This window comes from Nomascus leucogenys, chromosome 8, assembly GCF_006542625.1.
Source record: "Nomascus leucogenys isolate Asia chromosome 8, Asia_NLE_v1, whole genome shotgun sequence".
Lineage (NCBI taxonomy): Eukaryota > Metazoa > Chordata > Mammalia > Primates > Hylobatidae > Nomascus > Nomascus leucogenys.
Window position 1 is genome coordinate 107,507,515 of NC_044388.1, and position 121,896 is coordinate 107,629,410.

Sequence of the window (121,896 nt, forward strand, 5' to 3'; positions counted from 1 at the left end):
CTTAGGCTGGGCGTGGTGGCTCACACCTGTAATCTCAGCACTTCCGGAGGCCAAGGCAGGCAGATCACCTGAGGTCAGGATTTTGAGACCAGCCTGGGCAACATGGTGAAACCTTATCTCTACTAAAAATACAAAAAATTAGCTGGGCGTGGTGGTGCGTGCCTGTAATCCCAGCTACTTGGGAGGCTGAGGCAGGAGAATCCCTTGAACCCGGGAGGTGGAGGTTGCGGTGAGCTGAGATTGCACCATTGCACTCCAGCCTGCAAAACAGAGCAAAAACTCCGTCTCAAAAAAGAAAAAAAAAAAGGCCGGGCGCGGTGGCTCATGCCTATAATCCCGGCACTTTGGAGGCTGAGGTGGGCAAATTACGAGGTCAGGAGTTCGAGACAAGCCTGGCCAACATGGTGAAATCCTGTCTCTACTAAAAATACAAAAAATTAGCTGGGCATGGTGGCGGGTGCCTGTAATCCCGGCTACTCGGAAGGCTGAGGCAGGAGAACCGCTTGAACCCAGGAGGCAGAAGTTGCAGTGAGCCGAGATCACACTACTGCACTCCAGCCTGGGTGACAGCATGAGATTCTGTCTCAAAAAAAAAAAAAAAAAAAAAAGTGATTTGTATATTCTGAGTACTAGACCCTTCTCAGACATATGGTGTACACATATTTTCTCCCACTCTGTGGGTCGTTGTCTCACTTTTTTGACATCAGGTTAGATTTTGAGATCTATTTCTCCAGGGCCTACACTTCTGAGATACCGGCCTACACTACATAGGGCAAGACTTGATTACTAAATTCTGCTGCCAATGACTCTCCTTCATCCTACCCTTATCCTACCACCTCCACCTCACATGTCAGCTTCACTAGTTGCTTTGTCTTCCTGGGTCTCCATGTTGAGGAATATTCTGAAGCGGTAGAGCAGGAAGAGGACTGTGGTTCAGGAATGCTGCCATGGGCACAGAAAGGGAGCAGGTGGGATGGCTTCCTGGGACTTGGCCATTCCTGTTCTTTATTTGGGAGGCTCCTTTGAGAGCTGCCTCTTTTTTCTTTTCCTTTCCTTCCTCAAACCCAACCCTTCAATAATTTTTCATTGCTTATACTCAGCCAGAGTTTCCAATTTTTTTTTGAGACAGAGTCTTGCTTTGTCCCCCAGGCTGGAGTGCAGTGGTGCGATCTCGGCTCACTGCAACCTCCACCTCCTGGGTTCACGCCATTCTCCTGCCTCAGCCTCCTAAGTAGATGGGACTAAAGGCGCTCGCCACCATGCCCAGCCAATTTTTTGTATTTTTAGTAGAGACGGGGTTTCACCGTGTTAGCCAGGATGGTCTCGATCTCCTGACCTCGTGATCTGCCCGCCTCGGCCTCCCAAAGTGCTGGGATTACAGGCGTAAGCCACTGCGCCTGGCCAATTCTTTTTTTAAGTTTGTTATTTTTATTATTTTTTGGGGGGACAGTCTTGCTCTGTCCCCCAAGCTGGAGTACAGTGGCATGATCTCAGCTCACTGCAACCTCTGCCTCCCAGGTTCAAGCAATTCTTGTGCCTCAGCCTCCCATGTCACTGGGACTACAGGCACGTACCACCATGCCTGGCTAATTTTTGTATTTTTAGTAGAGACAGGGTTTCACCATGTGGGCCAGGCTGGTCTTGAACTCCTGGCCTCAAGTGATCTCCCTGCCTTGGCCTCCTAGAGTTTCCAAGTTTTATTTATTTATTTATTTATTTTTGGAGGCAGAGTCTCACTCTGTTGCCCAGGCTGCAGTGCAGTGGCACGATCTCGGCTCACTGCAACCCCCGCCTCCTTGGTTCAAGCAATTCTCCTGCCTCAGCTGCCCAAGTAGCTGGGATTACAGGTGTCCGCCACCATGCCCGGCTAATTTTTGTGTTTTCAGTAGAGACGGGGTTTCACTATGTTGGTCAGGATGGTCTCAAACTCCTGACTTCAGGTGATCCACCCTCCTTGGCCTCCCAAAGTGCTAGGATTACAGACGTGAGCCACCAAGCCAGACCAGAGTTTCTAAGTTGTAAATCTTACCCTCATTTCTTCTTTTATTCCCCAGTCTCTGGTCTTTGCCTCCTCTCTTCCTCCAGTGTCTGGTGGGAAATGGAGGGCAAAATTATAAGGACCAACTGTGGTTTGAAGAGAGGGTGCCAGGGGTCCCAGGGAACCCCTGTGTTGTTGAGCCCCTCGGAGACTTGCTTTTATCCTGTGTGTGTGTTCACTGCTGAGGCTCAGATGTCCCTCCTTGCTGTGAGCTCCTGGGTCTATGCAGGGGCCCCCTGCTGCTGGTTCAGACCCAGTGTTATATTTTTAGCTCCAGGCCCCCATTCCTTTTTTTTTTTTTTTTTGGAGACAGAGTCTTGCTCTGTTGCCTGTTGCCCAGGCTGGAGTGCAGTGGTGTGATCTCGGCTCACAGCAACCTCCGTCTCCCGAGCTCAAGCGAGTCTCCTGCCTCAGACTCCCAAGTAGCTAGGATTATAGGCGTGCACCACCACGCCCGGCTAATTTTTGTACTTTTAGTAGAGACAGAGTTTCACCATATTGGCCAGGCTGTTCTCGAACTCCTGACCTCAAGTGATCCGCCTGCCTTGGCTTCCCAAAGTGCTGGGATGACAGGCGTGAGCCACCGCACCTGGCCAGGCCCCCCATTCCTGTAGGAATGCACCTTCCCTCAGATGGGGCCACATCTCTAGTGGCTACCAGACAGCATGGGGTGTCCTCTTGGTGCTCACACACTCCTATCCCCAGGCCTTTGTTCATGCTGGTCCCTCCATCTGGAATGTTCCTCCACAGTCTCCTCTGATTAAACTCTGCTCTTCCTTCAAGGCCTGGCCTCAAAAGCACCTGCACCGAGAAGCTCCTCCGGCTCCCCAGCTGGAATCCATTTCCCCCTGGAATATTGTTCATTTTTCCCCTTGAGTTTAGATGACTCCACTTTCTAAACTGAACATGGGAACTCATGCTGTGTCTTGTTAGTACAACTGCACTGTGGAGAACAGGTGCAGAGCATTTGAAAGCGGCCAGTCCAAGAATCCTGGAACAGCTCATGACTGCACCAGCTGGAGGCCTCACATTCCTGGATCGGATCATATTACAAGTTAGCTGTGGCCAAATCCCTGTTATCCTCCTACCCTTTCTCGGGAAGGAGGAAGCACTAGACCACGTAGGAGCCAGGTCCCAAGACATTCAGGCCCAGCTTGGGCTGTGTCTGGCAGGTAGTGAAAGCTCATAAAATCAGTCTTTATTGTTGTAGGGTTTTTGTTTGTTTGTTTTGGTTTCTCTTTTTTTTTTTTTTTTTGAGACAGAGTCTCGCCCTGTCACCCAGGCTGGAGTGCAGTGGCCCAGGCTGGAGTGCAGGGGCTCGATCTCGGCTTACTGCAACCTCCGCCTCACGGGTTCAAATGATTCTCCTGCCTCAGCCTCCCAAATAGCTGGGACTACAGATGCCCACCACCATGCCCAGCTAATTTTTTGTATTTTTAGCAGAGACGGGGTTTCACCGTGTTAGCCAGGATGGTCTGGATCTCTTGACCTCGTGATCCACCCGCCTTGGCCTCCCAAAGTGCTGGGATTACAGGCATAAGCCATTGCGCTCAGCTGGTTTTGGTTTATTTTTTGCGACAGGTCTTGCTCTGTCGCCCAGGTTGGAGTCCAGTGGCACAGTCATGGCTCCTTGGAACCTCTGCCTCCTGGGTTCAGCTGATCTTCCCACCTCAGCCCCTGAGTAGCTGGAACTACAGGCACGTACCACCATGCCCAGCTATGTTTTTTTTTTTTTTTTTTTTTTTGAGACAGAGTATTGCTCTGTTGCCCAGGCTGGAGTGCGGTGGCGCGATCTTAGCTCACCGCAACCTCTGTCTGCCTCCCGTGCTCAAGCGATTCTCATGCCTCAGCCTCCTGAGTAGCTGAGATTACAGGCACCACCTGGCTATAGCTTAGCCGCCACCACGCCTGGCTAATTTTTGTATGTTTGTATGTATGTATGTATTTATTTATTTATTTTATTTGAGGTAGAGTCTCACTCTGTCGCCCAGGCTTGAGTGTGGTGGCACGATCTTGACTCGCTGCAACCTTCACCTCCCAGGTTCAAGTGATTCTCCTGCCTCAGCCTCCCAAGTAACTGGGATTATAGGCACGCACCACCAGGCCCAGCTAATTTTTTGTATTTTTAGTAGAGACGGGGTTTCACCATCATGGCCAAGCTGGTTTCAAACTCCTAACCTCAAGTGATCCGCCCGCCTCAGCCTCCCAAAGTGCTAGGATTATAGGTGTGAGCCACTGTGCCCGGCCTAATTTTGTACTTTTTTAGTAGAGACGGGGTTTCACCATGCTGATCAGGCTAGTCGTGAACTCCTGACCTCAAGTGATCCACCCACTTTAGCCTCCCAAAGTGCTGGGATTACAGCCGTTAGCCACCGCGCCTGGTCAAAGGAGACATTTTCACATTGGCTGTAACAGAAGTGGACCCAGAGCTGGAAGATGGACAGGAAGTAAGAACTGAGTGAACCCAGGAGAGCAAGGCTGGAGAGAGTGGGCATGAACCAATGAGCAAGTGCTGGGTTGTGTTTTGTTTCCTTTTAATTTATTTATTTTTTTGAGATGGAGTTTCACTCTTGTCGCCCAGGCTGGAGTGCAATAGTGTGATCTTGGCTCACTGCAACCTCTGCCTCCTGGGTTCAAGCGATTCTCCTGCCTCAGCCTCCCGAGTAGCTGGAATTACAGGCATGAGCTACACCAGTAAGTTTCCTAATATTTAAAAGGAAACAGCCGGGCACGGTGGCGCATGCCTATAATCCCAGCTACTTGGGAGGCTGAGGCAGGAGAATCACTTGAACCTGGTAGGCGGAGGTGGCAGTGAGCTGAGATCGCGCTATTGCACTCCAGCCTGGGCAACAAGAGTGAAAAACTCCGTCTCAAAAAAAAAAAAAAAAGTCTCCTTCAGTGTCCCCCAAATGTCCTGGGAAATCTCACCCAGGAGCCAGCCCTCGCTGGCAGCCTCAGACCACAGACAGCAGCCGCCACAGCCGGCCCAGCACATCAGCCTCGCTCTCCCCTGGAAAGGCTAAACTTCCCAGACTGGCACTGCTGGATTCTTCTAGTCCTGGCTTGGCCACCCATGTCATTTGTGACCTTGCCTATGTAAGTCACTTAACTTCTGACCTAAATTTCCTTATCCGTAAAGTGGGAGAAATAATAACAGTCTTGCAAGTGGTAATTAAGATATCTTAGCAGCATGCCTGGCCCAGAACAGATGCTCAGTAAACAACAGCTATCATCATTCTTTTTTTTTTTTTTTTTTTGAGGCGGAGTCTCGCCTTGTCGCCCAGGCTGGAGTGCAGTGGCGCCATCTCGGCTCACTGCAAGCTCCGCCTCCTGGGTTCACGCCGCCATTCTCCTGCCTCACCCTCCTGAATAGCTGGGACTACAGGTGCCCGCCACCACGCCCGGCTAATTTTTTGTATTTTTAGTAGAGATGGGGTTTCACCATGTTAGCCAGGATGGTCTCAATCTCCTGACCTCGTGATCTGCCCACCTCAGCCTCCCAAAGTACTGGGATTACAGGCGTGAGCCACTGCACCAGGCCCATCATTCTTATTGTTGTCATCTCAGAGAGAAGTGCAGAGAGAAGAGGATTTCCTGAACTTGGGATGTGGTTTGGATGTAGCCTAACTGTTGAGTTTTGTGGGGCAAGTGAAGGATCTCTGTTTTTTTGGGTTTTTTTTAAGAGATAGGGTCTTGCTCTGTTGCCCAGGCTGGAGTGCAGTGGCGTGAACATGTCTCACTGCAGCCTCAACTTCCTGGGCTCAAGCAATCCTCCCACCTCAGCCTCCGGAATAGCTGGGACTACAAGTGTGCGCCAATGTTCTTGGCTAATTTTTTAATTTTTTTGTGGAGATAGGGTGTCTCACTGTTGCCTATGTTGCTGGTCTCAAACTCCTGGGTTCAAGCAGTTCTCCTGCCTTGGCCTCCCAGAGTCCCGTGATTATAGGTGTGAGCAACTGCGCCTGGCCTATGCCTGTGGCTTTTTAACTCCCAGGGATGCAGCAGCTCCCACTGTCCCCAGAGGGTGTCACCCCACTTCCAGATCTGCCTGATGAACAGAGCCTTTGACTTAACTTTCCCCCCTTAACACTTCCTCATCTGTCTTCCCAGAACACCCACGTCCTTCCAGGCTTTTCATACGCTTATGTCCTCCCTTGTCAGATGATAAAAACAGGTAACCCTATGATTCTTAGTGAGTCCCAGGGTCCCTTCTGTTGTAGCCAATGAGGTCAAGGGCCAGACACCCATTCTGCCATTCAACAAACCAACTAAATTCATTGAGCACTCACTATTTGCCAGGCACCATGCTTGATGCTAAGGATAGCACAGGTGTATTAGGGTTCTCTTAGATGGACAGAACTAGTAGGATATATATAATCATATATATATAAATCATATATATATGGGAGTTTATTAAGTATTAATTTACACGATCACAAGGTCCCACAACAGGCTGGCTGTCTGCAAGCTGAGGAGCATGGAGAGCCGGTCCGGGTTCCAAAACTGAAGAACTTTGGGAGAAAGATGTAGGCTGTGAAGTTAGGCCTGTCTCTCTCTTTCTTTTTTTTTTTTTTTGAGACCGAGTCTCGCTCTTGTTGCCCAGGCTGGAGTGCAATGGCACGATCTCGGCTCACTGCAACCTCCGCCATCCGAGTTCAAGCGATTCTTCTGCCTCATCCTCCCAAGTAGCTGAGATTACAGGCATGCACCACCACGCCTGGTTAATTTTGTATTTTTAGTAGAGACGGGATTTCTCCATGTTGGTCAGGCTGGTCTCGAACTCCTGACCTCAGGTGATCCACCTGTCTCGGCCTCCCAAAGTGCTGGGATTACAGGCGTGAGCCACCGCGCCCGGCCACCTGTCTCACTGTCTTAGTTTTCTGCCTGCTTTATATTCCCTGGCAGCTGATTAGATTGTGCCCACCAGATTAAGGGTGGATCTGCCTTCCCCAGGCCACTGACTCAAATGTTAATCTCTTTTGGCAACACCCTCACAGACACACCCAGGATTAATACTTTATATCTTTCGAGTTGACACTCAGTATTAACCATCACAGCAGAGAACCAAATGGACTAAGTCCTTGTCCTCCTGAGCCTTAGACTGATGTCTCCCTTGTGCCAGACTTAATCCCTGAGGGGATTTGCATCAAATAAGACAGATGCGGTCATCCTGCCTCTCACGGCACTGTCATCTCCTCCACCTCCCAAACTTTGGCAAAGGCTGTGAGGAACAGTGGAGAAGGTAAAGAGCTTATTGCCCCCGTGCCACCACTGAGAGCGTGAAACCTGCCCAGCATTAAGTGACATGTGCTATAAAGTGTAAAATACATGCCGGACTTGAAGACTTCATGTGACCACAAAGAATGTCAATGATCTCATTTATAATTTTAAAATATTAATTACCTGTTGAAACAATATTTTTGATATAGTAGGCTAAATAAAATTCATTATTAGGCCAGGTGCAGTGGCCCATGCCTGTAATCCCAGCACTTTGGGAGGCCCAGGTGGGTGGATCACTTGAGGCCAGGAGTTCAAGACCAGCTTGGCCAACATGGCAAAACCCCATCTCTACCTAAAATACAAAAAGTTAGCTGGGTGCGGTGGCACATGCTATGTAGGAGGCTGAGGTATGAGAATCGTTTGAACCCATTGTGGGCGGGGGGCCGAGGTTGCAGTGAGCCAAGATTGCTCCACTGCACTCCAGCCTGGGCAACAGAGCAAGACGCTGTCTTAAGAAAAAAAAATCATTATTAAAATTAATTTCATCTCCTTTTACTTTTTTTTTTTTTAGATGGAGATTCCCTCTTGTCGCCCAGGCTGGACTGCAGTGGTGCAGTCTTGGCTTACTGCTACCTCTACCTTCCAGGTTCAAGCAATTCTCCTGCCTCAGCCTCCCGAGTAGCTGGGATTACAGGCATGCACCACCACACTCATCTAATTTTTTGTATTTAGTAGAGATGGGGTTTCACCATGTTGGTCAGGCTGGTCTCAAACTCCCAACCTCAGGTGATCTGCCCACCCTGGACTCCCAAAGTGCTGGGATTACAGGCATGTGCCACCACACCTGGCACTTCTTTTCTTTTGAGACGGAGTCTTGCTCTGTCACCAGGCTGGAGTGCAGTGGCACAATCTTGGCTCACTGCAACCTCCGCCTCCTGGGTTCAAGCGATTCTCCTGCCTCGTCCTCCCCAGTAGCTAGGACTACAGGCACATGCCACTATGCTCAGCTAATTTTTGTATTTTTAGTAGAGACAGAGTTTCACCATGTTGGCCAGGATGGTCTCGATCTCTTGACCTCGTGATCCGCCATCCTTGGACTTCCAAAGTGCTGGGATTACCGCACCCGGCCCCTCCTTTTACCTTTTTTTTTTTGAGACAGAGTCTTGCTCCGTTGCCCAGGCTGGAGTGCAGTGGCATGATCTTGGCTCACTGCAACCTCCCCCTCCCAGATTCAAGCAATTCTCCTGCCTCATCCTTCCAAGTAGCTGGGACTACAAGTGCATGCCACCACCCCTGGCAAATTTTTTGTATTTTAGTAGAGATGGGGTTTCACCATGTTGCCCAGGCTGGTCTCGAACTCCTGAGCTCAGGCAATCCACTCACCTTGGCCTCCCAAAGTGCTGGGATTATAGGTGTGAGCCACTGCGCCTGGCTCCTCTCACTTTTTTTTTTTTTTTTTTTTTTTGAGACAGTTTCGCTCTTGTTGCCCAAGCTGGAATGCAGTGCTGCGATCACGGCTTACCACAACCTCCACTTCCCTGGTGAATCAAGCGATTCTCCTGCCTCAGCCTCCCAAGTAACTGGGATTACAGGCATGCGCCACCATGCCTGGCTCAGTTTTTGCATTTTTAGTAGAGACGGGGTTTCTCCATGTTGTTCAGGCTGGTCTCACACTCCCAACCTCAGGCAATCCGCCCACCTTGGCCTCCCAAAGTGCTGGGATCACATGCGTGAGCCACTGCGCCTGGCTGGGCAAGTCATTGAACTTTCTGATGCTCTATTTTCTCGACAACATGTTAAGTGCAGGTATTCAAAACACCAGGTATGTTTTCTTCCTCTGACACCTTGCTGGATGCTTTGTCCGCATAGTGGTGACAGTAGCGGAAGGAAGGCTGGGCACCCACCTCCAGGCTAGCTGAGGTTTGGAGGCTTTACTGCGTGTGCTTATTTGGCTGGTTTTGTGAGCCATGTGTTTTGTGTGGTTGGTCAGGAGCCATGTTTTTGGCCTCAGTTGGCCAGGCATCCACTTTTCAACCACCATGGAGATTGAGTGCTTACTTTGTGCCAAGCTCTCTTCTCTGCTTGGGGATCCCAGCTGGAGAGACACCACAGTGCTCCCCACCCAATTTTCGCAGGTAGAAACTCTTAGGCACCAAAAGGCTAGCTCTGCTGGTTGGAGAAGAACCAGAACTAAAACCTCGGAACATGCATTTTTTTTTTTTTTTTTTTTGAGATGGAGTCCTGTTTTGTCGCCAAGCTGGAGTGCAGTGGCGATCTTGGCTCACTGCAACCTCCAACTCTCGGGTTCAAGCGATTCTCCTGCCTCAGCCTCCCGAGTGATTACAGGCGCCTGCCACCATGCCCAGCTAGTTTTTGTATTTTTAGTAGAGACAGGGTTTCACCGTGTTGGCCAGGATGGTCTCGATCTCCTGACCTCACGATCCTCCCGCCTTGGCTTCCCAAAGTGCTGGAATTACAGGCGTGAGCCACTGCGCCCGGCCTGTGTTTGTTTTATTGACTGTAGTGGCCCTTGTGTGCCCAGTTCAACAGCATGGCCCCAGAGCCTGGCACAGTGAGCACCAGAGTGTAGGTGCCCAATGAATGAACGGATGAACTTTGATCCCCAGGGCTCTCCTCTGGGCTAAGCACTTTGCAGGGATGGATGACTGCATGTCATTCTCTCCATGAGGATGGTCAGGGAGGCAGGAGGTGGCTGAGCTGGATTTGAAGCCAGGTCTCTTCTCTCCCAAGACTCCTAGCTTGCCTTTTTTTTTTTTTTTTTTTTTTTTGAGACAGAGTCTTGCTCTGTCACCCAGGCTGGAGTGCAGTGGCGCGATCTCAGCTCACTGCAAGCTCCTTCTCTCGGGTTCACGCCATTCTCCTGCCTCAGCCTCCTGAGTAGCTGGGACTACAGGCGCCCGCCACCAGGCTGGCTAATTTTTTGTATTTTTAGTAGAGACGGGGTTTCACCGTGTTAGCCAGGATAGTCTCGATCTCCTGACCTCATGATCGGCCTGCCTTGGCCTCCCGAAGTGCTGGGATTACAGGCGTGAGCCGCCGTGCCCTGGCTTTTTTTTTTTTTTTGGATACAGAGTCTTGCTCTGTCGCCCAGGCTATAGTGCAATGGTGCAATCTCAGCTCACTGCAACCTCCACCTCCTGGGTTCAAGCAGTTCTCCTGCCTCAGCTTCTTGAGTAGCTGGGATTACAGGCACGTACCACCACGCCTGGCTAATTTTTGTATTTTTAGTAGAGATAAGGTTTCACCATGTTGGTCAGGCTGGTCTTGAACGCCTGACCAAGTGATCTGCCCTCTCAGCCTCCCAAAGTACCTGGATTACAGGCTTGAGCCACTGTGTCTGGCCCTAGCTTGCCTTTTAACCCTTACCTTGCTGTGTTGCCTTCAGCAAGTCTTCAAGGTTGTACTAGTTTTCTGTTGCTACATTACCACACATTTAGTGGTTTATGTAACTTTGTTATCTTAAAGTTCTGGAGGTCACAGCAGTTGGCAGGGTTCATTTTTTTCTGGAGGCTTTAGGGGAGAATCCATTCCTTGTCCTTTGTAGCTTCTAGAGGCGGCCTGAATTTCTGGGCGTGAGGTCCTGCAATTATTCCTTTGTCAGTCAGTATGATGAATTCCGCTTCATCAACCACATCTTCTCCGACCCTGACCCTCCTTCCTTCCTCTTGTAAGGACCCTTGTGATTCCACTTGCCCAACCAAATAATCCAGGATTCATCTCTGCATCTCAAGATCCTTAACTTCATCCCAACTACAGAGTCCCTTTTGCCAGAGAAGGTACCATCTTCACAGGTTTCAAGGATCAGGACTTGGATATCTTTGGTGGGGGGCATTGTATTGCCTCCACAAAGTCTACTTTTGTTCTCTGTTGGATGGGCACACTAGTAATGTCTGTTTTGTGGGTATGTCGTGAGGATTACCTGAGTGACTCTATAGGGAGTATTTAGCACAGTGGCTGTCACATAGTGAGTGCTCAGTAAACCACCCTGTTACTGTTCAGCCTCCTCCTATCATTTTGTTTTGTTTTGAGACAGAGTCTCTCTCTGTTGCCTAGGCTGGAGTGAAGTGTTGTGCTCTTGGCTCACTGCAACCTCCACCTCCTGGGTTCAAGCGATTCTCGTGCCTCAGCCTCCCGGCTGGGATTATAGGCCCCCACCACCATGCCCGGCTACTTTTTGTATTTTTAGTAGAGACGGGGTTTCACCATGTTGGCCAGACTGGTCTCAAACTCCTGACCTCAGGTGATCTGCCTGCCTCAGCCTCTCAAAGTGCTGGGATTACAGGGGTGAGCCACTGTGCCTGGCCTTACAAATGAAGAATCTGAGGCTTCGGACAGTTTATTTTTTGTTTGTTTATTTGCTTTCTTTCTTTCTTTTTTTTTGAGATGGAGTCTCGCTCTGTCACCCAGGCTGGAGTGCAGTGGCACGATCTCAGCTCAGTGCAACCTCCGCCACACGGGTTCGAGCAATTCTGCCTCAGCCTCCCAAGTAGCTGGGATTACAGGCGCCTGCCACCATGCCCGGCTAATTTTTGTATTTTTAGTAGAGATGGGGTTTCACCATATTGGTCAGGCTGGTCTCGAACTCCTGACCTCGTGATCTATCTGCCTCGACCTACCAAAGTGGTGGGATTACAGGTGTAAGCCACTGTGCCAGCCTTACAGATGAAGAACCTGAGGCTCAGTTTATTTATTTTTTATTTGTTTATTTGCCTTCTATCATTTTTGTTAGTTGCTGGGTTTTGAGCACTGGGCCGATTCTATGGCCTTCCTGAAGATGGTCAAGGAACAAAATGGAAAATAAAAATTAGGGTTACATCCTCCCTGTTTTGTAGAGATAGCAAAATATTGAAGACATTGGCAGGGGAATAATACAAATTTGATGATGTAAAATAGAGTGGCCGGCACTGTAATCCCAACACCTTGGGAGGCCAAGGTAGGTGGATCACTTTAGCTCAGGAGTTCCAGACCAACTTGGCCAACATGGTGAAATCCCATCTCTACTAAAAATACAAAAATTAGCTGGGCATGGTGGCAGATGTCTGTAATCCCAGCTACTCAGGAGGCTGAGGCAGGAGAATCGCTTGAATCTAGGAGTTGGAGGTTGCAGTGAACAGAGATTGCGCCACTGCACTCCAGCCTGGGGGAGAGAGTGAGACTCTGTCTCAAAAAAAAGGAAAAAAAGGGCCGGGCGCGGTGGCTCACGCCTGTAATCCCAGCTCTCAGGGAGGCAAGAGGCGGGAGGATAGCTTGAGCCCAGGAGTTCGAGACCTGCCTGGGCAATATAGCGAGACCCCCGTTCTCCCGAAAAAGAAAAAAAAAAAAAAAGAAAGAAAAGGAAAAAAAGGATAACACTGAAAATGACCATGGATAAAATGTAGGAAAATTCAGAGAATTATAAAGAAGCCTACAAAATTATCCAGAATCCTACTCCCCAAAAACTAAGCTTTGCTCACCAGCCTCAGTTCTGGAGTTAGGCTTAAGTGGGTTAATTTTCCTTCTGGGTCCAGCAGTGTGGCCTTGGGCACATTCTCTCAGAGCCTCCTTTGTCTCACCTGTGAATTAGAACAATAATATCTGCCCCTGGGTTAGGATTGAGACAAACCACGTGCTTTAGTATAGGGCATGGCCCGCAGCTGGTGCTTAGTGCAACCGTGACTGGAAGAGGGTGGGATGATTTGGGTGCCAGGCCCGAACATTTTTTTTTTTTTTGTATTTGCTTTTTGAAATTGCTTTTATAGTTGGTTAGGTGTCTAAAAAAGTAAGAACCCTCCTCCGCTCTCCCAACCTCAAACCACGGAGGTAACCAAGACGGGAGTGCAGTCTCCCGGACCTTTTGTTTTTCAATCGCACAAACACACAACACTCAAGAGGAGGGGCTTATGAGTTTTCATTTTGTAAAAATGGGACAAAGTACGCATATTGTGCAACAACCTTGCTTTTGTAATGAAAAAAGTATTATTTCTGCTTCCTTTCCGTGCATATACCGTATACATATTTTAACAAAATCCGGGCTGTCTGTTCTGAGGCGCTGCAGTTTTGAAGGGGGAGGGGGCGGAGATCCGGGCTCGCTCCCCCGTCACTGCCCCCTCCATCCCTTCCCCCTCATTCCGGGAGCCCTTCCCCGGGGCCCAGGCCGGGCCCATGCCCTTCCCAGGCCCCTTCTCTTGGCTCCTGGCCCCTCCTCCGAGTCTCCTCCCCGAGCCCCGCTCTGCCCTGGTCAGCCCCGTTCTCCCCCGCCCCTCCCGCCGTCCCCCCTCCCGCCGCTCCCCGCCCCTCCCCCCTGGCCCCCGCCCTCGCCCGGTCCCCGGGCCGATCCCAAGGCCGCTGCTCCCGGGAGGCGCGGCAGGGGGCGCTGCGCGGGACCAGGCTGCGGGCGGCGGCGGGAGGAGGAGGCCGAGGAGGCGGGGGCGGCGGCAGGCGGGGGGCGGGGAGCCGAGCGCGAGGGAGCGAGCGGCGAGACAGGCGCCGAGGCTCCACCGCGCAGCGACGAGCGAGCCCGGGAGGAGGGAGGGAGCGAGCGAGCGAGCAGCCCGCGCCGCCGCCTCGCAATCCGCTGCCATCCCGCCGCCCCCGTGCCCGACCGCCGCCCGACTGCCATCGCCCGGCCCGGCCGCGCCCGCGGAACCAGACCAGGTGGGCCGGGGCCGGGGCCGGGGCGCGGGGGCGGCGGTGCTAAGATGGAGGCGCCGCGGCCTGGCGGGGCTTTGTCTCCGGCGGCCGCCGCCGGGGGCTTTGCGGCCCTGCCCGACCTTTGTCCGCGAGCGCGGCCGGGTTCGGCCCCCGCCGCCGCCGCCTTCTACTTCCCGCCGGGCGCGGGGCTGCGGGGCTGGGAGGGCGCGGGGCTGCGGGGCTGGGAGGCCGCGGGGCCTGGGGGCGGCGGGCCCGGGCGCGCTCGCCATTGTTGTGGCGGCGCCGCGCGGCCTCAGGCTCGGGCGGGGTCCGGGGGCCGCGCGCCTCCCTCAGGGCTCGCCCGCCACCCCCGTACCCCCGAGGCCGGGCCGGGCTGCAGAGGCCGGAGGGGCGGGGGTCCCGGGCCCGCAGCCGGGTCTCGGGGTTCCGGGGCCGGCGTCTCTGCTCCCCGCCCCGCCCAACTGACGGAGCAACGCGCCCGAGGCGGGATCCTGCGGGGTCGGGCCTTGGGTCTGGGGCGCTGAGCGGCGTTCGCGGGGCCGTTCCTGGCGCGGGGTGGGCCGGGCCCCGGCGGCGCTAAAGTTGGCGGCTGGGGGAGGGAGGCGAGCGGCCGCCCAGTCTCGGTGTGAGTGCGGGAACCAGAGGGTTATTTTCGAAATGCTGAATGCTCCATGCTAAAAATGTTTAATAATAAACAGGATGTCGCCACTCGGGGCCTGCCAGATGGGTTTTGTTTTTTTTTTCCTCCTCTTTTGCCTCCCCCCAACCCCCAAGAGAGAAATTCAGCCCTGTTGAAACTGTGGGCCTCTGAAGAGTGGATTTGCCTTAAGAGGTGGATTTTTTTCCTCTTTTTCCCTTTTCTTTTCTCCTTCTAAATATCGTGGGAGGTCGGAGCCCACCTTTAGGCAAGAATTGGAGGTGTTTTCGGTGGTGAGCTTGAAGGAAGTGGGAGAAGGGGGGCTGGGGAGTGTCATTTGCTAAATGGCTTCCTGGGAGAAATCTTTAAATGCCTTTGGTTTACAGGACTGGTAAACTTTCCTTAAGATTTTTTTTTTCTTTAAGGTTTAGTGTGCATTTGATGTGGCTTTGTACAGTATCATCCAGTTTGGTTTTTGTAACCATTCGTATGCGGTCTTAGCATGGTTTCTCCGAATCTCGCTGCAGCCATTTAGTCATGTCTGTGCACAGCGCTGTGGTGTAAGGTGGGACTGGGGAGGCCCAGGCATTGGGGTGCAGATCCTGCTTCTTTCTTCCGTAAACCTAGTGACTCTGGGGCTGTCTGAGGCTTCATCTGAATAAATCGGGGCGTGCACCCTTCACCTGGTAGGTTTGGGCAACGGTGAAGGGCCTAGCAGAGGGCCTGGCACAGTTAGTGGTTCCTCCTACGATTGTTGGTATAACTGCTGTCAAGTCCTAGGACAGACATGAGCCCCTTCTGGTGCCACCCATAGAGCCAAATTGTGCCCATGGATGCCACAGGTGCTGGCCTAAGGCATGGACAATACAGAAGGAATTCAAGGCCCAAACATTAGTGGGCGCTTATACAGTGCTGCGCCTCTCGGGAGGCAGGGATGGGAAAAAGTAGCATTTGGAGGTCTCTGGAACTTAATAGACCCGGAGTGTGTGGTAGTTGGTCAGTTTAAGGCAGGGTTAGAACAGTACGAGATGCTCAGGACAAACAGACGCCCAAGGAATCCTGCCTTTTGAGGATAACTGCTTTCCTTGGGGATTGGCAGATAATCATTTGAGAGTGAATTTCTACTTGTTTGGGCAAGTGTGTCTCTTGGAGCCTGCGCAGCTGGATTCTGGTCCTCATCAGGTTACCTTTACAAAGCAAGTCTCTGAGCCTCAGATCTTGCATCTGTAAAATGGGAATAATTAGCCTGCCTTGGGTATCTATTAGGGCTCTTAGGAGCCTCACTTAAGGCTGTTTTGTAGTGAATTGTTTTCTCTCCATAGGAAGGTGATGAAATGTATGTGTTTGTTGGTTATCTGTTTTTCTGGTTCCTTTCTCCTTCGTTCCTCCCTTGCCCTCTTCCTCTCTCCCTCCCCCCTTCCTCTCTCCCTCCCTCCCCTTCCCTTCCCTTCCTTTTCCTTCCTTCCCTTCCTTCCTTCTTTTTTCTTTTCTTTTCTTTTCTTTTTTTTTTTTTTGAGACAGTCTCACTCTGTCGCCCAGGCTGGAGTGCAGTGATGTGATCTCAGCTCACTGCAACCTCTGCCTCCTGGGTTCAAGCGATTCTCGTGCCTCAGCCTCTGGAGTAGCTGGGATTACAGGCATGCGCCACCACACCCGGCCAATTTTTGTGTTTTTAGTAGAGACAGGGTTTCACCATGTTGGCCAGGCTAGTCTCAGACATCCGACTTCAGGTGATCTGCCTGGCTTGGCCTCCCAAAGTGCTGGGATTACAGGCCTGAGCTACTGCGCCTGGCCTTCTTTCTCTTGATGCTTATTTTTTCCTCTTCTCTTGGTTGATGGAACTGTGACCTCCCCACCCCAAATTCTATGGCCGGCTAATGTTTTGCTATGGTGACTATCATCCATCTGCCTGGAAGCACCAGAGTGGCTTCGTACAGCTAGGGAGCTCAGCCAGATCTCGGTGTCTGCTGTTTGAGACTATGGAAGGACTATTGCTGAGAAGCAGGAGACAGACTGAACCCAGTGTTGGCCACAAGTGAGGACTGAGACCCAGGTTGCCTTTTGGCTGACCATGTTAACTTGTTGGTAAATGGCTCTGCAGTGGTTCTGCATTTTAGTGGGGAATTTGTTTTGGTTCATTTTGGCATTCCCGCAACCATCTTGTTGGTTTTTTGGTAAAATGTGGCACCCCCTCCAGACCTCCTAGCTGTGGAACTGAGACGTTTTAGCAGGGTCCTGTCATCCTTTGATTTTTCCTCGCTTCCTGCCTCTTGGCCCTTCCTTTTTGTGTGACTTCACTCAGGCCCAGTCTGGCTCTATACTGTTAACTGGTTAGTTAGACCAGGAGACAGTCGCTGCCTCTCCCACGAGCTTCTGCATACCTGTGTATTCTGGTTATCTGTGGCCCCCTAATGCTGATTGCATGCCCTTGCCTTAGCCCCTAAGCCCACTGTGTGGGGGTCCCATCTCGTACATTGGCCCTCTCCAGCCTCCACTGGGCCCAAATAGGTAAAAAGAAAGCCTGGGGAAGGAAGAGCCAGGAAACCTCGGGAGAGTGGAATTTCAGGAATGGCAAGTCAGAACTGGTTCCAGCATGGGTTCCGTTGCCTTGTGTTTAGCTGAGGGATTTTTGTTATGAATTTTTTTTTTTTTTTTTTTTTTTTTTTTGCCTGTTCACCACTCCTAATCTCTTTTGAATTTCAGTTCTCTTTTTTTATCCTGAAGGATTATTTTATTGTACTTTTGAGGGTTTTTTTTTTTTTTTTTTTTTGCGTTGCACAAAGTACTGACTCATGTTGCTAATGGCTGTGGCTGTATGCTGGTTATATGTCTCATGATCCTACCGCTTAAGATTGATCATTTCTGTGTTGGTTTCTATTTCAAACCAGAATAGGCCAGGTGGGTCAATGCACGTATTTCTGAATTCAATAATGAGGCTTCCCTACCGTGAAATGTACGTATCTTGTCATGGGGCGGACAGGTACTAAATAGGGCCTATCTATACTAGATTTTAAAACAGTGCATTTCTCTCCCAAAAAAACAAAATTTCCAGCAGACAATGGGCTTTGTGCTCCAAATCTTGTAATTTTGGTTTTAAATAAATTTCATGTAAGGAGGCAGGGCTAACTAGACTGTCTTCTTTTCAGATCATAACTCGATCTCTTTTTAAGATTATTTCTGGGACTTGTACAGCTTTAGGAAACTTGGGTCTGTCATTGGGACAAAGAAATACAGGCACTGGCTGTGGTGTTAGAGATGGGAGCGACATGGGATATGGTGAGCTTTGCTTCCGGTGAAATAGGATTGTTTATCATTAGCTTTAGGTTTCAAAGGTGCCATTCAGACTGGACCTCCTCACCTGGGAGCTGGCAGACCTGGGCCTTGCCATTGGCGATATTACTGTTTATACCTCTGGGTGGCACGTGGGAAATCTCTTTTGTGTTGGGAGGGAGGTTTGCCTTAGTGACTTCAGCCAGAAGTTGTGGTTGAGCTTTGTTCTTAGCTGTACTTGTTGGTTTTCTGTGTGACCTGAGAAGCATCCTTCGTCCGAGCTGAAGTGCACCTCCGAGGTGCTGACAGCAGCACTGGTTTGTGAAGCATTGCATGCAGCAGGACTAGTTGGCAGAACAAAGCCTATCTCAAGTTGCTGGCGGTCTTTCGCATCTTGTACAGGACTTCCTTCCGTTCTTACCTCTGCAGCCAGTTGTGTGGCTTCCGTCTGGACCCTCTTCCTCCTTTCCAAGATAACCATCAGTCTTTTTCTCTGTGGGGCCGCAGAAGCAGCATTTATTGCATTTTTAATGGACTTGTCAGGCAATAGATACTCCTTGAGCACCTATCATTTGCCAGGCATTGTACAAGGCCCTTTAAATACATTTTTCTTGTGGTGGGGCCAGGTGGCTCATGCCTGTAATCCCAGTACTTGGGGAGGTCAAGGCAGGTGGATTGCTTGAGGCCAGGTTAAGAACAGCCTGGGCAATGTGATGAAAAAAAAATGCCTCTTAAAAGAAAAAATTAGTAGGGTATAGTGGCGCATGCCTGTAGTTCTAACTACTTAGGAGGCTGAAGCAGGAGGATCACCTGAGCTTGGGGGGTTGAGGTTGCAGTGAGCCGTGATCATGCCACCGCACTCTGGCCTTGGCGACAGAGTGAGACCCTGTCTCAAAAGAATAAAAAGTAGGCCGGGCATGGTGGCTCATGCCTGTAATCCAAGCACTTTGGGAGGCCGAGGTGGGCAGATCACCTGAGGTCAGGAGTTCAAGACCAGCCTGGCCAGCATGGTGAAACCCCGTCTCTGCTAAAAATACAAAAATTAGCTGGACGCCGTGGCGAGTGCCTGTAGTCCCAGCTACTTGGGAGGCTGAGGCAGGAGAATGCCGTGAACCGGGGAGCCGGAGCTTGCAGTGAGCCGAGATTGCGCCACTGCACTCCAGCCTGGGCGACAGAGCAAGACTCCATCTGAAAAAAAAAAAAAAAAGGAAAATACTGAAAAGAATAAATACCAAAATAAATATATAAATCACTTGTGACCTCACCATCCAGAGCTAACTACAGTAAAGATGCTGGTGTGTTTCTTTCGTCTGATAATGTCTGTGTTTTCTAAATAGTATATATACATTGAATACACAGTTGATAGCTTGCTTTTTCCCTTTTAATGTTATAGTGTATTCCTCTAAGTTATTTTTATAATTATACAATTGCTGTTATATGGATATGCCATAATTTATTGACTCCTGTATTACTAGACATTTAGATTATTGTTGTCCTCTTTTCCCTCTTACAAGAAAAACTGTAGGGAGCATCTTGGCGTGTAAGTTTTGGTCCACGTGGCTGATTATCTCTCATAAGTGGAATTTCTGGGGTCAGAGGATTGCAGGCTTGTTCTTCTCTTCTGGTCTCCTTCAGTCTTTGTCACCTCCCTCTCCAGCCTTGAGCCCAAGGCAGCCTCTTTCTTAGTTTTTTCTTTTTTGAGGCAGGGTCTCACTTTGTCGCCCAGTCTGGAGTGCAGTGGTGTGATCTCAGCTCACTGTAACCTCTGCATCCTGGGCTCAAATGATCCTTCTGCCTTAGCCTCCCAAGTAGCTGAGATCCTATAGGCATGCGCCACCATGCCTGACTAAATTTTGTATTTTTTTGTGGAGATGGGGTTTCGCCATTTTGCCCAGGCTGTTTGTTTTTCTTTTCTTTTCTTTTTTCTTTTCTTTCTTTCTTTCTTTCTTTTTTTTAGATGGCGTCTTGTTCTGTTGCGCAGGCTGGAGTGCAGCAGTGCGATCTTGGCTCACTGCAACCTCCGCTTCCTGGGTTCAAGCGATTCTCCTGCCTCAGCCTCCCTAGTAGCTGGGATTATAGGCGTGCACCACCATGCCTGGTTACTTTTTGTATTTTTAGTAGAGACGGGGTTTTGCCATGTTGGCCAGGCTGGGCTCGAAATCCTGACCTCAGGTGATCCACTTGCCTTGGCCTCCCAAAGTGCTGGGATCACAGGTGTGAGCCACCGTGCTTGGACACCCAGGCTATTTCAGACTCCTGGACTCAAGTGATCCCTCCGCCTCCGCCTGTCAAAGTGCTGGGATTACAGGCATGAGCCACGGCACCCAGCAAGGCAGCCTTTTTCATGAGCCACTAAGTTCTGGGGGTCTCAGTCCTGGTTAAGCCCTTTGATGAGTGGGGATTGAGGTCTTACTCCATTTACTGGTTTGAACCTGGACAAGGCTTTTGTCTTAAACAGTTTTTGTTTCTAGGGACATGGAGATGTGGATGCCCCATTGAATCCTGGGGAGATCCTGGTCTGGTGGGGAGGAGGCCCTGGAGAGCCCCCCACCTAACTTTGGCCTCATCCTCTTGTGATTTATTCCTTCCTTCCTTCCTTCCTTCCTTCCTTCCCTCCCTCCCTCCCTCCCTCCTGAAATGGAGTTTTACTCTTGTTGCCCAGGCTGGAGTGCAATGGCGCGATCTCGGCTCACTGCAACCTCCACCTCCCAGGTTCAAGCGATTCTCCTGCCTCAGCCTCCTGTGATTTCTTTGGAGCTCCCTACAGTTTCTCTTTATAGCACTTTTCACAACTTGTAAATAGGTGTGTTTTTTTTTATTTTAAAAATTGTGGTGAAGTATACATAACATAAAATTTACCATTTTTAAGTGTACAGTTGAGTGGCGTGAAGCACTTTCACAGTGTGGTGCAACCATCACCACCATCCATCTCCAGAATGTTCTCATGTTCCCAAACTGAAACTCTGTTCCCATTAGATGCCAACTCCCCTCCCCCATCCACTGGCGGCGGCCACCGTTCTCACCATTCTCACCATTCTTAACATTCTTACCATTCTTTCTCCTTTTTTTTTTTTTTTTTTTTTTTTTTGAGATAGGGTCTCACTCTGTCACCTAGGCTGGAGTGCAGTGGCGCAATCTTGGCTCACTGCAACCTCAGCCTCTTGAGTAGCTGGGATTACAGGCACACACCCCCACACCCAGCTAATTTTTGTTTTTTTTTGTAGAGACGGGGTTTCATCATTTTGGCTAGGCTGGTCTTGAACTCCTGGCCTTAAGTGGTTTGCTTGCCTCAGCCTCCCAAAGTGCTGGGATTACAGGCGTGAGCCACCGTGTCTGGCCTAGTTTTTGTATATTTTATTTTATTTTATTGAGACGGAGTTTTGATGTTGCCCAGGCTGGAGTGCAATGGCGCGATCTCGGCTCACTGCAGCCTCTGCTTCCTGGATTCAAGAGATTCTCCTGCCTCAGCCTCCTGAGTAGCTGGGATTACAAGCGCCTGCCACCATGCCCAGCTAATTTTTGTATTTTTAGTAGAGACAGGGTTTCACCATGTTGGCCAGGCTGGTCTCGAACTCCTGAGCTCAAGCGATTTGCCTGCCTTGGCTTCCCAGAGTGCTGGAATTACAGGCCTGTGTAATCCCATGGTGGCAATGTTGAGCCACCTTGCCCTGCCCACCATTTTACTTTCTTTCTGTGAAACTGAATACTCTTAAGTACCTCATGTAAGTGCTATCATCCAATATTTGTCATTTTGAGTCTGGCTTATTTTTAGCATAGTATTTCCAAGGTTCATCCATGTTGTAGCATGTGTCAGAACTAACTTCCTTCTTAAGGCAGAATAATACTCTCTTATTTGCATGTATCTACCACATTTTATTCATTCAGCAATGGGCAGCAGCCTGTAGATAGTTTTGTTTTCATGTATTGAATGGTCCTTTCCCCCAGTGGAGTGAGTGAATGCATCCGGAAACAGAATTCTGTTGTTTCCCATTCATCACTGTGTGCCAGGTGTCTGAGAAGCGGGTCTCATAGGAGCCCACTCAGAAACCAGGCTCACCTCAGTCTGGGTGTGGGGCGGTCAGGGAAGGCGTTTTGGAAAATGTAGCTGACTTGAAATAAGCACCTATTGAAAATAGTATGCTGAGCCCTGGAACATTAAAAAATGTGTTCCTATGTGGAAATCAGAAATGTATGGGTCCCGGAAGAGAGCTTGTGGGTCAGCCTGCTTTCCAGAGTGCCGAGGCCCTTTGAATGGTGAACATTATGTAGGCGTTCTCGTATGGCCAGTGGCCAGCGGCCAGCGGGGAGGAGGGCAGAGAATGACTGTAGCTCTGGGAAGCCCGCGTCAACTTCCCGACACGCCTCAGGATCATCTCTTTGTATAGAACCATGGGATGGATCGCTGCAGGACCTACTGGAAAAACGAGGTCATCTCCAGCACTCTTTCCATGGGTCCTTTGTGTCTTGCAGAACTTTTTTCGGCAGGTGTTGTTTACATATGGTTCAGAGCTTAAAGAACAGCTGTGTTCCAGGCCAGGGCAGAAAGCACAGGCCTGTCTGGGAGGGGCATCATCACTCCTGCCTGCCTGCCCAACCGACCTGTCAGTGGACTGAATGGGCCAAGTGTTCAGAAATCCTTGGGGAGAAGATAGTGTCCTGAATCATGATGTGGTATTTTCTGTGTGTGTGGTTTTTTTTGATAAAACATTAATTACAGAAGTATACAGGTTTTTTGTTTGTTTGTTTTTGTTTTTGAGGTGGAGTCTTGTTCTCTTGCCCAGGCTGGAGTGCAGTGGCGTGATCTCGGCTCACTGCAACCTCCACCTCCCAGGTTCAAGCAATTCCCCTGCCTCAGCCTCTTGAGTAGCTGGGACTACAGATGCATCCCGGCACGCCTGGCTAATTTTTTTTTTTTTTTGTATTTTAGTAGAGATGGGGTTTCGCCGTGTTGCCCAGGCTGGTCGCGAACTCCTGAGCTCAGGCAATCCGTCCACCTCAGCCTCCCAAAATGCTAGAATTACAGGCGTGAGCCACTGCGCCTGGCCCATACTTTAAAAGAAAAAAAAGAAATTAAAAGCCAAGTGTTTGAAGAGAAATGAAAGCTTCTCCCCAATGTCCCAGGTAGTAACCATTATTGATAAATTTGCTTTGTTTATCCTTCTAGGCTCAGTGCACATATAAATATGGCCTCATGTAGGGAGGTTTTTTAAAAAACAAAAATGGGATATACTATATTGTATTGCAACTTGGCATTTTCAAAATATCACAATCATTTTTCCATATATATTTTTAAGCATAACTTCTCTTATTTTTATTTTCAGTAATACGTTTTTTTTCTTCCTTAGGGATGTGGGGGTGGGTCTCGCTATGTTAACCAAGCTTGTCTTGAACTCCTGGCCTCCATTTGTCTTCCCATCTTGGCCTCCGAAAGTGCTAGGATTACAGGTGTAAGCCACCACACCCAGCCATTTTTCCATATTAATGTGAACAGACCTGCCACACTGTGTTTTAAAAATAATGTTATGTTTCTAAAAAATATACAGATGTGTAAAAGAAGAAAAAATCATTCATAATCCCATGGTTTAGATAGTCCCAGTTGACTTTTTTTTTTTTTTTGGTGGTGGGGACGGAGTTTTGCTTGTCGCCCAGGAAGGCAATGGGGTGATCTTGGCTCACTGCAACCTCCGCCTTCTGGCGGAGCAATTTTCCTGCCTCAGCCTCCCTAGTAGCTGGGATTACAGGCGTCCGCCACCATGCCTAGTTGATTTTTTCGTATTTTTAGTAGAGACGAGGTTTCACTATGTTGGCCAGGCTGGTCTCGAACTCTTGACCTCAGGCGAGCCACCTGCCTTAGCCTCTCAAAGTGCTGGGATTACAGGCGTGAGCCACTGCACCCGGCCCCCGGTTGACTTTTTAAAAAGAAAATTCAAGTTGCTCAGGGAGGCATAAAGGCTCTTCCCCACTCTCTCTGAAAAAAAACCACTGTGAGGAAGTTCTTGGGATTCCTCCCAGAAAAAAACCCACATTATCCGCATGCATGTTTGTATTCTTCAAGCATGCTGCTGCCCTTTCACGTGATAAAATGTCTCGGCGTGCTCCCTGACAGCCACGCAGGCGGATTATGTCATCTATTTTAGCAACTGCAGAGAATATTTTGTGGGTATACTTGATTTAACCTGTCTCCTAGTGGTGGACATTTGGGCTATTTGTAGTTTTGGAATATTATACAATTTTGGTAAAACTGTACCAGATTTGTTTTCAAAAACATACAATTTGTATGTAAGCATGTAAGCGTGAGAATGTGGTTCTGCAGTGTGGACTCTTCAACTGAATAGCTTTTTGGTAAGAATTCTGCCAAATTTCTCTTCAGAAAACTTTGTATCAGTTTATATGTGTGAGCCTATGTTTCTGGACTATGGGCTTTTCTAAATGAACAGGCTTTTTGGATTGTTTTGGGTGTGCACATTTTCCAATCAAAAGCTACTGTTTGCGGCTTTCTGTGGCGAGCGTAGGGTCTGATGTTTTGGTGAGCTTGGGCAGGCAGCGATCAGACACAGCAGCTCCGTTCACAGTGTGGAAGCGGCCACTGGAGGAGTTGCTCTGAGTGTCCTGTTAAGTGAAGGCCACTGTGGGAGCTGGAAGGAGGCGATGGACACAGTCAGCCAGGTATAAGGTTGATTTTCTGTATCAACTAAAATGATTGTCCTTGTTGCCTGTTTTCTTCCAACTGTTACACACTGGAGCCTGGTGCATAAAATTCAGAGACGGCCTCCATTTTAAGTTTTCTCATAGTCCTGTGTTTCACAGCCCTTGGTGGTTTTGTCGCTGTTAATATTCATTGCTGTTGGCGCTTTTGCAGCTCCTGATAGCGGCTGTTGTGCACATCTCACTTCTTGACTCAACCTCTTGGCGTCACTTGCCACCCCTCCTGCCCCCCACTTTGGTTTAGTTCTTCCAGGACATCACACCACCGGTTGAAGTGACTGCAGAAATGAAGCACTGGAATGCCTGGGTGGTGGCGTTTCATCAGGCTAGGCTGGTGGGGATTTGTGCTCTGGTAAGAGGAGGTGTGGTTTGGAATTACACTGCTCTGGCTCCTCGGGGTGGCGGGCGGGGGGGTGGTTATTGTTAGCTGGAATTCAGAGAGAGCTCGCTGGGAGAGTTGGGAATGCTGTGCCCCCTCTTCCTGGTGGAGAGTAGCTCTCCCTTGCAGGCACAGTGCAGCACCCCACACTGGAAGCCCCGCCTTGGGGTTAGCTGCCTTCAAGTCCAGGTTCTACCACTTAGAAGCTGGGTGACCTGGGGCCAGCTTTTAAATCTTTTTGAATCTCCATTCTCTTCCTCTGCAAAATGTGATAGTAACACCTTCATAGGACCTGGGAAAGGATTCAGAGGGTCATGTGCTGCAGAGTTGATAGGGCACCTGGCACAAGACAGCAGGCTCTCCATAGACCGCAGCTATTAATGGTTCCTGGATTCAGCCCTCCCCAGGGGCCTGGGGGTTTGGAGCAGGCAGGCTTTTGTACACTTGGGGCTTGTTTGTTACCTAGGTGTTGGGGTTTCTAATTGTGTGCTCAGCGCTGTGCTACATGCTAAAGATTTGGACCCATAGCGCATTGCCCTCACCTCCTGGAGCTCAGTCACCTTAATTAGCAAGGGCCTCCCATGGGCAGGTGCATCAGGGTTCTTTCTTCTGTCCATCTCTCCACATTGAACACCACTGTGGATGTCTGTTCCCACGAGCAAGGGCGTTTGGTAGCTGGCAGCTGCCCTGTGTCTAGTCTGTTCTGTTGTGTTCTTGGGGAGTTTCAGGTAAATGTCTTGGAAGGAATGAAGGTAGGCATGTTAAGGCGGTTTGTGGGTTCCAGCTGCAAGGGAGACTGCAGCTGGGCCAGCAACAGCCCTGACTTGACCTCAGGCCGACAGGAGTGTTCCTTAGACCTACCTGCTGTGAGGTCTTGAACAAATCATGTCTTTTGCTCCTTTAAGTCTCAGTTTTCTTATCTGCCAAGTGGATATGGAACCTGTCTCATAGTATTGCTGCAAAGATTGGCGTAATTTCTGGGATGCAGTTAGTGCAATGTAGGAAACCTAGTCAACTTGGAACAGTATATGGTGTTGATACTATGTTGCTCAGTTCACTGAGATCCTAAAAACAATGTAACAGTTACAATACAGGCGTGTCATAGTTACAATACAGGCTTGCTACAAACATCAAGCTCCAGAAGTGTATAGAGTAGAAAGTGAAAGTCATTCCTTCTTCCCTGCTGTTTCTTTTTAATATCAAGAGAGGACTGCTGTCTTAAACAGTTGTTTTTAACTAAGGGGACTGTTTTAACTGTGCATATGAATTCTAAACCTGAAGTGACCACTGGAAGGTGGGAGGTGTGACTGTTTATAGGTAGACCTTAATATAAGCAAAGACGTCTCATATGGCTCCTTAGTGTGGTCACTTCAGCTTTTTGAGGGGAGAAAATGCCATTGTAATTCTTTGCACACCGTGGATGAATCATAATGTTGTATTGGTAAAGTTCAGCAGTGGCATAGACTGGGTTTAATTAACAAGTGCTGCTTCCAGAGATCCCACAGCTTTACAATTTGCTGTTGACATGGTTGGAGGGTGGAGGAAGGGGACAGGTGGGCATGCCCTTAGGGTAATGGGGCAGTGCAATCTGATTTTTTAGGAGCTTGTGGGAGATGGTGGGTGGGGGAGGAGAGTCGTGAGTATAGAGTTTTGGGTGGGGTGAGGGGTCTGTGGGTAAGGTGTTTGTAATGTGTGTAGTGTATTTGCAGTGAGGGTGCATGCTCCACTTTCCCACCATTCTGAAGTCACAGCTTGGCGGACCTGGGAATGCCCTTGGAGTAGTAATCCCCCGCCCTTATTTTGGGTCTGTCCTTTATTCCTTTGTTACTTTAGACCTGGCTTCGCCAACGATTGTCCTGGGTTTCCTCTAGTGTCTGAGGCTTGGAGGAGAAATCATGCACGGCTTCTGGGGTCCAGTCCTTTGGCCTTTGCTGGAGATTATTTATACCAACCCTGCCCTTTTAGCTCCCACTTCAGTATTTTTGGATTTATTTATTTTCATCAAAGAGAAAGTTCCTTTGTCACGGGAGAGTTGATGAACATCTCTATAGCAGCAAACACCCGAGGGCATGTGGCCCAGTTCTGAGAGGCTGTGGTAGAGTGAGGAGGGCACTGTGTGACCCTGGTTCTCACTTCACCTCTGAGCCTCTGTTCCCTTATCTGCAAATAGGGGGTGATAGTAAGGACAGCCACCTCAGTGGTGGTTAGGAGGATGCTCTCCGCAGCTGTAATGTTTATTCAGGCAGCCTGATGGAGTATTTCCTCACCGGGGTAACGGGAGGCATTGCATCCAGGTTGGAATGGTTGCTAAGGAGCCCTTCGGTGCTTCTGGTGATAGTCACTGTTGGCCCTAATCCGCCTCCTGCAGCTGAACTGTGGGAGTGCCACAGCTAGAGGGGGCGGGAGGAAGAGGATGGGTTGTTGTAAGTAGGCTGTGTTCTCTGCCTGTCTGGGCATTTGCTGCCAAAGGGCGTCTGACTCCCATGTAATTTACCTAATGAGAGGTCTCGGGCCTTGCGCAGGGTTACAGCTCTCAACTCTTTTCTTTCTATGGACACAAACGAAAAATGTGCTTTGCAGAGATGCCAGGTTGTAAAGAAATACTGGCCCCAGCATGTAAAGATACATGTACTGGAGTGTTGGTTGTGGCATTATTTGTGGTGGGACATGTTCAGTTGGACATTTCCATAGGGAAATGGGTAAATAAACTACGATGCCACTGTATGTGGAATGCTGTGTAGGCATTAAACAGAATGAGGTAGATCACTATGTGTATTTTTATCTTTTAATTTTTAAGTCTGAACTAAACAGAACTATGTATATTTTTAGAAAGATGACCATGTATAGAAAGAGAAGAACCCGGGTTGAATAATATAGTAGCTTCCTGCATTTGTAGAGAAGACCATGACTGTTTATATGAATGTGTATAAGCCTGGAGGCTGTCCACCAGTTAGTTAACACTGTTTACCTTTTGAGTTGGATTGTTTTCTTGTGCATACATTAGTATCTTTTTTTTTTTTTTTTTTTTGAGACGAGTTTTACTCTTGTTGCCCAGGCTGGAGTGCAATGATATGATCTTGGCTCACTGCAGCCTCCGCCTCCTGGGTTTAAGCGATTCTCCTGCCTCAGCCTTCAGAGTAGCTGGGATTACAGGCATGTGCCACCACACCCAGCTAATTTTGTGTTTTCAGTAGAGACGAGGTTTCTCCATGTTGGTCAGGCTGGTCTCAAACTCCCAACCTCAGGTGATCCACCCGCCTCGGCCTCCCAAAGTCACTTACAGGCATGAGTCACTGTGCTCAGCCGCTTTTTTTTTTTTTTTTTTTTTTGAGACAGAGTCTCACTGTGTCACCCAGGCTGGAGTGCAATGGTGTGATCTTGGCTCACTGCAACCTCCACCTCCTGAGTTGAAGCGATTCTCTTGCCTCAGCCTCCCAAGTAACTGAGATTATAGGCATGCGCCACCACGCCCAGCTAATTTTGTATTTTTAGTAGAGATGGGGTTTCTTCATGTTGGTCAGGCTGGTCTCGAACTCCCGACCTCAGGTGATCTGCCCATCTTGGCCTCCCAAAGTGCTGGGATTACAGGCGTGAGCCACTGCACCTTACAGGTGCCTGCCACCACGCCCGGCTAATTTTTGTGTTTTTTAGTAGAGACGGGATTTCACCATGTTGGCCAGGCTGGTCTCGAACTCCTGACCCCAGGTGATCTGCCCATCTCGGCCTCCCAAAGTGCTGGGATTATAGGTGTGAGCCACTGTGCCCCGGCCACATTAGTATCTTTTGAATTTGTCTTACTGAATGTGTATTAGTAACATGTATTGGTTACAAAGATAATAACAAAGGTAACTTGCATGCATTTCAGTACAGTGGAGCCTGTGGGGGCCGGGCTGGGCTGGGGCAGCTGCTGTGTTGGTGGCTCTTTTCCTGGTGCCAGATCAAACCTACCATGAGGTAAGAGCTGCTCCAGGCTTCGTATTCCACACAGACCCATCCAGCGCACCCTGGCTCCTGGTATGGGGCCCCAGTGGTTCCCGTGAATTTAACTAGTTCAGTCGTCTGTCTCTGTTGATGTGTCAGTGGCCCTCAGAAACTGCTTTGTTGATCTGGTTAGAAGGAACAGTCCAATACAAATGCTGTCTCCGATTTCTCTTCTCTACTAAATCAGATTGTACAATAAAGAACATAGATTTTGGTTGCATTTGCAGAGTACTTCTCATTTGTTAATTCACCATTATTTGGAGGTGGAAAAGGAAGGAGTAACTGAAAGAAGCCCATGTATTTCATTTGCCATGTCCCTGTTAAATTTCGACGCCAGAGAGGGAGGCCTTTGTATAGCACATCCGTCCAACGGTTCATCACTCACCGTTATTTTGAAATCATCTTCTTCCCCGCCCCCCTTGCTAAATTAACCGCATCTTCAAAAGGGGAGGTAGGCAGGAACTCGGAGACTGCATATGGGCTTTCCAGCCAGAGTCCTCTTCAGGCTTCAGCCCAAGCCTGCCTGCCTATGAGCTAGATGAGGAGGGGCTCCAGGCAGACCCTGTGGGTGAGGAGCCCAGAGCTGGTGCAGACTCTGGGGGTGTGGGATGCTGTATTAGAGTAAAGATACCAGTGCCAGCGCCAGTTCACACCCCACCGCAGGCCAGGCCTGCACTTCACATTCACCTCAGGTCCCCAGGGGCGCTGGCACGGCCAAGGAGTACTGTGGGCAGGTGGGGCCATTCTCTGGGGCCCACCACACGGGCCTCCCAATCATGGCAGCAGGCATCGTTCTTCCCAGTGCCCAACACTGCCCAACTAAGTCTGGATGTCAGATCACCCCGGGTTCAGGTTCAGGTTTTTTAGATTCACTAACTGGATGATAGTGACCTTGGGCTAGTTATTTAACCTTGTGGAGCCTTCATGTCTATAAAATGGGAGTACTAATACCCTTCTCTGAGTGGTTTATCTATTTTGTTTCTTCTTTCAAGGAACTAATTTTATACATTTTTTCTTTTCTTTTTTTCCTCGTGGACCTCACCTGACTGGAGGAGCTCCTATTCTTAAATGCAGTTTTATGCAGATGTATTTATTACACTCCCTAGCTCTCCTCAGGCTTTTTCTTCACTGTTTCTGCTTTCCCTTACATTCACTTGCATTGGTTTTTTTCTGATTTCTTAACTTGGGTGCTTAATTTATATTTCATTTTTTTCGTTAGGAATTTGGTTTTTAGGATATTTCCTCTGAGTACAAATTTATTTTTGCTTTGAAAGTTTTCTTATGGCCAGTAATCCCAGCACTCTGGGAGGCCGAGGAGGGCAGATCACCTGAGATCAAGAGTTCGAGACCAGCCTGGCCAACATGGTGAAACCCCATCTCTACTAAAAATAAAAAGAATTAGCTGGGTGTGGTGGCGGGCATCTGTAATCTCAGCTACTTGGGAGGCTGAGGCAGGAGAATAGCCTGAACCCGGGAGGTGTAGGTTGCAGTGAGCCGAGATCGCACCACTGCACTCCAGCCTGGGTGACAGAGTGAGACTGTCTTGGCGGGGGAAGAAAGCTTTGTTATGTAGTGTTCTATTTTTCATTTGTACTATTTTCTTTTTTTTTTTTTTTTTTTTTTTTTTTTTTTTTTTTGAGATGGAGTCTTGCTCTGTCGCCCAGGCTGGAGTGCAGTGGCGCAATCTCGGCTCACTGCAAGCTCTGCCTCCCGGGTTCACGCCATTCTCCTGCCTCAGCCTCTCCTAGTAGCTGGGACTACAGGCGCCCACCACCACGCCCGGCTAATTTTTTTTTTTTGTATTTTTTGTAGAGACGGGGTTTCACCGTGGTCTCGATCTCCTGACCTCGTGATCCGCCCGCCTCGGCCTCCCAAAGTGCTGGGATTACAAGCGTGAGCCACCGCGCCCGGCCTTTTTTTTTTTTTTTTTTTTTTTTTCCAGACGGAGTCTTGCTCTGTCACGCAGGCTGGAGTGCAGTGGCGCAATCTCGACTCACTGCAAGCCCCACCTCCTGGGTTCACGCCATTCTCCTGCCTCAGCCTCCCAAGTAGCTGGGACTACAGGCGCCCGCCACCACACCCGGCTAATTTTTTGTATATTTAGTAGAGACAGGGTTTCACCGTGTTAGCCAGGATGGTCTTGATCTCCCGACCTCGTGATCCTCCCGCCTTGGCCTCTCAAAGTGCTGGGATTACAGGCGTGAGCCACCGTGCCCGGCCTCATTTGTACTGTTTTCTAGATATTTTGCAGGTGTGGTTTTGAATTCCACTTAGATTCAAAACTTTTTTAGTAGAGAGTGTTAAGTTTTCCAGCTCTTGGGGTTATTCTTATTTCTACTTTCATCATGTCTTGTTTTATTGCACTGTTGTCAGTTTTACTTTACAGAATTTGGGATTTTTCTTTTCTTTTTTCAGACAGAGTCTTATTCTGTCACCCAGGGTGGAGTGCAGTGGCACAGTCACGGCTTACTGCAGCCCCAAACTCCTGGACTCAAGGGAGTCTCCCAAGTAGCTGGGATCCAGGCATGTGCCACCACGCCCAGCTAATTAAAAAAAATTGTTTTTTTCTGTAGAGATGGCGTCTTGCTATGTTGCCCAGACTGATCTCAAACTCCTTACCTCAAGCGATCCTCTCACTTCGGACTCTCAGAGTGTGGGGATTACAGGTGTGAGCCACTGTACTTGGCCTGGATTTTTCTTAAAGTCTAATATAGTCACTTTTAGAACATGTTTGCTCATCTACGTTGACCGTCTCTATCTTGATGGGCTCGATCTACCAAGGTGGACAGGCTTCTGTTTGTTCCAATGTTTGTACTTTCATTATGGGTGGTCCTCTTGGCCCTTTTAAAACTACCCTGCTCTGCTGCTTGCTCTTTTGTGTCTGTCTCCTTTGATTCAACATTTTTTTTGTGTGTTTCATCTGTATAGTTGTGTATGTTTATTTGTTCTTATTGTAGAGTGGTTTTTGGTTATGTGGATGTAATTATCCATGTGACAGACTGAGCTCATTTCCGTAGTTCTTCCAAACAGTGCTGCCACAGTGCGGGTATGTGCGTGCTTGCACGCACTGTTGGGTATGTACCTAGGTTTGGAGTTACCGGGTCATGGGTGGGCATATGGTGGCTGCATGGGCAGCTGCCACCTCTCAGTGATGGCACCAGGTACATGAGGGTCATCCTTGCTCTGCTGGCGCTGTAAAGATGTTGCTTCTTTGCAAATTAACCTCTAGATTCCCTGTAATTCTAGTGAAAATCCCAGCAGCTTTTCTTTTGTTTTAGCTGTTTATTTCAGAAATTGACAAACTCATTCTGAAATTTATATGAAAATGCAAAAGGGCCAAGAATAATCAAAGCATTCTCTCTCTCTTTTTCTTTTTTTGAGAAGGAGTTTTGCTATTGCTCAGGCTGGAGTGCAGTGAGACGATTATAGGTCACTGCAGCCTAAAACTCCTGGGCTCAGGAGATCCTCCAGCCTCAGCCTCCCGAGTAGCTGGGATTATAGGTGTAAAAAGTAAAGTAGAGGTTTCATTTTAAAGATTTTCGTCTTCATCTAATTAGGAATAAATAGTAACTTCTTTTAGAAGCAAAATTTATTTAAAGACCCGTGCTAACATTCTTAAATATCTGCTAGCTGTAATAAATAAATTAATGTATTTTATATTCTTAGCTCCTACAATTTAGCCTGAATATTTGCCCTGGCATGCTTATACTGATCCAAGCAAGCATTAGGTCATAGCCTGTTCCTTTTTCTTATTTGAAGGTGTTTTTACCTTTCTTAGCATTCCACAAGTTACTTTCTCCTTCCTTTGTTCTCCTCTGCCTTTGCCTCTTTTAAAAAGTTCTAAGTTGCTAGCCAATCAGGACAGATACAGAATGTGAGGTCCTGTTCCAGCCAGTGGAAACTGAACACAGCAGTAGGGTGGACGCGTCAGGTTGTAAATGACCCTGTCTCCTTTGTTCAGTGTACTCTGTCTCCTTTGTTCGGTGGCAAAACTGCTGGCGACTGTACCCTTTCTGCAGAAAGTATAAAAATGGCCTTGCTGAGGAAATTAAATTTACATTCAAGTGCTATTTCTTTACAGCACTGGGGAACAAGCATTTCAAAGATAGGCATGCACCAACACACCCAGCTAATTTTTAGTGGAGACGTGCTCTTACTGTATTGCCCAGGCTGGTCTCAAACTCCTGGCTTCAAAAGATCCTCCTGCCTTGGCTTCCCAAAGTGATGGGTTACAGGTGTGAGCCACCTCAATCAAAGCATTCTTTTGTTTTTGAGACAGAGTTTTTGCTCTTGTCACCCAGGCTGGAGTGCAGCGGCGCGATCTCGGCTCACTGCAACCTCCGCCTCCCAGGTTCAAGTAATTCTTCGGCCTCAGCCTCCCGAGTACCTGGGACTACAGGTGCCCACCACCACGCCCAGCTAATTTTTGTATTTTTAGTAGAGATGGGGCTTCACCATGTTGGGTAGGATGGTCTTGATCTCCTCACCTCGTGATCCACCCGCCTCGGCCTCCCAAAGTGCTGGGATTACAGGTATAAGCCACCACGCCGGGCCTTAATCAAAGCATTCTTGAAGAAAAACAAAGCTGAAGGACATATCGTACCAAATACCCAGACTTTATAAAAGCTGCAGTGATTAAGACAGTGCAGTGTTGCCAAAAAGATAGACAAATAGGCTGATTGGAGGGAACAGTCTTCAAACTGCACATCAATAGTCACTTAATTTATGACACATGACAAAGAGAAAAGATGGCCTTTTCAGAAAAGGTACTGGGAGAACTGAACTCTCCATAAGGGAAAAAAATGAAACTTTTATCACCAATCATATCCAGAAATCAGTGTTAGGTAGATCATAGATGTAAACATGAAAGATAAAACAATAAAGCTTCTAGAATAAAACATAGAATATCTTCATGATTTTGGAAAAATCGGACACAGCAGTAACCAAAGTAGAAAAATTTGGTACATTAAACTGCATTAAAGTTTGTATCTTTTGCCTTTTACATTTCTCCAAGAAAATGCAATCAATACTAATTTCTAATTTCCTGGAAATGGTAGATAATCTATCCTGTTTGTTCTTCCAGAAGCCTCTATCCTGCTCTTACCAGGACTTTTGCCCCTCTGGCCCATGGTGTGGCTACCATCTTGGGCTTTTTTTTTTTTTGGAGATGGAGTCTCTGCTGTGTCGCCCAGGCTGGAGTGTAGTGGCCTGATCTTGTCTCACTGCAACCTCCACCTCCTGGGTTCAAGTGATCTTCTGCCTCAGCCTCCCAAGTAGCTGGGACTACAGGTGCCCGCCACCACGCCCAGCTAATTTTTGTATTTTTAGTAGAGATGGGGTTTCACCATATTGGCCAGGCTGGTTTCAAACTATCGACCTCAAGTGATCCACCCACCTTGGCCTCCTAAACTGCTGGGATTACAAGCGTGAGCCACCGTGCCTGGCTGCTATCTTGGGCTTCTGTTGGTTGTCATTCTGGGACTTGTTTTTGTCCCTCCACATGTGGTCCTTATTTCCTGGATCTTGTTTGTATTGGTTGGATAATTTGGACATCATGACAGCAACTGTCTTTTTTGTTTGTTTTTTGTTTTTCTGAGTCAGAGTCTCACTCTGTTGCCCAGGCTGGAGTACGGTGGCACAATCTCGGCTCACTGTAACCTCTGCCTCCCAGGTTTAAGCGATTCTCCTGTTTTCAGCCTCCTGAGTAGCTGGGACTACAGGTGTGCGCCATCACGCCCAGCTAGTTTTTGTATTTTTAGTAGAGACGGGGTTTCACCATGTTGGTCAGGCTGGTCTTGAACTCCTGACCTCAGGTGATCCACCCGCCTCAGCCTCCCACAGTGGTGGGATTTTCACGCCTGGCCAACAGCAACTATCTTAATAAGAACGTTCATTGACCCAGGTAATTGCAAGTCCAGAAGTAGACAGGTTTGGGATTATTTGGGTGCACCCATTCTGAACCAGTCCTTAGAACCTCCTGGGCTGGGCTTCTCTTAGGCCAGGCCCCCCTCCCCTGGGGCTGGGTCTGGGTCAGCCTCCCTCAGGCTCCATCAGGAAGGAGGAAGGGAGAATTAACTGCTGGGTAGGCAGACAGGAATGGTCCCACTGGCATTTCCAGTCCCTTAGTTTGCTCTCTTGTAAAAATACTATTTTAAGTCCTTATGTAAGTCTGAAAAAGTCTTTTTCTGTCCCTACACTTGACTTGGTCAGCTGAGTATTGGATTCTAGATTGAAAGTCATTTCCCAGAGAGGATGGTGATGCTGGTAGGAACTCTCCATCATTGTTGCTCCTGAGAACTCATTGCCATTCTGATTGTTTCTCCCTGGGAACTTTTTTGGAAGAGGGATGACTTTTAGAAGCTTTTAGGTTCTCAAACTGTATCCCTAACATGCTGAAATTTCACATTGTACTTTGTGTTCTTTTTATATCCATTGTTCCGAGCACTTGGTGGGCCTTTGAAGTCTTGGCTACTTGGCTACTTCAACTCTGGGAATTATTTTTGGCATTTTTTACTTGATAATTTCTTCGTCTCCTTCCCCCCAGCCCACCCCCATGTTTCTGGAACTCCTAGTTAAATCTGGACTCCTGGGTTAATCCTTTGATTTTGGGGGTAGGATGTGACTAGCATTATGCCGTCGCTCATTTTCTGAGATTTGCTTGTCTTGCTCTTCCACCTCTTCTTCGTTTTTTTTTAGACAGTGTCTTGCTCTGTCGCCCAGGCTGGAGTGCAGTGTCGCCATCTCGGCTCACTGCAACTTCTGCCTCCTAGGTTCAAGTGATTCTTCTGCCTCAGCCTCCTGAGTAGCTGGGATTACAGGTGCATGCCACCACGCCTGGCTAATTTTTGTATCTTTAGTAGGGATGGGGGTTTCACTATATTGGCCAGGCTGGTCTCGAACCCCTGACCTCGTGATCTGCCACCTCAGCCTCCCAAAGTGTTGGGATTACAGGTGTGAGCCACTGCGCCTGGCCTCTTCTACCTCTTCTAATTGGATTATTTTACTTTAGAATAGTTCAGCTGTACAGAAAAGTTGGAGTTCCCATATAGCCTACTCCCAGTTTGCCCCCATTAAACACATCTTACGTTAGTACAGTATATTTGTCACAGCTAATGAACCAGTATTGATACATTATTATTAACTAAAGTTTATGCTTTATTCAGATGTTCTTAGCTTGTACCCAGTGTCTTTTTTCTGTTCCAGGATACCACATTAAATTTAATCATGTCCCCATAGTTTCCACTAGATTGTGACAATTAAGTTTTTGATGACCATGACAGTTTTGAGTCGTACTGATCAGATATTTGGTAGAATGTTCCTCGATTTGGGATTTGTCGGATGCTTTCTTCATGATTATCCTGAGGTTATGGGGTTTGGGCTGTCACATGCTTAATTCTAACTAGGGTGATTCTTGTTTTCTAGTTACCCTTTAAGGGGGAAAAAAAGTTTATTTCATGGGTGCGGTATCTTCTCTTGATTTTCTGAGGATATTAATTTTATAATACATATTTTTAATCTTTGATCTCTGGCACTGTCTGTTTCCTCTGTTATTTTGTCTATTTATTTGGTGTCTGTCTTTTAGTTGGTCATCTCTCAGATACCTGTGGTCTTGGCACACAGCTGATTGGAAACTGGGTGGACTCTTCAGAGTGGGTGCCTGGATGGGAGGCTGGTCTTTTCATTTCTTTTTTTTGTTGTTGTTGAGACGGAGTCTTGCTTTGTCGCCTAGGCTGGAGTGCAGTGGTGCAATCTCGGCTCACTCAAGCTCCACCTCCCGGGTTCACGCCATTCTCCTGCCTCAGCCTCTCCGAGTAGCTGGGACTACAGGCGCCCGCCACCACGCCCGGCTAATTTTTTTGTATTTTTAGTAGAGACGGGGTTTCACCGTGGTCTCGATCTCCTGACCTCGTGATCTGCCCGCCTCGGCCTCCCAAAGTGCTGGGATTACAAGCGTGAGCCACCGCGCCCGGCCTGGTCTTTTCATTTCTTGAGTCCCATGTTGGTGTATATAGGTTTTCTTTCTCTGGGGCTGGTTTTTCAAGAGAAGACCCCCTTGTCTTTGCCTGAGGAGTGGAGGGTGGTGTGGTGTTTGTCTGCTGCCCTCCTGTGAGGAGCAGCAGAAGTGGGGGGCCTGAAGCTTCCGAGGTTTGCCACTCAGGTTCTCTCTTCACTTTTTTGGGGGGGTCTCCTTTCCCCACCCCTTCCCCCTCTGACCCTGGTGTTCTCAAGTCTAGACTTCTCTTGTTTAATGTATCCAGTAGGGGAGGGAAGGGGCTGTGGGTGTGTAGCTGTTGCACTTGCAGCCTTCAGCCAGTCCCCCCACATCTGAGTTCCCACCTTCCCCTTTCATGCAAGGTGCCTGCCACCTCCTAGGACCTCCTGAGCCTTCTCATATCCTGGGTGAAGGGGGGTTTTCCCCTCTGCATGTTGTGGCATCTTTCAGTCTGTAAAATCTGTTCATACTTGTGCCCCCTCCTTGCCAAAACTGTCCCTGTTTGGGTTCTTCGCTGTTTTCATTTTCGGGGGTTGGAAGGATGAGCTGTACAAGCCCTCAGTCTTTCTGCCATGTTTAACCAGAAGCCCCCTGTATTCTAAATACTGTGTGAGTTGGATGGAATTGAATTAAGGGCCATCTGTGGGATGTGTGTGCGTGGAGATGCGTGCACAGTCCTCTTTATGTACACGGGTGTGGGAGTATTTTTGTCCGAGCACCACTCAGCTGTCTTTTCCCCATGATCGAGCATGGCTGTCTTTTGGTGTCAGAACCTCAAGAGCTGCCATTGGCTGTGGTTGCTACAGAGCATGGTGAGGCCCAGAGGTAAGGCTGGTTTTGATGTCTGGTCATTGGCACAACCTTCTTACACATATGGTGGGTGAAGTTCTCTGTCCTTCCCTCCAGATGCCTTGAGAAAGGGAGCCCAAAGCCCCGGAGGCAGAGAGTTCAGCCAGCTGCAGGAGGTGATGGCGTCACCACCACTATCTGCTGAACTCCTCTGTGCCAAGGAGCATTGCATCAGGGTGCTGGTGGCACACCTGGGGATCATCATCTCTTCCTTCTAAAGCAGCTGTCTGTCTCCACATTGTCACTGAGAAAACAGTAAGTGCAGAAGGTGACATTTGGCCCCTGGCCCCCTCTTCCTTCTGGAAACTTGTGTGTAGAGAGAGAGAGCTACTGCCTGCAAAGGGGGTTCATCTGTAGGGAGTGTTTGCCCCAGAGAGTGTTTACCTAGAGGTTAGGTGGGAGTGTAGATTCAGCGTTGGTTATTATTTGGGGGATGATAGAACCAATGTTGGTTTTTTTACCCCCCTGTGTTTTTTTCTGTGAGTCGCCGTGAGGACATAGGGTTTAGGAAGGTGGGGAGGAATGCTTTCTCCTGGGCTGAAGGAAGTCACTTGCTGCCAGAGACAGGCCAGCCGGATTTGTCCTCTTCTCTTGTGCCCAGATTCCAGCTTGCTCCAGGTGACGTCATTCCTACAGGGGAAAGGCTTTGGGTGTAAACAGTGGCACTGCCGGGCAAGCCAGGGACAGCTGCAGCTGGCTGGGACATGGCCTTCCTCCTCCGTGTGTTTGTGCTCAGCTCAGCCTTTCTGCCATCCTGGGTTTTCTTCAAAATTATTTTCATAGTTTTAAAAAACAAATAGCAAATCTGTTTGGAATTAATACACAGTGTTTTATGACCCTTACTGCTGAATTCTTTTGAAATAGGAAGTCAAAACAATAGAACATGGGCAGAGGCAGATGATTAGTATTGCAGCGTGACAGCACCCGGAATTTAAGTGGCTCATGCTGGTGCAGAGAGATCCAGGAATCTAATCTGGGAGCTGGTTTAGGGATGATACTTTTCTGTAATTTTTTTAAGATTTACAGTTTTTCTGTATCAAGCGTATATTTCTTTTATTACTAAAAAATGTGATTGAGAAATAAATGAGCAGAACTGGGATTATCCACTTCCATAAGGCCATCTATTGTAACATCGGAGGGTGACTGCAGTGAATAGCTACGTTTATTGCCCCAAAGTGGGCAGCCTTGAAACTAGGGCAGTTTAGTGTGGTTTAAATGAGTCACAGTAGAGTGTTTATCTCAAGAGGGTTTTCTGAGAATCACCCTGCATCTCTGTCTTCCTGAGAATTAATTAAAGGGGTCCACCAGCAGATCCTAAACACCTGGGAGTTTGTCCTCGTGGTGTTTGAAGGTCTGCTCTCTGTACCAGCACCCTTAAACTGTGACACACCAACGTGCAGATGGGTCCCTGGTGCACAGGAGGAGGTAGAAGCACAGGTGCCTGGTCTACCCAGCACCACCCAGAGCAGCCCTGCTGGAGAACGGAGGCTTCCCTGGCTGCACAGGAGTCTGGAGAGATGAGCGCTGTTGAAAGCTGATAATTGGGTGGGCCGCAGAGAGAACAAGAGCAGAACCACGGTGAGGTGACAGCTGCCATTGGTCGAGTGCCTACTGAGGACAAGTGCTGGGTCAAGTGCGGGGTCTTTGTTCTCTCGTTTATTCCTTACAGCAGACCTGGGAGGCGGGAGATGAACATGGTATGTTCATCTTACTTAATCCACGAGGAAGTAGACCTCAAGTCAGTGTGGAGTGGAGGCGTGATGCAAATCCAGTGTTTCAGATTTGAGACTGCTGGGGGTGGGGTGGGGAGAAGGCTGGGTGGTGGCGTGGGGCCAGCATGTTGGGCTGGGGGGAGAGTCTGGACTTGACCCTGGTGCGGTGGGGGGTGATGTGGAAGGTGTGTGAGCAGGTGCTGCCCGTGGTCTATGTTGCTGTGTAAGCCATGGCTCTGGTGGAGGGGGACCCAGCTGACCATGTGGTTCCAGCAAGGGTCTTGCAACTAAGTGCCGGAGAACCCCCCAGTTCTCCACTGGGGATGGGGAGTGCTTCTTGTGTCCCCACCATATGCCTCAATGCTTCTTTGTTTTTCCTTTTCTCTTATTTTAAATTTGTTGCTTCCTATATATGCTGTCTCCTTGGGGTGCATGGTCTTCTGGGGATGGCTCATGTCTCCCATAAGGAACACTGGGTTACCAGGAACCCCACTTTCCCCACTTGGTGGTTTCCTCAAACCTTATTGTCAGGCTGTTTATTCTTGGAGAGTTTGTGCAGTGTTCTGCAGGGACCTGACCCATTTGGGCTTCTGCAGGTAGAGTGCCTGGATTGTGCTACAGCTGAGTCCAGCCTTCAGCTTTCCAGATGGGCCAGTGCCTGGCTCTTAGGGAACAGAAATGTGGGCGCTTTAGGGCTCTTTGAAAGCCACCTCTGCCTTTCTTTTTTCTTTTCTTTTTCTTTCTTTCTTTCTTTTTTTTTTTTGAGATGGAGTCTCCCTCTGTTGCCCAGGCTGGAGTGCAGTGGCATGATCTCGGCTCACTGCAGCCCCCGCCTCTTGGGTTCAAGTGGGTCCTGTCTCAGCCTCCTGAGTAGCTGGGATTATAGGCATGCACTACCACGCCCAGCTAATTTTGTATTTTCAGTAGAGTCAGCGTTTCGCCATGTTGGCCAGGCTGGTCTCGAACTCGTGACCTCAGGTGATCTGCCACCTCAGCCTCCCAAAGTGCTAGGATTACAGGCGTGAGCCACCACACCTGGCCTACCCTTGCTTTTCTGACAGTGCCACGTAGGGAGCCTCTGCAAGCTGGAGGTGTGGTGGGGGTTGGGTTAGGCTGTCATTGAGTGAGGCAGCAGAAGTGTCCCCTCAAACCCACCTGGTTCCCCCACCCTGGTATGCATACAAGTTCATCATCATCTTGCAGTGTGTTCATGTCCATACTTTACCCTCTGAACCAGAAGGCAGCAAACTGCAACCCCGATTGCAGCCCACCTCCTGTTTTTGTAAATATGGCTATTCCCCTTTGTTTATGTATTGTCTGGGGCTACTTCCATGCTACGACGACAGCATCAAGCAGAGCTGAGCAACTGCAGCAGAGAGCTCTGTGTGGTCAGCAAAGCTGAGTACATTTACTGTCTGGCCCTTTACAGATAAACTTTGCAGATCTCTCCTGCTGCAGGAGTGCAGGGTGGAGTCTCCTGTCTCCATGTCCCCAGCACCAAGTGACACAGGGTCTGGCACACACATTGGTAAGTAAACATTTGAGTATTTGAAGTAGGTGAGGTCGCCTTACTTATGTGAAAGGTTTTTTTGCCAGACATTGATTGGTATGTTGGAGAAAGATTTCTTTAATCTTGTCCCTGGATTTCGTGGTGATGGTTCTCGACTGAGACTTAACAAGTAAATTGTCCAGTGGCTATGTCCTTTTCTGGCCCACATTGTTATTTCCTGAAGTGTTTATCCAGCCTGCTATCAATTTCCATTCCTGCCAAATTATGATTTTTGGTATGTTTTGTCTAGCAGTGGGATCTTTCCCTTCCTTCTATAAAGAGACATTCCACCTTTCTCTCTGAACTACCCCCAGCCTCACGGCCAGGGCACGTTGCAGCACTCACTGTGTCCCCCTGAGGTCGGGCCTTGGGCCTTTGTCACTATTGTGAGTGGAGGAAAGAACCATGAAATCTCTAGATGCCCACCTGTGAAAAGAGTGAAGCGACTGGATTTGCCTTGGGTGAGAATCTGGCTGTTGGTGGCATGGTGTAAATAAAATGCTTGTTTTTGAAGCTGTCCAGGACCATCATCTGTGCAGTTGGCCAGAAAGCAGCTGTTGAGCCTGGGCTGACTTATATCAGAACCCATTGTGCCACCTTTCGTGTCTGCACTGGTGCTCCCACTGGGAAAGCAGACTCCAGGTCATGGGGCATTCAGTCTGCAGCCTGGCGGCGTCCAGTGCAGCCTGGGCTCCAAGCCTGGCCCTGCACTCGGCAGTCTTGTGACCTTGGGTGCATTACTTTTCTGTTCTTTCTTTCTTTTTTTTTTTTTTTTTTTTAGATGGGAGTCTCACTCTGTTCCCAGGCTGGAGTGCAGTGGCACAATCTTGGCTCACTGCAACCTCTGCCTCCCGGGTTCAAGCGATTCTCCTGCCTCAGCCTCCCGAATAGCTGGGACTACAGGCACGCGCCACCACACCCAGCTAAATTTTGTATTTTTAGTAGAGACAGGGTTTCACCATGTTGACCAGCATGGTCTCGATCTCTTGACCTTGTGATCCACCCACCTCAGCCTCCCGAAGCACTGGGATTACAGGCGTGAGCCACTCGCGTCTGGCCGGGTGCGTTACTTTTCTATCCTGATTGACTGAACCTTAATGTCCTTCTCTGTCAAACAGGCAGTAGTATCTTCCAGAAAGTGCTGTTGTGAAGGGGAGTAGAGTACATGAGGGCTTAGCAGGGTGCCTGGCCCTTGAAGTGCTGGCGGCCACTGATCACCCCTGAATGTGGAGCCGTAGTGGTTCCTGGTGAATGACAGGTCATCCCAGTGCCCTGGTCAGGCATCTGACACTGGCTGGCACTCAAGTGTGCGGTGAAATTAATCCTGTTACCCGGAAATGGCTTTTGATAAATTAATTATGGGGCAGAGATGTTCCCTCTGGTGGACAGATAGCAGGAACCTGTTGGACAGGCGGGCACTGTCTGGAGAGGCGGGGCTTGGATGTGAAGTTGCCGTTGTTGGCGAATCTTTCTGGTTGTTTTTCTTCCAGCACAGCCTGGGAGCACTTCTTTAGATTATGTGCCAAAATATGCAACCTGGATTCTTTTTCTTTGTTCTTTTCTCCATTCATTTGTTCCCAAATCTATCTTCATATGGGTTTTAGGCCCCTTTTTCATCTGCCTAATGGCAATATTTTCTTTTAGGCTGGCAAATTTCAGAATGTTCTAGCTCCTGTGGCGGTGTCTCTGAGTGGCTTCTGTGGGAAAGGAGGGCTTACAGCAAGGGGGCACACAGGCTGGACTTCTTTCCAGCAGGCATCGTTGGGTTGTGTCTGCTTCATATGTCATACTGAGGTTCCAAGTCAGATTCTGTTTGGGGAGAAAACAAATTCTGTTGCCTACAGAAGGGAGAGAAGGTGAGGTAAAGCCGTGGCCATAAGCCAGGTTTGACTTATGCTAACCTGCGAGGACCTGGTGCGTCTGCCCGGTCTAGTCCCACAGACCTAGGGGTGAGTCAGAGCTGGATGGAAATGCCTCAGACCCGCTGGAGAGCTGTTCTCTTGCCTCAGCCAGCTTCCTGCTTCACACTTGGTTCCTCACTGGTGCTTTCTCCCTGCCTTCGGATGGGCTAGCTTAGCTTGGGGTATGCATGTGTGTTGATGGATGGAAACTCGGCAGGTATTTGAAGCCTGGTAAAGCCCTGCTAACAGCGCCCTGGCCTGATGTTTGTGAAAAGCGGCTGGCAAGCATCGGAGCCAGATGGTTGTGGGCGGGTCCAGCCTCGCACTCGGCCGGGTCAGTGGAGGTCCCTGCAACGGGACGAAATCCGAATGATTCTGTTTTATTTTGGAGTTGTGTCCAGTGAAAGATCTCCCGACTGCCGTAAAGCAGGTGTGTATACACAAACTTTGTAAAGGACCAGGCAGTAACTGTTTCAGGCTTTGTGGGCCATAGATGGCCTCTTGTTTATTTCTCTTCAGGCTGCCGGCCCCTGCTCTGCGGGAACGTGGAGGCTGGAAGATTCTCCACCCGTGCATTCTTCACTGTGGAGAGTGTGATTGTCCTCGTAGGGGCTGCTTTCATTCACTGCAGCAGTGACTCGCCTGATTCCTTGTTGGTATCCCAAGTTTGTATAGGAAAATAGGATCCAATCCCAGGCTTGTAAGAGGTGGCTGAGTCCACAGTAAGCCATTTCTTTCTTTCTGGTGTTTTTTTTTTTTTTTTTTAGACAGATTTTTCCCTCTGTCGCCCAGGCTGTAGTGCAGTAGCCCAATCTCCGTTCACTGCAACCTCCAACTCCCAGGCTCAAGCAGTTGTCCTGCCTCAGCCTCCCCAGTGGCTGGGATTACAGGCATGCATCACCACGCCCAACTAATTTTTTTTTTTTGTAGTTTTAGTAGAGACGGAGTTTTACCACGTTGCTCAGGCTGGTCTTGAACTCTTGGGTTCCAGTGATCCACCCGCCTCAGCTCCCCAAAGTGCTGGGATTACAAGCGTGAGCCCCTGCGCCTGGGTAGTAAACCGTTATTTCTGTGGCTGTCAGTTGTCAACATTGATGGGCTTGATTTTAGGGTCAGTGCTTGTCTAGGCCACTCCTTCAGTAGATGAGGAAACAGGTCTAGAGAGGCCAATAGCGTGCCCAACAAGTGCAAAACTTGGTTAAAAGGTTGAGAGCACTGGCTGGGTGTGGTGGCTCACGCCTGTAATCCCAGCACTTTAGGAGGCCAAGGTGGGTGGATCACTTGAGGTTAGGAGTTTGAGACAAGCCTGGCCAACATGGTGAAACCCTGTCTCTACTAAAAATACAAAAATTAGCTGGGCGTGGTGGCATGCACCTGTAATCCCAGCTACTCAGGAGGCCGAGGCTGGAGAATCACTTGAACCTGGGAGGCAGAGGTTATAGTGAGCCAAGATTGTGCCACTGCACTCCTGCCTGGGCGACAGAGTGAGCCTCTGTCTCAAAAAAAAAAAAAAAAATGGAGGGCACTAAAGAAAAAATTGTACAAGCAGGTTAAGTGCAGATGTTAGTCCAATGTGTTTCTTGTACTGGCTTCACCAAGGCTCTGTGATTGGAAGGGGTGGAAAACATTTCACCTGGAACATAGAAGGTGCCCAGTTAGTATTTGTTGGGTGGTTGAATTTACTGGGAGGACATAGTTTAAGCAACAGTTGTAGACAGACTGACATCTCTTAAACACAATTCTAAATTTCTGGGAGAGTGTCTCATGTTTGAGCAAGGTTTTTTTTTTTTTTTTTGAGATGGATTCTCACTCTGCTGCCCAGGCTGGAGTGCAATGGCGCAATCTTGGCTCACTGCAACCTCTGCCTCCTGGGTTCAAGTGATTCTCCTGCCTTAACCTCCCAAGTAGCTGAGATTACAGGCATGCACCACCATGCCTGGCTCCTTTGTGTATTTTTAGTATAGACGGGATTTCACCATGTTGGCCAGGCTGGTCTTGAACTCCTGACCTCAGGTGATCCTCTCGCCTCGGCCTCCCAAAGTGCTGGGATTACAGGCGTGAGCTACCACGCCTGGCCTAAACAAGGTTTTTTTCCTTTTGTTTCCACTAGGGTATGGGGAAGTATGAATCAAACCTCAGAGAAGTGTGGTGTGTGCCAGGTAGTTACACTGAGAGCTGTGTGTGTCCATTCTCCCCTTTTCCCTACGGCCTGGTCAGCACAGAGTCAGAGAAAGTAGAGGCCAGGGCAAACAGCTTTTAAGAGGACTTTTGTTGTTGTTGTTTTGTTTGTTTGTTTTTTGAGACGGAGTCTCACTCTGTCACCCAGGCTGGAGTCCAGTGGCGCCATCTCAGCTCACTGCAAGCTCCGCCTCCTGGGTTCATGCCATTCTCCTGCCTCAGCCTCCCGAGTAGCTGAGACTACAGGTGTCTGCCACCACGCCCGGCTAATTTTTTTTGTATTTTTAGTAGAGACAGGGTTTCACCGTGTTAGCCAGGATGATCTCGATCTCCTGACCTCGTGATCGCCCGCCTCAGCCTCCCGAAGTGCTGGGATTACAGGCGTGAGCCACCGCGCCCGGCCCCCGAGGACTTTTTAAGCAATATTTATATAAGCAAATGTATTTCTGGTCAGTTTTCAGAATTAAATGACATTTAGCTGGGCATGGTGGTTCACGCCTGTAATCCCAGCTACTTTGGAAGCTGAGGCAGGTGAATCGCTTGAACCTAGGAGGCGGAGGTTGCAGTGAGCCGAGATCATGCCACTGCACTCCACCCTAGGTGACAGAGTGAGACTCCGTCTCAACAGAAAGAAAAAAAATCACATTTGATTTAAGAAATCATTCGATGTTGCCAGGCATGGTGGCTCATGCCTTTAATCCCAGCACTTTGGGAAGCTGAGGTGGGTGGATCACTTGAGGCCAGGAGTTTGAGACCAGCCTGGGCAACATGATGAAATCTTGTCTCTACTGAAAATACAAAAATTAGCCGGGTTTGGTGGCACACACCTGTAAGCTCAGCTACTCAGGAGGCTGACACAGGAGAATTGCTTGAATCTGGGAGGTGGAGGTTGCAAGTGAGCTAAGATGGTGCCACTGCACTCCAGCCTGAGCTACAGAAAGAAACTCTGTCTCAAAAAGAAAAAGAAAGAAAAATCATTCAATGTGAAATCTTGCCATGCCTTTCTTTTTTTTGAGACAGGATCTCGCTCTGCCCTCAAGAGGCTTGCAATCTAGCCCAGGGAACGATGCTCTTATTAATTATGACATTTGGGGAGTGGGACAGCAACTCACTGGACCTAGCCTCAGGGAGGGAGATTTAAAATGGCCCATAGACCCCAGGGCAAGGAAGCAGCCAGGTCATGGGCACCGCAATCAGAATTGGGCACGTGGGACTGACTCCCATTCTGAGCATTGCTGCCGTTTGCTCCAGTGCAGGAGGTGAGCTCTGGGGAGGGCTGCTGGGGTCAAGCAGCTGCTGGCAGGTAACTTGGGGGCAGTGAGTGCTTGGAAGCGCTTTTGCTGGTATGTTTCTTCATTGTGCCAGACTCTCCTACACACTCTAGTACATTCAGCATCCTTGGGCTTGGCCACTGAATGTGGGCGGCACTCCCGTCATTGTGACATCAAAAATGCTCCTGCACATTTGCAAACACCCTGGTATTCCTTGGCCCATGGCAGCAGCTGAATAAACTGGGATTTGGGTGAGGGAAGGGAGTTAAGTAACCAACCAGCATGGCTGAAGCCATGTGGGGCGGAGAGGAGAATTTCCTTGAAGAAGGGCGCAGTGTCGGCCCCTGGTTGTGTCCCCTGCTCATACAGATCGGACTTATGACTGCTTATCCCTCGGCATCCATCTTCCTGCGTTCTTCATGAGCATTTCCTGATACGAATTGCATGCGGATCTGTCCCTCAGTGACTGGCAGATCTTAGGTATCAGTCAATACCTGTTAAATGAATGAAAGGATGGTTTGCATACTTGCACGTTTGACATGGCACCAGCTCAGTCAGCGTCTTTTGTCTCACTTGTTTTGGCCCCTGTTTGTAATCGATTTTCGCTCTCTGTGTTTTATTTGGATCATAATATAGTTGTGTGGTTTTTTTGTTTGTTTGTTTGTTTGTTTTTTGTTTTTGACGGAGTCTCGCTCTGTCGCCCAGGCTGGAGTGCAGTGGTGTGATCTCAGCTCGCTGCAAGCTCCGCTTCCTGAGTTCACGCCATTCTCCTGCCTTAGCCTCACGAGTAGCTGGGACTACAGGCACCCACCACCACGCCTGGCTAATTTTTTGTATTTTTAGTAGAGAAGGGGTTTCACCATGTTAGCCAGGATGGTCTCGATCTCCTGACCTAGGGATCCACCTGTCTTGGCCTCCCAAAGTGCTGGGATTACAGGACTGAGCCACCGCACCTGGCCCATAATATAGAGTTTTATCTTTAAAATCATCCTTTGGGGTACAGATTGCCCCCCACCATATCGCATGTGTTCCTCCTGGCCTGCATGGTGTCAGAACAAGATGGTGAAATGGCAAACCTTGCTTCCACAGCTACCACCAAGTGCCTTTTACCAGTCAGTGGTCAAATGGGGAATTATAGTTGTCGCCATTATGTCATTGAGGACATGTTAAACATATGCCTTAATTATTGCTTTAGCTTTGTTTTCCAGTGAGAAGTGATGATCACTTATACAAGTGTTTTTTTGTTTGTTTGTTTGTTTGTTTTTGAGATGGAGTCTTGCTGTGTCGCCCAGGCTGGAGTGCAATAGCACAATTTCTGCTCACTTTAACCTCTGCCTCCTGGGTTCAAGTGATTCTTCTGCCTCAGCCTCCTGAGTAGCTGGGATTACAGGCATGCACCACCATGCCCAGCTAATTTTTGTATTTTTAGTAGAAACGGAGTTTCACCATGTTGGTCAGGCTGGTCTTGAACTCCTGACCTCGTGATCCACCCACTTCAGCCTCCCAAAGTGTTGGGATTACAGGCATGACCCAGCGTGCCCGGCCTACAAGTTTTGTTTTTTAAGAGATAGGATCTTGCTCTGTTGCTCGGGCTGGAGTACAGTGGCCTGATCATAGCTCACTGCAGCCTCAAGCTCCTGGGCTCAAGTGATCCTCCTGCCTCAGCCTCCTAAGTAGCTGGGGCTACAGGTGCATGCCACCATGCCCTGCTAATTATTTTTATTTTTATTTTTATTTATTTATTTTGAGATGTAGTCTCCCTCTGTCACCCAGGCTGGAATGCAGTGGGGCAATCTCAGCTCACTGCAACTTCTGCCTCCCAGCTTCAAGCAATGCTCATGTCTCAACCTCCTGAGTAGCTGGGATTATAAGCATGCACCACCATGTCTGGCTAATTTATGTAATTTTAGTAAAGATGGGGTTTCACCATGTTGGCCAGGCTGGTCTCAAACTCCAAACCTCAGGTGATCTGCCCACCTCAGCCTCCCAAAGTGTTGGGATTATAGGTGTGAGTCACCATGCCCGGCCTGTTTTAATTTTTTTAGACACAGTGTCTTGCTGTGTTGACCAGGCTGGTCTCAAACTCCTGGCTTCAAGCAGTCCTCCCACCTTAGCCTTCCTGAGTAGCTGGGATTACAGGCATGAGCCACTGAGCCCATCAAGTGTTTTTGGTTTTTGGTAAGGAAGCTTAGAACCTATTGCCAAGGTTGGGTATGGAATAAAAAGCAGTGAAACTCTTAGTCCTCAGTGCCTGGCACACAGGCCCTTGGTCGGCAATTAGTATTTGTTTTTGTTGTGTTTTTTTTAAGACGGAGTCTCGCTCTGTCACCCAGGCAGGAGTGCAGTGGTGCAATCTTGACTCACTGCAGCCAGGTTCAAGCAATTCTCCTGCCTCATCCTCCTGAGTAGCTGGGATTACAGATACCTGCCACCACGCCTGGCTAATTGTGTTTTCAGTAGAGATAGGGTTTCGCCATGCTGGCCAGGCAGGTCTCGAACTCCTGACCTTAAGTGATCTGCCCACCTTAGCCTCCCACAGTGCTGAGATTACAGGCGTGAACCACCACACCCAGCCAGGTGCTTAGTATTTTGAGTGAGTGAGTGAGTGAGTGAACTGATGAGGAGAGCACTAGTAGACTCATGATCACCTGTAGCACATTAGAAAGTGGCAGAGAAGGGAAGCTTCTTTCTTGGAGGTCTTTTCAAGGTTGTCCCTTCAAAGGGGCAAGTGTGGATGGCATAGCCCCCATGTGGTCTCTCCCTTGCCAGCCCTGGGGAGTTCTTGCTTTCTGTTTTCCATGTGTGTACCTTAGAGAGCCCTTTTGTTGCCTAAGCAAATGTTTTCTCTCTGGGTACTAGTTGTTTGTTTTGAAAAGTGCATATACTTGATTATTTCTGAAGGATAATACTCTGGCTGCCCTCTGATTTTGTTTTGCTTGTCCTTGAGATGAACAGCTATGGTGTAAGTGGGTTGTGTACCTCCCCTATTCTGCTAGCCTTATTTTCATTGTTATACATGGATGTGCTACAAGTACTGAGCATTTATTTTTCCATCTTGAGCTGTCCTTGACTTGGAGAGGGCTCTGTTGAAGTTTCAGTGTGGTTGGTGTGCAGTAGACTCCAGCCAACTGAGAGTGAGAGGAATTAACAGCAGGTGGGGGTTGGGGGGGTACTCCACAGATCGCCTCGGGGTGTCTACAAAATGCCCTGTAAATGTGAATGAACAGCCTGTGGGTGGTAAGAGCAGTTTTCTAAGGACAGTCCAAAGCTGTCTTCAGATCTTCAAGGAGATCCATGATTCGTGAAGGATTCACTCCGCTGGATCAGAGGTTCTGCTGGAGTGACACTCGTTTTTTTTCCTTCTCTATTTCAAAGGCAGATCGGGAGCGGTGCCGAGAAAAATTTCCTTACTAGATGACATTTCATCGCAATGTCCGATCGTTTGGGGCAAATTACCAAGGGCAAGGATGGGAAAAGCAAGTATTCGACTCTCAGCCTGTTTGATAAGTATAAAGGAAAATCAGTAGACGCGATTAGATCCTCAGGTAAGGCCCGGGGTTGAAGGCCAGTTCCTCAGACTTTCTCTGAGTGACATATCCCAGAAACCCAGAGTCCCTCACCTGGTTAGACAGATGTGGTCCGTGCACACCAGGCTTCCGGGCATGCATGTAGAATCACTCTCTACTTCCTACTTGAGGTGTGATTTCAGAGCCTTGAGCATCCTAACTCTTCCTGTAGTGGAATTTTCTCCATCTATTACCTTATTGAAGCTGGGGAGATATATCTATAGATAGATAGATATCTATAGATATATCTATCTTTAGATAGATAGATATCTATAGATATATCTATCTTTAGATATCTATAGGTGTATACATATACATATATATGCATATGCAACTCATTGCAACCTCCACCTCCTGGGCTCAAGCGAGTCTCTTGCCTCAGCCTCCGGAGTAGCAAGGATTACAGGTGTGTGCCACCACGCCCAGCTAATTTTTGTATTTTTAGTAGAGACGGGGTTTCCCCATGTTAGTGAGGCTGGTCTCAAACTCGTGACCTCAGGTGATCCACCTGCCTCGGCCTCCCAAAGTGCTGGGATTACAGGCGTGAGCCACCGTGCCTGGCCAAAGCTGTGGATTTTTATCCTGATGGGTAGAATGGGACTTAATAGGCATTAGTGTTATCCTTTTTTTTTTTTTTTTTTTTTTTTTTTTTTTTTTTTTTTTTGGAGACACAGTTTCGCTCTTATTGCCCATGCTGGAGTGCAATGGCGTGATCTTGGCTCAGTGCAACCTTCACCTTCTGGGTTCAGGTGATTCTCCTGCCTCAGCCTCCTGAGTAGCTAGGATTACAGGCATGTGCCACCACACCCAGCTAATTTTGCTTTTTGCTTTTTGTTTTTCTTTTTTGAGACAGAGTCTCACTCTGTCACCCAGGCTGGAGTGCAGTGGCGTGATCTCGGCTCACTGCAAGCTCCGCCTCCCGGGTTCATGCCATTCTCCTGCCTCAGCCTCCCGAGTAGCTGGGACTACAGGTGCCCGCCACCACGCCTGGCTAATTTTTTGTATTTTTAGTAGAGACGGGGTTTCACCGTGTTAGCCAGATTGGTCTCGATCTCCTGACCTCGTGATCCGCTCGCCTCCCAAAGTGCTGGGATTACAGGCGTGAGCCACCGCGCCCAGCCTAATTTTGTATTTTTAGTAGAGATGGGGTTTCTCGATGTTGGTCAGGCTGGTCTCGAACTCCCGACCTTAGGTGATCCACCCACCTCGGCCTCCCAAGGTGCTGGGATTACAGGCATGAGCCACTGCACCCGGCCAGTGTTATCCTTAATAAAGAATTTTTTTTTTTGAGACAGAGTCTCACTCTGTCTGCCAGGCTGGGTGGAGTGCAGCAGCGCAATCTCAGCTCACTGCAAGCTCCGCCTCCCGGGTTCACGCCATTCTCCCACCTCAGCCTCCTGAGTAGCTGGGACTACAGGCGCCCGCCACCACGCCTGGCTAATTTTTTGTATTTTTTGTAGAGATGGAGTTTCACCGTGTTAGCTAGGATGGTCTCGATCTCCTGACCCCGTGATCCGCCTGCCTCGGCCTCACAAAGTGCTGGGATTACAGGCACGAGCCACTGCGCCTGGCCATCCTTAAAGAATTTTTTAAATTTTGTTTTAAAATTTATTTATTTAGAGACCAAGTTATGAGACTGGCTAATTTTTATATTTTTAGTAGAGACAGGGTTTTGTCATATTGCCTAGGCTGGTCTCGAACTCCTGGGCTCAAGTGATCTACTTGAGCGATCTACTTGGGAGGCTCGGCCTCCCAAAGTGCTGGGATTACACGTGTGAGCCACCACGCCTGGTGTGTTATCAGCCTTTTTAGCTTTCATGGTTCTTGATATTCTGAAACTTGTTGGGAAGGTTCATGTTGATCCTTTTCACGCCCCATGAAGACTTCATGAATGTCGAAGGGCTCCTGTTCAGTCTTGGTTTGGGTCTAGGCAGAGGCTGTCCCTTTAGTCCTGTAATGAGACCAGAGCTGTCTCAACTTGCAGAGAGGTGGTTCCTCTGTAAGCTGGAGGTTCCTGGGCCTGGCTCCTCACCCATGTTGTAAAGTCCCCGAGCCTTGTCCTGCCCACCAGTGAAACGGAAGCCTTTGTAGAGGTTTTAGCAGCTCCTTTGTCCCTGTAGTCTTCAGTGAAGAGCTTGTAAAGTGACTAAAGTGACACCAAACACTTGTTTGTCCTACTGCTGGTCTGCCCTTTGTTTTTTGTTTGGTTAGCTTTGTTATGATCACTTCGAGTTTGAAAGAACAGCGGAATGCATCAGGCCTCTTTCCTTCTGTGACCTTTTTGCACGGTGTCTGTTCCGTGCCCCTCTCCCTGCAGTTATTCCTAGACATGGCTTACAGAGTCTTGGGAAAGTTGCTGCAGCCCGGCGCATGCCACCACCTGCAAACCTGCCAAGCTTGAAGTCTGAAAACAAAGGAAACGACCCCAACATCGTGATAGTACCCAAGGACGGGACGGGATGGGCAAACAAGCAGGATCAGCAAGACCCAAAGAGGTAAACGGAGGAGGTGGGTGGTGAGTGGGAGCTGGCACTCCAGGGGTGGTCCCGGCATCCTTCCCTTTGGCAAACTAACCCTAACCTTTTGGCTACTGCAGCGCTAGTCTTGCAGTGGCAGAGTTGGAAAACAGGGAGATGCAAATGAAGCTGCTTCCTCTCCGGCCCTGGTGCTTCGTATGTTTCTTTTTCCCTGCCTTCATTTTTTCTGGCTTTTAGAGATGATGGAGCACCACATCTGTGGACAACCTTGTCCCCAATGACCAGTTTCCCCCTGTGCCTTATTAGGAAAGGCCTCATCACCCCAGAGGAACTTATGCAGTGACTCAGAGCCAATTCCTGTAAGAAACACTGTGGACAGAGCTGGGGCTTGAGGACTTCATTCCTGGTGATGGGTGTCCCTGTGAGCTGAGCTCGGCAGAGAATCATGCAGCTTCCCTAACCGTCGGCCCAGCAGCTTCCCAGACAGAGGAGACTTCTGCCGTTGCTCTAAACAGACCCAGTCATCAGTGAGAGCAGTACAGTGATCCTCCAGGATCACTGTACTGCAGCCTCCCTGGAGGCTCACCTCCTGCCAGCACAGTACTTACAGAAACCCTAGGGGGCAGAGGGTGGCACAGTGCTGTCAATCAGAGAAACAGCCCCTGCGTGGTGGGCTGAAAACACAGGGCCTGGCTGCCTGGGGCCCACTTGGATGGCTGCACCTTTGTCTCCTACTGCAAGTCTTCTCTCAGTGTTTAGCCAGTGCTAAGACAATTCAGGGAAGGGGATGTGTTCAGGGAGGGGCAGGACCTTGCTGAGGCTGGCAGGCAGAAACCTGCTGCTGGGGTTTGCCTGTTAAGGAATGTGAACAAAGCTGTCTGGCGGCAGCACCCTCCTGGCCTGCATCTCTGGTGGCCTCCCTGCTGACATAGGAAACCAGACAGTAAAAGGGACCCAGATCTCAGCCTGCCGACCCCAGCATCCTTTTCTTTCAAGTCTGTGCTGGAAATGACCATGGCAGCTTTTGTAAAATTGTTGCCTGTATTTACTTCAGACAGGATGTAGAGAGTGAGCTAGTTATTCAGTTAGAGGATTATAAAGTAGTAATCAAAATAGGGCCTTAGAAGTTATTTTTAAAACGTTTCTAAGAGTTTGCTTAGGGATCATATTGATGGGCGGTATAGCATGACTTTTGAAATCTGCCAGCCCTAAGTGGTTTCCAGCTAGACCACTTATTAGCTTGATGGAACCTGGAGAATTGTTTGACTTCTGAGCCTCAGTTTCCCCCCCTTGAAATAGGAATGATACCTGGCTCTGCTGGTGGTTACAAGGTATCCATGAGGCATTGATGGGCTAGCATAGGTCAAGTGCTTAGCCTAAACCTGGCACAGAGGAGGGGCAGATACTGGCTGCTGTCATTATTCCATTCACATGGTACTCATTCCATTCACACCATGAGCTCTGGAACGAAATGGATATCGCACATTTTAATGGAAGGACTGAAATCCTCTGCACCACCAAAAGTTCTAGAGAGGACAAAGCATTACTCCCTCCTGTTATCCAGCCTTTATTCTGCCTTTGCGGCTCCAGTGAGGGCTAGTTGTGCTGGAGCACGTCCACCAGGGAAGAGGTGAGGATGGAGTGTTGGTGAAGGCACAGACCCCCGTGTGGTTCTCTGCTGCCCCAGGCCACATCCTCCCACCAAGGTATCAGGTGGCAAGTGGGCCCACAACATGGGGACTCAGTGCTTAGTTTTGGAGAACACAAAAGTGCGACTACTTGGAAGCTTCTCTTTTAGGTAGAAGGAGATGTAAGAACCTGATCAGTAGCCTTCTATTTGTAATAATCACGAATGGTGAGTTGCCTGGGTCAGGTGAATCTTGGAAGAGGGTGTCTGTATAGAGTTTGGCTTCCATTTACAGATAAGCCACTTGTATTGGAGGAGTTCCCACCGGGGGTGGCTGCCCTCCTTGAATCTCGTTGAGTGGAAAGTTGCCTACAGTGACTGGAGCACTGAGTTAGAGCAGAAACCTTCATTCGGCCATTTTTTGTTGATTTCATCACTTCACCTGTGGAGTGTAAATTCACTGACACAGCCTTTTTTGGAGGGCAGCCTGGCAATCATTTAAACTTCAAAATATCTTTTGATCCAGCATTTCCATTTCTAAGGTCGTATGCCATGGAATTACATACAGAAAAAGGGTGCAAAGATATGTATTAAAAAAAATTCTTGGCCGGGTGCGGTGGCTAACATCTGTAATCCCAACACTTTGGGAGGCCGAGGAGGGCGGATCACCTGAGGTCAGGAGTTCGAGACCAGCCTGACCAACATGGCGAAACCCCGTCTCCACTAAAAATACAAAAATTAGCTGGGCGTGGTGGTGCACGCCTGTAATCCCAGCTACTTGGGAGGCTGAGGCAGGAGAATCACTTGAACCCGGGAGGCAGAGGTTGCAGTGAGCCGAGATCATGCCACTGCACTGTAGCCTGAGTGACAGAGTGAGACTCCATCTCGAAAAAAAAGAAAAAAAAATTCTTATTGTAGGCCGGGCGCCGTGGCTCACACCTGTAATCCCAGTACTTTGGGAGGCTGAACTGAGCAGATCACATGAGGTCAGGAGTTCGAGACTGGCCTGGCCAACATGTTGAAACCCCGTCTCTACTAAAAATACAAAAATTAGCCAGGCGTGGTGTTGCATAACTGTAATCTCAGATACTCGGGAGACTGAGGCAGGAGAATTGCTTGAACCTGCGAGACAGAGGTTGCAGTGAGCTGAGGTCATGCCACTGCACTGCAGCCTGGGCGGCAGAATGAGACTCCATCTAAAAAAAAAAAAAAATTGCAGTTGTATCTGTAAAGGGGAAAAAAAACCCCATATGAGAGATTGGTTAAATTATGGCCTGTCTAGTTGTGTTGTGTGGTCATTAAAAGCAAAAGGAAGATCCATTTCTATGTTGATGAAAAGATGTTCAGATGCATGAAGTAAAAAACTCATAGAGCTTTATGTATGGGGTCACTCCACTTCTGTTAGAAAAATACTATATTCCTGCAGTGTAAAACTCTGCTGGTTAAAAACAAAACTGTATTGACAGGTATCGAAAAGTCTGCTTGGAGTTTCTCTCTGGATGATGAGATCATGATGTTCTGTGTTACCTAGTTTTATTTATAAGTTTATTTTTACTATGAGCATGTATTTCTTTTATAAGCTCAGAGAAGGTTAAGAAGTCAGCCCTCTGAGTAGGTATGGGCTCTGGGTCTGGGGTAAGGGGCACAAGCCCTTCATTCCAGTGATTCAATTTCCCTATTGGCAAATCCTTCATTTGCATTGTTTACAGTGAGCTTTTAGTTTTTGCAGACAGAAGGCTCTATAAGAAGGCAGAAAAATTTCATTTTTAAAAAAAAGAAAGGCCAGGCGAGGTGGCTCATGCCTGTAGTCCCACCTACTCAGAAGGCCAAGGTGAGAGGATTGCTTGAGGCCGGGAAGCGGAGGTTGCATTGAGCCAAGTTTACCCCACTACACTCCAGCCTGGGTGATAGAGTGAGACCCCCTGTCTCAAAAAAAAGAAAAAGAAAAAGGCAGAGGACTGTCTTGTGCTAATTTTAAATGTCAGTTACTAGAACTTAAGCATGATTTGTTTTCTCATTAGTTTTTGCCAGCATAAGAATCTACTGGGGAAAGTCGTATTTTTATTGGCCAGAGGAGGTCTGCTTCCTGTGAGCAGCTGAACAGCTGTGGCTCCTGAGAACGCAGAGACCTGGCCAGCACACTCTGTGCGGTGCCTGACCCCACTGCCCTGCCTTTGTCTAGTTCCAGTGCGACGGCCTCTCAGCCGCCGGAGTCGCTGCCGCAGCCGGGTTTGCAGAAATCTGTCTCCAATTTGCAGAAACCGACACAGTCAATCAGTCAGGAGGTAGGTGCTGGGACCCCATCCCGACTGTTTCCTGGGCATGGTAGCCCCTAAATCTCTTTGTTGCTGGGGGATGGAAGGAGTCGCTACTGAGAAGTGTGGTTGTGCATGACCTGTCTATTCCAGAGGCACACCCGATGAGTGACTTTAGAAAACCAGCATGGGAAACTGTCGTGGTCACTGGTTAAGAAATTTAATCTGCAACTTTTGGAAAAAGACCTCAGATACAGACTAGGATACAGGCACCTACTTTGGTTCCTGTTGATTTACCTTGAGGCAGGGTCACTCAGGCTGGACTGCAGACTGGTTCAAGGTGAAGCTCCATGGAAGCGTCATGTGAGCTCCATGGAAGCTTGGGTCACAAAAAGGTTCACTGGCCAGGTGAGTTTGAAAAACAAAATGAAGGGACTCCTTTACTGTGGTACTTCTCAGTGCCTTTCATATGCTAATACCTACTGTGACTCTGAGAAGAGGATATAATGGGCAGCAGTCCCTGAATTTATTTGTCCCAGGAAACATTTCTTCACCGAATGTCTCTAGGGACTAATGTCTCTCAGAACACACTTTGGGAAATACGAAGCTACAATCCTTTATTTGTTGATACGTTTTAAGTGTTTTTCTAAGCAGAAAGTAATGATTTCACCAAGCAAGAGCTCGTAACACACTTAGTCCATCAGAGCCTGGCTACAGGTTTCCAGAGATTGGCAGGAGGATATACTTAGCCAGAGCTAGAAATCTGGATGAGAAGTCTATGAATTTTTTAGAAGATGAAAAATAGACGTAGATATCTCGTATTCACCAGCTCTCTTGACAGCGGGAATGAACATATTTTGGTTTTGCTTTGCTGCATGGGCAATATAAGGTCTCAAATGTCATCCCTTCTCTGCTTTAACCATAGTCAGGGAAGTCTGTGGCTTTGCCAGGACACCCTCTCCCCACCTAACACTGAACCGTGCTTTTAAAATTAAAGACAAGAAAAGAGGTCTATAATCATGCAAGACGCCTTTTTTGTTGGCCTAAATCCACTGGGACCTGTAGGGTAGTCAGAGTATTTAGAGTTGAGTTCCTTTCTGTTTCCCAGAATTTGAAAGCAAAGGAGTGAGCTGATAGAGCCGAGAGATCAGATTTGCCTCTGAAGCATGTTCAAGATGTATGTGCCTAGACCCCACCACTGGGGCCTGTGGGTGAGGTCCTGGGCATCTATTTGAATGAATTGCTGAAGGGGCAGCACTATGCCAAGGAAGGGGAACCCATCCTGGCACTGGCACAGGGGTCACCTTGTCCAGTGCTCAGTGCTTCTTTGCTGCTACCTGGTTTTCTCTCATATGTGAGGGGCAGGTAAGAAGAGGTGCCCAGTGTTGTTTGAGTTTTAGAACATCTACCAGTAAGTGGGGAAACTTCACAAAGCAGCAGCTTTGTTTTGTGTATTTTCACCTTCAGTTAGAAGAGGAAGGCTGTGAAATGAATGTTAGTTGAATGGAAAAGACGGGTGAGCTTAGTGGTTAGAGACTCGAAAGGGCACTGGACATAGGCAGGCTGGAGACTGGTCCTGGTCCTGCTGTTCTGCATCTGACTCAGTCACTCTTCTCTGAGCCTCAGTGGGGGATGTGACTAGAGCCCTCCCAGGGTGTGGTGAGCATTCGGTCAGGCTGGGTGTGCTTCGCATAATGCTGACCTTGGCGAGTTTTCAGCAGAGGTGACCTCGTAGGGTTCTCAGGAGGGGAGCTGTGCCTTATAGAGTCACAGTCACTACAGAAAGTGCTGCAGCCGGCCCACCCAGCTCAAGATCTGGCATGTTGGCCTTCCCGTGTTCACGTTCCTCATTAGCAGCTGCGCAGTTTTAAAGACATGCCGGAACTGGGCCTTAGTCTTTGTCTCTGGAGCAAAATAAAGTAGCTCTATGTGGACACGGGAGGTTCCAGAGCACCGCAAGGAGAAAAACAGGTTTGGGTCCTGGCTTTGCTGTGTCACTGTCTATGTGACTTGAAGCTGGTCACTCCCCAAATCCTGCTCCTTGTCTGTAGAGTGGGCCTGGCATTTTCTGGTCCCTGGGACCGCTGTGTGGAGTGTGCATTGCAGGGGAGGTTCAGGGCTTTGCTGCTGCTCAGAAAGTGGTGGTGGATGGATCCGTGTAGGGTTTGAATCTAAGGTGCTGGCCTATCAGCACCTTGTAATAGGCTGTTATTGTATAGTGGAATAAGGGAGCTGGCCCTCTTCTGATTCTCTTCCTTCTTTCAGAATACAAATTCAGTGCCAGGTGGACCAAAGTCATGGGCACAGCTGAATGGAAAGCCAGTAGGACACGAAGGTGGTAAGTGTGCACGTGGGTGTGTGTGTTTGGGGACGCTGGGGAGGGGGAGGTGAATGCCTTTTCCAGAATGTCTGGTTGGGTCTAGGCACCCAGAAGCTTTGAGGACTCTCTTCCACAAAGAGGTACCATCTGTGGAGCCCTTGCCTGTGCACAGCGGGTGCTGACTCTGCAGAGGTGCCAGCTCTTTGGTTTCTTTGTATGTGTGCTCTTGCTGAGACAGAGGAGTGCTGACTGGGCTGTGCTGCTGGTGGGCTCCTACTTGCTCCGCGGTGTTGCCAGCATCCGCTTCCTCTCTTCTGGGACCACAGGAGGGAGGTGTCACATGGTGTGGCTTGGGTTGATGAAGAAGCTGGCTTTGGGGTTGGAGTGGCCCGCCTGGAGGATGTTCTATCTGAGCACTCCGAGGGTTACGTGATGTTACCAGAAGCGCTGCGCCCAACACACAGGAAGCTCCCTGGAAGCGGAGCCCACTGTGCTGCTTCTGTGGAGTAGCTCAGGAGAAAGATGAGGGTGATGGACCGAAGGAAACAGTGTTCAGAGTTTTAAAAATAAATGCATGGGAATTACACATTCACACGGCCTCCGAGGCAGGCCCAGAATAGTGGGCTAAACTCACAGGGTGAGTTCTGTGCATCCAGGCTGCCCTCCAGCCCCCACAGTCCTTGGAGAATGTGGGTCAGCAGATGTTCTTGAGAGAACCAAAAGATCTGGATTTTCTACGTGAGCTCTTCTAATTTTTGATGATAGCTTGAATGTTTCTAGCATACTATGCTTCAGACCAAACTAGGCAGCAGGTCTGAGTGGGAAGGAGAGTGGTCGTGGTGTGGGCCGACAATTCAAAGGAATATACTAGGAAAAGCCCACAATTCGCTTTCTTCTGTAAAGCAGCACTGGCTGCCCCTTATTACCCTTTGCCGCCATCCTGATATCACCTTCTGCTTCCTGCACTACCTCTGCCAGCCAAGGCTTCCCCAGACTTGGTCTTTAGTAGCCTGTATTAGAAAACCAGCTGCACATCCTTTGTTCCCTGAACCTCACCCCCAGCCTGCCATGCCGAAGGAGGTCCTGCCCCTTGTGGGTTGAAATCCGTGTACTCAAAGGCTCTTCCCTCAGTCTCCAACGGGAAATGACCGATCAGTCAATGTGCCAATTGGATTTCAATGCCCCAGCTTCTCCCAAGGGGCTGAGGGTACAGATCGAGTGCCAGCAGGAGTGCAGTGGCGCAATTATAGCCCATTGCAGCCTCGATCTCCCGGGCTCAAGCAATCCTCCCACCTCAGCTTCCTGAGTAGCTGGGACCACAGGTGTGTACCACGACACCTGGCTGATATATATATATATTTTTTTTCCATTCTGAGTAGAGACAAGATCTCACTATGTTGCCCAGGCTGGTTTCAAACTCCTAGGCTCAGCCGGGCGTGGTGGCTCACGCCTGTAATCCCAGCACTTTGGGAGGCCGAGGCGGGTGGATTACGAGGTCAGGAGATCGAGACCATCCTGGCTAGCACGGTGAAACTCTGTCTTTACTAAAAATACAAAAAATTAGCCGGGCGCGGTGGTGGGCACCTGTACTCCCAGCTACTCGGGAGGCTGAGGCAGGAGAATGGCGTGAACCTGGGAGGCGGAGCTTGCAGTGAGCGGAGATCGCGCCACTGCACTCCAGCCTGGGCGACAGAGCGAGACTCTGCCTCAAAAAACAAACAAACAAACAAACAAAAAACTCCTAGGCTCAAGCGATCCTCCCACTTCAGCCTCCCCAGTAGCTGGGGCTGGGATCACAGGCCCATGCACCACCATGCCTGGCTTATTGATTAATTGATTGATTGACTGAGTGATTGATTGATTGCGACGAGATCTCACTATGTTGCTCAGGCTGGTCTCCAACTCCTGGGCTCAAATGATCCTTCTACTTTGGCCTCCCAGAGTGCTGGGATTACAGACGTAAGCCACCGTGCCTGACCTCGAAAGGGTCGTTGAAGATGCTTTATGAAGAGCATTCACTGGTTCTTTGGCTTTCCATATCTTATATTTCTGTAAGGTTAGAATTTTTTTGTTTTTGTTCTTTTTTTGAGACAGAGTCTTGCTTTGTCACACAGGCTGGAGTGCAGTGGCACAATAGCTCACTGCAGCCTCCGTAAGGTTAGAATTTTTAAAAGTAGATAGAATATGTTAATTTTTATTTAAGAAGAATTACAAAAATTAAAAGAAAAACTTCTATATAAATTGGCCCAATTCCTATGGAAGCCAGTTTGGCACTGCCTGGCAAAATAATAACACATAATACCCTTTGACCTAGCAAGTGCACCCTGAGGAAATTGCTCTACAAATTATACTTGCCCATGTGTGAAATGACTTGTGCATAAGATTAGTCATTGCAACATTATAATAGCAAAAGATTGCAAACAGTCTCTTGAAATGCCTGTAAAATTATGGTACTTTATTGAAATGTGATTTGGCTATAAAGAAAAAAAGCAGAAGTTTTCTCTTGATTTGGCAAGATCTCCAGGTGAAAAAAAGTACAGAATGGTATGTATAGTATCTTACCATTTGTGTAAAAAATGGGGGTGAGGGCTGGACGTGGTGACTCACACCTGTAATCCCAGGACTTTGGGAGGCCAAGGCAGAAGGATTGCTTGAGTCCAGTCGTTTGAGACCAGCCTGGGCAACATGGTGAAACCCTGTCTCTACAAGAAATACAAAAAATCAGCCGAGTGTGGTGGCAGACACCTGTAGTCCCCGCTACTTGGGAGGCTTGAGGCAGGAGAATCACCTGAGCACCAGAGGTGGAGGCTGCAGTGAGCTGTGGTCACACTCCTGTACACCAACCTGGGTGACAGAGCAAGACCCTATCTTAAAAGACAAAAAAATGGGAGTGAGGAAAAATACACTTCTAAAAAATGTTGTATATGCATGTTTTAAAAGCCACCCATCTGTATACTGATGTATATGTGTTTAAAAGTCTCCAGAAGGTAACAGAAAACTGCCAGTTTTTTGAGGGAGTCAGAAGGGGGCAAATGGGCATAGGGGTGAGAGGAAGGCTTCTGTGTCTACCTTTACATGGTGTTCACTTCTGAACCATGTTACTGCGTTACCTATAAAAAATATAGATAATGTAACTATCACAATAAAGCTTGATGGAGAAAATTTTAAACTGGATGTGGTGGCACACACCTGTTATCCCAGCTACTTGGGAGGCCAAGGTGAGAGGACTGGTTGAGCCCAGGAGTTTATATAAGTCCAGCCTGAAAAACATAGCAAGACCCTTTCTCTACACAAAATTTAAAAAAAGAAAAGAAAATAATTGCAGGCAGAAACCTGCCAGCCCACAGAATCGACACACTGGGCAGGGTGGGGGCCAAGTGTAAAAGTCAGTTTCAGTTTCCCCTCTTGTGCTAGAGTCACACATCTGTGACACTGTCAGGAATGCGGGGATTTGAGGGTGTTGCCCACAAGTGTTTTCATGACTCTTTGGAATTCAAAAGGACTTTTCCTGAATTGATAGACTCAGTTGATAGGTCACCTGAAACAGACCCAGGAGACCTGATTGCATGTTTGGGTAGAGGTCAGAGGCTCAGATACCAGCTGCTGCCCCACCAGTGGTTCAGCCTGTGACCTTGGAAGAAGCACCCCGACTTTCCTGCCTCAGTTTCTCATGGCAGAGAACAGATGGCAGGTGAACATCTTAAAACAATGGGACCTTGTGAATACTGGTATTTTGGTGTGAGATTTTTTTCCTACCCTTTATCCTTATTAAGATTAATTCATGCTTACAATAATATTTTCATGATTCTTGAAGCAGAAGAAAGAGATGGAACAGCAATATTGGACAGGTGCTGGTTTTTTTCCTAATTTCATATCTACCTTTTTTTTTTTTTTTGAGTCAGGGTTTCATTCTGTTGCCCAGGCTGGAGAGCAGTAGCGCAGTTTTGGTTCACTATAGCTTCAGTCTTCTGGGCTCAAGCAGTCTTCCCACCTTAGCCTCCCAAGTAGATGGGACCACAGGCATGCACCACCATGCTCGGCTAATTTTTGTGATTTTTGTAGAGATGGGGTTTCATCATGTTGTCCGGGCTGGTTATACTATGTTTTAAAAATTAGAGTTTTTATTTGATTCTTGCCAGTGACCTTCTACCATAATGAAGCGACTCTGAGTCAGAGCCCCCTTCACAGAGCGCCGGAGCTCCTTCATGACACTTGGAGTCCATCTCTGGCTGGTCATTGGTGAATGGTGTCCAGTCTCACCATCAGGTTTATTTGACCCTGGACCTTTTTACTAAGGGAGTGGCAAGCGAATTGCCGCCACATGCCTGTGTGGTGATCCAGCCGCGCCTTTCTAGCACAGTCGGCTTTAGTGAACAGGCCCGTGGATCAGTGGTGCTAAGAATAATTTAAACTACTTAGGGGAAGATTTGGGTTTAGCTGTATAGGGAACAAGGCATTCCACAGGGGGCCATTTGTTGTGTGGTGTCGCCACTGTTCCTAGATTTCTCCTGTCTGGAGTGTGCTGCATATTCCAGATCAAAAGACGTGCCATTTTTAATCTGTTCATCCAAAAATGGTGGCAGAACCTCTGTGCTAAGTTCTGTGTGTAAGGGAACAACATTAGGAAAGGCTTCTTCTCTAAAGCAGGTTGTAATGTCAAGGAATGAATGAAAGAATGAAGAAATAAACTGTTCCCAGGATTATAAGAGTGAAATGTTTGGCCTTGTAGGGCTCAAGGAACTTAGTAGAAAATGCGAAAGGACAGGTGAATGAGGAGTTACTCGTGTGTATAAATCTAATTTCCACCTGATCTTACCACATTTGATGGTAGAAAGCAGCATTTTTTATTTTATTTTATTTTATTTTTTTGAGACGGAGTCTCGCTCTGTTGCCCAGGCTGGAGTGCAGTGGCACGATCTCGGCTCACTGCAAGCTCCACCTCCTGGGTTCATGCCATTCTCCTGCCTCAGCCTCCCTAGTAGCTGGGACTACAGGCGCCTGCCACTATGCCTGGCTAATGTTTTTTTGTATTTTTAGTATAGATGGGGTTTCACCATGTTAGCCAGGGTGGTCTCGATCTCCTGACCTCATGATCTGCCCGCCTTGGCCTCCCAAAGTGCTGGGATTACAGGCGTGAGCCACTGCGCCCCGCCTATTTTTTTATTTTTAGAGAGAGGGTCTCACTTTGTCACCCAGACTGGAGTGCAGTGGCACGCTTTCAGCTCACTGCAACCTCCACCTCCCGGGCTCAAGTGATCCTCCCACCCCAGCCTCCTGAGTAGTTGGGACTACAGGCGCCCGCCACCACACTAATTTTTTGTATTTTTTGGTAGAGACAGGGTTTTGCCATGTTGCCCAGGCTGGTCTTGAACTCCTGAGCTCAAGTGATCCACCCACCTCGGCCTCCCAAAGTGCTAGGATTACAGGTGTGAGCCACTGTGCCAGGCAGAAGCAGCGTCTTAATCCTTTTGGGGTGGCCTGGGGCAGGGATGGCAGCACTCTCTGTAGGTGTTGCCTCCACAGGAAAGCAGTTGCCTTCTTGACCTCCCCTGGGCTGATTTTATAGGAGGCTGTGCTTGTCTGTGGCCCCAGGCAATCAGAAGAACCTTCCCTGCTGGGGCAGGCTGTGGCCTGGAGCGGCTGTGATGTCTTACCCCATTCCCTTCGTAAGCAGGCACTGGTCCTTGCAGGTCAGCTGGGAAGGGGCATGATGCTGTTAGCAGCAGCTTCCGTTGCCACCCTCAGTGCCCTCGTGGCATCTGCCAGCACAGAGCACCCTTGTGACAAGGCTCCCTTAGAAAGCCCACTTCCAGGCAACATGGCTTTCAAGGTGTGGAGCTGGGAAGCAGATGACTGTTGACTCCATCTCACTTCCTCCATGTCTACCCCGTCTTCTTGACAGGTTTAAGGGGCTCAAGCCGACTGTTATCCTTCTCTCCCGAGGAATTTCCGACGCTGAAAGCAGCTGGAGGGCAGGACAAGGCTGGCAAAGAAAAGGGCGTCTTAGATCTGTCGTATGGGCCAGGACCAAGCCTCCGCCCTCAGAGTAAGTGACTGCAGCCTTTGGGCACTCGATGGAGTCACAGAACTTCCTCCTCTCATCTCTCTGCACTCCTAAAAGGGTGCTGATGCCACTGGGATCTCTGGTTCGAGCTGGAAACGTGGCTCTTTGCCTCACCGTGTGATCTGTGCACCCACTGGACTTGCTGCCTAGGTCATTGGATTGGGCCTTGTGCCTTTTTTGTCTCTTGGGTTGGGCCAGGCCTGTCCCCTCCCCCTTTGTCATCCAGTTGTTAGTTTTGCTGTGCCTGGTGGCTGTGGCAAGGATGGACAAAGGACCAATTAACTTAGGTCCCCAGTTGAAGAGCTTATTTTCTAAAGCTCCCAATCCTAGCTGCATCTAGTGGGAATCACTGGGGAGTTTGTGAATGAGTCTGATTTCCAGTCCTCCCCTACCCCAGCCCAATTGGGACCTGTATTTTTAACCCATTCCTCTGGGGATTGTTACATAAATCAGCCTGCAACTGGTCTCTACTGGCTCCTCATCTTAGGTTGGGCCAGGGAAGTGGCAGGATTGTGTAGCACTTCTTGCTGGAAATTTCTCCTTGGAAGCCGAGGGTGGCTGGAGGTTAAGGTGGTGTTTAGGAATGCGATTTTCCACATGTTCTACTCAGGGATTTTGAAGTGGCTCATGTAGTGCAGGGGACTTGATCAGTCTTAAATTGCGAGGGCCTTTTGTTTGCTTGCCTTGATGTATCCCTAAGGCCTCTCCCATTCAAGTCATAAGTGATGTCCTGTAAGTCAGTGATCACTGTGGATGTGTCTTACTTAAACCAGCACTCACCACCTTTCCAGTGGCCCACGCAGGACTGGTTTATTTTACTTCTTTTTTTTTTTTTTTCTTTTTGAGATGGAGTTTCGCTCTTGTTGCCCAGGGTGGAGTGCAATGTTGCGATCTCTGCTCACTGCAACCTCCGCCTCCGGGGTTCAAGTGATTCTCCTGCCTCAGGCTCCCGAGTAGCTGGGATTACAGGCATGTGCCACCACGCCCAGCTAATTTTGTATTTTTAGTAGAGATGGGGTTTCTCCATGTTGGTCAGGCTGGCCTTGAACTCCTGACCTCAGGTGATCGCCCGTCTCAGCCTCCCAAAGTGCTGGGATTATAGGCGTGAGCCACTGCGCCCGGCCTGTTTGCTTCATTTTAAGGGACATGAATTATGTCTTTCTGGGATTAATTAAGATGAACTGCTTTGTGGGACTATAAAAATGTAGACATAGAAGAAGCTTCTAAGCGTCAGTTTAATCTCCTCATTGGAGAAGATGAGAAAACATGGACAGAGGGGTGACCTCGGCTTGCCAAATCACACAGCAAAGGGGTTGAAGAGCTGGGATCAGACATGTTCTGGGTCTCTTTCCCTTAAGGGTCGTGTAACTCAGAGACTTTTGTGCTTCAACTTCTGACGGAAAACGGGTCTGTTGTCTCATTTGATTTCTTGTTGGCCTCTAATAATTTCCACCCGATCTTACTACGTTTGGCAATAGAAAGCATCATTTTAAAAAGACAGGTCAGCAGGTTTCTGTCTGTGAGCTACGCAAGTGCCCCACACCTCCACTGGAAGGACAGCAGCTGCGCCTTGCCTGTCCTGTGGGCTGGGGGATCTTTATTAAAAGGTGCCACTGCTAAACAAAGCCTGAAACCACTGTGCCTGGAACTCGCTCCTGTTTGAATGTGTAGTCCAGTGCTGACCCTAAGTGGGCTGGTCAGCGTTTGTTGAAGGAATGACCCAAGGCTAGTTTCATCAGGGCCATCTTCATCTCTCTGGGTTGTGAGACTTAGGGGAAGGGTGGTGATTGTTACTTACTGATGAATCCTTCTCTCTGAGTAGATCTCATTTTATATTTCGCAGTCAGACTTCCCTCAGCAAGTTCATCCTCATTGTCCAACGGTCTGCCCCAACCTTCCCTGACAGATTTAACAATTCTTCACTTTAGGTGTTTTTTTGTTTTTCATTTTATTTTTTTGGTGAAGGAGGGGGTCCCTTGACCTTCAGAACCTCATACGATCCCTCCTTCCCCCTCCTCTTCCCTCTCCCCTTTTGCCCCCTTTCAATTTCCAGATGTGACAAGCTGGAGGGAGGGCGGTGGGCGACACATAATTTCTGCCACGTCTCTGAGCACCTCCCCAACTGAGCTGGGCAGCAGGAACTCGAGTACGGGAGATGGAGCCCCCTCCTCGGCATGTACCAGCGATTCTAAGGACCCCTCTCTCCGCCCGGCTCAGCCTGTCCGAAAAGGGGCTTCACAGTTCATGGGAAATGTATACCACCCACCTACATACCATGACATGCTTCCTGCTTTTGTAAGTCTTCAGAGTGTACTTTTTCCCCCTCCATGAAGTTGGATTGTGTCCAGCAGATAGGTCAAGTGGTTGAATGTCCCCCTTGGGGTCTCCTCTTGGCCCTGTTACCCTACTTCCGAGGCTTCCACTCGTTTTGCATTTTCTCTCCCTGCTTTTTAAATCTTCAGGGCCTCTGGCTTCTTTCCCTGGTGATGTGGATATGATTTTAGCCTTTGGTTCTTTAGAAACAGGAGAGGCAGGTTTTCCCTGACATAGGTCCCCAAGGCTCCTTACTGGCAACAGGAATGAAATGGGGGAGATGGTGGTAGGATTAATTAGGAAACCCCAAGACTTTCCTGTTTCTTTTTCCCATTTTCCACTTTACAAAACACATTTTGATTTAAGTGGAAATTGCAGTTTCGGCCATTACCAGCAAATCCTGTTCATTGATGTTATGTTTCAGATGTGTTCGCCAAAGTCATCAGAAAACCAGGGTACAGTGGAACGAGGCTCTTTTCCCCTTCCTCAGCTCCGCCTTGAACCTCGAGTTCCTTTTAGACAGTTCCAGATGAATGACCAAGACGGGTGAGTCCATCGCGTTACGGTCATGTGTGTAGGGATGAGTCCGGTGGTGATTCTGGTCAGGATGAGGGGCTGATGAATAGAAGTGTTGGGTCTCCTGGAGACCGCAGAGAACTTAACCAGCTCAGCATGGCAGGGTGTGTGGGGTGGTGGCTGGGATTTGGAGCTGGATGACAGATTGAGTCATGATTTCAAGAGCCTGGTAGAATTGAAGTTCTGGCACGTGTGTGTTGCTGCTGCCCTAGGCCTTAGCAACCATCATGTAAAACTGCAGGACAAGGCAGAACTTCTTTCTGGGATGTGCTTGTTTGCTCATTATATATTTCTTTTAAAGGAACTGATAGAAATATTAAATCAAACATGAACCTTTGCAGTGTGGAATTTATTTTTGGAAAGGTATTTGATTTTGCTTCCGTCTGTATACTGGACATGATTCCATCATCTTTACTTTTCTTTTATCAGAAAAGAAAACAGGCTGGGAGTGTCTCGCCCACTGCGCCCACTAAGGCAGCTGGTGGAGCGGGCACCACGGCCCACCATTATCAATGCGGAAAACCTGAAGGGCCTTGACGATCTGGACGCCGATGCCGATGACGGCTGGGCAGGTGGGCAGAGAAGCACGGGTGGTTTAGACGGGCAGGACCAAAGTCCATCTGTGCTTACCAGGGATGGAAACCCCCTGGCACCACCATGTGTTTTCCCTTGGCAAGACAGGGATGAAGAGCAGGACAGGGAAGCAGCCCCGGTGCCCTCCTTCCTCATTTACTCCCTGACTAGCGGTTCCTTCCTGGCCAAGCCATTAGCTTCTTTTGGTCTTTAGTCTTGATTGTAGAGTTTTGTTGTTAACTTTTTAAAAATTATTGATGATGCAAAATTTAAACAAAAAAGAAAATAGCTCCCAACCACTGATCACTCAGGTTCAATAAGTACCAATGTTCTACCATTCGGTTTTTGTTTGTTTTAATTTAATTTTTTTTCCAAGAGACAGGGTCTCAGCTACTCTGGGCATACTGCCTGTGGGTTAGCCCTGCTCTGCAAGGAGCAGTAAAAAAAATAAAGAGAAAAAGGAAGGCTGGGCACGGTGGCTAACGCCTGTAATTCCTTTGGAAGGCTGAGATGGGCAGATCACAAGGTCAGGAGATCGAGACCATCCTGGCTAACGTGGTGAAACCCTGTCTCTACTAAAAATACAAAAATTAGCCAGGCGTGGTGGCGTGTGCCTGTAGTCCCAGCTACTCAGGAGGCTGAGGCAGGAGAATCACTTGAACCTGGGAAGCAGAGGTTGCAGTGAGCTGAGATCGCGCCACTGCACTCCAGCCTGGGTGACAGAGCGAGACACTGTCTCAAAAAAAAAGGAAAGAGAGAGTCTGGCTGTGTTTCCCATTCTGGAGTGGAGTGGCTGTTCGCAGGGTCCATCATGGTGAGCTGCAGCCTCAAACTCTTCCTCCTGCCTCAGCCTCCGGAGTAGCTGGAACTACACGCGGGTGCCACAAACCCAGCTTGTTCTGCCATTCTTGCTCGTTTATCTCCACCCACTCCCCATCCCGCAACCTGATTATTTTCTTTTATAGTTCTTTTTATTTATTTTCAGGTAGATTTTAATTATAGTGAAAGGCACCCATGTCACATTTTACCTGTACAGTTTTACAAATGGATATGTGTATATCGTACACATCCATATCCAAAGAAAGAACGTTTCCCTCACCATCCCAGGCTTCCTCATTGCTTCTCCAGTGCTCTGCCCTGTGACCGCTCAAGGGCCTGCTGCTCTTCTGATTCACTTTACCCTAGATTAGTTTTGCCTAGTTATCAGACTTCAGATGAGTGGAGTCATACAGTTTTTACTCTTGTATGGTTTTCATATTCATCAATGTTGTTTATATGCCAGTTGCTTTTAGTTGCTGAGATATGTTCCAGTGCATCAATATACTGTAATTTGTTTATTCATTCAAAAGCCCGACTATATACATCATACTTCTGTTTCTCTTGGGTAAATATCTAGAATTTGTTGGGTCAAAGGGTAGACATAGGATTAAGTGTTTAAGACCTGTCCAAACCTTTTCCCCTGGTGGTTGTGCCATTTTACATTCCCAACAGCAGTGTGTGAGAATTTGGTAGGTCTGGATCTTACATTTTGGTGTTCATCTTTCTTTTTTAAAGAGATAGGGTCTCACTTTGTTTCCTAGGTTGGAGTGCAGTGGCGTAATCAAAGCTCACTGCAGCCTTGAACATGTTTGTCTTTTTAATTTTAGTCATTCTAGTGGGTGTTTAGTGGTATCTCATTGTGCTTTTAATTTGCATTTTGCTGATGACTAATGATGATATACACACTTTTATGTGCTATTTGACAGCTGATATATTGTCCTTTGTTTGGTGTCTGAATCTTAAAAAATTGAGTGGCAGGATACCAGCCCTGGATACAAATCCTTTGCAACTTTTATTTTGCAAATATATTTCCTTATTGCATTCTTTGTCTTAATTTTTTTTAGACACTGTTTTGATGAGCAGAAGCTTGAATTTTGAAGTTTAATTTACAAATTTGGGTTTTTTTGTGGTTATTATTTTTGTGTCCTGTTTAAAAAAATGTTTGCATCCCCTTGGTGGTAAAGATATTCCTAGATGTTTTATAGTTTTAACTATTAATTTTAGGTCTTTGATCCACATTGGATTAATGTTTGTATATGGTGTAAGACAGGAGTCAAGGTTTGTTTTTTCCCATATGGCCAATTCTCCACAACATTTGTTGGTAAGACTTTACTTTCCCTATCGAATTGCTTTGGAACCTTTGCCAAAAGTCAATTGACTGTAAAAGCATTGGTCTGTTTCTGGACACTGTTCCATTGATCTGTTTGTTCCTCATGCCAATACCACACTGTGGGTTTATAGTAAATCTTAAATTTCAGTAGTGTAAGTTTTCCAACTCTGTTCTTTTCCAAGATTGTTTCCACATAAATTTAGAATCAACCTGTCAGTATTTACAAAGAGCCTGCGGGCATTTTGGTTAGGATTATGTTGTATCTGTATCAACATAGATTGGTGACATCTTTTTTTTTTTTTTTTTTTTTTTTTGAGACGGAGTCTTGCTCTGTCGCCCAGGCTGGAGTGCAGTGGCACAATCTCGGCTCACTGCAAGCTCAGCCTCCTGGGTTCAGGCCATTCTCCTGCCTCAGCCTCTCCGAGTAGCTGGGACTACAGGCGCCCGCCACCACGCCTGGCTAATTTTTTGTATTTTTGGTAGAGACGGGGTTTCACCGTGGTCTCGATCTCCTGACCTCGTGATCCGCCCGCCTCAGCCTCCCAAAGTGCTGGGATTACAAGCGTGAGCCACCGCGCCCAGCCTGATTGGTGACATCTTAATTTTTTTTTTTTTTCCGAGACAGAGTCTTGCTCTGTTGCCCAGGCTGGAGTTGAGTGGCATGATCTCGACTCATTGCAACCTCCACCTCTCGGGTTCAAGTGATTATCTTGCCTCAGCCTCCCGAGTAGCTGGAATTATAGGTGTGCAGTTACTTTTTGTATTTGTAGTAGAGACAGGGTTTCACCATGTTGGCCAGGCTGGTCTCGAACTCCTGATCTTGTGATCTGCCCACCTCAGCGTCCCAAAGTGCTGGGATTACAGGCGTGAGCCACTGCACCCCACCTGACATCTTAACTTGGTGGTGTTTTTTTTTTTTTTTTTTTTTGGATATGGGGTCTCACTTTGCCACCCAGGCTGGAGTGCAGTGGCATGATCTCAGCTCACTGCAACCTCTGCTTCCTGGGTTCAAGTGATTCTCATGTCTCAGCCTCCCAAGTAGCTGGGATTACAGGTGTGGGCCACTACGCCCTGCTAATTGTTGTATTTTTAGTAGAGACGAAGTTTCACCATGTTGGCCAGGCTGGTCTCGAACTCCTGACCTCAGGTGATCGGTCCGCCTTGGCCTCCCAAAGTGCTGGGATTATAGGTATGAGCCACCATGTCCAGTCCTTAATTTTGAATCTTTAGGCCAGGAACCTGGTGTATCTCTTTATTAGGGCTTTCATTTCTCTCAGCAGTGTCTTACTGAGAGTTTTCATGTAGAGGTCCTGAATGTCTTTTGTTAAATTTATTCTCGGGCATTTTATGGTTTTTTGATGCTATTATAAATGACATTGATTTTTAAGAACAATTTTATTTTTTAAGGGTTTGCTGTCATTATATAGAAAATATAGCTGAGGCCGGGCGCAGTGGCTCACGCCTGTAATCTCACCACTTTGGGAGGCTGAGGTGGATGGATCACAAGATCAGGAGATCGAGACCATCCTGGCTAACATGGTGAAACCCCGTCTCTACTAAAAATACAAAAAATTAGCCGGGTGTGGTGGCACGCACCTGTAGTCCCAGCTACTTGGGAAGCTGAGGCAGGAGAATTGCTTGAACCCGGGAGGTGGAGGTTGCAATGAGCCAGGATCGTGCCACTGCACGCCAGCCTGGGTGATAGAGCGAGACTCCATCTCAAAAAAAAAAAAAAAGAAAGAAAATACAGTTGATTTTTTTGCATTCACTGGTACCAGACACTTTGTTGAATACATTAGTTTTACTAGTTTTTGTTGATTTCTTAGAGTTTTCGACATAAACCCTTATGTAGTTTGTAAATGAGGAGTTTTACGTTGTCTTTTTCAGATTACGTGCCTTTTATTTATTTATTTATTTATTTATATTTTGCCTTATTGCACTGTGGTATACTTCTAGTATAATATTAACCTCAAGTTCTTTCTGATCTTAGGAAGAAAATGTTTTGTGTGTCAGCATGAAGTGTCAGCTGTGGGTTTTTCAGAGATGCTGTTTATCAGGTTGAGGATGTGTTGCCTTCTGTGTCTAGTGTGCTGAGCCTCTGGGTTTTTTGTTTTTGTAAATTACGGGTATTGCATTGTGTTCAGTGATTTCCTACATCTGTGTTCATATTATTTTTCTCCTTTATTTTGATAATAGATTGCATTTTTTTAATGCTAAGCCAACCTTGCATTCTTAGAATAAACCCTCCCTCTTTGTATGCCTAGACTCAATTTGTTAGTATGTTTTAAAGTTCTGTCATGAGGGATATTAGTCTGTAATTTCCTATTCTTTTAATGTCTTTGTCAGATTTTGGTATCAAGTTATGCTGGGCTTATAAAATGAGTTGTGGAGTGTTCCTTCTCTACTTTCCTAAAGAATAAGATTGGTATTTTTGTAAGATCAGTATTATATATTTTTCTTTTTCTTTCTTTTTTGAGACAGGGTCTCTCACTTTGTCACCCAGGCTGAGTGCACTGCTGCAATAATGGCTCAGCGCAGCCTCAAACTCCAGGGCTCAAGTGATCCTCCTGCCTCACCTTCTGAGTGGCTGGGATTACAGGTGTGGGTCACTGTGCCTGGCCAGTATTACTTTAGCAGTGAAACAATTTTGCCCCTGGAGTTTTCATTGTGGAAATGTTTTCAGTAATTTATTTTATTTGATTAGTTATGAGACTGTGCAGTTTCCCTATGTCGTTTTGTGTGAGTTTTTTGGTAAGTTGTGTTTTTTGAGGAATTTGTTCATTTCTTTTGAGTTGTTGAAATTATTAACATAAAGTTGTTGAAAATATATTACGTCATCCTTTTGATGTCTGTAGGATCTGTAGTGATACCTTTTAATTCCTGATAATTTGTATATTTCTTTTTCTTCATTTCTGCCAAGGAATTGAATTGTTAGTTTTATTAATGTTTACGAAGCAGCAGCTTTTGGCATTGTTCATTTTCTCCATTGTTTGACTTGTTTTCTGTATCTTTTTTAAATGATTTTTTAAATCATTAAGGCATTTTTTTATTACTGGGACACTTCTAGATTGCTAATTTAGTTGTCTTAACAGCCAGAGAGCACATTCTGTATGATTTCATTTGTTTTCAAGTTAGTAAGACTTGTTTTATGACTAGGATATGATCTGTCTTGGAGAATATTTCAGGTGCACTTTGAAAAGTATATATTCTACAGTTGTTGGGTGTCATGTTTTGTATGTTCCAACTTAGTCAAGGTGGTTGATGGTGGCATTCAGATCTTATTGTATATTTACTGATATTTTTGTCTGCTTCTATGAGTTAAGGAAAGTGAGATGTGAAACTCCAATTATGGATTTATCTGTTCCTCCCTTTAATACTGTTGGTTTCTCCTTCATTTATTTTGAAGCTGCTATTAGGCATACACACATTTATAGTTTCTATGCCTTTCTGGTGTGTTTCCACATTTCCCTCCTTATCTCTAGTAGTCTATTATCTTGCAGTCTGTTTTGTCTTGTGTTCATACCATCGCTCTGACTTTTGGTTCCAGCGAATATCTTTTTCCATTCTTTTCCTTTAAGCTCCTTTGTGTTGGTATTTAAAGTGATTATTTAGTAGACAGTACGTAATTGCAACTTGCTTTTTCAGTCCTAACTCTGCCTTTTAATTAGATTGAGTTTTTGTTGTTACTTTTAATTTTTTTTTAAATTTAATTTAATTTAATTTAATTTTTCTAGAGAGGGGGTCTTGCTCTGTTGTCCAGGCTGGTCTTAAACTCCTGGGCTCAAGCAATCCTCCTGCCTTAGTCTCCCGTGTAGCCAGGACTGCAGGCATACATCATGGTGCTCAGTTAGCCTTGTGTTTGAGGCAGGATCTTGCTCTGTCGCCCAAGCTGGAGTGCACTGGCACAGTCACAGCTCACTGCAACCTCAACTTCCTGGGCTTAGGTGATTCTCTCACCTCAGCCTCCGGAGCAGTTGGGACTACAGGTGTGCACCCCCATGGCTGGCTACTTTTCTGTATTTTTAGTAGAGATATGGTTTCGCCGTGTTGCCCAGGCTGGTTCAAATTCCGGGCCTCAAGTGATCCTCCTGCCTCAACCTCCCAAAGCGCTGGGATTACAGGCATGAGCCACTGTGAATTATATGATTATATGATTCACATAATTTTAATATAATTATATGATTGACATAATTGTCATATAACATAAAATTTACCCTTTTAAAGTCTATAGTTTAGTGGTTTTTAGTATATATTCACAAGGTTGTACAACTACCACCAGTATTCAATTTCAGAATGTTTCCATCACTCAAAAAAGAAACCCAATACCTGTTGGCAGGTGCTCTCTCCCACCTCCTAATCCTGTGGCAATAATAAGTCTACTTTCCCGCTCTATAGATTTGCATATTCTGGACATTTCCTTTCAGTGGAATCAGTATGTGGCCTTTCTTGTCTGGCTTCTTTCACTTAGTATAATGTTTTCACAGTTAATTATGTTATAGCATGTGTTCGTATTCATTCTTTTTTATGACCAAATAATATTCCATTGTGTGGAACTACCACACTCTGTTCACACAATCCTCTGTGATGGATACTTTCTGCCATCTGAGCTACTTGGGCTGATCAGTGCCTGGGGCAAGTGGTAACTCACAAATCTCACAAGTCAAGCTTCTGTATTATAAGGGTAGACAACTACTTGGTTTCTGCCTGCTTTGTTCATCCTCTTGGGCCTTGAAATAGATTTTAAAGATATATTGTTCAGATTTAAGAATTGTTACCTGTGGGAGGGTTAGTCTAACCAAGCTGCCCTGCTCTTACCAGAAGCCAAAACTGCCCTTCAGTCACAGGGGGAGGCAGCCAGGTAGTTGACTCAGCTCCTCTGCTGGGATAGCGAGATTCCTGGCCAGAGGAACCTCTCCGATGGTGCCTGGGTACCACTGACCTTTTCCTTTTTTCTTTTTCTTTTTCTTTTTTTTTTTGAGACGGAGTCTCACTCTGTCGCCCAGGCTGGAGTGCAGTGGCATGATCTCGGCTCACTGCAACCTCTGCCTCCTGCGTTCAAGCGATTCTCCTGCCTCAGCCTCCTGAGTAGCTAGTATTACAGGCACACACCACCATGCCCAGCTAATTTTTGTATTTTTAGTGGAGACGGGGTTTCACCATGTTGGTCAGGCTGGTCTCAAACTCCTGACCTCATGATCTGCCCACCTCAGCCTTGCAAAGTGCTGGGATTACAGGCATGAGCCACCATGCCCGGCCACCACTGACTTTTTCATTCTTTCTCATTCTTCCTGGGCCCTCCTGCTGTTGTAGGCCTCCATGAAGAAGTGGACTATTCTGAGAAACTGAAGTTCAGCGATGATGAAGAGGAAGAAGAAGTTGTGAAGGACGGCAGGCCAAAGTGGTAAGGACCCGTTCCTGCCCTATAAGCATGAGTGCATCCCTGCTCAGTGTTGCTGTGTGCCCAGAGCATTTCCCAGTTTCCATAGCAACCTGGAATGGCAGACAGATGCTGTTTCCACTTTGTTCTGGGGGTGACAGCTATTGATGATGGCTGTGAAGGAGGGGAGCCAGGGTTCGCCTGCAGGTGTGACTGTGTCCTGTGCATAGTCGGCCTCTTCACCACCGCATCAGTGTGTCCCCAAGTGTGTTACGCAGACCACATCTTCATGGATTGCTTGTGGCTGTTGTGCCCCAAAAGGCTTCCGTGGCCAAGCAAGTTTGGGAAACCTCCATGGGTTCAACTTCTTTTGGCGTGACGTCAGCTCACTACAACCTCCATCTCCTGGGCTTAGCGATTCTCCCACCTCAGCTTCCCGAATAGCTAGGACCACAGATGCATGCCACCATACCCAGCTAATTTTTATGTTTCTGCTAGACATGGGGTTTGCCACATTACCCAGGTTTGGTCTCAAACTCCTGGGCTCAAGTGATCCACTGTGCCCAGCCTCAACTTCTTTCTTTACTCCAAATTCCTCAGAGGCTTGAACATGCTAAAGTACAGTGGGGGCTGGGCACGGTGGCTCATGCTTGTAATTCCAGCGCTTTGGGAGGCCGGGGCAGGTGGATCTCTTGAGGTCAGGAGTTTGAGACCAACCTGCCCAAGATGGTGAAACCCTGTCTCTACTAAAAGTACAAAAATTAACCAGGTGTAATGGTGTGTGCCTGTAATCTCAGCTACTTGGGTGGCTGAGGCAGGAGAATTGCTTGAACCCAGGAGGCAGAGGTTGTAGTGAGCCAAGATTGTGCCACTGTACTTCAGCCTGGGCGACAGGGCAAAACTCTGTCTCAAAGAAAAAAACAAACAATTAAGTGCACTGGGGAGGTGAAGAAGCAGAATGCATGCCAGCTTTCCTGAATTTATTTGACCATGTTAATCTTGTCTCTTTTTTTTTTTTTTTTTTTTTGGATTATTTCCTTGGACTAGTTTAGTTTTGCTTAATTTCCTTTAGAAAATACTGCATTGTACTCTCATCCCTCCAGTTTTTATAATGTTAGTAGCATTTGCTAGTACTTTTAAAATAATACCCCACAATGGCCAGGCACGGTGGCTCACGCCTGTAATCCTAGCACTTTGGGAGGCCAAGGCGGGCGGATCACGAGGTCAGGAGATCAAGACCATCCTGGCTAACACAGTGAAAACCCGTCTCTACTAAAAATACAAAAAACTAGCTGGGCGTGGTGGCGGGTGCCTGTAGTCCCAGCTACTCGGGAGGCTGAGGCAGGAGAATGGCCTGAACCCAGGAGGCGGAGCTTGCAGTGAGCTGAGATCATGCCACCGCACTCCAGCCCAGGCAACAGAGCGAGACTCCGCCTCAAAAAAAAAAAAAATACCCCACAATTAGTTGGGCGTGGTATGCACCTATAGTCCCAGCTACTCAGGAGGCTGAGGTGGGAGGACTACTGGAATCCAGAAGGTCGAGGCTTCAATGAGCCATGATTGCACCACTGCACTCCAGCCTGGGTGACAGAGTAAGGCCCTGTCTCAAAAAATTAATAATAACAATCATACCTATGGTTGTCATAATTTGTATTTTTTGAGTTACTAGCAAGTAAGAATTTTTCCTTTGCTTCCTTTGTATAATGCCTGTTTCCTTCACATTTATCACTGCTTTCCTTTAAAATGTGATGTTTTATATTGTTTAGATGTTAATGCTTTGCTGTTGTCTTGCAAATATTTTTCTCTGTTTTCTTGTCAATAACTGAATATTTGTTTAGTCAAATCTGTGAGTCATCCTGTTCTTTGTTATTTCATCCTTCACTTAAAAGCTCCTAAAGTAAGTGCCCATCTTCTGGAAGGAGTTGGTAATAACCTTTGCTTCTCTTTTTCTGATGACACACAAAAAAGGAAATTCTGTAATTTGCTGTTTGATTTCAGCTGAAGCTTTGGATGCAGTCGGGACATACCTATGGGTCAGTTCCTGGAACACTAAGCTCAGAAGGAGCTGTGATCAAGAATTAAAATCAAAGGCAAAGACATAAACTCTTAGAGACCGATTGGAGCAGTAGGACACTCTGTTCCTTGTCTCTTTGAGGCGATGGGAACTGTATATTCCCCTGAAGGAATTGGACATTGGTTTTGGAGACAGTTTTGCCCCTGACTTTGACCAAGGGCACTTCAAAATCAGAGTGCCCGAACGATCTCCTCCTGAAACCTGCTCTTTTTTTTCATGTTCTCTGAGCTGGTTGGTGACCTGGTAGAGACTTAGTGCATGTGTCCATGTCTTATTTGGCATCTTTATTTCCTCATACACAATTGGCTCCCAAAACTTGCCCTGACTCTGTCTCCTCTTTTCATTTTCTCTGGGACCACTGGGACCTCCTCCTTTTCCAGACCATCCATGGGTCCACCAGTTCATCTCCATCCTTTCAGCCTGTCCTCCATGGCCCATCCTTCACACCCTGTCCATAGTTATCTTCTAAAAACACAGGTCTTTTAGACAGGTCAGCAGCTTTACTGTGGTCTCCATTTCTCACAAAGTCAAGTTGGAATCACCGTTGTCCCCTCTGTAATCTCCTAAGCTGTGTTACCTGCCTCGTCTTCCCTCCCTCGCCACGTACATGTGTGTGGGTAGACACACAGGCCCACACATCTGCCATCCCTGATTCCAGCTTTTCTCTGATCTGCGGTATTACCAGGCCCTTGTAAGTGCTTTGCCCCAGCACCATTGCTTCCACTGTGAGGCGTCCAGACGAGCATGGCACCCATCCCCTTCTTGTCCAGCCACCCCTACAGCTCTCTTCGGAATGCCTCCTCCTTTTCCGTGCTGTGTGGGCTCTGCTTGTCTCCTCTTGCTCTTTTTATTGTGGCACTGTTTAGTAGTCATCTTGTGTTCTTTTGAGGGGCATTTATTGAGCAACTGGCTTGTGCAGAGCATAGGGAGGGAGCTGTACCAAAAGGAGATGGACACACACCTGGGAGTCCTGGTTCAAATCTGTGAGCTCCTCCCTGTGAGGGGTGCCCTGTTAACCTTGATGAGACTCAGCTACTGACTTTTTAAATCAAGAGTGTCCAATCTTTTGGCTTCCCTGGGCCACACTGGAAGAGCTGTCTTGGGCCACACATAAAATACACTAACACTCATGATAGCTGATGAGCTAAAATGAAAAAGTCACGAAAAAATACCTCATAATGTGTTTTTATTATTTTTTTCTGAGACGGAGTCTCGCTCTGTTGCCCAGGCTGGAGTGTAGTGCCACGATTTTGGCTCACTGCAACCTTCACCTCTGGGGTTCAAGCACTTCTCCCACCTCAGCCTCTAGTAGCTGAGATTACGGGCGCCTGCTACCACACCTGGCTAATTTTTGTATTTTTAGTAGAGACTTGGTTTCACCATGTTGGTCTGGCTGGTCTGGAACTCCCGACCTCAAGTGATCAGCCCACCTCAGCCTCCCAAAGTGCTAGGATTACAGGCGTGAGCCACTACGCTCAGGCCCTCTTATAATGTTTTAAGACAGTTTACGAATTTGTGTTGTGCTACATCCAAAGCCCAGGGCCATCCTGGGCCACATGTGGTTGGACAAGCTTGCTTTAAAGTGAGGATCATGAGGACTTTTTTTTTGCATCAGTGAAATAGTGTGACACATCCTGCCTGGGGCTCTGTTTATGAGAGTGACTTGATAAATGGTGGGGCTGAACTGTGGAATTCACATGGAAGTAGTGGGAGTGGTGGTCCATTCTAATGAAGAAAATGATATGGACAGCTGACTTTGGAATTCCCAAGGCCTCTGACCAGTGACATCAGACATGCTTGGCCTGACTGCAAAAACTTAACATCAAATGTGGTTTGTCCTAGGAACAGTTGGGACCCTAGGAGGCAGCGGCAGTTGTCAATGAGCTCTGCAGACAGTGTGGACGCTAAGCGGACTCAAGAGGAAGGGAAGGACTGGGCTGAAGCAGTGGGTGCGTCCCGTGTCGTCCGAAAGGCGCCAGACCCTCAGCCACCATCCAGGAAGCTTCATGGCTGGGCACCAGGCCCTGACTACCAGGTACCAAGGGCCCTTGGCTGTCCTATGTATTTGTACTTCATTGAGTTCAGTGGCTGGGTTTCTGAAAAGTCCTAAGTGGGCATTTCTTTTTCATTTTTATATTTCTTCTTTTTTAAAAATATTTTTTTCATAGAGACAGGGTCTCACTATGTTGCCCAGGCTTGTCTCAGACTCCAGCTCAAGTGATGCCAAAGTGCTAGGATTACAGGTATGAGCCACCATGCCTGGCTGTTTTTACTTTTTTTGAGATAAGGTCTTGCTCTATCCTTCACCTCCCACCTTCAAGTAATCCTCCCACCTCAGCCTCCTGAGTAGCTGGGACTACTGGTGTGCTGCCACACCTGGCTCATTTCATTCATTTTTTGTAGAGACAAGGTCTTACTATGTTGCCCAGGCTGGTCTTGAGTTCCTGGGCTCAAGGGATCCTCCTACCTCAGCCTCCCAAAGTGCTGAGATTATAGGCATGAGCCACTGCGTTTGTCCTCTTGTTTTAATTAAAAAAAAATTGAAACAGCTGGGCATGGTGGCTCACACAATTTGCAAGGCTGAGGCAGGGGGATCGTTTGAGACCAGGAGTTCAAGACCATCCTGGCCAACACAGTGAAACCCTATCTCAAAAAAAAAAAGCCAAAGAAATAATTAAAACAGCCTCAAAGTGATAGAAAAGTTGGAAGTACATTACAAACGATATTTTTTCTAAACTGATTGAACAGTAAGTTGACAACCTGATGAGACTCTTTACACTGTGGTACTTGTTTCCTACCATGATGGGGACATTCCACCCAGGTAACTACAGTGACTTCCAGGAAATTAGCCTTGATAATTGATTGTCGTTTAATCTGCAGGCTCCAATCAGCTTTTACCAGTTGTCCCATTAATGTCCTTACTCAAAATAATCCAGTTCAGAATCACACACCTCTAGCCTTCTTTAGTCTAGATCAGTTCCTCAGCCTTTCCTTCACTTTCATGACTTTGAGGCTTTGGAAGATTACAAGCCAGTGGAATGCCCCTCAAATTGGGTTTATCATCATCTTTCTTGCGAAGAAGTCCACGGTTTCCATCCTTGGCAGGGATCTTCAGGCATGACCTGACTTTTCTCCTTTCATCCCCCCAAGGCAACCACGACTTCATCCTGTCCCCCTCTGGCTACATGCACTTCGGTCTCTTGATTAACAGGGTGCCTGCCAGGTTTTATGCTGTAGAATTACTCTTTTCCCTATTTGTAGTTGATAAGAATTTTGTTGGGAGAAACTTTGAGACTGAACATCTCGTTTTTGATCAAGCTTTTAGTTTACTCATTTATTTACATCAGTGGGTGGTAACCTACTCTCACCTAGCTGGCCATTGGGAGTTCCTTCAGGCCAATGTGTGTCCTTTTTACCTGTTCTCCATCCTTTTTGGAGGCCTTCCTTCATCTTTCCCGGATGCATGACCTGTCTTGTCCTGGATCCGCCCTTTCTCCATGAAATCCTAGTTCCTCTTAGCAAAGGATGATATTTAGAAACCAGTGTCTGAGACCCAGCAGGCTCCTTGCTGCTGGGGTGTCACTGTTCCCGGGCCTCCTCAGTGGACGGTTGCAGGGGATGTGTGTAGGTATACATGTGTGCACAAATACACACTTTCATACCTGTATTATTTCTGTACCTGTCCATGTTGGAAACTGTGTTCTCACTGATACCTCCAGTTCCACAGACTTCATTCCACTTCCTCCCAGTGCATGTTTGCACCTCCTTTCTGTGACAGTGAGAATCTGTCTCTCATCGTCCCTCATATTTATACTTACTTGGTCAGTCTCCCCGTGTATGACCAATCTCATTTCTGCTGCCACACTCTCTCTCTTGCACAGATGCCCTCCTTGCCCACTCAGATGTCATTGTCCCCACTCCTGGATGCCCTGAATGTCCCTGCTGGGCCAACTCTGCCTGTGAATGTCCCCCTCATCTAGCTTGGGCTCCAGCCCCACACCTCCACGTGCATGCCCTCCTCCCCTTGCCTGGGCTCTAACCATTTGGAGTGCAGTCAGCTGCCAGGACTCCCTGGCACCAGGCTCCTGGCTTGCATTGCCACACCTAGTGACTCTGGGACTGGACTGTTGAGGAGTGGGAGGGCTGGGGAAGGGGGAGTCATGACTTTGAATACACTTGGTAAAGCCTGCTATTTTCAGTGCTCTTTGCTATTTATTTATTATTACTTGTTTTTGGAGACGGAGTCTCTGTCGCCAGGCTGGAGTGCAGTGGTGCAATCTTGGCTCACTGCAACCTCTGCCTCCCGGGTTCAAGCGATTCTCCTGCCTCAGCCTCCCGAGTTAGGGGGATTACAGGCGTGCACCACCATGCCTGGCTAACTTTTGTATTTTTAGTAGAGACGGGGTTTTGCCATGTTGGCCAGGCTGGTATCAAACTCCTGATCTGCCCACCTTGGCCTCCCAAAGTACTGGGATTACAGGTGTGAGCCACCGCGCCCGGCCTGCTCTTTACTATTGAAAGGCTCCTATTCCACATTCTTATAAAATGAAAATGCCCCTTAGCTGCAGTCTTCTTATTGAATATTTATTGTATGCCAGGCACATACATATGTGCTGGGTCCAAGAGATACAGAAGTGAAACAAAACAGACACAATGCCACTGCTCTTGGAAATTCTCCTGCAGTTAATCCACATTTTCATTCACATGTTGAGGTTGCTCAGTATTCCCTTTTTTTTTTCCTTTTCACCAATCGAGAAGTAGTGCTGATCAGTATTCAAATGGTTTCACTTTAACCTACTCATAACAGCACTGTAAATTAACTGAACATCAACAGTGATGAAATCTATATACTAAATTTATGTATCCAAGGGCATCTTCTGACCAAATTTCATTCTTTCTTTCTTTTTTGAGACACAGCCTCACTTTGTCACCCATGCTGGAGTGCAGTGGTGTGCTCTTGGCTCACTGCAACTTCCACCTTCCAGGTTCAAGCAGTCCTTCTGCCTCAGCCTCCCAAGTAGCTGGGATTATAGGCATGTGCCACCACACCCAGCTAATTTTTGTATTTTTAGTAGAAATGGGGTTTCACCATGTTGCCTTGGCTGGTCTTGAACTCCTGACCTCAGGTGATCAACCCACCTCGGCCTCCCAAAGTACTAGGATTACAAGCGTGAGCCAGTGCACCCAGCCTCTTCTGACCGAATTTTTAAGAAAATGGTCTCAATTCGGCCAGCCGCATTGGCTCACACCTGTAATCTCAGTACTTGGGGAGGCCAAGGTGGTGGATCACAGGTCAGAAGTTCTAGGCCAGCCTGACCAACATGGTGAAACCCCATCTCTATTAAAAATACAAAAATTAGCCAGGCGTGGTGCCACGCACCTGTATTCCCAGCTACTCAGGAAGAGGTTGAGGCAGGAGAATCGCTTGAATCTGGGAAGCAGAGGTTGCAGTGAGCCGAGATTGCACCACTGCACTCCAGCCTGGGCGACAGAGTGAGACTCTGTCTAAAAAAAAAAAAAAAAAAAAAAAAAAAAAAGTCTTAGTTCAAATTGCTTTGCAGAACATTTAGTCTATAAAATGATCGCTAATTTCAGGGCCTTTTAGGAAGGCACATCAAAGGTCTTGTGCCCTCTGAGTCTATTATTTCCTTTCCAGGAAATTATCTGAAGGAAGTAATCAGGGCTAGGCGTGAAGGCTATATGCAGTGGTGTATTGAATCCCATGGGATAAAGGCAGATAGGCAGATTTTGGTATGAGCCATGAACTGATCAATACACAGCCATTAGAAAGGTATGGATAGACGCTCAGGTTTGATGGCAAAGTGAAAGGAAACTGCATGCTTCGGTTCTGATGATATTATATAAAATGTACCTTCATGCCTCTAAATTGGAAGTTTATAATCTTATGATTATAGTACTTACCTCTGGCTTATGATAAATTAATATTTAGAAACTCCTTGACTACAGTAAATTTGTTGTATATTTCTTTTACTGAAGTATAACTCACCTACAAGAAAAGGCCTAGATCCTGTTTCTTTGGTTTGATTTTTGGCAACTGTATACATTTATGTTACTAGCATTCATAATAGGAAGTTCTGTCTTTTTCTGATACTCAGATCTCATTAGAATTTCAGTGGCTGGAGCTCAGGTGACAGCTGTCCATCATTTGTCCTGTTGCCAGGTCTGCATGCTCCTTGACCCCTGCAGACCAGTGACAAAGGGTCCCAGTGTCGAGCTTTTCACTCTTCGTCTTTGGCACTCTGGTTGTCCAGTAACTGGCAACCAGTAAGAAACTCAGAAACGGATAAATATCCAAAAGAGATTTTTTTAGGCATGCTTTTTTTTTCTTTTCTTTTCTTTTTTTTTTTTATGAGGTCTAGCTCTGTACCCTGGCTGGAGTGCAGTGATGTGATCTCAGCTCACTGCAGCCTCTTGGGCTCAAGTGATCCTTTCCACCTCAGCTCAGTAGCTGGGACCATAAGCATGTGCTCATGCCCAACTAATTTTCATATTTTTTGGGGGGGTGGTGGGGGGTAAATATGGGGCCTCACCATATTGCCCAGGCTGGTCTCAAGCTCCTAGGCTCTTGCAGTCCCCCACATCGGCCCCCACAAAGTGTAGGAATTACAGGCATGAGCTACTGTTTCTGGCTAGACATGCCTTTTTTTTCCCCCCCAGATGGAGTCTCGCTGTGTTGCCCAGGCTGGAGTGCAGTGGCACGGTCTCAGCTCACTGCAACTTCTACCTCCCAGGTTCAAGCGATTCTCCTGCCTCAGTTTCCCAAGTAGCTGGGACTACAGGTGCGCGCCACCATGCCCAGCTAATTTTTGTATTTTTAGTAGAGACGGTGTTTCACCATGTTGGCCAGGCTGGTCTCGAACTCCTGACCTCAGGTAATCCACCTGCCTTGGCCTCCCAAAGTGCTAGGATTACAGGCGTGAGCCACCGCGCCCTGCCGGCATGCTTAATAAAGATCACTTCGAAGCTTTATGTCTGACAGTGAATTTCATTTTCCTAGGGCTCTTTCTACCCAGGGGTTTATGTATTGTGCGGGCAGGAGTAGCAGTTTTCGTGACCCAGGAATGATCAGTGTGTGGTTTCCTGTTCCGGTTCTTAGCCTTGGAGGCCCTTAGCTTGCATGCCCATCAGCAGTGGTGGGAGTGTTTCTCGCGTGTGGGTCACATGTTGCTTTGCAAACATGATTTTCACCTTCACAATCCTAAGAGCTTCCTTTGTTGTCCCCATTTTAAAAACAAGGAAGTGAGGTGTGGAGAGTTGGCACTTGGCCTAAACCACATTCCACATACAGCAGAGGCCAGAGCAGGATTCGAACCCAGCTCTGTCTGCCACACACCTGTGCTGCCTCTTGAAGGTGCTTGAGGATCTTGGGAGGAGAACTGATCCCAAAGTGGGAGTGGTCCCTGTATCCCGGGTCCGGGACCCACTGCCTTATCTCAGAGACATTCTCTTGGCAGAAGTCCTCAATGGGCAGCATGTTCCGGCAACAGTCCATTGAGGACAAGGAGGACAAGCCCCCACCGAGGCAGAAGTTCATTCAGTCAGAGATGTCCGAGGCGGTGGAGCGAGCCCGAAAGCGCCGGGAAGAAGAGGAGCGCCGAGCCCGGGAAGAGAGGCTGGCCGCCTGTGCTGCCAAACTCAAGCAGCTGGACCAGAAGTGTAAGCAGGCACGAAAGGCAGGTGAGGCCCGGAAGCAGGCAGAGAAGGAAGTGCCCCGGTCTCCAAGTGCTGAGAAGGCATCTCCCCAGGAAAACGGCCCTGCTGTCCGCAAAGGTAAGAGCTGGGCCATCTTCCCACCAACTGGAAACCCTGGCCTGTTGTCCTCGGCTTGTTACTTGCAACTGCCTTCCTTCTTAGCTAGCAGAACCTATGGCTTACAACGAGATCGTATTGGGAAGCATCAGTTATTAAGAGCATAGGCCTGGGTCAAATGCCTGGGTTCTGATCCTGTTTGAACTTGTTTTTTATAATTTCAACTTTTACTTTAGTTTCAGGGGGTACATTGTGTGATGCTGAGGTTTGAGGTATGAACAATCCTGTCACCCAGGTAGTGAGCATAGTACCCAATAGGTAGTTTTTCAGCCCTTTTTCCTTCTCCCATTTGAACTTGTTAAACTAGCTAGTGAGCACCTCACCTCTCTGAAGCCTGTTTCTTCATCTGTGAAATGGGATGAGTATGTACCTGCCAGCACGCGGAGGGGTGTACAGCACGCTCCAGTTTCTGGGACGTTGAAACCATGCATCTACTCACTGATGATACTCATCATCGTCACTATTATCATCACTATCCTTGCCTAACCAAAGACACATGTGCTCCGGACTTTAATAAAACCACAGATCCTTTAACATGGAATAAAAATAAGCCCACTTGCTTGGTAGAATACATTTTTTCCTGGTGTTGATTTTAAAAGAAATGGATCACGTGGCCCTATTTTTTTTTTTTTTGAAACGGAGTCTCTGTCACCCAAGGTTGGAGTGGTGTGATCTCTGCTCACTGCAACCTCTGCCTGCCGGATTCAAGCGATTTTCCCGGCTCAGCCTCCCGAGCTGCCGGGATTACAGGTGCATGCCACGACGCCCAGCTAATTTTTGTATTTTTAGTAGAGACAGGGTTTTGCCATGTTGGCCAGGCTGGTTTGGAACTCCTGGCCTCAAGTGATCCACCTGGCTCGGCCTCCCAAAGTGCTGAGATTACAGGCATGACCCACTTTGCCTGGGCAACTTGGCCCTATTTAAGAGTAATTAAGCAGTGCTCTGTAATGCAGAGTGTCTCTTGTAGCGGTTTTAAAGAATATAATCAGCTGTTTTCTTTGTAATTTTCTTAAATAAACTCAGATCAGCTCTTGTTAGGAGACAAGGGGATGTTTGAGGCTCTGAAAGCTTCTTGGGTTAGAGAGTTCTAGTGCCTCTTCTGGCCACGGAACTCATTTCTAGTTTTCCTTCTTCCCTCCTTTCATTAAAGGTTGAGTGAGGACTGTGCCACTTTTATAGGGAAGTTGCACTGAACATTTTCTGCCTGTCAGGCTCTGTTTTCAGTATATTATTGTAATTAATTCTCACAGAAGCCCTTGGTGAACACATGGTAGTTATTCTTATTTGCAGATGAAGAAATGGCCAAGGAGAGCCTGAAAAATGTGCCCAGGTCACACAGCCTTTCTCTTGTTTTTGTTTTTTTCCTTTTTTAAAAAACTGTTTTTTCTTTTATATCCTTGCCAGCAGGAAGTCATACACAGCATTTCCATATGTTGAGTTCCTGCTGTTCAGATGTTGGATATGTGGGCTGTCACTGAGTTCATGGCTGTTCTCTATCAGTCCTTTTTTTTTTGGGGGGGGAGATGGAGTCTTGCTCCGTCACCTAGGCTGGAGTGCAATGGTGTCATCTCACTGCAACCTCTGCCTCCTGGGTTCAAGGGATTCTCTCACCTCAACCTCCCATATAGCTGGGATTACAGGCATGCGCCACCATGCCTGGCTAATTTTTGTACTTTCTATTTCTCTTTTTTTTTTTTTTTTTGAGACGGAGTCTCACTCTGTCACCCAGGCTGGAGTGCAGTGGCACGATCTCGGCTCACTGCAAGCTCCGCCTCCTGGGTTCACGCCATTCTCCTGCCTCAGCCTCCCGAGTAGCTGGGACTACAGGCGCCCGCCACCACGCCTGGCTGATTTTTTGTATTTTTAGTAGAGGTGGGATTTCACTGTGTTAGCCAGGATGGTCTCTATCTCCTGACCTCACGATCCACCCGCCTCAGCCTCCCAAAGTGTTGGGATTACAGGTGTGAGCCACTGCACCTGGCCAATTTTTGTACTTTCAATAGAGATGGGGTTTCACCATGTTGTCCAGGCTGGTCTTGAGCTCCTGACCTCAAGTGATCCACGCGCCTCAGCCTCCTAAAGTGCTGGGATTACAGGTGTGAGCCACTGTGCCTGGCCTTATTAGTCCTTTTTAATAAAACGTCTTCCACCTGAAATCAGATCTCAGCTCTGCCACTGACTGTGTGACCCTGGACGTCATCTAACCTCTTGACCCTTAATGTCCTAGTCTGTAAGGTGACAACAGTTGAAGCCTCCTCACATGTGTTGTGGGGAGTCCCTGATCTTGTGTACGTGATGCATTTGGCACAGGGCCAGGGTTCAGGGGTGTGACTGTTCTAGCAGTGGAGCGTACGGGCCAACAGGAAGAAGTACTTGCTTATAAACACTTGGTTGGCCGAGCTTCTGTGAGCTCACTGTGTCATTTCTCTGCTGGTATATTTTCTAGGCTCCCCAGAATTCCTCCCTGCCCAAGAGACCCCCACCACGTTCCCAGAAGAGGCACCCACAGCGTCCCCAGCAGTGGCACAGAGCAACAGCAGTGAGGAAGAGGCCAGAGAGGCTGGGTCCCCTGCACATGAGTTCAAGTATCAGAAGTCCCTTCCTCCCCGATTCCAGCGCCAGCAGCAGCAACAACAGCAGGTAAACAGATGAGATGGTAAAAGCCTGTGATAAACAGGCCTGAGTGCCGAGCAGATGTTTTCTCTCCTCGTCCCCACGCCCACCTCCAACTTAGAAAAAGGCCAGAATACCTCTTATGTGCCCCCAAGACCAGTGGGGACGTCAGGAGTTGTACCTCAAAACTTGTGACCTTGGTAGATCAGCCCCTGGCCATTATTTATTTCTCTGAGTGGTGGAGGTCCCTGGGAATGAATACAGCCCTTGTGGTTTATTGACCTTGTTTTCTAATATTGTTAAGAAACCTATTTAGTGCTGTATGCAGTGAGCTCCATTTTTCTAGTGTGCAGGCTGGTTGTTTTATTTCAGAGCAGTGCACCTTGGACGTTCCTTAGAGGACAGTGTGTCCCGCCCTGGGGTCCTCCCAAGGTGTAAGGGAGGCCTGTGAGCTGTTTGAAGAGCTGCCCGAGAGAGGCACGTCAGCTTTGGGTTACGGATGTAGGTTTGCAGGTTTCAAGTTGGACAGCTCCCTTCCTGATGTTGCTGCTGAACTAGTTGTGCATGGCCCTGGACGGGTCAGTTATGCCCCTCTCACCCATATTTCTTCATGTGTAAACCAGGAAGAATGAATACCTGCCTTTCAGCATGGCAGAGCGTTTCATGCTGTAACGTCTATAAACTGTTTTATTGGTGTCACCATTATTGGCTTTTTATAAACTTTAAAAAAACTTTCATTTTTTTATAAATTTTAAAAGGGACCTACTTTTTGTCCTAAAGATTGTGTGGATAACAGTTGTAATTCCACCTATCTCTCCTAGTCCTGATAGTCTTGAAGCACTCATCAGCAATCGTGCCTACTAGAGTAGTAATAAGTAAGGGAACACAGTAGTCAGTACTAAGGAATAGTGCATTTTGGTGGGAAACTGAGATGATACATAGACATTACTTAGTGCACACCAAACAGCAAGGTATGCAGTAAATTATTACTAATATTAACTGAAAATATTTCAAAATGTGTGTGCCGTGGAGAAACAAACCAAGGACTTAAGGCTTTTCCCAATATCTCACTTAATTACCTTTAAACTTCTCAGCCTCTTCTCTCCTCTGGGCCCCTGGGAGCATTCCAGGGACTGCCTTTAATGTGATTTTAGAGCATGGGAGTGTAGGCGAGCACTGCACAGTTACTCATGTTCTTGGGGTATAGAATTACTGATGGGGGAGAGCTCTGGAATTACTTGTGCCAAACCTAGCAGTGACAATTGCTCTAGGTAACCCCTTGGGGTGTGGAGGAAGTGATGGGTAAGTCCTTCCTTAAGAATAGAAGGAATTGCCAGGCACGGTGGCTCACGCCTATAATCCCGGCACTTTGGGAGGTGGACAGATCACCTGAGGTCAGGAGTTTGAGACCAGCCTGACCAACATGGTGAAACCCCATCTCTACTAAAAATATAAAAATTAGCCAGGCGTGGTGCTGCACACCTGTAATCCCAGCTACTCAGGAGGCTGAGGCAGGAGAATCGCTTGAACCTAGGAGGTGGAGGTTGCAGTAAGCCAAGATTGCACCACTGCACTCCAGCCTGGGTGACAGAGCGAGACTCCATCTCAAAAAAATAATAATAATAATAGAAGGAAGTCTGAAAGCACCAGGGCAGCCTGTCTGGTCATATTCCCTGGAGACCTAGGGTGTAGGCAGGAGGTGGAGCTGGGAGATGGAGGCCCACGGCCTTCTCTGTGGACTGGGAGAGTGAATGACTCAAGTCTCTTGATGGATGAGCTATATTTATTGAGTGCTCTTAATAGGCACTGGGGGTGCCAACAGAACCGTGCAGGAAATCAGCTCAGGATGTGCTGTAGACTGCCAGGCGGGTTGGCCACCTTTTTGTTTGCGGCCTGGAATGGAAGGGTGTGTGCTGGAGGCCGCTTGGGCGTCCTCAGAGTGTGATGCAGCAGTGAGTCCTGCCTCAAGGCCAATTCAGGGTTCCTTTAGGAATTAGCACCCGAGGTCACTGATGGGGTAGAGCAGGGTCTGAAATGAACCCTCTTGAGTCAGGCAAGGGCCTTGATTTGGAATAGTTCACTGATACTTTGTTTACCCATTTGTGCAAATGTTCCATATCCCGAGTGTGGTGCTGTGGGCAAGGGTGCACAGGGAGTCTCTTAGGGTTCAGTGAGGGTTACCAGCAGTAAAATCCATCAGCTGCTGCGAGTGCAACAAAGGAGCACTGGCCGTTCTGTGGGAGCAGAGAACTGGAGAACTGGTCTCGTCTGGGGGTTATGACAGGCTTTCTAGAGGAGGACGTGTTTAAGCTGGAAACCTGCGTTTAGGGATGGAGGGAAGAGGCGCTTACCTAGGGGTCCTGGTGTGTTCCCGTGGCCTGAAGTGGGTGGCAGGGATATATGGAGCAGAAAGTAGAGGGCCAGTCGTGCGAGGCAAAGCTAGAGAGGCAGACTGGGCAAAGTCACACGGGACCCAACCCTCACCTTAACCCCGTAGGTCACGAGTGGCCTCGTAGGATTTAGGCCATCGGGTGGAGAGTGGTGGAGAACCACTGAAGGCTCTTTTGAGCTAGGGGTTGACCTATTGGGCATGGGGTGTCTGTGTGAAAAGATCACCCTAGTCAAGGATGGAAAATGGATTGAAGAGGCGAGGAGGGAGCAGGGAAGGGATGCTGGTATATTAACCTCAGGTGGTTGCTGCAGACAAGGAGAGAAGTGGCCAATGTCCAGACATTCTGTGGGAGGCTGCTGGTGGGTTCCAGGAGTGTCTGATCTAGGTGAAAACCTAGCCTATCTCGTGTAGCACAGGCACAGATGAGCCTCCACTGTGATAATGGCATGGCTGTCCACCAACCTTGGACAGGGACCTGAGCTTGCAAGCTGTAACACACTGGGGGCTTCCCCTTGAGCAGTTGCCCATCCCTCCCCTCCTTGGTCTTCTGTTCTAGGTGGGCTTTCTGTGCTGCCTGCTGGAAAGCTGGAAGGGCGTATGTTGGGTGGTATCTCTGTTCCCGGCCGCCCCAGCCTGACCAAGTCTCTCTCTCTGCGGGCAGGAGCAGCTGTACAAGATGCAGCACTGGCAGCCGGTGTACCCCCCGCCGTCCCACCCCCAACGCACCTTTTACCCACACCACCCCCAGATGTTGGGCTTCGATCCCAGGTGGATGATGATGCCTTCCTACATGGACCCACGCATCACACCCACTCGGACCCCGGTGGACTTCTACCCCTCCGCCCTGCATCCCTCAGGTAAGCACTGTGGTCTAATGGTCCATACCTGTATCACCCAGGATAGTGTGGTGGTCAGGGGTGTCATCTCGAGTTAAGCAGATACACCTGGATTTTGGTCTGGCTCTTTGTCAAGTACGCGACTGGTCTGAGTTTCAAAGTACTCACTTGCAAAGTGTAGGTACAATAATAGTTCTGTCATAAAGATTTGTTGGGAAAGTCATGAAGATCGTGTATCATAAATTGCTTTAATTAATTTTAGATTTCTGCTGTGTCATTTTGTCCTTCTTCTCATTCTTAATGTTCTTTGCGCTGTCTCTTTTTTCCTTGATTAGTCTTTCCCAAGGTTTGTCTAGTGCCTTTTTAAAATCAATATTTGGGCTTCTTCATTCTTCTGTCTTATTTGGGTTTTATTTTAATAATGTCTGCTTTTTCTTTTCTTATTTCCTTTAAAATATTATCATATGCTTAGTTTATTAATTTCTGGCTTTTAAGATTCTCTTTGCGGTACTACTTTCTAATGTAGTTGCTCTGTGGTCAGATAATATGGTCTGTGTGATACAGGGGTCAGCAAACTTCTACTAATGACCAGATAGTAAGTCTTTTAGGCCTTGATCAACTAGTCAGTTTTGGTGTTGTAGGACAAAAACGGCCATAAACAATAGTAACTGAGTGAACATGGTTGTTTTTCCATAAAACGTTACTTGTAAAAACTGGCAGCAGGCTGAGTTTTGTTTAATGGCTGTAGTTTGCTGACCAACTCCTGACTTAGGTTGCTTGACATTTGTTGGGTTTTCTCTGTAGCCTCTTCCGTGGCAATTCTTTTTTAACATTCTACATTTGCCTGAAAAGACTGTATTCTCTGGTTGGAGATAGTCTATTAAGTTGAGCATGCTAATTGTGTTGGCAAATGTTTTCCTCATTGCAAGTTTTTATCCCTTTGACCAGTTACTAAAAGGTGTTTTAAAATGTCCCACTATGATTATGGATTTGTCAAATCTTCTTTGGGAGCCTGTCAGTTTTTGCTTTGTCGCTCTGGAGGCATACAGGTTTAGAATTTCTGTATCCTGTTCCTTTTATCCTTATGTAATATCCTTGTTGTCATTAATAGTGCTTTCTACCTTTATTGTCTACTTTGATAGCAATATAATAATTCTAGTTTTCTGTTGATAAGTATTTGAAGTCTTTTGTTCCAATTTTTACTGGTAGCCTCTTTGAGCCCTTATTTTTTGGGAGTGTATCTTTGTATCTACAAGATGTGTATAGCTTTACCACTCTGAAAGTCTATGACTTTTAATTGCAAAAGTTGGTCCTTTTAGATTTATTGGGATGATGATGATGATTATTATTTGAGACAGAGTCTTGCTCTGTCGTGCAGGTTGGAGTGCAGTGGTGCAATTTCAATTCACTGCAACCTCTGCCTCCCGGGTTCGAGCGATTCTCCTGCCTCAGCCTCCCAAGTAGCTGGAATTACAGGCGCCCACCACCACGCCCAGCTTTTTTTTTTTTTTTTTTTTTTTTTTTTTTTTGAGACAGTCTTGCTCTGTCACCCAGGGTGGAGTGCAGTGGCGCCATCTCTGCTCACTGCAACCTCCACCTCCCGGGTTCAAGCATTTCTCCTGCCTCAGCCTCCTGAGTAGCTGAGATTACAGGCACCTGCCACCATGCCTGGCTGATTTTTTTGTATTTTTAGTAGAGACGGGGTTTCATTATGTTGGTCAGGCTGGTCTTGAACTCCTGACCTCAAGTGGTCTACCTGCCTTGGCCTCCCAAAGTGCTGGGGTTACAGGCATGAGCCACCCTGCCCAGCCTTATTGGGATTATTATATTTAGATATTCCAACTATGATATTTCATGCATTCCATTTTTATTCTTCTCTTTCTATGCCTTTTCTTCTAATTCCTGCCTTTTCTTGGTCCTATTCTTGTTTTTCTTTTGCTTCTACATTTCATTTCTATATGTTAGTGGTTACGTGAAAATTGTAACATGCACCTTCGACTTAGCAAAGCATTTGGGGAGGTAGAAATCTGAAGTCTTTGTCCTTTAAACCCCCATGAAAGTAAGCATGAGAGTCTGAATTCCTAGGAGGGGGACAGTTGTTTCCCTGCTCTGGTCCAGGCCAGACAGACCCGCCAGTCTGTTCCCAGTAGTAAAGCGCATGTGTCTATCTAATGTGCCTTTTGAGGATGTGGCCCTTTTGGGTCTTTGTTTTAAACAGTGTCTCAGTTGTATCTCCCTGCCCTATATAGAAAGGCTTCATCCCCTGTCCTGTGAGTGTTAAGGACCAAGCCTATATCTGACAAATGTGCTTTTCTTGCCCCCTTCCTTGGACTTCACAGGTCTTTGAACCAGGCAGGGTGCATGCTTATGTGTCTTCAGAGGTCCTCAGGTCAGGAAAGATTAAGAGCCCTGTGATGTGTAGGTGGGTGGGGTGCTGTATCCACATGACAGTCAGGGTAACTGTTAACTTCTTTGGGCCTTTGGTTGACCCTGACCCTGAGATTAGAGCAGGGCTTTCTAAATGAGATGATGTAGATCAGTCTTTGCCTTCTTCAGGACTGATGAAGCCCATGATGCCCCAAGAATCCCTCAATGGGACAGGCTGTCGCTCTGAGGATCAGAACTGTGTGCCCCCACTCCAAGAAAGAAAAGTGACCCCCATCGACTCACCCCCTGTGTGGAGCCCAGAGGGCTACGTGGCACTGCAGAGCAAGGGCTACCCGCTCCCGCACCCGAAGTCGAGTGACAACTTGGCTATGGACATGCGTGTCAGGTGAGATGAAGCCTGGTCCTGCTGCCTTGCCACTGAAGGAAGACTCCAGGTCCTAATTGAGAGGGCCCTGGGATGAGCTACCATCCCAGGAGACACTGCCCACGGGAGACGTGCTCCTTTGAAGGGACTCCTGGTTCCTCTGGGAAAGGAGGAGGATTGCTTGAATGCTTTGTCCAAGAGGCTCTTTTCAGATGGTGAGACTTAAGGTGAAGGAGAAGTCCTGGGGTCATCAAATCCTGGGCACAGGGCAGGCGGGTGGGGGCTTCGCAAAGCAGGTGGAGTCCAGAGCATGGGTCTTGGCTCATTTCTGTGGAAGTAAACAGAGTTAGCCCTGCCACCCCCATAGCCCCAGACTCTTCACCACCTCCCAGGCTCCAGCTTGCTCTTGCTCTTTGACCCAGAGGATTGCCCGGCTCCTCTGTCTCCAGGGGGCACGCCGCGCCCAGCCTGCGGCCACGACACTCTTCACTCTCATGGACTCCAGGGGCTACCGACCAATTCATGGCCTGGCATTTCTGAGACGTGTTTAAAGATAGAGCAAATGTTGGTGCTTGTGTTTTTTTTTGTTGTTTTTCGTTTTGTTTTTCTAGCTTTCTTTTTAAAAAGTTTTTTTTTTCTTTTTTTCTTTTTAAAACTAAGCTCTGTGTTCAGCATGGAAACCAGGAACCAGGCTCCAATCACATTGACTGATTTTTCTGGTTCCTTTTCAGGAATGAAAGCTCTTTCTCTGCCTCACTCGGAAGGGCAGGGGGCGTAAATGCCCAGCGCGATCTCTTTGAGGAGAGAGGGGAGGAGTACTTGAGTGCTTTTGACAAGAAGGCCCAAGCAGACTTTGACAGCTGTATCTCTTCTCAGAGAATAGGCCAGGAGCTTTTGTTTCCACCCCAAGAAAATGTTCAGGATGCAGGTGCTCCTGGGGGTCACACCCAAAACCTCAGGTGTTCCCCATTGGAGCCTGACTTTGTCCCAGATGAGAAAAAGCCAGAGTGTGGCAGTTGGGATGTTAGCCACCAGCCAGAGACCGCTGACACAGCCCATGGTGTTGAGCGGGAGACACCCCGGGAGGGGACGGCCTTTAACATCTCCTCCTGGGACAAGAATGGGAGCCCCAACAAACAGCCGTCCTCGGAGCCTGAATGGACTCCCGAGCCCCGGAGCTCCAGCAGCCAGCACCCGGAGCAGACGGGCAGGACCCGGAGGTCGGGACCCATCAAGAAACCAGTCCTGAAAGCCCTCAAGGTGGAAGACAAGGAGAAGGAGCTCGAGAAGATTAAGCAAGAGCTAGGGGAGGAGAGCACCCGGCTGGCCAAGGAGAAGGAGCAGAGCCCCACGGCAGAAAAGGACGAGGACGAAGAGAACGATGCCTCTCTGGCCAACTCCTCTGCCACCACTTTGGAGGACAAAGGCCCTGGCCATGCCACTTTTGGCCACGAGGCCACCAAATTTGAAGAGGAGGAGAAACCTGACAAGGCCTGGGAAACCAGACACCCACGAGAGTCCGGCGATGTTCCCCCCACGAAGAGAAATAACTGGATCTTTATTGATGAGGAGCAAGCCTTTGGGGTCAGAGGGCAGGCCCGGGGCCGGGGCCGTGGTTTCAGAGAGTTCACTTTTCGTGGTCGGCCTGCTGGCGGAAACGGGAGCAGCCTCTGCGGTGGGGGGATCCTAGGGGCCCGCAGCATCTACTGCAGCAGCCAGCGCAGCGGCCGTGGCCGGGGCCTGCGAGAGTTTGCGCGGCCAGAGGACTGCCCCAGAGCCAAGCCCCGACGGAGAGTTGCCAGTGAGACCCATAGCGAGGGCTCAGAGTATGAAGAACTTCCCAAGCGCCGCCGGCAGAGGGGCTCCGAGAACGGGAACGAAGGCTCGCTCCTGGAGAGGGAGGAGGGCACCTTGAAGAAGGGCGACTGCAGAGATTCTTGGCGGTCCAACAAGGTGTGCTCCGAGGACCATAGCGGTCTAGATGCCAAGAGCCGAGGCCCTCGGGCCTTTGGGCGAGCCCTCCCTCCCCGGCTGAGCAATTGCGGGTATGGACGGAGAACCTTCATCTCCAAAGAGTCACCCCACTGGCAGAGCAAAAGTCCAGGCAGCTCTTGGCAGGAATATGGCCCTTCCGACACATGCGGATCCCGGCGATCTACAGACAGAGACTATGTCCCGGATTCCTACAGACACCCTGACGCATTTGGTGGCCGGGGCTTCGAGGACAGCCGCGCGGAGGACAAGAGATCCTTCTTCCAAGATGAACACGTGGCAGATTCTGAAAATGCAGAGAACCGGCCCTTCAGGAGAAGGCGCCCCCCACGCCAAGATAAGCCCCCTCGCTTCCGGCGCCTCCGGCAAGAGCGGGAGTCCCTGGGCCTTTGGGGACCCGAGGAGGAGCCCCACCTGCTGGCAGGTCAGTGGCCAGGCAGGCCCAAACTGTGTTCTGGGGACAAGAGTGGCACTGTGGGCCGTAGGTCCCCTGAGCTCTCCTACCAGAACTCCTCCGATCACGCCAATGAGGAGTGGGAGACGGCCTCTGAAAGCAGCGACTTCAGCGAGCGGCGGGAGCGGCAGGAAGGCCCCGGGTCCGAGCCCGACTCCCAGGTGGATGGTGGCCTGTCGGGGGCTAGTTTGGGTGAGAAGAAGGAGCTGGCCAAGAGGAGCTTCTCCAGTCAGAGACCCCTGGTTGACAGACAGAGCCGAAAGCTGGAGCCGGGAGGGTTTGGGGAGAAGCCCGTTAGGCCAGGTGGTGGTGACACCTCCCTTCGCTATGACAGCCAACAGAATGGGACGCCTTTGAAAGTCAAAAGGTAAAACCAGACACCATCTGGGCCCTTTTTGTTGTTGTGTTCTGTTCTCAGCAGCACTGAGTTCACGCATGCATGCCGCCGTGTGTCGGGGCTGGGGGCCTGCCCCCAGGCCGTCTGTGCGCGTCTCCATTGCCTGCCCCCGCATTGCCTGTCTGCTTCTCGTGGTGGTGTTATTGTGGCTAGAGCCCCCACCCCCACCTCCACCCCATTAGTGCTCTTGAGGCCACTGTCCAGCACCTGGCCTCAGAGTCCAGACGTGTGTCCCTGGAGCCCTGCTGAGGGGCCGCTGCAGTGAGGAGCGTTGCCTGTGCACAGTGGCAGGTGCCGGTCAGTCCACCAGAGTCCTCTGCTCCGGAGTTGCTGCCAGGCGGCGTCCTAGGGGGCATCGCTGGCCTCGTGGCTGCATGGAAGTGGCTCTTCCTAGGTGGTTCTGCTTCTCCACTGTGAGGAGACGTGGCCCCACGGTGGAGTTGCCACCTCAGCATGGCAGGAGCCCAGCAAACGCAGAGGGGAGCAGGCTACACATGGTCTGGCGAGCACCTCTTCCACAGCCAGAGGCATTCGGGTGATGACCTCTGCTCAGGGACCAGGAGAGGGTCCCCTGCACAGTCTGGGTTGACTGACTGCACTTGGCTTATGCCTCGGACAGGGAGGTGCAGGGGCTGCTGAGGCCTTCCCTGTCCTCAGCATACTGAGGAAGATGGCTTCACACCTCCACTCTCCTTAGAATTCAAGGCAGAGAAACTCCCAGAGAAGGAGCCACAGGGAACAGTGACTCTTTCAGGTGGCATCTAATCCAGCTTTCCAGGCGCCAGAGGCCGACCCTTGGCTTCACCTCAGTTTTCTGCCCCAAGGGCCCTCCGGCAGGGCAATCCTGGAGAGGAGCAGAAATGCTGGCATCTCCATTCTGAGCATATTCCTCTTGTCTCTCTCCCAACCTCCACTCTCTGAACATAGCATGTGGGAGAGCCCTGGGGAGCCACTTTCCCCAGGAGCAGGCAGAGCTGGTGGGGGCAGCCTTACACGTGTGTTTGCACACAGACATGGATGCACTGTGGCCAGCCTGCCGCTCCTCCCCACCCAAGGAGTCAGCTAGAGGAAGCGGGCCTAGATCAGGGTGCCGGGCTTGTGTGCAGGCTGTGTGCACCTGTGGTGTTTTCCCTCCTTCCCAGCTCTGGTTAACAAGATCCTCTTTCCCTTACAGATCCCCAGACGAGGCCTTGCCTGGAGGTCTTAGTGGCTGCAGCAGTGGGAGTGGCCACTCCCCCTATGCCCTGGAGCGGGCAGCCCATGCCAATGCTGACCTTCCCGAAGCCTCCAGTAAGAAGGCAGAGAAGGAGGCCAAGTTGGCTGCTCCGAGGGCAGGTGAACAGGGAGAGGCCATGAAACAGTTTGACCTGAACTATGGAAGTAAGTCATCATCACATCTTCAGGGGAAAGAACTCAGGCAGAACCAGGGGCCATGCAGTCCTCGGGCCTCCCGAGTTTGCCCTTGCACTGAGTACCTTAGCTTTTGGAACAGCTTAGCCAGGCCCTGGGCTGGGTTCTGGGGCTGTAGAGGTGAGCAGAGTAGGTAGGATTCCCACCGAGTGTTGCTCGCAGCCCATTGAATCCCCGTGACACCCTGCGGCTTCTGCGCTTTAAAGAGAGGAAGCCTGGGGCCCAGAGACGTTTGGTGGTGTGTCCGATGTCACACAGCTGTAGGAGCAGAGCTGGGGTTTAAGCCCTTTGCGTGTTCTCTCAGTTGTGCCCTTGGGCCTCTTTGGTTTGGGATAACAATGTGTTAGATCAGAGGCGGCCTGAGAAAGGTGCGGAAGTCCTGTCCAGGTTTCTGTCGAGCATGACGCTAGATCTCAGCCGCCTGTTGAATTGGGTTGTTCTTGCCTCCTGGTGAATGGAAAGACTGTTCCTTCTTGTGAAATCTTGATTCAGGTGCCATCATCGAAAATTGCGGGTCCAGCCCCGGGGAGGAGAGTGAGGTGGGTTCTATGGTGGGCGAAGGCTTCATCGAAGTCCTGACCAAGAAGCAGCGCCGCCTGCTGGAGGAAGAGAGAAGAAAGAAGGAGCAGGCCGTGCAGGTGAGGGGCGGAGGGTGGGGGGGCATGGGGCTAGAGGGCAGGCTGGCAGATGCCCAGGAAACCCAGAGCCAGAGGGTAAGGGAGTTCTCGGTCAAGCTCAAGGTGGCAGAGAGAGGAAGAAAGGAGTATTTAGCAAGTACACCTTGTCTCCCTGTTCTTGCTGTTACCAAGGCCCCTCTATCAATGTAGGAATAGGCGGTGGCATCACTGTTATGCAGTGGAAGAAACTGAGTCTTGAAGAGGGTGACTTGTCTAGGGTGATAACAGTGGAAACTTGTCCAAGCCAAGATGCAGACCTCCATCAGCTCCCAGCTTCTCGTCCCTCCCCACTCCTCATTCCTGAGTGGAATGAGATTTGTCTCCCTCAAGTCAAGTGGATCGTGAACCCTATACTCAAATGGAGTCAGGGCTGGACCTGCACACAGATCACAGTCCATTGGCCTTTCAGGTCTTTCCTGGGGGGTGCTTTGCTTGGCATCGTGGTTCTGCTTGAGGTTTTGGGAGACGAGCGTTCCACACATCTCTGGAGCATTTTCAGGTGGTGTGATTTTGGTACCTGGGATACTTATCCTGGGGAGAATTTGTCAGTCTCTGTGCCTTTGGCTAGACTACAGCATCCTTTCTTCCCCTCAGGTGCCTGTCAAAGGTCGAGGCCTTTCCTCCCGTATTCCTCCTCGATTTGCGAAAAAGCAGAACAACTTATGTCTGGAGCAAGGCGACGTGACCGTGCCTGGCAGCAGCCTGGGCACTGAGATCTGGGAGAGCAGCAGCCAGGGTGAGATTTGGGGGCGTGACCCCAGCTGTGGCACCCAAGGTCACATCACAGACTGGGTTTGCTTCTGGGGAGGATCCTGCTTTTGAGCTACGAATATAGATGGAGTAGTACCTGTTTGCTGTGTTCCGCTGCTGAGCTAGTGCTGAATGCCGTCTGAGCGATTTGCTGCTGCAGCCCCCAAACAGATACACAATTTTCCTTGCCTAAAATTTGGTAGAAGAGCAGAGCATTCATTATGTCCAGCCATCTGGAAAAGGATGGCCCCTTGAGCTGAGATCACACAGTAGCGGGAATGGCCTTCTTTGTCGGTTGTCGTTTTCTCCCACTAACGTATGGAAGAGAAGCCAGTGACTGATAGACCAGCCACAAGAGTTCAGGAGCTCTCTTCTGTGCTGTGCACCCTTTTCTTTTTTTTTTTTTTGAGCTGGAGTCTTGCTTTGTCGCCCAGGCTGGAGTGCAGTGGCGCGATCTCTGCTCACTGCAAGCTCCGCCTCCCGGGTTCACGCCATTCTCCTGCCTCAGCCTCCCGAGTAGCTGGGACTACAGGCGCCCGCCACTACGCCCGGCTAATTTTTTGTATTTTTAGTAGAGACGGGGTTTCACTGCGTTAGCCAGGATGGTCTCGATCTCCTGACCTTGTGATCTGCCCGCCTCGGCCTCCCAAAGTGCTGGGATTACAGGCGTGAGCCACCATGCCCGGCCTGTGCACCCTTTTCTTAACATGGGGAAGGCTCTTGAAACTCCTCCCTGAATGCTCTTCTGGAAAGGCAAACAGAGACCAGAAGAGGGTATACATTACTTCTTAGAAAATTCGTTGCCCTGAAAACGTTTTTTTTTGTTTTTGTGTTTTTAATTCTATATCAAATGTAATTTTTCTGGGAATTTTTCCTTATAAAATAGAAAACTATTTTCATAGAATAGGTTCTTCTTGGGGCTTACGTGAGGCAGGGCCCTGCACTGTTAGCCCAGAGGGTGCACAGATGAATAAAACAAGGACATTTGACGTTTCACAGCTCAGGCCCATGAGGGGAGCTTGGAGAGGTCACCTAGTGCCAGCTCATTTTTCTGCAAAGCAACTGAGGCTTCTAGAGGGAAGGGACTTGACTCAGGGACTCCAGGGTCATAGGACAAGCACACGAGACACTGAGTTCTGGGCCTTGATTCTTTCACTGTTTCCACATAGCTTGTCCACATGTGCTCGGTGAAAACGTTGGTTCTTGCAAACTACAAAATAACATTCAACATGCCCAGCTTTGATGGAAAGGAAGCACAATCATTTGATAAAACATCAATAATACTACATTTGGTAGTGGCTGAGTGACAGGTGTCATAGTATTGATGTCCAAAAATGCCCAGGTGCCAGATTGGTTGAGCTGCCAGGTGTGAGTCAGATGTGACTCTCAGGTGTGAGTCATCATCTCCTTTTGTCAGATCTTTTCCTCCAGAATTCTGCAGGGTCTCATTGGTTTCTCAGACCAGGGGTTGCGTCCAAGGATGGCTTCAGAGAGCCCTTGGATATTAAAATAGCATGTGAAAGGATTTTTGTTTTTTGTTTTTTTTTTTAAAGATGGGGTCTCACTATGTTGCCCAGGCTGGACTTGAACCCCTGGGTTCAAGCAATCCTTCTGCCTCAGCCTCCTGAGTAGCTGGGATTGCAGATACGTGCCCCCACCCCCTGCTAGCATGTCAACTTTTGCATGCATATCTATTTTTCTGGGCTCAGGATCCATGGCCACTCAAAAAGTGGTCTGTGAGCTTAAAAATTTTTACTAGTACCCACTTGGATCTTTCGAAGACTCTGTAGAAGCCGCCAACTTTGGCCAGGAGTGGTGGCTCACACCTATAATCCCAGCACTTTGGGAGGCCAAGGCGTGAGGATCACTTGAGATCAGGAGTTCAAGACCAGCAACAGAGTGAGACCCTGTCTCTATTGTTTTTAAAAAAAAAAAGAAGGCCAGGTGGCTCACATCTGTAATCCCACCACTTTGGGAGGACGAGGCGGGCAGATGACCAGGTCAGGAGATCGAGACCATCCTGGCTAACACAGTGAAACCTCATCTCTACTAAAAATACAACAACAACAACAAAATTAGCCGGGTGTGGTGGCGGGCGCCTGTAGTCCCAGCTATTCGGGAGGCTGAGGCAGGAGAATGGCGTGAACCCGGGAGGCAGAGCTTGCAGTGAGCTGAGATCGTGCCACTGCACTCCAGCCTGGGTGACAGAGTGAGACTCCGTCTCAAAAAAAAAAAAAAAAAAAAAAGAAAGAGATATATATTTTTAAATGTAAAAAAGAGAAACTACCAACTTTTAGAAATAGTATAAGTGAAAGGAAGCATGAGCAAAGCGGAAATAGCGACAGAGAATCCAGATCGGCAGGAGCGAGGGCTCTGCCCTGCTCACTCTCTCCTGTAATCCGTGAGATGCTGAGAAACACGTTGGGTGAGGATGTGGAAAGTTGGCTAAGGCTGTCAGACCAGCTCTTCCACGTCAGAGCCGTTCACTGGGTGTCATGGGTAAGGGGCTGGGGTGGGGGGTGCAGGGGAGGCAGGGGAGTTGGATTTCTGCAAGCTGTGCCTGTGCTTGTTCTTTAAGAGCTCATAAACTCATGTTTCTCTAGACGGGTTGCTCTTTGATGCCCTGACTCTGTCTCCCTCCCCTGGCAGCTCTCCCTGTGCAGGCCCCAGCCAACGACTCCTGGAGGAAAGCCGTCACTGCCTTCAGCAGCACCGAGACTGGCTCTGCGGAGGTGAGTGTGGCCGCTGCCCACGTGCTGCTCCTGGGATGAGTGTGTGAGTGTGTGCTCACCATCCACACGGCCACCTTGCCGTGGATCTGTGCATCGCAGCCCACCCGAGCCCCTGCTACAGCAGTCGAGCTTGGAATTAGGTTGTTTCCATGGGGCCAAGCTCATCAGTGGTTTTCCATCTTGATTTCTGGCCTGTGCATGGGGCGTGCATGAGCAGGAGAAAGATAGAAGGAATAACAAGGGAGGACCCAACGCTGGGTGGGAAGAGGGATTCAGGGCCCCGTCTGAACTGGTGTCAGCGGCCACGTAGTCTGGTTTGGGTCACAAGTGAGATGGGTTTGGCAGCCTCGGTCTGGGGCCCGCAGAAGATCCTGTGGTCACAAGCTCTATCGGGGTTGGTGCGTTTGGCCACACGTAAGTTGTCAGGCATCCTCAGCAGGGCAGGATCAAGATCAGGACCAGGCTTGGCAAGGGACAGGCAGCTGGCATAGAAAAGTCTCTGTGCCACATGCAGTTTTACTCTCTGGATAATCGAGTTGGGAGTTTGAGGCTATAACCCATTTTGTGCTCTGCACAGCAGGGTTTTAAGAGCAGCCAGGGAGACAGTGGCGTTGACTTGAGTGCCGAGTCTCGGGAGTCATCTGCGACCTCCTCACAGCGCAGCTCCCCGTACGGGACTCTGAAGCCAGAGGAGATGAGCGGGCCCGGCCTGGCGGAACCCAAGGCCGACAGCCACAAGGAGCAGGCTCCAAAGCCGTCTGAGCAGAAGGTAACCTGGACGTTCCAGTCACAGTGGCCAGGGCCTGGGCGGAAGGGGCCATCGTCGCGTCGTCTTCCTCAATTCCTGGGACAGTAGAAGCTAGAGAGTGTGGTCATTCCAGTCTGTGTGTCTCCACCTCTCTGCTTTTTTATCAAGGATTCAGAACAAGGCTCTGGACAGAGCAAGGAGCACAGACCAGGACCCATCGGCAACGAGCGTTCTCTGAAAAACAGAAAGGGCTCGGAGGGGGCCGAGCGGCTGCAAGGGGCTGTTGTCCCACCTGTTAACGGGGTAGAGATTCACGTGGACTCCGTGCTGCCTGTGCCACCCATTGAATTTGGAGTCAGTCCAAAAGTGAGGCTTTGATTTGTTTTCTTGCTTGCTTTTTTTACTTTTTATTTTGGTACTTGGAGAGTTTGGGGGCTCAGACAGGATTGTCTCCTAGAAAGAATAGAAGGATGGGAGCCAAGCACTCTTCCAGCGGCTAGAGTGTTGGTGTGGAGTACTGCACGTGGCCAGTGCTCTGTTGAGTTGCTTTAAAGATTGCTTCACTGACACCAGACAGGCCAGTGATCTTCCCTGTTTCTGTCAGGCCACCCAAGGGATAGGGAGAAAGAAGTGAGGATGGCGTCCTGTCTCCTGTGCCGTGGGGAAACATCTGGCCATCTCGCTCATATGTGGCTCCAGTGAATGCTGCTCAGTGGAGTTTTTGAGTCACGGAAACTGCATCACGTTAACGTATGCCTGTGGGGAATGTAGAGCCAGGAGGATCTCAGTGGGCTGTGTGGCCCTTTTTTTTTTTCAGGACTCCGATTTCAGCTTGCCACCTGGTTCTGCCTCTGGTCCTGCGGGGAGTCCAGTTGTTAAACTTCAGGATGCCTTGGCCAGTAATGTAAGTCCACACTTCCACTTCCGGCTCCATTCACTGCTTGGGGCTGGCAGGCCCTGGGTGAAGGAGACAGCACATGTATTTCAGGCTGACCTGGGCTGGCACGTGACTCAGTTGCTAGCAGCTCCATGTCCTTAAAAGGTGCTTAAATGTTCCTGCCCAGGTTTTGTGACCTTCCAGTGGGGATCGTAGAGTTCCTAAGGACTGGTTTATTTGGCTCTCTTTGGTTCCATTGTCTCCTCTGTGCCAGGTGTGAGCCCAGACTCAGGCTGCCTTTTCTGTGGCCAGGGGTAAGGGGCACAGATTGAGTAGGAGAGCCCTCCTCAGGAGGCCCCATCTCACCATCCAAGGGTCCCTGCTGCCTGCGATCGAACTGTTGTGATCCAGAAGGCCTCCTGGCACTCCACCACGGGCTCAGGAGCTGGCAGTTGCATCTGTTGTGGCCACTTGGGGCTGCGGCCGAGACTGTCGCAGTGACGTCTGGTTCACTGCTCTGTCCTACCGCCTGCGGGGGTGGGTGCTAGTGTAGATGCTGAATGAATGAGTATCATCTGGGCAGCATTTCCCAGAGGATTCCAAGGAATGTGAGTGCTGTACAATATTCATAGGCATTGAATGAAGACAATGTTGTGGAAGTGCTGGGCTCCACAAGGTTCTTTACTCTGAGAGTCTGCAGTCTCTGTCACGTGCAGATGGACACCGGGGATCTGCAGGAAGCGGGGGGCACTGTTGCATTTCCAGCCTCTGTTACCAGAGCCCACTTTTTCACAGTTTGCTGAGGGGCACAGCCTTCCCTGTCTGGCCCAGGGCATCTCCAGGCCAGGTGGCAGGTGCCTTCTGAACCAGGTGTTTGTGTGCGGGCAGCCAGTCCATATTTATACTGCCGGGACATGGCTCTCCCTGTCTGGAGGGATATGTGTGGATATGGGGGTGGCTCTCTGCAGACTTGTGTGGAGGAAACTGATGGAGGCAGCCATCTCCAGGAGATCAGTCGTGGTCTTGGCTGCCATCAGTTTCATTTGGGTGGTCTTGGGTACATGTGGCCAATACTGAAGATGCATTTGGACAATTCATAGATGCGGAGCTGTAGGTGCTTTTGGGAAAAGCCATGGATGGGTTTGGGCAAGTCATAGATAAATTTGGACGAGCCTTGAGTGTGTTCAGGCGAGCCATGGATGGGCTTGGGCAAAGCCGTCTCTGCGCCTGTTTGCGTTCCATGGTTTCCTTTTTCTCCTCTCCAGGCAGGGTTAACACAGAGTATCCCCATCCTGCGGCGGGACCATCACATCCAGAGGGCCATCGGTCTCTCCCCAATGTCCTTCCCCACCGCCGACCTTACTCTGAAGGTAACACTAGCCCTGAGCTGGGTGAGGGCCCACCCAGTACCTTAGCTTACGAAGAGGCAGAAGGGAGGAGTCCCTGAACCCCCAAAGCTTAGATTGGCTCTGTCCACTGCCATCGTGATAGTAATTTTCATCCCTCCCCCTCCCCTTGCTTCTGAAGATGGAGTCTGCGCGCAAGGCTTGGGAAAACTCCCCCAGTTTGCCGGAGCAGAGCTCTCCAGGCGGCGCTGGCTCAGGCATCCAGCCTCCATCCTCTGTGGGTGCCTCCAGTGGGGTCAACTACAGCTCCTTCGGTGGAGTGTCCATGCCACCCATGCCTGTGGCCTCTGTAGCACCTTCTGCTTCTATGCCAGGTATCTCATCCCCTGAGCCAGGCCTTGGGGTCCTTCTCCATTTATTATCAAGAAAAATGGATTAACAGCCCCGAATGCCACCTCCTCGCCTTGTCTTAAGCAGCATGTAGAAGTAGCAACTTGTTTTTAGGCCGAGTGGTCGTAGCTCCCATGTGCTGCAGGTGATGTGCACGTCCTGCTTCCCCATGCTGGGAAACAGAATTGGGGGATGACAGCAAGGCACTCCTGCCTATGGTGAGAGGAGTGAGCAAAGGCTTGGCTTTGAGTCAGACCTGGGTCACGTGGTGGAGCTGTGCTCCTTGGCTCTTGCCGAGCCACAGCGTCCTCCTCTCTTACATGAAATGGGGGTGATGACATTGCTCCATGGGGTGGCCAGACCCATGAAGCTAGGTCTTACCTGGAAAGGGCTTTGTGTCAACAGAGCCCTCAGTCACTGACAGCTGTTTTTGTCCTGATTGCTGCCATCCTTGTCATGTGTCGATGTCCCCAAGGGAAAGCTTCGGGGTTTTGAGGGCCCAGCTGCCAGTCTCAGTGATGTAATTCCAATAGATCCTTCTGACCCTCCACTGTGGACTCAATAGCAGGGAGATGAAGAAGACAGTGACTGAGAGACCAAGGCAGCCCTGGTTAAAGTAGAATGCCCCTTCGAGTGTCTGGGGCAGTTGGTGAGTGGGAGGTGGGAAGGGTAGGCCGGAGCCCACCTGCCTCCTCCCTCCTCCTAGGTCTGACGCTGCACCCTCCCTACGTTCCCTGAGGTGCGTGCCAGGCGTGTTGTGAGCAGGCATGTGCTTCAGGCACACAGGGAACCTAGCAGCCTCTGTACACAACGCCCTCGTCCCCACTGAGTCCCCTGGGTAGAGCAGACCTGTAGACTGTCTCCCTCAGGGACATTGAGAAGTAGTGAGGCTTGATCCTCTTCTACCTCCCTTCTGCCGCTCTCTTTCCAGGCAGCCACCTCCCGCCCCTGTACCTGGATGGCCATGTGTTTGCAAGTCAGCCCCGGCTGGTTCCTCAAACGATACCTCAGCAGCAGAGTTACCAACAGGTGACAGCAGCAAGCCAGGTGGCCTGGCTGGGGGTGGTGGGGAGGAGCCAGTGCAGGTCGGAATTGGCTTGCTCATCTATTTCTTATTGTCTGTCTGGTTTTCCGTCCCCCTCACATGTGGTGACCAGCACCTGGCCCGCCACGACAGCCGGGAGACATTTGTTAAGCGAATAAACGAGACAGGGAACAGGAGTGGAGTTGGCTGCTCCAGACTCTGCTTAGTTTTCCTTTCTCAAAGTTCTCCCTCCTGTGTCCTAGCCGGGGAATTAGCTAAAATGGAATTTTCTTTGGTGATCAGGTATCCTTCTGATGAAGAGAAGAAAGGCCTAAACTCCCAGGCATGGATGCATTAGAAAGAGGTAGTCTTAGAAATGAGCAGGCATTGGTTATTTATGCAGGACTGGCATACTTTCTGTGCTGCCAAGGGGTGATTTTTGGAAGTCTCCCCTCTAATGCTGGTGCTGGGCCTTTGGGATGGTCCAGCCGCCCCTCAGACCCATGTGCCTGCACAGCCACGACAGTGGACTTCCAGGCAGAATCTGCTCCAAGTGCAGGCTTGCTGATGGAGGATGTGGCCTCTGCTGACCTCTTTTTAAAAACATGTTCTTAACTGCTGTATTGTTTGGTTTCCAAGACTTTGGTTCTTGCATAACTGGGTCAGACTGCATGTATCTTTCTTTTTGTACATTGTTAAATTCAACGTTATGTTTTTGGAACTCACCTCTGTTGACGTATGTGCTAGGATCCGTTTTTCTTGCTTATAGAATTCCAGGGTAGGGATATGCTGTGGTTTGGGGTTGCTACCACTTTTTCATTATAGGCTTTATCCCAATAGCAAGGGAAGCCCAGGATTGACATGCTGGCATTCGAATCTTGGGCAGTGTTCCAGCAGCCATGTGGAGCGGGGCAGGGGAGGTGGGAGGGGAGGAACCACCTAGATGGGCCTTGCGGTTACCTCCCCCACCCCATTTTCCCGTTCACAGGCCGCCGCTGCCCAGCAGATCCCGATCTCCCTTCACACATCTCTGCAGGCACAAGCGCAGCTTGGACTGAGGGGTGGGCTTCCTGTGTCCCAGTCCCAGGAGATCTTCAGCTCCTTACAGCCCTTCAGGTGAGCTCATGTACCGGCTTGCGGAGCTGGCAGCTCACAGCCAGGGCCTCGGCCCTGTGTGCAGCCTTTGTCCTGCAGCTGTTTGGTGCTTCTCTGCTTTGGGGCCAGTGGGGCGGGGAGAGATGGGAGTTTGCTCTGGATCACTCTTCAGTCCGTTGTTAACTGTGCTCTAGGAGAGGCCTGGGGCGAGCTGATATGTGGTGGGCCTTGTTTTGCTTTTCCATGTCATCTTGCCTCCCTCCCTTGCTCCTTCCTCCTCCTCTCCACTTGACTCCCTGTCTCCTCCCCACCGCGGGCTGCTCCGTCAGTGTGGCTGCCAGTCATTGTGGCTGATGTCCTGTGCCTCGTACAGCCTGGATGTCTTCACTTGTTTAATCCAGCAGCATCAGCGCCATCTAGGAGCTTGTTCTCAGGCCCCATCCTGGACCCTCTGAGTCATGCTCTGGGGGTGGGGCCGGGGATCTTTGTTTTAGCAAGCTCTCCGGGGATCTCTGAAGGATGGGACCAGATCCGCAGCTGGACTCATCCACCTGATCCCGACCATCTGTCTGGCTTTTGCAGATCTCAGGTGTACATGCACCCCAGCCTGTCACCGCCCAGCACCATGATTCTCTCTGGGGGCACAGCCTTGAAGCCTCCGTACTCGGCGTTCCCAGGCATGCAGCCCTTGGAGATGGTGAAGCCGCAGTCTGGCTCACCCTACCAGCCCATGAGCGGGAACCAAGCCCTGGTCTACGAGGGCCAGCTCAGCCAGGCTGCTGGCCTGGGTGCCTCCCAGATGTTGGACTCCCAGCTCCCACAGGTCAGGAATTCAGTCATTCCACCCAAAGCCCTAGGCTTCTTTCCTTCACGACCTTGCCTTTTCTTTTCACCCACCTCTCAGTGTGTGCTGGCCTGTCATGCTGTTGGTTGGTAGCCACCGTGCCTGTTCCTCAGCATGCAGGAAACCAGCCTCTTCTGAGTAGCCCCATCACCTTTTTTTTTTTTTTTTTGGACAGAGTCTTACTCTGTTGCCTAGGCTGGAGTGCAGTGGCATGATCTCGGCTCACTACAACCTCTGCCTCGCACATTCAAGTGATGCTCCTGCCTCAGCCTCCTGAATAGCTGGGACTACAAGTGTGTGCCACTGCACCTGGCTAATTTTTGTATTAGTAGAGATGGGGTTTCACCATGTTGACCAGGCTGGTCTCGAACTCCTGACCTCAAAGTGATCTGCCCGCCTTGGCCTCCCAAAGGGCTGAGATTACAGGTGTGAGCCACCACCCCTGGCCCCTCATCCACCTCTTTATTCTGGAGACCTGGCTGTCCCCTAAGCACTGCCTGCTCCTGCAGCCCCCAGACGGGGGCTCCTTCCTTTCTCCCTGCCCTTGTGCAGTAGGGTGTGGAATGGGTTAACAGTCCTCTTTGCATAGTTGTTGATGCTTCTAGACTCCTCTTCTTCCTTCCTCCCTGAAACCCCAGCTTTGAAGCCCACACCGTAGACTGTGCCTGACAAGCCCTCCACTCTGCTATGGTGCCGTCACCACATCCAGCGTCTGCTGTGAAGTCTTCCTCTCCATCAACCTGTGGGCAGTATTTGGCATCTTTGAGGGTCACTTTCCTTGTCTGGCCTGGCTTGCAGTCTGTCTCCACTCTGTCTCCACTCTCCTGTTCCAGTTCCTAGTGGTTTTGATGTCTGCAGAGATGACCCCGGGTCTTTGTGCCATGGACCCTGTCCACGCAGTTTGTGCCCTCCTCGCCACTGGTGCCCTTGTTCACATGGGCCCCTGCTCTGTGCACTCCTATCAAGGCTTGGCCACTCCCAGTAGCTGTGGCTCTCGCACAATCTCAACTCTCAGCGTCCCTCTCAGTTGTCACCTCTGGCTTTTTCAGTTCACTCCCTCTAGTGACCCAACTCCAAAATTCTTTTTTTCTTTTTTTTTTTTTTGAGATGGAGTTTCGCTCTGTTGCCCAGGCTGGAGTGCAGTGGCTCAATCTCGGCTCACTGCAACCTCTCTGTCTCCTGGGTTCAAGCGATTCTCGTGCCTCAGCCTCCCGAGTAGCTGGGATTACAGGCCCCCACCACCATGCCCGGCTAATTTTTGTGTTTTTAGCAGAGACGGGGTTTCACCATGTTGGTCAGACTGGCCTCAAACTGCTGACCTCAAGTGAGCCACCCACCTTGGCCTCCCAAAGTGCTGGGATTACAGGTGTGAGCTACCACACCCAGTCTCCGCCACCCATGTTTTTGTCATCCTCCCCCTTGGCCTGGCTTCTTCCTCCCCATCAGCAGATCCGTCGAGCCACACGGCCTTTGCATTTCATCCAAGCTGTGGCTCCTAGCAGCTTTTCAGACTTGCATCTTGCCCCTCGCTGCCTCCCATCCATGACCTCCCTTTCTGTGTCACCCAGGAAACAGGAGCAGTGACAGTCTCCAAGCCCCTGTGGCCACATCCCTGCCTGGGTGCTGCCTGTGCCCCTGGGGGGCCCCGCCCCAGTACGTCTCCCTCTCTTTCGTGCATCAGATGGCCCTTCCTGTCAGTACGCAGACGAGCTGCAGTGCTGACCCTGTAATCCCACCCCCCACACTCCTCGAACCACTTTCTTCACCCAGTTTCCAGGCCGTCACTCCTGGCTTTCCTGCTGCCTCAGGCCTCCTCAGTCTCCTTTGCTGTCCCCTCTCCTTCCCAGTCTGTAACGGTCGGCATGCCCCTGGGCCCTGCTTTGGGTGTCTTTCAAGAGTCATGGCTCTAAATTCCTCCATCTTCTCCTCACTCCCAAATGGACATCTTCAGCTCAGATCTGTCCCTGGAATTGAATCTCAAATCCAATGGACTTTCCAGCATCTCTGCTGTGGTGTCTCATGGCATCTCAAGACTCATCATATCCAAAACTCGATTTTCCTGCCCATCCTTCTGCTTGTCCAGTCCACATCCTCCTTGGCTCCCTGCTCCCCCTCACCTCGCCCCCTGACCCTTCAGCAGGCCTGTCAGCTCTGGCTTTAAAAGGATTCAGAATCCAGCTGTGTCTCATTCCCTCCCCGTGTCCAGCTCCTGTAGGGGCTCCTACCTGGCCTCCCTACAAGTCAGATCATACCCCAAGTCAGCACTCTATAAACGGCAGCATGTTACCATCATTTTCATCCTGCACCATTTTGGTGTTCCAAGGAGGAGCGTGGTGTTTTGCGGCTCTGGCCACTACAAGTCTCAGTGATGTAATTCCAATAGATCCTTCTGACCCTCCACTGTGGACTCAATAGCAGGGAGATGAAGAGGATAGTGACTGAGAGACCAAAAGTGGCCCAGCCCCCCCTACCCCATCGTGTCCCCCTGTCCTTAGAGTCTCCAGGCCCACATCCCCACCTCGCCTATCTTGTTCTAGTTAGTTAGGCCCTGCAGCCACCCTGTTCTCCTGTTAGCATGCTTCAAAGGACCCCCACAGTCCGGAATCCAGCCTGGTCTTGTTTTTACCACCACTTGATGCAAAACAGTAAGAGTCTTGAATATTTGTGCTGTACAAAGGAATACAGAGATATACGTCCGGTGCAGCTTTCATCTTTTGGGACTTGGCTTGGCCATTACTTCTGACTTCTGACATCACTCGTCCTTTCCTTGCCCACCCTGCCCCGTGTGCACCCACAAATCTGGTGTGCACCCACAGATCCTATGCCGCTCTGCACCCTGAGTGTCTTGCAGCTGTGTCCAGTGTGTGACACGCTGCCCTGGCAGTGTGCAGGCCCATGTTGGACAGGGCCCTGCCGCTTCCTTGGCACCTTGTATGCTTTTAGTAAGCACTTGCTGGACAGAGGCAGAAAGGGCTGAAGACAGACGCAGCCCTTAGCAGAGACGTGGATGAGACACACTTAACGCTGTTAGTTCTGTGCCTGCAGCCAGCTTAGTCTTGCCCATTTTCTCACCACCTACTTTATTCCAGCAAGAAGACGTGCCTCTGCCATCGAAGGTGTGAAATCCTGGGCGATCTCCCCTGTGCTACAGTAGAAATCAGAGCGTGTCCTGCTGTATGCAGGCTTTGCTTTAGTTCTTCTGAAGTGTATGAATCTGAAGCGCATGTGTGCTCGCTCTTTGGTGCTCTTTGGTGTGTTTGGGGTTTCTCCGTAGCATCGTTCCCCCTCCTGACTGTCATTGTCGCCCAGCAGCTGACCATGCCACTGCCTCGGTACGGCTCTGGGCAGCAGCCACTGATCCTGCCCCAGTCCATTCAGCTGCCGCCTGGGCAGAGCCTCTCTGTTGGGGCCCCCCGAAGGATTCCTCCGCCCGGGTCCCAGCCGCCGGTCCTGAACACCAGCAGAGAGGTAAGGGGACCCCATCTGCCTCTGACCCTAGGGAGGGGGCCTTGTGTCACCAACTTTTTCTAGCAAGCTAAGTACCCCTGTGTGGTAGAAAGAGCCAGTGGCTTGGGTGTGTGCAGGACTGCGAGGGCAGAAAGGAAGGTGACCATGTGTGGGTCCATCACAGAGGCAGGTCCTGGGGACTCTGAACGTGTCGAGGGCTGAGGGCCAGGAATCAGCATTCCTCCCCAGCTCCCCAGGAGGCCCTGCTATGGACGGCCATGCTTCATTGGCTCTCCCACCTCACTTTAAAAAGAACAAAGTATTGTGATGGTTCTTGCTTCTAAGAAGCCCTTTTGAGTCTGGCTTAGAGGGAAGGGGCTTGCAGATTTCTCTAGAACAGGGGTCCCCAGTCCCCAGGCTGCAGAGCTGTACTAGTCTGTGGGAAAATTGTCTTCCATGAAACTGGGCCCTGGTGCCAAAAACCACTGCTCTAGAAGATGCCTCCCTGGGAATTCCCATGGCCCTCACCACCTCTGCCCTGGGTTGTTCAGTGAGTGTGTGGTCCAGCTGTCTCCAGGGCCTCAAATGACAGCTTGTTGCTGCTTGGTCTCTCTAGCCCTCTCAGATGGAGATGAAAGGCTTCCACTTTGCCGACAGTAAACAGAATGTCCCTTCAGGAGGCCCCGTGCCATCGCCACAGACCTACAGGTAAAGCCACTCCCTGGGGACTGCGTGCTGTGTAGCTGAGAAGTTGCCAGAGCCGCGGCCCAGTGGCTCAGAAGAATCTGGGCCCAGGGAGAGCCGCCAGAGACCTGGTCACTCTATGGGCCATGTGTCACTGTGGTGTTTCGGCACTGGGATGCACTTGTGTTGCAGCTAAATTTGGGGGAGTGAGGAATCAGGAGAGTGGTTTTGGTTTTAATCATTATAATAAGATGCTCTGGATTGGGGAGCTTTCTGGAAAGGTAGGAAAAGGAGCGGCTGACATTTAGTAGGCATCAGGACTGACGTGACTTCCCATCAGATCCTAAAACAGGACCCACTGGCCACAGGGCTGCATCCTGGCAAGGGGAGGAGCGTGGCCTTTCCCAGCATCTCTTTCCTCAGACTTGCCCTATGACCCCTGCCAGGGGACTTTTTATTGCTGGGCTTATGGGGCCATTCCTTCCATGCTACAAACCAGCACCCTCTTTTTGCTTCCTTTGTGTCTGTCTCCACCTCCAGCAACTGTCTCAGGTCCCCTTAGCTGGATACTCAGGTGGCTCTGTCGGATGTTGGCGAGAGCCTCTGGTCCACTGCCTTTTCTGCTCGTGCTGGTGTGTGAAGGCAGCATGTTTTGGCCCTGGGCTCCGAGGGCTTGTACAGTTCACCCTTGTTACATGTGGGAGATTCCTGAGACCCCTCTGTGTTTACAAATGAGTGAAACAGACCTGCCTGACCCATGGTGCCCTGTGAGGTTAACACCATTGCTGCAGACGCCATGAGGTGTCCCCACGACTACACAGGTACTTGGCAGGCCCGAGGAGCGCTCTGCAGGCCGGGCCCCCGTGATCTGCAAGTTGCTCCAGCTGCATCCCCTCTGCCCTGCTGCCCTTTGCCTGTCCATCACAGCATTCCACTCTTGTACCTTCATTTCCAGAGAAAGGGGTTTTTGTGGATTTTCCTCCCATTCCATCTTTTCTGTTCTTATTTTCACTCTCCTGGCTTCATTTATTTCTGTTTTTAGTATGTTTCGTTTTCCTACCATGTCTGTCACATAGACCAAAACATCAGGACTGTGTGAAAAAGATAGCTGGACAGCACCGACCATGGAGCGGAACTGGAAGGAGGAAGGCGGCTGCAGGTCTCAGCAGACGCTGTCCCGCCGCTGCCACAGGCAGATTCCAGCAGCCTCTGGCTACAGAGCCTTCCTCAAAAAGCAAAACCCAGAGACAGAGCCTCACGGGACAAGAGTCGCCTGTGTCTATGTAGTTGTAGGAATGAATGGCAGCAGATTATTCTTTGGAGCATATTTAGAAAGTGGAAGCCTTAAACTAGTAGCTTTGTTTCTATGGTGTTTTAGGGGGGTTGGGGAAATTGCTATAATTGTATAAAGCAGTGTTTGCCAAGTGTTCTGGAAATAGAGCTGCTGAGATGTGCGCTGCAAAAACAAGGGTTCCCTGGTCAGGTCCTTGGGGGAGTGCTGTCCCCGGGCGGCCTGCTGGGGAGGGTGCTCACCACACGGGCTGAGCGGGCCTAGGTTGAGAGCCCTGTTGAACTCTGCACACGGCACTTAGGCTTTTTGACCGCAGACTTTTTTTTTTTCCACGTAGCACCTAATTAACATCCCTGGGAACTAACTAGTGGTCAGTGGAACATTTAGAAGCATGTTGTACATTTTGGTTCCCCATCCCCTTTTCTGAAAAGTGAAGACTAGAACAATACTCGGCACAGTTCTGGCTCAGTGTCAGGCTTCTAGGCCTTTTGTCTGGGGCACGGCATCGTGTTGGTCCAGACCCTGAGACGGCCAGTGTCGCTTTCTGCACAGCAGGACGGCCATGCCCATCTGTACAGGGCCTCAGCCTCCCTCTCTCGCGGTGCGTCTCCTTGAGCTCTGTCCTGGAGGTGCCAGGGTGGTCAGTGACAGCCACCCCCTCACCCTTCTGCATTCTGGGCTGTCTTAGGTCTGTGGTTGTTTTCCATCCAAGAGATCCACGGACCGTCCCGAGTGAGCGCCTCTGGCCGCAGGCCCTTCCTTCCTTGTGCCTCCTCCGTGTGCTAGGCTTTGACTCCATTTCTGTGGTGACACGTTGTGTATTCTCAACCCCTGCCTTTGGTTTTTTCAGGCCTAGCTCTGCTAGCCCCAGTGGGAAGCCCTCTGGATCAGCAGTTAACATGGGCTCTGTGCAGGGACACTACGTGCAACAGGTAGAAGATGGCTTTCCAGACCCTTCAGCCCTGGACACTTAGGCCCGTCTCCAAGCGCCAAAAGAGAAGGGACTGTCCAACCTATCTGAGCGCTCCTTGTCTAAAGAGAGCCATGCCCTAGCGGTTAGAGCACGGAACCAGGAGCTGGGCCACCTGCGTCCCTCCTGGCGAAGGCATTTCTCCTCTTGACGGGCGTCTGGATCCTTCCTTGTCCTGCAGAGAAGGGAGGATGCCGATTCCTCTGAGGAGGTGGTGCTGGAAGGTGGACCAGCCCTGGCAGGTCGGGGCTGAGGCGCCCTGGGAGACTCGGTTAGGTTTGGGGGTCGGCTCTAGGAGCCGGGGTGCGCGCGCTGGTTCTAGTCAGTGGTGTGTCTCGTCTTTGTCTTGGCTGGGTGGGAGCACAGGTGAAATTAGGTTTTCCCATTTTATAATGAAAAGAACATCGCAGTGTCTTTTCCTACACGCACTATTCTCTTCTCTATTCTCTAAAACGTGCTGGGGCTCAGAGCTTAGGCCCCTCAGACCTGGGTTTTTAATCAGTCACTCTGCCTGGCTGGTAGAGGTGGGAAGTGATTGCTCTCATTGGTTCCCCTGGGGGTCATGAAAGTTGTGTGGAATGAGCTTCTAAAGCTTTCTTCCAGAGTTCAGACCTGGTGGGGGGCAGATGCGCTGGCTGCTCTGTGACTTCCCCACCCCGCTCCCCGTGTAGAGCCACAGACCAGGGGAGCCCTGACTAGGAATGGGGCCCCAGGGAAAGGTTACAGAGTGGGAATGGTGGGGGGTTTGGCTGAATCGCGGCCAGAGATCTGTGGGGGCCAAGTCTGCCTAGGGCCCCAGCAGACAGTCGGGGGCTCTGAGACGTGCAGGGGGCACTTGGATCTACTCGAAGGGGCTTTTTTGCCTGTGGGGCAGGAGGTGCACTGATTTGAAAAGGTTCTTCCCGTTGGCCTTGGGACCAGAACTGCTTCCGCCCTGGGATGTGCCATCGCGGAATTCTTTGTGGAGGACCCGGTGTCTTCCTGCCTCTCCGAATCACTGCACTCAGGGCTTATGGGGAGGGAGCAGAGACGGCACTCGTGCCACTTTCCTTACTAGGATGGGGGTGAGGGGGGTTTCTAAGTCTGGTCCTTCAACCAAGGGATGGACGACTTAGGGGAGCTTTCCCTGCAACTCAGGAGCAGGAAGGGAGTGGTGGGAATTATGTATCCAAACACGTTTCAGCGTCAGGGTCACTTTGTTTTTCCCATTCATCTGTCCAAAGGCAAAACAACGAGTGGATGAGAAACCCAGCCTGGGAGCCGTGAAGCTGCAGGAGGCCCCCTCAGCTGCCTCCCAGATGAAGCGAACCGGAGCGATCAAGCCTCGGGCTGTCAAAGTGGAGGAGAGTAAGGCCTGACGGTGCCTGGCTGCCACCTCGCCTCGCCCCACTGGGGACGGTGCCGCCATGCGGCCTCGACACAGCCAACACTCGGAAGCCTCACCAGATCCACCGTCCAAATGCCTGGCCCGGACTGAGAGACCTCCCTCCTCTCCACTCCCGAAAGCTCCGTTGTCAACCAGCTTGCACCCGTGGATATATGGCATTGACCCGCTTGCATTGATATGAAACAAAAAAGCAAACGACTCCTTCATCCCATCTGCTCCCACCGTGACCGTGGAGTGACGCCTCCCGTGCAGTGCAGATCCGCCCTCCCTGCCTCCTCCCTGTCCTGCCGTGCAGCCAGGGCGCCTTCTCAGCAGTGCTTCCGGCCCAGCCGCCCATCCCTAGGCACAGTGGTTTGGCAGCAGGGTCATTTTACTTTGAGGCTTTTTGTTTTAAAATGTAGCCAAGGTTTTTACAAAGGGGAAAGGAAAAGAAAACAAAAACGCAAGCTCCATGTGTATAGCTGAACTTTTATATGTTTCTCGCCAGCCCCTCCGCTCCCGTCCATCTCTAGCCTCTGTCCTGTTGAGTTTGATACGTCACTGCAATACCTTAAGAGATGACTCTTAAGAATGCATCCCCTCCTGATTCCTCAGCTGGTTCACCTTTGAGGTTATTTGCAAAAAGAAAAGGAGGTTCTTGAGGGCACCCGTTGCGAGCATTCTGGTGCCTGGTTCCCCGCCTGGGAAGTGATGGGGTGCTCAGAGCAGCAGGTAGGCGGCGGGGGCGGGGGGTCACAGTTGGGTTCCCCCTCCTGGCTTGATGAGCCCAGGGCGCTTACAGGCAGCCCATGAAGTCGATGGCGGTTTTAGCATGAGAATCACACAGGGTCCCTGTCCTGGGGTCCTCTAAAGCCAGTGGGTGTGCTGGGCACCAGAGACAAATCACGGAGATGGCTGCTGGTGGCTCCCAGGTTGGCCCAGATGGGTGAGCTGACACACCACAGGTCCATCCCAGGCCCCGTGGGCTCTGCTTCTGGGGCTCCATACCCTGCCCCGCAGGGGCGCTGTGTTTTTCACACATTTCTTTCCCTGAAGCTTTCTGTAACCTGTCATTTTCCTTCCTTCCTCTTCCGGAGCCTGCTGCTTTCTCTGGACCCGTCTCCACCTCCCACACAGCACATCGTGAACACCACTTGGTGATGGAGGGAGTGGACCTGTGTGTGGTCCCCAAGTGAGGCCACTGGGAGTTTGTGCTTTTCCTCCTTTGCTTCACTCCCAGCAGCAGACCCAGGTTGTCAGGACAGGAGGGCCTGAGCTAAGCAGTAGGCATCAGTCTCGTTTGTCTTCAGACGGCGGGGGCAGGTCCAGGGTGAGGCTGGGTGGAGGGCTGACCAAGGTCCAAAGGGCCGCCGCGCAGCCTCCGGGAGGGCAGCTTCTCCAGCCAGAGGCTTGTGTGAGCCATCGTGTGCTGGGCTTGTTTTTAAATAAGAAACAAGGAAATCACTCCAGATCCTGTCATTCCAAGGAAAGGGAAGGGGACAGTTCAAGTTTCTCAGCTGTTCTTAGGGGTCACTGAGTGTCTACCTCCTCCTCCAGAGAAGGCTGGCTCAGAACACCGTGAGGAGGGGGCCGGGGATGCACCCCCCTACCAGAGGCTGCCTTCAGCGTCTCACGGGTACAGGACAGCGCTCAGGCTTGGGCTCTAAGCTCTGTGTCTAGTGTAGAACATGGGGAGGGAGCATCTTAGGAACTGCCGAAGTAACTTCTTACTGCTCTCACAATTCTAAGGAAGCGGGAGAACGGCCTCCTATGAACAGCGCCCACCCCAGAGCTGCCTGGGAAGGGGCAGTTTTACTGAAAGGTGCTTTACTGTTCACCTGCATCTTTCAGCAGCTCCCCTCCTACCCTCACCTGGTCTTTTCTCTCTTCATCCCAAGCCTTTATGCTTGAGTCCCTTCCCCAGGGGCTGCCCACCCGACAGTTCCAGGCATTCCCTACCTGAGCTTCTTGTCTGCTTTTCCTTCTCCCACTGCAAGTGGCTGCTTGTGGGGCCTGGGATGAGCCCTCTCTGTTCCCACCGGCCCTCCTTGCCAAGCCATTCTTGGGTGAGTCCAGGCCTGCTGGAGCCACACATTCATCTCCACCTGGACACTTGAGCCGCATGGCCAGACCCCCCCAACCTGATGCAGTGGTGCGTGTGATTTGTCGAAAGAAAGCCTCCTGGATGCTGTTAAGATGTACCCTTCAGGTGAACCTGGCATCAGACCCACAGTACTTGCTGTTTGAGAAAAAATAAAAACAAAAAGGTCACCTGTTCTCCAGCCCTTTTCTCTTACCTGGTATTTCCTTCCTTTCTCCTCCCCAACCCCAAATAAAAAAACAAAAAACACTAGAATTTATATGTATTGATGTTGTAGGTCTAGGTGAAGAAAAAAAAAAAAAGTAAATGTTTCACTGCTCTATTTATATATAATGTCTGAATTAATTCTGTGCAGGAAAGGCCAGGAAATTGCATGTGAAGTTCGGTGCAGTCACCACCTCTGTGTGCCCTGAGCTGCAGTCTCTTCGCTGAGATGCAGGTTTTAAATGAGACTTGCGGGGCTGAGGGCAGGCCTCAGGCCTCCCAGCGCCCCAACCCCTCCTTGGTCTGATGAAATGCAGTTCTTAGTGCAGAGACGTTTTAAGGTGCAATATATCTCTTCCTTTCCCGTGGTTTTAGAGCCAAGCTCAAGGTAGTAGGACATAGGGTCTTATTTTGTTTTCAAACCCCCATCCTCAGAGCGCAGGTACATGCAGAGGCTTCTGCCAGGATACCACGGGGCCTTAGTGGGAACAAGTGGAGACCAGCACTTCCCTTTCCTGCTGCTGAGGTAGGGAGTGGGGGGTCAGAACCCACTTACTTTTGCCTGTTAAAGTTGCCCTCCCGACGCTGGCAGCTCTGCCTTGGTTATTGGGGGTGCAGCCCGTTGCTCAGCAACCAGTGGCCTTGCGGTAGTATTTGTCCACCGTCCACTAGAGTGGGATGAAGTCCAGAGTGTGGGTGTGCATCTCAAATGCTCTTCCACCCACTGGGGACTTCAATGCCAGCTGCATTTGGTTTGGTTTTCTTAACTGTTGGCTTCTCCCCACAGCTTTTTTTTTTTTTTTTTTTTTTAAACATTCATATTGTTTTCAAACTTGGAATTCATAGACACTCTGGCTCTAGGTTCCTTAAGGGGTAAAACAAAAGATGACTTTATTTCACATTCAAGAAAATCAGTTCAGTTCCAAAGCTGTGGTCCTTCCAGCCACTTCTAGGGACACTGGGGTAATTGTTAAACATTGACATCAGTGCTCTCCAGCCGTGCTGTCGCCCTCCTATCTTCTGGATCTGCCTTCGGGATGGTCAGTGACGCCTTCTGGAAGCTGAGCACACACAGGTGCACGGCCATGCTGTGGCCTGGCCTGCTGCGGCAGCATGGCAGCTCTGGTGGAGCCTTCTCCCTTGCCATTTGGTTCCTGTCTGCCAAGTAGCTGCAGGCTGCCCCTCAAATCTTCATTTGTCCCTTTTCACTTCCTGCAGAGCAAGCCTGGATTAGAGGGTCTGCTGGAAATGGCCTTTGAAGACCAAGGATACCAGGGTGTGTGCGCTCTGTCGTGTTCTGTGATGAATGGGAAACGTAGGCTTCCAGAAAGCCAGCTCTCCTCTGAAATGTGACGGACCTAAGCAGGAAGTCATCCAGGACAGGAGTGGCTCAGTGTTGGGGATGGATGCTGTCGCCCAGCCATGCTCCACCAGGGTCACCAATGTATATTTGGCTGGTGGTCTTCGGGCATGTGAGACCTGCTGTGCACTGTCTCCACCCCAGTTGGTGGCCTCCAGGATGGTAGTGGCACCCCCAGAGCCCCATCTTCAGCATGTCCTGAAGCCTCAGAGTGGAAATTCCTGCTAAGGCTCTGTCTGGATGCCTTTCTCCCGTGGTCTAAAGGGACACTGTACTCAAGCTTTTGACCTCATGCCTTGTGTAGTAAAAAAGGATTTGGGGGTTTTTGTTTGGTTCCTGAGAGGGTTGTGTTTTGTTTTTGTTTCCTTTTGTTTATGTTTTGGCCTTTCCTCTTTGTCTTTCCATGTAGACCAGATATTTGAAAGGGCAGACGATGGCTAGAGGTGTAATGTGCAGCTTGTTTATATGTTATTTCGGCAAACTTACCTTGGATGGGAAATGGAATCATGGATTCACCAGGCCGGTGCTGGCACACTCACCCTCGCCCTTTCCCTCCGGTTCAGTACCTATTGTTTCTCCTTTCAAATATGTGATTGTACTAGCTCTTTCCATATGAAAGAATTCTCCTTATTTAAATAAAAAAAGTTTAAAAAGATAAAGCTGAACATGCTTTCTCAGGTTGTACATCCCTGGTTTCTTGGCCATTTGACCAGAGAGACCTACAGATCAAAGAGTTCTAATTTTACAGAGTTCACATGGAAATTAGGAGTGGCACGGCTGAAATGCCTTAACAGAAGCTGTATGGGTAGAGAAAGGATTGAAACCCACAGTTAAGAAGCATGTTCCAAATGCGGCAGCATCAAGCACTCCACTCTTCCCACGGATGGCATCTGGCTGCGCACAGTGACTGCCTGTGGCCCCGTCACTTGCCGTGAGAAATGAGCTGGTCAGAGGAGGTAAGCATTTGATGTGGCGTGTTGTGTTGTCACTTCTAGTGGTGCTTTTGCAGGAAGTGGAGGAGGATTATGCTGTGCTTTGGGGTGGGGAAGGAGCAACCCAGGCCTGGGGTAGCGAAGGTTAAAAGGTAAGAATGTTACCCAGTTCTCGGTTTTGCCATTGCCTCACTGTGTGACCTGGGGAAAGATGTTTCACCACCTGAGTCAGTCTCCTTAATCATAAAACGCAGATTGTAATGGTATCGACCTCATGGCGTACTGTGGATTCAAAGTCACCAGTAGCTTTTAGCTTAGTGCCTAGAAACAGCTAAGAAAACTTACATATTACCCCCAAGAAATAAAACGCTGTTCCCCTGAGGAACCCCAGTCCCTCAACTTCCTTCTAAGCCTTTTGACTATGGAAGAGAGTTGGGGACCTGGGCACGGGCATCTCAGCTTTAACCAGCCACACTCACTGCCCTGATTCACTGCTCCCTAGGGACAGGTGGCTCACAAAATCTCCAAGGGAGACTGGCCCTGAAGGAGGCTAGTCCTAAGGTTGGGGGCTTGCAAGATGGAGGCTGCAAGTCCTGAGGCACCACCACTGTTAGCATGACATGAACCAAAGCTTAACAGCCCAGCCCCACTCCCTCCTGGGGCCCAGGGAACCCTCC

At 49.3% G+C, this 121,896-nt stretch overlaps 1 protein-coding gene, 2 non-coding genes and 1 pseudogene across 13 annotated transcripts; 3 read left to right on the forward strand and 1 right to left on the reverse strand.

The window, feature by feature from the left end:
* Nucleotides 1-13,843: 13,843 nt before the first annotated feature.
* Nucleotides 13,844-120,946, forward strand: PRRC2B (proline rich coiled-coil 2B). Of its 10 annotated transcripts, XR_004031456.1 has the most exons (33): nt 13,844-13,912; nt 49,710-49,879; nt 52,218-52,395; nt 56,187-56,289; nt 58,525-58,597; nt 64,482-64,625; nt 66,697-66,938; nt 67,381-67,502; nt 67,962-68,104; nt 75,565-75,655; nt 79,548-79,740; nt 85,181-85,496; nt 87,982-88,175; nt 91,202-91,397; nt 93,933-94,149; nt 94,860-96,941; nt 98,146-98,351; nt 98,874-99,019; nt 99,653-99,794; nt 102,458-102,540; nt 103,118-103,309; nt 103,457-103,654; nt 104,106-104,192; nt 105,431-105,535; nt 105,693-105,885; nt 106,833-106,930; nt 107,229-107,289; nt 107,914-108,041; nt 108,603-108,843; nt 112,177-112,332; nt 112,928-113,019; nt 115,137-115,218; nt 116,480-116,535. XR_004031456.1 is itself a non-coding variant. In XM_030818056.1 (32 exons), the coding sequence occupies exons 2-32, from the start codon at nt 49,765-49,767 to the stop codon at nt 116,612-116,614; spliced, it is 6,696 nt and encodes a 2,231-aa protein (XP_030673916.1). In that variant the 5' UTR covers nt 13,844-13,912; nt 49,710-49,764; the 3' UTR covers nt 116,615-120,946. The 10 variants fall into 10 exon arrangements, 9 of the variants coding, with proteins under 9 accessions (XP_030673916.1, XP_030673920.1, XP_030673921.1 ...); XM_030818056.1 differs by lacking the exon at nt 107,229-107,289 and having other exon boundaries at nt 112,174-112,332; nt 116,480-120,946; XM_030818060.1 differs by lacking the exon at nt 107,229-107,289 and having other exon boundaries at nt 103,121-103,309; nt 112,174-112,332; nt 116,480-120,946.
* On the forward strand, nt 106,412-106,497 carry LOC115836494. Its single transcript, XR_004031569.1, has one exon. It is a non-coding gene; the product is annotated as a small nucleolar RNA SNORD62 (small nucleolar RNA).
* LOC115836493 lies at nt 111,225-111,310 on the forward strand. The gene has a single exon (XR_004031568.1). It is a non-coding gene; the product is annotated as a small nucleolar RNA SNORD62 (small nucleolar RNA).
* Nucleotides 118,998-120,918, reverse strand: LOC115836391 (annotated as a pseudogene). Its single transcript, XR_004031457.1, has one exon. The product of XR_004031457.1 is annotated as an uncharacterized LOC115836391 (transcript).
* Nucleotides 120,947-121,896: the final 950 nt, after the last annotated feature.

Bases quoted from the DNA above. Each gene is read 5' to 3' on its own strand.
- PRRC2B (XM_030818056.1), top strand. From the start codon at position 49,765: ATGTCCGATCGTTTGGGGCAAATTACCAAGGGCAAGGATGGGAAAAGC. The intron at 56,290-58,524 runs GTAGGTGCTGGG...TCCTTCTTTCAG, and splicing joins CACAGTCAATCAGTCAGGAG to AATACAAATTCAGTGCCAGG. The intron at 112,333-112,927 runs GTAAGGGGACCC...TGGTCTCTCTAG, and splicing joins TCCTGAACACCAGCAGAGAG to CCCTCTCAGATGGAGATGAA.